General features: G+C 39.2%; 4 protein-coding genes across 10 annotated transcripts; 2 read left to right on the plus strand and 2 right to left on the minus strand.

The window, feature by feature from the left end:
- Window positions 1–12,351: 12,351 nt before the first annotated feature.
- On the plus strand, window positions 12,352–42,496 carry WDR26 (WD repeat domain 26). 5 transcript variants are annotated; one of them, XM_082480271.1, is made up of 16 exons: window positions 12,352–13,170; window positions 14,790–14,889; window positions 15,033–15,089; window positions 21,699–21,835; window positions 22,421–22,518; window positions 23,355–23,511; window positions 25,215–25,271; window positions 28,239–28,377; window positions 32,468–32,608; window positions 33,968–34,087; window positions 34,871–35,016; window positions 35,560–35,638; window positions 36,217–36,346; window positions 39,870–40,055; window positions 40,814–40,886; window positions 41,386–42,496. In XM_082480271.1, exons 1-15 carry the CDS (start codon window positions 12,815–12,817, stop codon window positions 40,843–40,845), a joined length of 1,935 nt encoding a protein of 644 aa, XP_082336397.1. In that variant the 5' UTR covers window positions 12,352–12,814; the 3' UTR covers window positions 40,846–40,886; window positions 41,386–42,496. The 5 variants fall into 5 exon arrangements, with proteins under 5 accessions (XP_082336397.1, XP_082336394.1, XP_082336395.1 ...); XM_082480272.1 differs by lacking the exon at window positions 12,352–13,170 and adding an exon at window positions 14,445–14,541; XM_082480268.1 differs by lacking the exon at window positions 40,814–40,886 and having other exon boundaries at window positions 12,678–13,170.
- Window positions 42,497–50,809: 8,313 nt separating this feature from the next.
- CNIH4 (cornichon family member 4) lies at window positions 50,810–59,138 on the minus strand. 2 transcript variants are annotated; one of them, XM_082480307.1, is made up of 5 exons: window positions 59,002–59,138; window positions 57,427–57,495; window positions 56,249–56,361; window positions 51,600–51,740; window positions 50,810–51,010 (listed from the first exon to the last, which is right to left on the minus strand). In XM_082480307.1, the coding sequence occupies exons 1-5, from the start codon at window positions 59,068–59,070 to the stop codon at window positions 50,983–50,985; spliced, it is 420 nt and encodes a 139-aa protein (XP_082336433.1). In that variant the 5' UTR covers window positions 59,071–59,138; the 3' UTR covers window positions 50,810–50,982. The 2 variants fall into 2 exon arrangements, with proteins under 2 accessions (XP_082336433.1, XP_082336432.1); XM_082480306.1 differs by having other exon boundaries at window positions 50,810–51,740.
- A 364-nt stretch (window positions 59,139–59,502) lies between these two features.
- Window positions 59,503–102,913, plus strand: NVL (nuclear VCP like). Its single transcript, XM_082481284.1, has 23 exons — window positions 59,503–59,576; window positions 61,159–61,232; window positions 62,395–62,447; window positions 62,536–62,632; window positions 63,520–63,574; window positions 64,064–64,330; window positions 65,483–65,609; window positions 65,896–65,972; window positions 66,256–66,390; window positions 67,625–67,726; window positions 69,663–69,780; window positions 70,246–70,390; window positions 73,149–73,419; window positions 75,774–75,992; window positions 77,307–77,411; window positions 78,210–78,272; window positions 79,643–79,762; window positions 81,565–81,664; window positions 90,753–90,859; window positions 95,097–95,173; window positions 96,137–96,225; window positions 100,785–100,855; window positions 102,663–102,913. The coding sequence occupies exons 1-23, from the start codon at window positions 59,520–59,522 to the stop codon at window positions 102,705–102,707; spliced, it is 2,574 nt and encodes an 857-aa protein (XP_082337410.1). The 5' UTR covers window positions 59,503–59,519; the 3' UTR covers window positions 102,708–102,913.
- Window positions 102,914–107,546: 4,633 nt separating this feature from the next.
- On the minus strand, window positions 107,547–114,318 carry DEGS1 (delta 4-desaturase, sphingolipid 1). Of its 2 annotated transcripts, none has more exons than XM_082480626.1 (3): window positions 113,916–114,318; window positions 111,737–112,479; window positions 107,547–109,503 (listed from the first exon to the last, which is right to left on the minus strand). In XM_082480626.1, the coding sequence occupies exons 2-3, from the start codon at window positions 112,451–112,453 to the stop codon at window positions 109,357–109,359; spliced, it is 864 nt and encodes a 287-aa protein (XP_082336752.1). In that variant the 5' UTR covers window positions 112,454–112,479; window positions 113,916–114,318; the 3' UTR covers window positions 107,547–109,356. The 2 variants fall into 2 exon arrangements, with proteins under 2 accessions (XP_082336752.1, XP_082336751.1); XM_082480625.1 differs by lacking the exon at window positions 113,916–114,318 and adding an exon at window positions 113,478–113,601.
- Between the last annotated feature and the right edge of the window lie 4,624 nt (window positions 114,319–118,942).

Here is a 118,942-nt window from a genome sequence, read left to right on the forward strand (position 1 = left end):
GAAGTTGAAAGCTGCCAGCAAGCATCAGCAACCTATTTGGAAATTTTGGACTGATTCCTCATGTGATTTGACCATGGACTTTTTCTCCTCTTGCTATTGATTATTTCTATAAAGTCAGTTACCAAAAGCTTCTCTGATTCAAACGTATTCTTTCTGCCCTTTCCCTTCACACGACTGTGCCACTTTTTGTCTTCCCTTCCCCTTCCCATCGCTTCTCAATAATAACTTCCTTTCCGAGAGTTTGAAAGACTGATGCCAACATTAAGAAAAAACCTGCAGTGAAATCCCCCCTATTCAAACTGTTCTGTTTATGTTACCTTCCCATTTTGTCTCCTCTTTCTAAACTGTAAGCTTACTGGGGCACAGACAGACATTCATTTTATGCTTGTACTAAGTATCTACAAAAACAGGGTTCACTTTGCCTGGGCCTATAGGGATTACTGGTTCCTGGATGTTAAAAACGTTGTGTTTATGTACTGTCAGTAATGCGATGTAATGTAACGTCAGATTGTGGCTACTACCACGTACCTTCCGAAGGAAAGAGAAAAAAATAACCTGCAGGAATTCTTCCTGAAATACTACAAAAACATATGAAACACAGGAGATGCAAAAAGGACAGTATGATATATCATACTGAGAATGCTCCTGTGCTGTTCACAGCCCCACATGTCAAACCACACTGACAATTACTGAGTACAGCACTGGCCACGGAGCGGGGCCCCACAGTGTTTATTTGGCATTTGCATCACCTGTGCTACATATTCTGAATAACTTTGGGTTAGCTACCTGACTTATTACTCACATAAACCTGTAGTTAAACGTAGGATATGACTGCACAGCTCAGCACAGCGCTCCTACCAACTAACTCCAAAACAAGATGCTGCATAGGTGTGTCATCAGGGCGCTCCACCCTGGCTAATTAGCACGGCAAGCAGCTGGGAAGGCAGGGTAAGGCGGGAGACCTGCGGCTTCCACAGCCCCAGCCCACAGTCCAGTGTCCCTGCGGGAACTGGAATGAGAACCAGGCCAAGTGTTAGACCTATGTATCATCTACCTGAACTTACTAAAATAGAAATCTATACAAAATATTTTTTAGGGTCATGGATCATGCCCAGTGAGCCTCGTTCTGGTTTTATTTATTCTTCTTCGCATAAAGCTTCTGCAGTGTAAAGAAAGGAGGATTAAGCCAAACAATTCCGTGAAATCATTAGCTTCCCGCCACAAACACAAATCAGACACGCGTAAGAATAAAAAGCCAGTTTGGCAAGATACCATAATGCCAAGTCAGGTCAGTCAGGTTATAATAATTTCTAATTAACACTCTTCCAAGTTTCAGTGTTATTTATTTGCATGTCAGTGTCACTCAGAACAATACGATGCTCATTCCTGCCTATGAAAACCTCTAAAAAAAAGCCAGAAAGAAAAACTTGCAGCCTGATCTCTACAAACAGAAATTCAATGTAATGACAAATAAAAATGATGGTTGAACTTGACAACCTCTTTAGAAATGAGAAGACTGATATACGTCCACTGATGAACAAAAGAAAAGCATAAATCATCAGAAGCTGAATACCACTGAAGACAGGATTTCTACACCTTATTTTGATTACGTTTATCCAAGCAGCGAAACTTCCTCCATCTCAGAAGCTTTATATGGGCCTGCCCCTGAAAATGCTCCCTTTTGAAACATGGAGTAACACTGTTTCCTAAGGATTACAATGACCCGACGTAAAATTCAGCAGGTTGAGCCTGCTAGAAGGCTCCATTAAAAAAATAAATATTTTAATTATGTTTGGAAATTGCCTGATAGTGCAATAACTATGCAATGTTATTCAAGAAGACTTGTTTCAAAAGCAAAGTCATGGAAGCATTTCTGCTGACAATCTGAATCTGCCTCAACTTACTGTATTCAGAATATCTGTAGCTGAAAAAATTCAGACCAAATATCCATAGGGTTTGTTACATACATTAAATTATTTATAATTTAGATTAACGTTTATAGGTATACATGTGATGTAGGTAAAATTCTAAAACTCATTAAAGATGTTGAAAGACACAGCTAAAATTGTCATTTCTATGACAAACTTCAGAACGTGTGTAAAGCAGCATATTTTTCATATAATAGTCTTATATAAAATCATATAACAAATATAATTTTGTTAAGATTGATATTTTTAAATATATTGATATTTTTAAACAATATTGATCAAAAAATTTAACATTTAATCAATGATAAAAGTAGTACAGTAATATATTAGTTCTGTGTAGAAGACAAATTTTTCGCATCAAATATCTCATAAGACTTCAGTGAAGTCATAGTGTGTTGATACAAGACATCTTAAGATACCTGCATGGTCAAGCTTTTTTAACAATGAAGTAGATGATCCTAAGTCTCTTCTCAATGTTGAAATAATGTTACCAAAATATCGCCAAAGAAGGCATTGCAAGTATCCATTATGGGGTAAGTGAGCTTATAAAGTTTAAAAATTAATACATAAATGAATCGGTGTAGGGAATAAAAGGGGACCTTTTAGAGTTTTTTTGAGAAAGCTTTATTTCCAAGATGGAATAGCTGATACCTGTAATTTTTCTTGTTTCTACCAAGGACAAGAGATTGTGGGAATAATGAGAAACTGCTGGCAGTTTTGTATATTCAGAATGCTTACTGCATTTAATCAGTAAAGGTTATTACGCTTTCATCTTGTTTTTTGGTCCTGTGCAAGTATCATAATATTTCTATAAGAAGTTAAATACTTTGCATATTTTTAAAGCAATAAAACCAATTCAGCAGCAGTGACCACCCTTTACTATCTAATGAACTGCATATATTAGGCTCTGTGGCCCAAGAGCCACAAGACACATACCCTGAAAAACCAAGAGGATGGCAAGCTCTGAGCACAGCTTCCAGGTAGGAGGTAGTAGGCCTAAATCCTCTGAGATGCCTGAAGGCCATCCTAGGATCTTTCATGAGGATCTCCTCAGAGACCTGCTGCTTCTTCAGGTGATCTGTCAATATTGGCCTCAGTGTCCCTCCCTGGCTAGTATTCTCCCACAGTTGAGTATTAGGAACCATTATGACCTTGAAGACAGATGACAGATCACAAAGAAGTGATGTGACAGTGTAGCTCCAAGTTGGCTTCTGAGCTGCATGCAATTCATGAGCCACAGGTTGGCCTCCCAGTAATATGGGAGTAGGTGTTCAATGGTCAAAGCTTACTGTGGCTGTCAATGGCATATTGGCACCCTTCACCCATGATGACACTGTACCACTACTATGGTAGAATTTAGGCCAGAACTTACCTCTTTTAACAGTACTCATCTAGAAGTTGGCGATGTAGTCTAATGTAGTCGGGCTAGACTCCCCCTAACGTCAATGAAGACACCAGGAAGTAATTCGTTCCATCCTAAGATAAGCATCTGGAATGTATCACCTTCATAGGTGCCTCCATCTCTCCAGAGGAAGCCTAGAAAAATAGCTTGGGCTAGGTGCTCAACTTACAGAGGTATCAAGTCAGGCTAGATGAATACCATGAACTATGGCTTTTAACAACAAATTTCTATCAAGGTTTTCCTGCTAATACCTTTGTTACAACAATAACAGCTAAACAGATTTATCAAGCCACCTACTTTGCGTTTGTGTTAAGCCTCCTGGCAAAATGGAATTTGTTCTGTTCCGCTGTGTCTTTGGCACTACATGTCTTTGGCAGTGGATTTCTGACAACACATGGGGATTCTTTTAGCTTCAGGGACAGGAGCCTTTGTTTTCAGGAGAGAAAGCTCATTTCAGAATGCACAGTGAGGTTTTGAGTGGCCATGGCGTACAATATAGTGAGCTACTTTGAGGTGACAGATTTGCTGTAATTCATAATACCAGGTTCCAACTGTGAAAATGCGGTGAATAGTACTACCCACAGAAGTGTGTCTACACGTGCACTGAAATATTTAAAAGATCAAGCCTTTGATCCTAATTTTAAAAGCCTTCCCTTTCCTCCTTCTGGATGGAACTACTTCCCACCGTGCCTCCCAGTTCTGTGTGTATCCGGCAGGACACGTTCCTCTCTCAGATGCGGCGTTCTGAAAAAGTGCTATCAAATAGGAGATGCTTACAAAGGAGGTGTTAGTATTTATAGAAAACTAGGAATTAATTCGAAAATTCTACAGACGTAATTGAGTATATTGCATCATTTTGTGCTGATGGATAAAAATAGAAATGACAATGTATAGGGTGTCCTTCCCATTAGCCAAACTGGTAAGGAGTAATGCAGCCAAATGAATGTCAGTAAAGCCTACCCACCACGCCATGCTTCAGAAACCCTCTCAGCACTCTTTAAGAGAGAAGCCACAAAAGCATAAAGGTTTAATCAGTGTGTATTTGAAATGACTATATTATTTTTGAGGAAAAGATTCAAATAAGGTATATTAGTTACTCCAAACAAGTGTCAGTAAAAACCATCTCCGCCTATATTCCACAGATCATACCCTCTTCAAAAACAGAAGTATTTTAAAAAATTTGGGGAACATTACATTTTCTATTTGAGAAATCCGGTTGGTTTAGTACCAAAGACCCAAATATATTAGCCAAAGACAAAAAAAATAAACTGTAAGATACTAGGAGCCTTTGGAAAAGGACCTGAATAAACTCTTCCGGAAATTATAATGTAACGTTTAAAGGTCATCACATCACATGGGTTTAATATCCTGCTGCTTGCTGTTAACTACAGAAGGAACTTCTGTCTTGCATGAGTGTCCTTCCGAGAGCTCAAGTGATCGGACTTCGACACTGTGCAATACTGTTGGGCCATGACTCTGTTTCCGTCTCCCACATCTCAGGCCAGTAAAGTTTTGGAACAACACTCTCTTTCAAGCATGCAGAAGAAGCATTTTTGTGGGTTTACAGTAGCTGTCTAAAACTTTGTAACATGTTAAGCATGAGAAGTAGTGCCAGAGCTGATGTACTGTAAAACAGTGACAAATAAGATGAAGCGGTGAAGATGTTTTTGCTATGTAAATGTATGGAGCCACAGGAAGGAATCTTAGTATCTAACTTTGTGGCTCTTTATTTCTGATGTAAATACTATGCACCGACAAGGATGGAGAAGCTTCTGCAGAAAAACGGAGTCTAAGTAAAGATACAGTTGCAAGAGAAAGTAGTGATTTCCCTTAAAATAAGGGGCACTTAAATAGTAGTACAATGAAACTCTTGCGACTCTAAGCTTGAGTCTCTTGACAAAGCAAGTAAGGTGAGTCTGGCAGTTGACTTGATTTTTTAAATGCAGACTTGGGAAAACTGTATATTCTTGATCAAGAAGGAAAAAAATATTACTAAGTAATCCCAGGGCTCCGAGGAGCTATTCACAAGCTTAACGTTAAGATATAATCTGCTGGTGATTACGTAACAATTTCCCCTCTCTGCCCATTCCACAGTGGATATGAGATACTACAGTCTACATGCCCGGTCTTGAATTTGTAGTTCCAGGTGTAAGAGCTCATTGCAGTATAAGCCTCTAGAGAAAACAACCCCCCCAAAAAAAAGCAGAGAGAAAGGACTAGTGTACCTGACATTCTGGGAGAGGCAGGGCCTAATTCAAAGGCCAGGCAATAGAAAGTGGTGTGTTACCCGACGCAGGGTTAGGCTCTAGGAGCTATGTGGGAGTTGGCAGACACAATTAACAAGCCTGAAATAACAATTGCCTTGAGAGCTTGCAAGAAGTAAAAGGCAGGGGAGCGGCCCTCCAGTAGGAAAAGTAAAATAACTGCAACAATAGAAAGATAAATCTAATCTTGCACAAAACCACCGATAACGCATCTGAGCCCTGGACATGAAATCGACACACTAATATTAAGGAACACAGACTACAGGAGACACTCTAAACAACGGGCTTGGAAAGCCTCATGGGACAAAATCAGTGCTAGGCTTTTCCATGGAATATTTGCCAGCTCCTGCTGCACACAATGGTCAGAAGGGGATTTAGTAAGTGTTAGAGGGAACATTTATGCCTATCAAGATGTGGAGGGGAAAAAAAAAAAAAGTCCAGGTAGGCTGTTATTCTGTCCGTTGCAAGTGTGGAAACATCTCTTTGAAGCACTGATATGGTGGCCTACCACCTTTCCAAATCCTGGCTACATATAACTTCCCAATATATCTGAAAATGACTGATATACCACAGTATACACAGCCAGATTTTGCAGGCTGGTATCGAGGATAGTCCCAGACAGATAAATCATGCATGCAAAGCAAGTCTGACATCAGATTCACAGCATATGCAGTATTTTCTTGCGGTACATGCTCAGAGAGTTGCACAGAAAGTACAAGTCTGGCATCAGACCTCTTGTAGATGCATGTTTTACCTGCCCGTACAGAGAAGTCTGACTTCTCCCAATACATGGTATCCTGTGCATCCAGAAAGACACCTATGGCAACAGAAATATAGGGAAAACCATGCCATGTATGCTCTTCCTATGAGAAATTGTACTGACCATATACAGTTGTGACATAATATGACGCACCCTATATTAAACAGGACATGCCATACCACATGGGATCCTTGGCACTTTCTGACATTTATTTTGTTACCACACCATGCTGTGATTGCCCAGGAGAGTGCAGAGGTCAACATCAGTGTATGCACATGAATTTGGCGGACAGAAGACACAGTGTGATTACCTAATATTTAATTAGGTTACAACAATAGCACTAATGCCCTTACCCTTGCCACATGAGCTCATCTACACGGCAACACGATGTCCCTACTGAAGCTTTGGGACATAGTATCAGTAACCCCTGAGACATGACAATTATTGAGTCACCAGTATTGTTCCCCCATACCACAGGAATTCTTCTAGGAAGTGTATTTATAACCACAGCAAAATTAAAGTTGGGCCAGATCCTTTTGCAGGTCACTGGTTCAACCTCCTGTTCCAAAGAGTGCTAAACTAGGCTGCTCAAAGCCTTGTCCAGTCTAGTTATATCTCCATGGGTGGAAATTCCACAGCCGCTCTGGGAACATGTTCCAGTACTTGACCAATCTCACTTTGAACTTTTGTTTTCTCATACACAGTTGGAATTTCTCTGGGTGCAACTTCTCACTTTTGTGTCTTGTCCTATTGGTGCACATCCTGGAGAGAAGCCTTGTGCCATCTTTCTCTTGTCCTGTTGGTATGCATCTCAAACAGAAGCCTTGTGCCATCTTCTCTATAACTCCTCCAGGGAAGGTGAAGACTGTAATTAGATCCTGGCATAGCCAAACCCACTTCCTCAGCTTCTCCTCATACATCATGTGCTCCAGCCCCTAGCACCTTAGCAGCCTCCACTGAATTGGCCGTTGCCGGGGGACACAAAACTGGACAGCGGATATCCAGTATGACCTCACCAGTGCTGCACAGAGAGCACATACCTGCTGGGTATGTTGATAATGCAGGCCTGTAGGTGCTGAACTCCCATGATGAACAACTTTTGTCCACAAGGATGGCCAGGCCCTTTTCTGCTGGGCTGCTCCCAAGCCAGTTGGCTCTCAGCCTGTAGCGTTATATGACAATAGTCTGTCCCACATTCAGGACTTTGCATTTGTCTCTGTTGACCATCACAAGGTTCTCACTGGCCCATTCCTGCAGCTTGCCAAGGCTACTCTGAACAGCAGCTGTGGCCTCCAGTATGTCAGCTGATCTCCCCAGTCTGGTGTAGAGATCAGCTGAAAACTTGCTGAGCGTGCATTCTGTCCCACCCCCTGAGTCACTGATGAACATATCGAACAGGACTTGCTCCAATATCGATCACTGATCCCTCCTAACTGGGCATCAGTCAGACTTCAAACCAATGAGGCGCTACCCTTCAGGCCTGGTGGTACAATCAGTTTTTCACACACGTAGTCTGTCCACCTGATCCACTTCTCCCCATTTATCAAGTTACTGAGGAAGACCCTATCAAAAGTCCTAATAAAGTCAAGCTGAAATGGCATACTCTGTTTTCCCCTTGGGTCAGACATAACATTTGCCTTTTTTCAGTCATCAGCAGTTCTTCTAAATGCCACAGCTTTTCAAATGTCATGGGGAGTGAGCACACAGTAACACTGGCCAGCTCCCTCAACACTCAAATGCATGCCATCTGGTCCAGTGGACCTGTAGATGCCCAGTTTTATTCAGTGGACTTTAACTTGATTGTGCTCTACTGTGGGTAGTCTCCCCCTCTCCCTCAAACTCTGCTACCAGCCACAGAAGCTTGGGAGATGTGGAAGGGCTTTTTTTTTTTTTCTGGTAAACACCAAGGTGAAGGAGGCCTTGAGTATCTCAGTCTTTTCCTTGACTTTTATCACCAGGACAACCACCCAATTCTGCAGCAGGCCCACATTTTCCCTTTTCTTCCTTTTGCTGCCGATGTGCCTGTAGAAGCCCTTTTTGTTGCCATTCACATTCTCTTTCCAGTTGCAACTCTAGCCAAGCTTTGGCTTTCCCGATTCCACTCCTTTGCTAAAATACTGACTGTTCTCTGCATGAAGTGATGGAATCACAGTTCAGTGTAGTTTCCTTACAAATCTTCTATCTGTTGAATCCCTTTTAGAAATGCTATTTAAGGAAGGTGGTTGTTTTTCATCCATATCTCACCTTTTGAAAGTTGCAAGCATATGCAGGTGCCTGTTCAAGCATTTATTTAGCTGGTACTGTGGAAAATGCAGTTGTTCTAAATTATTCTTTCTTCCTTTGTTCTTTGTTGTTAGTTGGTTTGTTTCCAGTAACCTCAAATTTGGTGCAGAAGAAAAGGAAAAGGAAAAGTATACACACATACACCTGATAGGAGGGAATAAAAACAATTCATTACCTTCATCGTGCAGCTTTGACTGCTAATGCAGGTCTCCAGGATTTTCTCTAATATTTTGGAACATTTCAGTTCTGTTTAAGCAACTTCATATGATTATCATAAAAAAAACAAAAACAAAAACACAAAAAACCAAAACCAGCCCCTTAATGAAAGAGTTCCTTCCTATTATTCAGATCTGGACTTCCTGCCCTGTCCTCCTCTAAAGCAAAAAGAAAAAAAAAAAATTAAAAAAAAAAGAGATAAATTAGCCAAAGATTTATTAAGGGTTTTTTCTTTTTTAACCTTCCTGACTTAGAAAAAGGAGATGTTTCTTGCTTTTCAAGGACTTGTATTTAGTCTAGAGTGTCCGAAGACACTAAAGATACCACACGTTCAACATATTCCACACTTTTTCAACCATTTCATTGGTTGTTTTTTATATGGAGTGATGGGAAGAATCTTCCAAACTTTCACAATAACTGAGAAGTGTTTCTGAAACACTTTCTATTAAAGATATGGCTCTATACAATAGAGAGTTGTTTAAATTACAATAAAGTCAGCATTGTACATATTCTGCATAGCTATGTATTACCTCTGTACTTCAGTAACATGGCTGATATTATGACAGCTGTATTTCAAGTTGCCAAAATTTGTCTTTAAAATTCCTCTTCTGGGTGTTTATAAGTTTGTCAATTTTTATTGCTTACCTGTTGCACCTATTCGCTACATTTGGGAAACTTTGAAGATGTCTGAATATGATTAATGCATACTTCTGTTACCATAATAAAGTCCTCTGTCACAAGTGAGATGTGTTTTGTATTTAACAGTTGATTCATCCAATTGCTCAAAAAGCTACATGCTTATTTGGACCACCATTAAATCTGCTCTCTCTCATAAGGGTTTGGAATAGAATTAGGATCCAAATCAGGGCTCAGCTGATGAAAGACTGCCAAAGCACAGTGCCACTGCCCCTTTCCCGATTCTCTTTTTCCTTGCTGCAGCAGAGGGAGGAAGGTCTGCTAGCCACAGATCTGTCTCTCAGGACCCCCTCCTGGTGACTAGGAAAAGCCTAGGGGAAGGAAAAGCCTTTCCTATGACTAGGAAAACCATAGGTGACAAAGGAGGAAAGGAGCAGAAACTGCTCCAGGAACTTTCCAGGTGTGGGTAGGATCTGGCTGGGGCATGCTCTTCACACCTAGGAATCCGAATCATTCCCCTTCTACATCTTCATGTCAGCTGGGATCCTGAGAAACCTTCAGATGGCACGTCCCAGTCCCCCTGGCACAGGAGCCAGGCAGGGCCTGGGCCATCCCAGCAATACTGAGCTTCTTCCTCCAGCAATTTGTGTTTCTGATGGGATATCTCCTCCCCCAGAGAAGGGGGCCAGGGGGGGAGGGGCAAGAACTTTCGCTGCAATTAATGAAGCAATATGTACCTCTTAAAGGTTATCTTTTAGGTTCTTTTTAGCCCCAAACACTGCTCTTACTTCCTGAGAGTATTTAATTGAAATGAATGGGAGAAACTGCAACTCTGTGAGATCCTTTTCTACCACAGATGGCTATATAGAGCCACTTGCCCATATGATATCGTCCAGCTACAGGAAAGGGATTCTGCATTTCTTTCACCGCAGATATACTCTTCGCAGAGTCATCAAGGCAGGAGCTGGGGCGTGGGAGCAGCAGGCTCATGCAGGTAACAAAAGCAGTGGCTGATGAGGGAACACCAGGCTCTCTAGGCAGCATGAGGGCAGCACGGCAGGGCAAGCAGCTGGAATGACAGTGGCACAAACCGGTATGGTGGGAAGGGGTTTTCACCCCCACCCTGGACAGTAAGGCACAGGGCAGGAAAGAACGATGGGCAACTTTACCTTCCTGAAAACCCAGTCCTGCTCTTTAGTGTTCACTTTCAGGTGACTTCACAGGGTCTATGCTGCTGTCTGTACTGTTCCTGTCATCTTTACCCAAATCTTTGAATTATAGATTCAGTGACGGCACCTGGGGAGGGGGAGGACTGAGAAAAAAGAAGTCAAGAACAATGAAAGGACAGAGCGATGAAGATGAGAGGAGATATGGCAGTGGTCAAGTGGCTAAAATACAAGCAATGCGTTCTCCAGCAACAGCTGGTGAGCTAAGGAACATGAAATCAACACGGTCCTCTCTCTGGAAGACCAATGTTGAATTTAACCCTACAGCCACACCTGGGCAGCGCTCAGTGACAATGCTCTTTCCAACCTCTCCCTCTGGTGTAAGAGTGCTTCAGCTGGTATCTGTCAAATACCTTCTGAGGCCTCTCAACAGGGCCATGGTACGGGATCTACTTCAGTTAGCCAGGCCTCCATGTGGTCTTATCTCCTCTCATTTCATTCCTTTCATGGATTTTGTCTCTTCACAGACTTCTCCATTGGGCCCATGTTCCTCAGCCAAACTTCTTCAAAGCTGCACTTGAAAGAGAGCACTGTTGTCCAAACTTATCATTTTAACGTAAGTTGGTAACATTCAGTGCTCCTAAAACCTCAGCTTCTGAAGGGGAAGATGACTAGATGTTAATCTCGGCTTTCATTAAGAAAAAAATAGTTTTGTTATTTCCCTTTGGGTTTTGGAGAAAAGCTCGAGAATATAAAAAATGAAAATTCCAGGCCCTAAACCAAGTAACACACAACGTATTATTTTAAGATACTATTTTTAAAGACGGAGATTTCACTCGTCTCGTGACTTTTGACCAGAGACTTGGCTGAAGATTTGAGTTTCCCATGCATTGCACACGAGGGGATGGGAGGGAGACACCTCAGAGCAGAGACTGAGACCCCCAAAATGCCCAGTTGTCTTCTGACACCCTGTCCTGACAAATGTGCCCCAACTCTCAACATTCCTGCAAGATCTACAACAAAAACACCATTTTCCCCCCACTTCTGTGCCAATGCATGCAGCGACTACAAAAGACACGACCAGCAGCGGGTCTGAACCCTTCCAGCAACCAACCTGGGCCACGCCAGGATGCGACTCCATTGAGCATTCCTGCATTTAAAAAAAAAAACAAAAAACAAAAAACAAACAAACCAAAAGAAAAAACCACAACAACCAACAGACTGCTTCAGGAAATTACTGTAACCCTCCTCCACCCGGTCACCTCCGCCACGTTACGGCGACGGCTGGTCCCACCGAGACGTGTCGGGGCGGTGGGCGCTCACCGCACACGGTGTGTGCCCACCACACACACCTTCGCACGTCTCCGCCATGGAGCTCTCGCCTCGGGACTGTCAGGCCGCGGGCACACGCACAGGACCCCCGGGATCCCCCCGGGCGGGACGCCTATGGGCCCCACAGGCGTCGGCGGACCCCGGCCCCGGAGGCCGGGCGGGCACGCCGCGGGGCGACCGGCGGCGGCCCGGGACGCTCCGGGGTCGCCGCCGGGGCCTGCCCCGCCACCGCCCCCCGGCACCTATAGGGCCCATACCCCACCCCCAGCCCCGGGCGGCGGAAGTGTGTGTAGGGGGCAGTATAGGAATTTCCTGTGACGTCCCGGCCCGGACTCCATTAGGCTGCAGCTGGGCTGAGAGGAGACAAACCCAGCGGGCAGCGAGCGGAGCGGGCCGGGCGCCTGGGGCTGCCGGGCGGGGGCTCAGGGCAGCGGCGGCCGCCATCGCCAGAGGGAGCCCCGAGCGGGCGGCGGCGCTGCCTCCGGGACCCCCGGGGGGCACAGGGCCCCGCTCCGCCTCCCCTCACCCCCGCCGCCCCCCCCGCCTCCCCCTCCTCGCCCCCCCGGCTTCCCACCACGGCCGCTCTCGGCGAGGAAACTCTGGCCTCCGCTTCCTCCTCCTCCGACTCGGACACCGGCGGAGCCTCCCCGCCCCCGCGGAAGAAAGCCCGGGCCTCCCCGGCGGCGGCGGTGGAGGGAGCAGGAGAGCCCGGGGCTTCCGCGGGCAGAGCAGGCCTCACCTCGTCCCAGTCCCCCTCGCTCCCCGCCGGGCTCGCCCCCGCCGCCGCCCCGCTCAGAGGCAGCAGCAGCAGCGGCGTCGGCAGCGCCATGCAGGCCAACGGGGCAGGAGGGGGCCAGCAGCAGCAGCAGCAGCCGCCGCAGGGGCCGGCGGGCCCGGAGCTGGGCTGCCTGGGCGCCCAGAACGGCGAGGCCTCGGCGGGCACGGCCGCCAGCGACCAGCTGGCCCACGCCAACGGGCTGCTGCCCTCGGCCAACAGCGGCGGCGGCAGCCCCGGCGGCCTCAGCGTCAACAACGGGGTGCCCGCCGCCGGGGGCCCCGGCCCGGCCGCCGCGGAGCTGGGGGGCGGCGGCGGCAGCGCCCTGAAGAAGAAGAAGCGGCTCTCGCAGTCCGACGAGGACGTGATCCGGCTGATCGGGCAGCACCTCCACGGCCTGGGCCTCAAGTAAGTGGCCGCGGCCGCGGAGGCGGGGGAGGCCGCGGTGGGCGAGGAGGGGGGGGGCGGGGGGTGGCTCCTTCCATCCCCGAGCCGGCCGGGGCGCCCTGACCGAAGGGCCGCCGTGGGGCCGGGGGACGACCCGCACACACAGGCGCCCCGCCGTCCGAGGGGGCGGCGGGGTCGCAGGAGTCTGGCGGTCCCCGTGGAGGGTGGGCAGCCCGAAGCGGGGAGCTGAGGCGCAGGGAGAGGAAGGGACCTCCGGGGGGGGTGGGGGGATGGGGAGATGGTGGCAAAAACTGCCCTGTCGCTGCTTGGTAGTCCCCCAGCGAGGAGAGACCAGTGCCCGGGTGCGAGGCAGAGCAGTGGGGCAGGCCCGCTGGCATAAATTTAAAAAAGAAAAAATAAAAAATGAGCCGCAGATGTGTTTTCTCAGCCTGTGCCGGTCAGCTCGGTGTGTACGAGGTGGGCGGCCTGTGAAGGGACAGGCCGGGAGGGAGCTTCCTCTGCTAGGGATGGCAATATGGAAGTCGAGTTGCACACCGATAAGGGCAGATCAATACAAATGTGTTAGTGGGGGAGAAGTTATCTGGTAAACATAATGGAGCCCGCAGCTGGGCGTGGGGGGACGGCTTTTTGCAGATGAGCTCCAAGATTTGGCTCGTCAGCTGGGAGGAAGCGAGCGCAAACTGAACTGCCACTTAAATAGGCTGTTTGGTTTCTCTCTGAAAACCTTCGTCCCTGTAAATGGTGAAGGCCTCTGCAGATTTGTGCTGGACACGTGTTTTTGATAATAATCTTATCTGTCGACTAGAAACAAGCATGTTGGCTCTTTCTCAAAATCAGAGTAGGAAAAATAATTTCCCAGCGGAGTTGGGGAAGTCTAAGAATTTAATCATAACGCTCACTTTGTGAGTGAAGCCAAAGCCAACATGTCATGATTTTGGAAGGAGGCTAGAGAACTCCTGCAAAGTCCTCACGTAGCTACCACAAAGGAAGTCTTCAAAACACTGTGGAATGGGTCAATTAGAAAGAACTTACTACATAAAATAAATTGCCTCTGACACAAGAGGCAAGTTTACAGCAGCAGACAACTCGTGACTGTTCATAGATGACACCACAGTAAATAAGCTATTTTTAGTGTAAAAGGGGGAGGGCTACAGGTTCATGACTTTGTTTATTTTATTTTAAGGAGCCAGTCGTTTAATACCTGATGAAGAAGAAAAAGTTAGGCCTGTTGCAGATGTGGTAGCCCTGTGTGGTGTTTTGGGGGGGAGAGGGAGGGGGCAGGGGATAATAGCCAGAAGCTAACAGCTTTCTAGTCTGTATCTTCCTTCATGAAGTCTGTCTTCTGTGCAGGGATGGCTGTTTTGGTGGCTGGTAAGTCACAGACTTTATGGTACTTCAGCAAAGCTTTCAAGATCATTGACACTTTGCTTTAGCTATAGGTAGCTGTTTACATGTCTCGGGCGACTGAGATAGTCTTTTTGGACAAGCATCTGAATCTGGTCACAGTATTCTTATTTTATTAAAGTTACTTTTAAATACGGTTAACTGTTATCATAGCAGGCGGTATATTTGTGAGGGTAAAACTGGTCGGGTTTTTTTACACTGTATCTCTCCTGCAGCCAGACTGTTGATCTTCTCATGCAAGAGTCAGGATGTCGTTTAGAACATCCTTCTGCTACCAAATTCCGCAATCATGTCATGGAAGGAGAATGGGATAAGGTAACGTAGGGCTTATAGGACTGTATTAACCACTGTTTAAATTTATAGTATCTGTGAGAGAATTCGAAATCCACCCTCCTTATATACTTTTTTGTTTGTTTTTTTTTTTGTTGTTTTCTGTTTTCTTATGCCGACTTCTGCAGGCTGAGAACGACCTGAATGAACTTAAGGCCTTAGTGCATTCTCCGCATGCAATTGTGGTAAGAGGCACACTTGAACTCTTTCAGAGCTGTATAGTTGGACTAATTGTAGTGGTGTAATCTTTCACTATGGAGTTGGTTGTCCATAGTTCTTGTTTTCTTTTTTTTTTGTTTACTTTAAGTGGCTTGCATGCTATCACAAACGTCATACTAATCTGAACTCTCTTATTCTTTTTTAGAATGTGAGATAGGAAATCCAAAAGAGGCTAATATTTGGTGTACTGAATGTTTAAACTTTAATAAACATACTTAACTGATAAAGGATAAATCCTGTAAGAGTCCTAAAATAGGTCAGTTTCTGTAGAAACTGCCTGTGTTGAATATTAATTTCAAACTTGAAATACTTCTCACAATCTCTGTGGTGTTTATGGGAGTTAGGTGTTCTTGAGGGAAGAGAAGTTTAGAAACAAAATGCTGTAATACTAATGTGGAGTTAGCATTGTAATAGCACGTTACAAGAATATAGAGGCTGCTATAGACCATGAACAATACTGTTGCTTTTCCAGATGGCTTCTAAAGAGAGTATTTGTATTGCTGTTTGGGATTTTATTTAGAGCTTTTTCTCTTTGGGTGGCTTTTTTTAAAAGATGAACCTAGAAATAGAGGTTTGTAAGTCCCATGACTTGACAATTACAATATGTGTTGTTATGATTTCAGTTACTCTGAGGAAAGTGTTTCTTGGTTTGACTTTTCTGTCTCTAGATAGAAAAATCATTACTTAGCTTTTCAAACGGCTTGTTCTGTTTTGTTTAAATGTTGATTTTAATGAAATGAAGTTAGAACAACTACAGTCACTTCGGAAGAAAACAGTAGCAGGGCTTTTTGAAGTATCTGTGACTGTCAACAATGAAGAATCAGCTGATGGCTGCTTAGCTCCACTTCTAGCTGATTCATTTGTTGTCAAGACAACTTCCTGTCTGGGGGAGGGACAGAAAGAGAGAACAGGAAGTGAAGTGGGAAAAACAGATGTTTAACAAAACATCGGAGGGTACTTGAGAGAAGTTTACATTCTGTTCTATTAATTTTGTCAAAGCTTAGCACCTCTTAATTAGACGAATAGTTCACTTTCTCTTTTCTCAAAGATTTGATATACATAAGATTTGCTGTTCAAATAGTTTAGAATATTGCATGCAGCTTTCAATAGTTTGTGGAGACTGGAACTGTAAAACCACTGTATGTGAATATGAGTGATCCTTTGAAGCAGATTTTTCTCATGTTTCGGACTTCTGAACTTATCAAGTTTCTCTGTGGTATTAGAGTGTTTTACATGTCTGGGAGTCAAGAGGTTTAACTGAGTATCAGCATTGTACTTTTTAGAGAACTTAATTTGAGGAAAAAGGGGACATTTTCTTTCTGTTGTTTCGGAGGGACGACAGCACGCTCTTCTGTAATGTTGATGTCTAACTGCTTGAGTAAAACTTAGTGCAATAGAAATACTTGGTTTAGACTAAACTCTACCTAAACCAAATATTAACTGTTTTCTTTTTAAAGTTGTTCTCCTTTATATAAACTTCATATAATTTAAAACAGATAACAGTATTAAATCTCTTCCATGTCTGTGTTGGTAAGACAATACTGACTTGCAAGGATAAGTTGAGCTCGTGCACACTCTGTTGCCTGCGCACTGTCTCCACTTCCCACCCCGCCCATCTCTTTTGTACATGGTTGAGATTATGGGTTAGTATTAGTATAGTCAGCAACTGGAAAACTAGTGAAAGATCATCACAGGTAAGGAAGAATGTTTTATGCTCTGTAGGTAATCCCGACTGCAACAAAGTCAGAGCTAATGAAGATGATAAATGTCTTGATTAGGGAAAGTCCAAACAAGATACCGCTGCAGGTAACTCTTTAAAAACAGAAAATTAGATTTTGGGTTTCCTGACTTGTGACTCATACTGTATGACTAGATGTTTCAAAAATGTGCGCGCACAAGAAGAATGGGTACCTAAAAGTTTAGATGACACAGAGTATTTAACAAAGTAGGGTGTGTGTGGCGGTTTATTTTCGGTTTGTGTTTGGTTTTGTTTTGTTTTTTCTTTTAGTTAATGACCTGGACAAAATAACCAGGATATATAGCTGCTTTTCAAATGTCTGGTCTGTGAAGGGGATACGTATGTATTTTGAAAGTTCTACTCCTGTTTTAATTTCCTTATTTCTGCAAAGTGCTGTAAGTTCTTCAGGTGACAAGCTCCACAACATGAAATGGCTGATCTCAATTTGTAAGCCTTTGCTGTGTGTTGCTATGTTGCGGGGGGGACAGGACAGTCTGCTATTTCTATTTGTGTCAACACAACTGAGTGCTATATAGTGTGTGATTAGTCATGTTTACTTTTCCAGTGTGTAAGGTACAGCTGTCTTGAGACAAACTGTAGGAAAACTTTATAGTTGATTCAAGCATGTTATTTTTCCTTAAGTAAGACTTAGAAAATATCAGCTTCAAGCCAGCCCAAGGTTTTGCTTACTTTAGGGCTACTCAGGCATATTATGGCATCTATCTTGGGTAACTGTGATTGAACCTAGGAAGAAATCTAGAGATTATTCCTCTATAGTCATCTAGAATATACTTCCAAGCTGTCCTTTTTACTTCTTATTTTCATTTACTTAAATGGGGCTCTTCCTCAGTTCTGGAGGTATACAGCCTGCAGCAGGCAATACAACAGAACAAGTGATTTATATCTTGTCATTGGAGCAAAGTGCTCCACCTGGCTGTGTTGTGTCCTTCTTGCTACCAGCATTAAGGGTGGTTCCCTATTAGAATTACTCTTTAAGTGACAGGATTTGGTATGGTTGAAGTCCTGTTAAATTCTACAGGCCAAAGTATTTCCCGCCCTTTACGTATCAAGTCTAACATTTAAGTTTTGGGTGGTTTTTAAGTGCTTTTATCAGTGTTTTACAAGACTATCAAAGTAATAAAGACTACAAAGTGATGAGAATTGGGGTCTTAGTTCTGCAGGCTATATGCAGATAGCTACTGTGGTGAGTTTGTCTTGAGACATCAGGTGGTAATTTTAGCATGTCTTTTAGTTACCTTCATTTCAAAGAAGTGTTGTTTCAGCAGTGTTTACTTACTTGTTTTGAACTCTTAGTACAGTAATAAAACTGTTGTGGAGCTTGTCCGGGTCAAAAATAGCACCAAAATCTAATCCTAAAATTAGATTTTATTATGCATTCTAGTCTTCAGACTTCTAAAGATTTGGTACTATAACCAGAGATCAAAATGGCCCAATTTCTTGACTGTGGTAGGATGCTTGTCCTATTATTTTCGCAGTTGTGTTGCTGAGGCTTTCACCTTCGTTTACTTAGTGATGGTGAATCATGGTGCATGCAAAACTTCCTAGAATTTAAGAATCTGCAAGGGGCTTTCCTACTAACAATTAGGACAATGAAGGAGTAAAGTACTAAACATTCATGTTAATAATCAAAGGCCGTAATTTTGAAGAAAGCAAAGTGCTAATAGTACATACGTTAAAACAAACAAACCCCACCCCTGTAAATCTATTAACTCTGTCTTAGTTTTGCCCCAGGGTGATCAGAGGTTCAACTTAAACATACGTAATAGCTTCTAGCAACAACAAAGTAATGCACTTTTATCCTCATCCTCTCTATAGAGTTGAAAGACAGGATGAGATAGTAATAACTGAACAAAATCAGCCAGACTGCATTGCTGAAACAGTTGTATAGGGCTCTTCCATGTGTCCTGCAGGGTGAAGAAGCTTGGATGTAAGTTAAGCGACGGTGGTGTCTGGATTTAAGTTGTTCAACAGTAGAGTGTAATGATGTTGAATTTCCATTGCAAACACTGAGATGACAAGAACAAATCCCAGGCACTTCTATTACATTGTATGTGGTATAATATGGATTATGATAACTTTTATTTCCTGTCTTTGAAAGGCAGATAAAGAATATGGAGAATGAGTAAGCTGTTCTTGTGGGGGCATTGTGTCAGATGAGTTTTATACTTGTTCTGTTCTACTTAAATGGTGGGGTTTGTGATTTTACTTTAGTTGCCAATATTATAAATAGTTCTGTTTCCTTCTAGCAGAGGCTGTTGGGGCTCTAGAATAGAAGAGATGATATACCCAGAATGGTCTTATCTGTCCTAAGAAGGTGGTATTGGAAGTAATTAGCGGTACTATAAGTAGGGTATATAAGTAGTTGAGAGAAAATGAAGACAAAATTCAGTTGTTCAGTGAAATCTGTTTGTCAGCGAAGTTTATAGTCACACAAAAATAAGCGGCAGGAGAGAGTGAGTGTCCTGATATAAAAAATGACTTGAAATATGATGTCACTGGAGTGTGACTTTTGCCTGAAGGAGCTTGTATTCATGCCATTGTTTGAGTATGCTGTAGGGCAAGTTTTGGAGTAGTTATCAAAATAGCTTAGAAAATCAATTTAATTTCCCTATCAACACTTTACCCTAGTTCCTGTCTTTTGCTATAGATAAGTTGCAATTTAAAACTGCTTATCTTTTATACTAATTCTCCATTGTGTTCACAGTAGATCCTGCATGAAGTGTACAGTACTGTGTTGTTCTAGAGGCTTTTATATTCCTAATATGCCAAAGTCACACATGACACTGACTTTTTTTTTTTAAATTATACTTTCTGAAGTTACACCTATTTGAATAACTTGGCAACAGCATTCTGCATGGTAATGTTCCTGTAATGCTTCCATGGAATTTTTAGGACAGGTGTTGCAAAAACTGTTTTTTAGGGTTTTCTGCTTTTTTTACTTTTCTCCCTAAAGAAATGAAATTAACATGCCAAGTCCTAAAAGTAGGGCGTAATTAGATACAGATACTGTTATCGCATTAAGGGAAAGATGATATAATTGTACTGAATATTACTGAATATTATATGCAGTGAATGAAGAAGGAAGACTTGGAGGGATTTGGGGGTTTTATTACAAACTGGAAGTATCAGACTATTTTTTTATCTGATGGTGATCATCAGTATGAGGTGACCAAGGAGTGAAATATGGTACGGGACTGCGGAGCACCTCCATGCATCCTTATGCATGCGCTCACAGCTGGGAGAGGAAGCTCTTGCCCCTTCTGCTGCTAGTATATAAGCCAACAGTGTGAGGTCTGCTGGCTTACTACATAGAACCAACCACTGAGGCTGTAAATAGTTGGGATATAATTTTTTTTTTTTTTGACTTTTTACATGTCAGAGCACCAAAGAATGTTGTCTCACCTGGAAAAACAGTACAGTGATGCTCTAACAATTCCAAATCCAAATAAACTAAGGAACCGGATAGGGAATGTAATATGGGTCTGCTTGTCATGTACAGGACAACAGAGTACTACAGACACGTTTGAACGTAAAACACCTTTTACTATGTAATGTTTTATGCTTCACAAAGCTCTGTGGTAAGTTAGTAGCACTGTATGTAGAAACTATTCTTTTGAAGAAATGAACATCTCTGGAACCTAAATCTGCTTTATGTTTTAACTTTGGATTTTACATACAGTAAGCCTTAAACTTTCGTGTAAGCTTTAATAGGACAGGAGCATCTTAAACTTCCCAATTATCCCTCTATTTAAGGAGGCTAGCAGTGTGTTTGAAACTGAGTAAACATTGACCAAATATGAGCATGAAAACAGTGAGGTGTCTGAGGTCTGACAAAGCGAAGGAAACAGTGATTGAACTGGTGGTGTATTCATTAGAAAAGCAAACGTAATTTGTTACACTTAATTTTCATTCTGTTTCTCAGTGAATATGCCTTAAGAATTTGTTTTCCTCTTTAACCTGGTGAGTCTTGTGGACCATAAATGTCTTCTCTCTGATAATTGCTAGCAGTAGAGATGTGCAAACACATAATAGTTGGTTTCATCCAGAAACAACCAAATTGTGTTTCTAATAAATGGATATTAGAAATTTCTTGGACTTTGGGTTTTTGAATATAGTAAATGAATGCCTGATTTATTTTTTTTTTATCCATGAACATTTGTTGTTGGAATAGCAGGCTTGATTAGTTGTTTTAAAAGAAAACAACCAAGAACTGTACAAGATGAAAGGAACGCTATGAAATAGCAGTGTTCTGAGAAGTGAAGTGATTTCTAAATATAGGAAATGATTTTTATTTTTTTTTTCCTGTAATCCTGAAAAATGATACAACACTCAGGGAAAATAACTTAACATGGAACTACAAAACAAAACCTCAGGCAGTGTCAATTTGGTATTGCTTTATGTTGTGCAGCTATACAAACAATCCTTGTCAGCTCCTATGTAAGCAGTATGAGAACGTGATTAGGTGCTTTTCTTGATAGAATGTAAGATTGGGAAGCCTGTCTAATTCAGGGTTTGAAGAATGGTGACTGAAAAGGGAGTGAGTATGACAATGAGACAACTTGAAGGGGAGATCTGAGAAATGAGAGAGGAAGATCCTTGGAGCCCATAAGTCAGGAAGGAAATTCATGGATAACTTAATTGCTGCACTGTTGTTGAAAAACCCAGAGAAAAAAAAAAAAAGAGTAATAAAGCATTACATATAGCTGTATTTCTGAAGGGCATAGTAGAATGGTTTCTACTGTTCTGTTTAGGCTCAAACGTTTTCTGAAACTTCAGTCAACCTTTTTCCCCTGACTGCTGCTTTCTGTCATGTCAGAGGATGAAGTTTTTGCTGCTGCAGCAGAAGTACCTGGAATACCTGGAGGATGGCAAGGTCCTGGAGGCACTTCAAGTTCTACGCTGTGAACTGACGCCTCTGAAATATAATACAGAACGCATTCATGTCCTCAGTGGGTAAGTGTTTGGACTGTGAGAGCTCTTCTGGTGGAATTTTCTAAGGAATTATCTAGCTTTTGATAGCTGACATTGTAAAAACTCAAACTGTATTAAAGCTATTATCCTGTTGATTAATAAGCTGTAGTGACATATGCTAAAATGGTGAGTAAAGAAGACTCGGTAGACAATGTTCTATTTCAGATGCTTGAAAACAACCTGACTATGATTTAATTTCATAATACTAGAACCCAAATAAATACATACACGTGCATGATCATCTGATCTGGGGAATTATTAGCCTGTTATCTTGTAATTGAATAAGTAGGTGAATATAGTCTGGTTTGTTCTTAGGTGAAAATATGACATTTCTATCTTCCCTAAAATCTGTTTGTGTTTTGTTTACTTCTTCTATTGCCAATTTGTAGACACTTCTCTTGAAGATGCGTGTTTGCATGGAATAGTTCCCTGCCTTTTTTCGTGTCAGTCTCAAGCTTAAGTCATCTGTTTCCAGTTAAGAATGTTATGATATATCACGCTTAAAAGTGAAAAGGATGATTCCAGAAAGACTTGGTCTGTTGGTGTGTGTGCGCTTTCTTTGAACAGGTATCTGATGTGTAGCCATGCAGAAGACTTGCGTGCAAAAGCAGAGTGGGAAGGGAAAGGAACAGCTTCCAGATCTAAACTTTTGGACAAACTCCAGAGTAAGATGTTCTAGTGTTTAGAATTTATTCCCACCTCTGTAAATGCAGTAGGTCGTACATAGTGACATATCCCAGGGAATTGACTTCAACTGCATTTGCTGGTGGTTGTTTTTATATTTCTTGGTTAATGGGGATGCCTTTAGGTGCTTATACACTTTGGTCTTCTGTATCTAACCTTTTGCTGTCTCTGATAAACTATTTGTAATAGGAGCTCTTATTTCTTAGCTCTGCTGCATGCAGTAATAGTGTAACTTGGTGATTAAATGTGCTGTTTGGAGGAAGGCAGCGGGGAGTGTTCTGTAAATGCCAGCTATACTAAGAGGTTGAAACTAAGAGTGGCCTATAACCACTACCGATACTAGTACTGGTTAATAGTGGTCTTGGACTTTGGTATGAATTAAGGTTTTTCCTCTCTTTCTTGTGGCTGGCATAATACTATGTATCAGAGTTCTAAAACCCATGGTATTCTTTATTTTGATAGTGTTAGTAGAGAGTTCATTAAATGAACACAGGTCATGCTGCTGTTCTATAATTTTAAATATTTTGTTAAATACTGGTGCTTAAGTTAGCTTGTGTAAATGGTGCTTGTTGGCCAGGACAACATATACTGTACCTACAAATACCTTGCATACAGCTCTGCTTTCCAGAAGTTCATGCTTTTAATTCCAGATGTATAGCTGTAAATTTGATAAGCTGTGTGCACTCGTTTCCTGTAGCTTTTAAGCTTTATTTACTAAGGTCTCTTCCAAATACACTCAAATCAAAATATGCTCTTACTTGTAACTTGGTTTTGATATATATTTTTGTTTTGTTTTTTCTTAATAATTCTTTTAAAGCGTACCTACCCCCATCAGTGATGCTTCCTCCAAGGCGTTTACAGAACCTGCTACGTCAGGCTGTGGAACTACAACGGGACCGGTGCCTATACCATAATACCAAACTAGATAGTAATCTAGATTCTGTCTCGCTGCTAATAGATCATGTTTGTAGTAGGTAAGAAACCCTTGCTAATTTTAAGATGGGGAACAATAACTTTTTGTCTTTTAAAATAATCTAATTGTACCTACTATTAAAAGGAACATGACAGCTGTTCTGAGTTGGTTTAACAGGAGTTGACTGGGAAAAGACAGTTCTCATTAAATAAGTAGTGGGGGAAGAAGAAAAAGGTGTGTATAAGAGACTTTGGTAGCTGGATATAAGGTAATGGGGTCAGACTGAAGCTTTAAAATTTTAATCAGTTGGGTATGAATAGATTATATTACTATGAAAATCCTTAGCCACTTGTTTCTCATAATTCTGGACAGCCAGTCTGTTTATTAATCAACATGATTGCTGTATTTTTTCACTGGAGAATCACTAGTACATTACTTATCTTCAAGCTTGCTGGAATGCAGAAAGCCTACTGAAGCATACTTCACAAAGTCAGCTTTCAGCTTCAACTTTTAATAGTGGACAGTGAGGTGCTTTTAGACACAAAGGTTAAAACAGAGTAGAAATGTGCAATAGACGTTTCTGTTATATCATTCATATTCTATGAATTATGTAAAAGGAACCATTTTCTCAGATTTCTAAGGCAGTAAGAATTGAATGTCTCTTATCCAGACAGTCTTAAGAGCTAATACATACGTATAACTTTTAACAAAACTAATGCTGCTTCTGAATCTTCAAAATGCCACACTCTACTAGAGTGTGGCAGGAAGATGTTTGTTTGTAGCAAATGGCTGACTTCAGTGGTTTTACCTCATCCAGCAGAACTCTGCCAAGGACCTAAAACTCAGTGTAGCTTTTATGGAAAACTGCTGTGCATGGTGTAATAAGGGAATGAGGGCTAGGACATGCAGAAAATAAGAAAATATATGACACCCTTATATGTTTGTTCATGTAACAGGCCAACACTTGGGCTTACAGGGGAATTTTTTTTTTTCATGTTAAGGTTAGCTCATCTGAGGAAGTTAACTACTGATAAATTTGCTTATAGAACCTTTCTGAACTCAGCTGCTTTGACTTACATTTTTGGGTTACTTGGAATCTGTTTTTAAAGATGCAGACTTCCATAGTACTTTGCTGTAGGTATCTTAAGGTTTTAAAATTAATATCCTTGGCACTTCATGTATTCAAATAACTTTTTTTAGACTATTGTCTAGCTTGCAATTTTGCTACATAACATTGTTGCAGCAGTTTCATGTGTTTGCGCAGACATTTGACTGTTCCCCATTTCAAGAGCTATCGGAAATGATCCGATAGTAGAGTTGTGGCTTCCCTTCTTCAGGAGTCTTAAAATCAAACTGGAAAGAGATTTAATTTTAGTCTTTCTACAAGTCCATAAATAACACTGGATGTACTGTAGAGGTTTGATGTGATTACTCAAACCCCAAAGAGCATTCAAGCCAACTGTAAAGAACATGATTTACTGAAGTCAGACTAGCTACAGCCAGATATAAAAGATACTATATGCAGCAAATCTGGACTTGAATGTCACCCATATGAATCTATTTGTTGACATAAGTTTGGCCATAAGTGGTGTGTTGGATTTTTTTTTTTCCACCTAATGTGGTACTTCCTAAACATTCATATTTGGTATGTATTCATACATACACATGACTACTTTAATTTGAAACAAAACAAAATAAAAACCACTTCAAAATAAAGGCTTCCATTCTGTCCTTAACTCAACCTGTTGTACCTACCTATTGCAGGGGTCTGAGATCAGTATGTGGTGCGCTGTACATGCTGCCATGCTTGGGCATAATGAGGTGAGTTAAAGACAGTGGAAGCCAAATTTTGATTAAACTGACAGAAGTAACAGTAGTCTAATAGCTTAGACAATTTAAGTTCTGTAATACTTAAATAATAGAATGATAACTTTCCCTTTTTTATTTGGAACTAATCTGTTATGGACTTCTGGCAATATTTTGATCAAGCATGCTTGAATTGCACTAATAGGTAAAATATTTAACTAAGACTTAATCACTTTGTAAGAGTGGGAGATAAGAGGGAGAAACTGCTGGGAGTGAAGTTGAAGGATTTCATCTTACTGTGTCTGAGATTTTGATAATAGAGAATTGATGCTCTTGGGGGTGGTCGTGTTTTGTTTTGAGAGCCTTCAGCCTAGTTGGGTTTTGTTTGGGTGGTGTCCCTCCCCATCTTGTGTGTGTGTGTCCCCAAATTCTTTTGTCTTGCTTTCATGTAAATAAACTTTAGTCTGAGTTTACAAACAAACAGTGAAGCCCAAATGAGAGGTGAATGCTACTGCTTTCTAGGTACTAGCTTAATGTAGCATTTTTGAAAAAGAACCATTGTGGAAGTTGAGGAATAGATCTTCCACTGTATGTACAGGGAGTAAAAAAGTAGCGGTTCGTTTTATTTAGAGTTTTGAATTTCTGTAAATACAACAGATAACTTCATTTGATGCTTTATTTCAGTATGTGAACAATATGATTCAAGCGTGTTGTGCTGAACAAGACACTTTGTAATGAAACACTTCAAAAAAAAAAAAAAAAAAAACAAACCAAAAAAAAAAAACCAAAACCAAACAAACACACCTTTGAGCTACAATAATATCTAATTACCAAAACCAGAAACTGTTAGACAACTGGTTTTGGTTTCTTGTTTCAAGATTGCTGCCATTTCCTTCTGCAGAGGAGTTATTTAATGTATGCTTTGCTATCTGTGAAGTCAAACTTGCTGGATTGTATGTTTTATTAGTTAAGAGAACTTTTTGTAAGAGCGCTCTGATCTGACTGGGTTGGGAACAGCATAATTCAATATTGGGACATGCCTGCAGCAGCTATATCAACTGTGCCTGTTACCCTTTTTAGGAACCTAAAGACCACCTTACTATGAAAATTGTGTACTGCAGCATTATACTGCTTGCTTTTCATGTCTACAGAACCTTGGTCACTTTTCTTTAAGCATTAAAATACAAGAGCTATTGTTCTATAGAGTATTTTTTAAAACAAAATATGCTGAAAAGGCTCTTCTGGGACACAGTGTGCCCCTTGTACTTTGTATGAGTTATGGTTAAAGACTCTTTCCCCTCCTGGAGCACATTGCTGTTCTGAGGAAAAACATTAACTTATTACAATATGACTAAATAATAATGAAATGCTCCTCCTGTAGGTGCACATATCTGTGTAAGGGCTTGCCTGCTGCCCTCAACTCAAGGAAAACAAAGTCATCTTTCATGGGTGGGGTTTTTTACCTTGGGCTCAGTGGTGTTCTAGTGGCAACTAGACAGCTCCTGGTCAGTTTAAAGCAGAACAGGCTTGTGTTTCTATAAATGATTAAGTAGACATACCCAAGGAAGCCAAATACACATATGTATATGTATGTTTTGTTTATCCTCCTCTACCATGAGACAGGAAATGAGGGATGTAGGGTTGTTTAGCGCTGCTCAATAGTCCTTAAGGAAGCATCTTCTAGTAAAAGAGAATGGATTGCGAGGATATAGACACTGTATTAAGCAGAACTTTTTCTAGGTTGTGGTAAGAAGTAATTTTCCAGGTGTCTTGTCAGCCTGGCTACTACCAAACTGTATTTTAAAACACAAATTTAAAGGAAGTAGGGTTGGTTGGAGTTTTTTTTAGGCCAGTTTATCTCCAGGGATAAGTACAACTGTACATTCATGGAGACTGTCATTGTTAAATTAGTACTACTGTGTCCCATTAGAGTTTTGTGTTGCATTGAGTGCCATAAAACCTCAGCGTAAGACTAAACCACTTCAGGATCCTTGCAGTTCAAGAGAAAAATGTCCATGGTTAGGGACTCTCTTTTAGTGCATCTGAACAATGAACTCATAGTTAATTGCGGTGTTACTTATAAAAGCAGTCATCTGCTGTAAAAGCCTACATTTATTTTAGCTTAGCTCTCAAATTCTTATACAGTGGGCAAGCTGTAAATAAAATAAAACTTGTATTCTGTTCTTACCTAACTTCATATTTTGACTGTTAGCTTTTCCTCAGTATGTAACTAGAAGATTTAAGTACTAGCTCTAGAGAAACGTCTGACTTTTCTCCTTCAGTAGTTTATCATATAGTGTTTTGTTTGGTAAACACTTAATGTTTTATAAAATAACATAGATTTTGTGAGGGGAAAACAGTTCAACTTGAAAGCTCATAATGGTATCGTGCTAGTTATGCTTAGTTATTGCATGTGCTACTCTGCAAAGAAAGGGAAAAATGGCACAAAATGAAGACAAAACCACCTAACTTATTCCAAGATCACATTCAAGAAAAAGAAATAAGACTATTCTTTTACTAAACTTTTATGTAAGAATCACTTCTAAAGATTGGGCAACATACAGTGGAGTTGGGTACTTCTAAAAATCTCACATGTAAATAAAACATTGCATGTAGCGTTCAAAGAGGTTTGGACTCCAGTATTTTCCTATACACCATAGAAGTGTATAGTAAGAAGCTGTTACACTCATAATGAGGTCAGTTTTATTCCGAGTTATATGAAAGCATAACAAATTGTGTGAGTGGAATAAGAAGAATTCTAAGTTCGTAAAATTAGTTACAATTGCTTGGTGGTGCAAGCTTTTTACCAGATAAGACACTTTATTCTGTACTTATTTGAAGCAGCTGTTAATAGAGGAATCTTCCAAGCTGTCTGGCTGTGCATTTAAATAAGTCTTTGGTTTAGTTTTTTCTAGCTTGATTTAAAAAAAATCTCTTACTGCTTTTTTATTAATCTGCAAATACATCCCTTTCTTTTCCCAGGAAACAGTTCCCATGCTATACACAGCAGATACTAACGGAGCACTGTAATGAAGTGTGGTTCTGTAAATTCTCCAATGACGGCACTAAACTAGCAACAGGATCTAAGGACACAACTGTTATTATATGGCAGGTTGATCCAGTAAGTGTGCAACATGTGTTATATGTGTATGACTTGTCTTTCCCTTCCCTCTCTGCTTTCTCTTGCTGGGATGGTTTGATTTTTTGTTTTTTGTAGGACAGGCTAACATGTACTGTAGCCTGCCGACTACAGTATTTCTCTAGGGTGTAAAGGACTGAAGATCACAGTCAGTGTAAGTTAGCGAGGGAGGACGTTTGAAAACCTGATGCCTGAGTGTAACGGGCTTGAATTGTTGGCTGCTTTGAGGCAGGAACTTTGTCTGCCCCTAACCAGCACCACAGGGTAGAGCCTGCTGGTGCCCTCCAGGGGAACTTCTCAGCTGGAAGGCCTTGAGAAGCATTGTAGGAGAGTGGGGAGGAGCATGGCAGTGAGGAGCCTTCCTTCTAAATTGATCTTACTAGGAGTACTTATAATCTGTGTATGTGACTAACCCCTTTCTGTTACCTTGTTACTACTAGTACACTTGCATCTGTCTTTCACCAGTTATTACTTTATTTCTGAGTAATAAAATGGTATGTGCTAAACTGAAGTTGTATCAGTATACCACTTCATGCTAGTTGCTGTTGTAAGATTTGCCTTGGCTTGGAATGAAGGTTTAAACACTTGTTAGAATTCAGTGACACGTGGAAGTATAGCTATCCATTTTCTTACAGATTGTGGTTTTAGGTTTTGATACTGATATGTGGCACTGTTTCTCTTATAGGAAATATCCTACAGCTACAAGATTTATCTTTCCTACCCATATCTATTCTTCTGTAAACAAAAAGATTGAGTGGTGAATCTAAGACTGTTTTAATTTACTTGTAGAAGTGATAGGAAAGTATGTCCGTATATTTCATAACTACTGAAAACTGAATAAACTTGAATATAGGCTCACAATATTTGAAGTTGGTAATGCTTGTAAAACACTATCAGAAATAAGATTCTTACAATTTTTAACCTGCAAGCTGCTATGCTAAGTGGAAGATGAAATATTTTTGCAGTTCCGTACTGACTTTTGGTAGGATTTGAGAGCTGAGCTTAATCCAGGTCTTCCACTACAGGTTAGGAAGCCATATAATTTGAGCCATTTTTGCTGTTAAGAAGATGGGAGACCTTAAAACCCTGTTCCGTGTGCATAGTTGTTATATAGCCCCTGAACTAATAGCAAGTGCTATGGATTTTTCACGCGTAGAACCATTGTGGTTTGTTTATTACTGGTGCCAGTGTGCTCTGGGCCAAGAGATTCATAACAGCATAATCTGACTTCTGTTATTTAGTTAAGAAATTATCTGTATTTTTTGTGGGTGGTTTTGTTTTTTAACAAACAGTAATTCTAAGTAAATTAAGGATCAAATGTTTTTGTAGTTGACTTGTCACTTGATTATAGAGGCCTATCTTTCTTTTATATTGGTGGGTTTTAATACCCAGCATTTTGATTAGCACATTTTATAGTGAGTTGTTAGCTAATATCTGGTTAATCAAACCAAATAAATGTTTTGTGAGTGTTTTAGACTAACCCTTTTGGCTAACGGTTGCTAAAGGAACAAAATTTCTAATAAATAGTTAGTGGGAAAGCAGGTTTCTATCATTTTCTTATGTACGTGAGTACTTTAAAAAAAAAAAAATTGAAAGCCTTTCAAGGAGTTGGATGCCTAAATAACATTAGGCCACATAACTCAAATAGTTTGTTTTCATATTTGCCAGAGCATGCTTCTCACATTTCCTGTAGCAGTTGACAATGTCTTTTGAACCGTAAGTATAATCAGGTTTTCAAGGCTTTAGGTATTTAGGATTATTTTAATCTTTATGTATAAACTACAAGGAAACATCTGTCCAACTCTGTCTGGGCAGGTGATGGGAGAACACTTGTTTTAAATGAACAGTATTTCTTTTTCCACACATGCTTCATGTGTGTGAGAATCCTTCATTTCTCCCATTCTTTTCTTTATTACCTCTCTTAAAGTGTGATGATGTTGATTCCACGTCTTCATTTCATACCATGATTTTCTTATTTCTTTTCTAAGACCCAGCTACATGCCTAAGCTGTCTTAACCCATGCTTCTGTTGTTAATTTTCATTTGTTCATTTTAAAGTTCTTGTGCAGATTCAGCAGTATTAAATAATGTCTTGAGCGAACTGGTTTTGTTTGTGGAATACATTATTTGACTGTTAAGTGTGGCAGAATCTCTAGAGCACAAAGGATAAGCACAGTAGGCGCATCACCTTGTCTGGCGTGCATCTTCTTGGATAGAGCTCTCCTATCTTGTTCCTTACAGGAACCTTCCTTTTTTTTTTTTTTTTTTTTTTTTATTCCGTTTTCTGCACTTTCTAAAAACGGTTGACAGGTTTTTGGCTTTTCAGCCAATGAGCTCAACTTCTACAGACTTAAGTTGATACCTCAATAGTTGTTTCTTCTACATAGCAAAAATCTGGGAAGCTATATATAAGGAACAGAAGTGCTGAGATTTTTTTTTGTTGGTGGGTGAGAAGCAGATTGACTAAATTTGGAGACATTTCCTGAAATACCATTGACTGCTGTTCTAGAGCAAAACATGGTATAGCAGTTTTGCTGTATTTGGAGAGGAGAAGTATAAGAGCAGAATGAGAGATAGTAATAGCCACAAAGTACTACCGTTAGAAGAGGAATATCAAATGTGATGCAGAAGTGACAGGCTACTTTAGTCCTGATGTAAAAAGAAACATCAGTTGCAGGCACATTCCAGGATGTGAGGTGATGTCAGACATGACTTGGTTTCCTTGCAGATCAGCTTGTCTACAGTGTCTAATGCAGATCAGGAATAATAATTAGAATGGAAAAGGGGACTTGATGAGGTCCATTTGTTTGTCCCCTCATTTTCTGTGCTTTGAAGATCATTCTTAGCCCACTTTCTTTTGAGGAATTTAGCTTTTCTAGCTAACAGAACCTTCAAAGCTGCAGGCTGGCTGAGAGTCACCAAATCCCTCTCAGCTGATCCCAGGAAACAGTTCTTCGAGTCACTCTGTTCCTCTGACTGTGTTCTTTCTCTTTAGAATCAAGAGGTGCTCTGCTGATTAATACTAAAATAAAAGAAAGAGAAGGGACAATGTGAGAAATCAAAAAGAGTGACTCATTTGAAAATCTAGCTTGAAGATAAGTAGGAGGTATAAACATCCCCCCATGTGGGGGGAGGGAGGAAAATCCACTTGCCCTTTTCCAACAGGCTTCCTAAAAACTGTTGTCAACAGTTTAACAAGCTCGGTTCTACTTTCTGTATATGCATGTTGCTGTCAAGAGTCAGTGCTGATACTGTATTGAAGCACGTTTCTGTATTGACGAAGCTGGTGTATGGTTGTTTCACAGTATCTAGCTGTACTATTTATTTTATTAAGCTGCTTGAAAGTAAAGTTTCTCTGACAAGGTAGCAGTAGAACAGTTGTAGCATAAAGGTGATACAAGATATTCTGTGTGAGAGAAGTATACTTCATTCACTAAATCTGGCAGAAAAGATACAACAGCTTGCTGTAGGCAGCACTTCTGAAATAAGAACACCTCTCAAGGAAGCTTTTAAAAATATCTTTCTATAAAACTTCTTGAGCAGCATACACAAGATACACTCAAGTTTATAAAAACACTGGCACTCAAAGGTTTTTCCCTTCTCAGCGTGCATGGAGGTTTTGGTTCCCTGTTTAACCATAACAGGCTTCCAGCACATCTTTACTTTTGAGAAAGTAACTTAATTCTGTAAAGTATGGATAATAGTACTTTCGTATACCGTAGATGTAGAGAGACTTGACGCTACAGAAATCTTCTAAAACAACTGTAATGTAATGTAGAACTCTGTATGCAACAGTATTTTGTGAGTTCCATGTTCAGAATCATGGAAGTTTAGAACAAAATTATCTACCAGTGTTCTTGTTTTGCATGTTGAAACTTAAAAGCTTTCATTTTATGGTCCTACTCTGTAAACTAGCAACTGCTTTTCCAGTAAGAACTTATTCATATGTCTTGTAAAGTGCAGGTGTCAAGTTGCATAAAGCAAACTTGCCGTGCTGTACTTGGACATGCTGTATATGCAAAATCTAGTAGGAGTTCACTTGCATTGTCTCAACAGAATCTCTCTTGTTTCAGGATACTCACCAGCTAAAACTACTTAAGACGTTAGAAGGTCATGCGTATGGTGTCTCTTATATTGCTTGGAGTCCAGATGACAACTATCTTGTTGCCTGTGGCCCAGATGATTGTTCTGAGCTTTGGCTCTGGAATGTACAAGTAAGTGATGACTAAGAGTGGAAAACCAAAACTTTGTGGTCAGCCTACCACTTTTGTTTCAGTATTTAAACACATTAAGCATGAAGGACGTCACTACTACAAACTTGTTGTACAAAGGTGTGATTGCGTAAAGAAGAGAGACTGATCTTTTTTCCCCTAATTTGAAAAACAGACTATGGCAAGTCTACAAATTCAGTATTCAGTTTGTACAGAACTGAAGTTAAAGCTCAAGTCTAAGCGTCCAGGAGCATCCAGCAATTCTAGTGTACTGGTTACTGATCGTTCTGAGAAGGGATGGTGTAAATCCGTAGGACCTTAAAGAGCAACTGAAGAGATGAACAGAGTAAATTAATCAAGAGAAACATAGGGCAGAATTGTCACGTAAGGAGAGCAATGGCTCATTGAAGATTTTGATAAGTAGCAGAAGTAAAAGATACAAGTCATTTTTATTTTATGTAACACTCACAGTGATGTTGGTGGAAGGTTCACAGAGGCTTAAATTTATGATTTCAGAACTTTTGTCTTTCAGTGAGACACTAGGCTATTTAGCCACTTCCTCCATGAGTTTGAAACCCCTTTTCTGCTACTGATTTTATTTTTTATAATGGGCACTTGAGTTGATATAAAAACTTCCCTTGCCTCGGTTGTGGGTTATATAGTCTTTCTTTTGCTGTCTTGGACTCCAAACTAATTTAGTTTTCTAAAACAAAAATGTTTCCTTCTTTTCACCCTCGGAATACTTTTCTTCTGTTTAACTGGTTAAATTGGCTCAGTGAAGGGCACTAGAGCTGGCACAAAGGAATAGAGAGAAGCCCCTACTGTTTTGACAGTGGTAAGGCATTTACTGGGTCTTTGTTGTGTGAAACAGTAGTGTTATAAACTGGGTGAAAGCTAAATTTAGCACTGAGAGCTCCAGCTCAGGGAGGAAAATGTTCTAAATACTCTGATACTCCAACTTTTTGCTAAAATGTATTTTGTCATCTCCATTTCCTCTTGGTTGTCTCCTGCTACTTTGCTTTCCATGTTTGTTTTCATTTCATATTGCTCATCTCTTCTGTGTTCTTCCAACTTCTTTTAATTCCTCTCTTTACTCATAATCTTCCAGTTGTCTGACACACTGACTATTCCATCTCTCCTGATTTCAGGGACAAAAGAAATTGTCCCAAATCAAGTCCAGGGTTACTGGAGATGCTGAAGTAGTTCTGCCTTTTTATTGCATTATTCATAGGTTTGTGTTGCTTCTTAATAAACTCTTTGAAATAATGCACTTCAAACAGTATGCATGTCAAGTAAAATTACCAATGCCTTTTGGGGAAAGAGTTCTGGTATAAGGCCTTGCTGCCTTTGTTTATTTTCCAGACTGGGGAGCTGAGGACAAAGATGAGCCAATCTCACGAAGACAGTTTAACAAGCGTGGCCTGGAATCCTGATGGGAAGCGTTTTGTAACAGGAGGTCAGCGTGGACAGTTCTATCAGTGTGTAAGTTCTCTGCATCTGTCCCATTGAAAACAAAGCAAGAAGTGAAAGTTTTGTCACAGTCAAATCTGAGGTTCATGGGTTTTTTGTGTGTGTACACTAAAGCTTCTGATCCTTTGTAATTCGAGAAGCAACACAATAACGCTAGTATTTCAGCAGCACTTCTTGTTTTATGTAGCAGTTAGAAGGGTTCAAGCATCTTCTGTAGGGGATTCCTCTGCCTAAAGGAGGGTTTGTAGGCTGGGAATTTTTTCCTTAGCTGCTCTAAAAATACACTAATGAAAAGTAGTGCCTTTGTCTGCAAATGTTTTTTCCACAGTTTTTTTTACTATGTCTATCTTAATTTTTGCATGCTGTCTTTGCTTAGTGTAAACAGAAATTTGAAACCCTCATTACTTCCCTAGTGTTGATTTTGGGTGGTGGTCCAGTGCCTCACCCTGCTCTTGATTATTTGTTAGCTGAATTGGTGCCCAGAATAATAGTGCAGTATGCAAACCTCACTCACTGTGAAGGTGAGCTCTGTGACATGATGTCAATTGCACGTGTAACGCACAAGAAAATAAGTGACAAAAGGGATTCTCAGCTTTCCAGAACAGATACCTACAAAAGCTCTTGGTTGAGACAACCAAGTTCTAATTCACTAAGTCCGCTCTTTTTTACGGGGCAAGATTGCTTTCTGTAGTAACTGTCTGAACAGAAGGTGAAAAAGACTTGTTTCAAATTTCTGAGGAGTTGTGACACTAATAGTGGTTGGTTTTGTTTTTGTTTTTCCTCTCTTCTGATCAGGATTTAGATGGTAATCTCCTTGACTCCTGGGAAGGGGTGAGAGTACAATGCCTTTGGTGCTTGAGTGATGGGAAAACTGTTCTAGCATCGGACACACACCAGCGAATTCGGGGTTATAACTTTGAGGATCTTACAGACAGGAACATGTAACTACCTCTTTCTTTGATTATTTTTTTTTTTTTTTTAACTCCTGGTTCTTGGTGTCAGAAGAAGATTGAGGAAGGGTTTGTGGGGCAGGATGGAAAATAAGATACTAAAATGCTCTCAGTATTAAAAGAAGATAATAACATGGGACAAGAATTAGTGAGTTACAGTTGCAGCAAGAAGCATTAGATCGAGTATTAAAAATAACTTCATAAGCACTGGAGTAGGTTTCTAGGGGATGTTTTGACATTTCTGTCATCAGGAGTTGTCTACATCTTGATTCTTGGCATATTTTAGTAGATCCTGCCTTGAAGTTAGGAGTTGGATTTGAGGTCTGAAGTCGCTTTTGGTCTTGGGATTTGTCATAAGCATAAGCAAACTATCGCAGACCTGGCTTACACTGACATATAGAGACATACTTAATTTTAAGTTCAGTACTGTCTTTTCCTGATAATATTGCAGAGACGGAACATGTCTTTTGTCTTGGTGTTACGTCATTGTTTGGTCAAGTGTACTCTTAACACCGATGTGTCTTACCTTTTCAGAGTACAAGAAGATCACCCTATTATGTCGTTTACTATTTCAAAAAATGGCCGTTTAGCTTTGTTAAATGTAGCAACTCAGGTGAGTTGGTGATGATAAATGGAAATGCAAATAAATCTGCTTGTAACTGCTGCCTGGTTTTAAGTATTTTGATGCAAATTGGAATGTTTGCTACTAACCAGTTGTATTTCATGTAATATGAAGGCCTTAATATTTCTAAGTATAGCATGGCATTCTCTGACAAAAAGCAATCATTCTTGAGACTGTTTGGGTTTTTTGACTGATTTATAGTCAAGAGTTTCATACTATGAAATATGTACTATTAAATGTTAATATCTAGCCATTGCATTGAGAAGCCAGGTACAGCAAGAATTGTGACAGGTTGACGTGTCTGGGGGTGTGAGAGTTAGATTTTATTTATTTATTTCTACTTTTGGAACCTTGGGTAAGAATAGGAGCTTTCAGAACAGAAGGAACCACAGACTGGAAGTTTAACCTAGTAATTTGGTATATCTTTACTCTTTTGAGCCTAGTAACAGTACTGAAGTTGGCTAAAGTAATGTACTTTCATGTTTAATTTTTTTTTGGTAGTGCTTCAAAAGAATGCAATGAATAATGTTTAATGATAAAATAACATTCTTTATACTTCTTATTCCCAGGGAGTTCACTTATGGGACTTACAAGACAGAGTTTTAGTGAGAAAGTATCAAGGTGTTACACAAGGATTTTACACAATTCACTCATGTTTTGGAGGTCATAATGAAGATTTCATTGCAAGTGGCAGCGAAGGTAACATCATTCCCCTTTGTGCAGAAAACTGGAACGCTGTATCCTTCCTGTACTTACTTTTATAATGTTGTTAGCAACTGTCATCTATAAAAGCAAGCAACTGGTTCGTTAAATAAGTTGGAGGAGTACTGAGGTTGTGGCATACTTCAAGAAATAATTGTGTGCTAGCTAAAAGAATCTTTTGAGAGGATGGTAGTCGTAGAAAGTGTTAGTGACTCTTTTTTGTGTTGCTCCTCTAGAGGTAAACACCTGCTCAGTTTTAATTAGAAGTGGGTGGGGTGTTCTTGAGGCTTTTGTTTTGTGGTATGGTACTTAGGCTTATGGTTTGAATCAAAAAATACTTCTGGGGAGTAACAGCTTCATTTGCCTGTTGAAGATATATGTGTGGTGAGGTTATTTTAATTTCAGTAGAGTCATCTTAATTACAGACAGGGTAGTCTCAAATTAAGCAGTTGTTGACAGAGTCTGGTAGGGTTTCTTAGTGATCAAAGGTTTTGTGGTATGTTTTTATTCAACTGTGTGGCAAGAATAAAAATTAGTTAAAGGTTTATATCTTGAATTGGTGCAGTTGTGTCACTGATGTAGTGCCATCACCTCCCACGGAGGTCACTTAAGATTCAAGCCTATGTAGGGCTAAGAATTATCATAGAATTATGTAGGTTGGAAGGGACCTTTAAGATCATTGAGTCCAACCATTAACCTAACACTGCCAAAACCACCACTAAATCATGTCTCTAGACACCACATCTACCTGTCTTTTAAATACCTCCAGGGATGGTGATTCCACCACTTCCCTGGGCAGCCTGTTCCAATGTTTGATAACCCTTGCTGTGAAGAAACTCTTCCTAATATCCACCCTAAACCTCTGCTGGCACATCTTGAGGCTGTTTCCTCTTGTCCTATCGCATGTTAGTTGGTAGAAGAGACCAATGACCCCCACCTCTATACAACCTCCTTTCAGGTAGTTGTGGAGACCGATAAGGTCTCCCCTCAGCCTCCTTTTCTCCAGACTAAATGACCCCAGTTCCCTCAGCTGCTTCTTACAAGACTTGTGCTATAGACCCCTCACCAGCTTTGTTGCCCTTCTCTGGACATGCTCCAGCACTCTCTTGTAGTGAGGGGCCCAAAACTGAAGGCAAAATTTGAGGTGTGTCCTCATTGGCGCAGAGTACAGGGGGGATGATCACTTCCCTAGTCCTGCTGGCCACACTATTCCTGATACAGGCCAGGATGCTGTTGGCCGCCTTGGCCACCTGGGCACACTGCTGGCTCATATTCAGCCAGCTGTTGACCAATACCCCCAGGTCCTTTTCCACTGGGCAGCTTCCGAGCCACTCTTCCCCAAGCCTGTAGTGCTGCATGGGGTTGTTGTGACCCAAGTGCAGGACCAGGCACTTGGCCTTGTTGAACCAATACACTTGGAATATGTAAGCAATCGCTGTTAGTACTATGTAACTCACAGCTGTTAGGAAATAAGGTTTGCCAGGACATTTACTACTATGCTTTTCTGGAACGTACCACATATATCTAAAACAAAAACGAAATTTTACCCTCTGACCAGACCCAGTAGAATATGACTGAAGGACAGAACCTCCAGTCTTCCAATCCAGTGTAAACATCTTCATGGTTGAACAAGGTTCTTGGTTTAGGACCCGAGTACCTGAAAGTTCAAGATTTGTTTTGAGCCATACTGATGTGTGTGTGTTTTGTAGATACTACAGTGCACCAGTCCCTTTTTTTCCCCTACTTATTTATTCTTATTTTCATTGTCTAAAAACTACTGAGTGGTAGTTGAAACTGGTGGCACTCTGTTTAGACTTGGACTGTCTGAAGTTGTTGCTTCTTTGCACTGAATTGTTGCAAATGTTGCTACTGAGAAAGTAGCCACAACAAACAAGCAAACAAACCAAAAATAACAGATCATGTTGTCATAGCCTTTTTTAAACAAGTAATGGATTGATTACATTGTCATAACCTCTTGATGTATGTTGTCAGCTAGGTAGGCTTTTTTCTAACACTTCCATCACTAGGAAGAAAATGGAGGTCTCTTTCTGAGAGGGGAAATTGACTGCTGCCTTAATCTAGTGAACTTGTTTTTTCCAAAACAAAATACAGGCATTCTGACAAGCACCAAAATACTGGTTTGTGTTTAGGTTTTGATTCTCCCAGACAGATCCTTTTGTGTCCAGTGTTTAACGAGAGAGTGAATTGTGTTGTTTGATGAATAGCATGGATATGTAGTCTCTTGAAATCATAAGTGGAATGTAAACACAACCAGAACACTTGCATCAATACAAGTGTTTATATAAAGGTGGTATACTCAAATGAGCTGATTCAGCAGAAGACAATTGAGTTATCACGTGGTTCCATGATGATATCCTAGGAGGTAGGTGAGAGAGAAAGTTTGTTGTTTTTTTTTTTTTTAAGGGCTTGGGAGGAGGAATAGAGGAAGATTGGTTGGCTTGCTAAGGCTTCAGAATGACATCTGCATTAAACCATTTCAAATAGATTACAGTACTTTCATTTGATATGCTAGACCTAAATACTAGGCTTTTGTGTAATGCTAGTAATATACACTTGTTCAATTTGCATAGATCTGTTTGGAATATTCCGAAAACATTCTTAGAGAAGTCAACCCACAGGCTTGTTAAATGCTGCTAGTCTACAGTTGGAAAAAAAAATGAACCACCTTTAGTCATTTATTCTTAAAAATGGTTGGTTATAAAGCAGTAACGCTTCTCTAAAAATCGCAGCGGAGTGTTTGACCAGTTTGCTATTGTATTTCTAGCAGGTTGCTAGAAGTAATTAAAAGCTCCATATCACAAAATAAGATCTGTAGGGTTGTCTATTGCATCTACTTCAATATGTACAAACTTCATATCTTTGAATGCCACACAAGAATTAATTGCTGTCAAAGACAGTAGTAGCTCACAACTTGAGACAGCTTTTTTGTTGTCTCTCATTTGCTGTGTTTGCACTTTCATTGGAATGTTTTAGGTCTTTAGTATCAAGATGTATTTAATAAACGATAGTGATCTTATCTAGTACTCATCAACAGGTGGTGCTTGTAAATAAGTACTTATGACTTCATATTTACAGATTAGTACATGCATTATAATTGTTTGAGGGGGGAAAAAAATAGCCTGCAAGACTTCCTTTTCAATAAGATTACAACTCCATATCTTTAATTTAAGAGTAGCTTGGTTTCTTTCTTTAGCCATGTATTGGCTTATTTGCATTGTAGTCAAATATTTTTCTTCAAATACCAAGCATAGTAGACTTCTGAGTATTAAAAGGGAATCTGCCTTTTGGTGGAAAAGCTTTACCTATATTCTCATCACTTTTATAAGAAAAATTTTGTTACTGTTGCATGTTCAACAGATGGGGGGTTTAGACATGGGTTTTGCAACATAAGCTCTCAGCAACTAAAAAAATCCATTTGTGTGGAAGTGCTATTTGATGTGACAAATTGTTGCAGAATGATGTTTCTCATGATGTTTTTTTAAATGCATATTTTATTTAGATCACAAAGTATATATTTGGCACAAGCGTAGCGAGCTGCCAATTGCGGAGCTGACAGGGCACACACGTACTGTTAATTGTGTGAGCTGGAACCCGCAGATTCCATCCATGATGGCCAGCGCCTCTGATGATGGCACTGTAAGAATATGGGGACCAGCGCCTTTCGTAGACAACCAGGATATTGAAGGTAAAAAAACCGTGTGTGTTCTCTAATCACTAAAAGCTTACATCAAAGGCAGTGGGCTTGGTGGATTTTCTTTACCATAAATAGGATAGAAAAATGCTTTTAACTCTTGGGTTAGAATCATTACACTTACTAAAAAAAGTTACTGTTGTGTTTTTTTTTTATGTATGGCTGTTGATTTTTATCTAAGATATTTATGTTTGTGGAATAAAAATGAAGCAACTTGTATTTCCATAACATATTTCTGACATGGCCCTATAGAAAACTGTAGTGTCACTAAGACCTCAGGATTATATTAACTTATTTATGTAGAATTCTTAAAAATCTTGCCTCCAATGCTTGAGGTTTAATAACATACAATGTTAACATTTAAAGAACACATTCTGACCACACTGCAAATTGAATAATGGTATTACAGTGCTTACAAAAGGAATCTCTAGAGTCTGGCGAGTGTAGTTTCCCACTGTAAAATCTGTTCCACAATTGATTCTTTCCTAACCATCAGCAATCATCTGTGTCCGGGAGAGAGACACAATACAACAGGACCTTGTGGATACTAGGTGTGGACACAAGTTCAAGGGGAATCCAGACAAAGTAATCAAAGAGAAATCCATTGAGTGCTACTAGATAAGTAAACATCTCTAGTTCAGAATGTCCCTTAGGTGAAAACGGCTGAAAGTTGGAAGGATATTAGGAGGAAGAATTACCTCCTCTCCCTGCTCCTGTGCTTTCTGACGCATCTGCTTCTGGTCTTGGACTAGGTGGACCAGCCTGGCCAATCTCCTGCTTGTAACACCTTGAATACACCCATAAGGACTCAGAGCCTACCCTCCAGTTGGTTTTACTCATGGTTTTGTTTGTTTGTTTTCTCGAGTTAGCTGCTTGCTCGCTCTTTCATAGTTCCTCCAGAAAATGAGCTAGTAAACGCCATAAAAATCAAAACAATAGAAAATGGATTTCTCACAGCAGTGCTTCCACAAGAGGTGTAGCTGCATGGAGTAATACCTAACAACTTAGGAATCTTAAATGGATGACAGACAGCTTTGTAATTAGCACACTTCCCTGGAACTGGAATGCAAATGTGTGTTACTTCTTTTTGGAAGAGATGCTTTTTGTGTACCAACACCTAACATGCTAAATTAATCTCTAAAATAATATGATAATGATATCTAAAATAAGTAAGTTTTAGCATGGGATTTAGTTCCAGTACAAGATCCATTAACTAATGTGTTATGTAAATACACTGTATTAATGACCTTATAATAGACATACTAACTATTGATAAGATCTTTAAGGTGTGATTTCTTTCTCTTATGTTTTTGTTTTTGCTCAGAGGAATGCAGTAGCATGGATAGTTGATGGCGAATTTGGAGCAGACGACTTCAGTTTAACTTAATTAGTCGTATTTTAAATGGCTTGGGATTTGGTGCAAACAAACATGATTGATAGCTGGACAGACATGCTCGTCATGAAAAAGAACCATTTCTGAAGCCCGGTTGGGGCCAAACATTTACCACCTTGCTTCATAGTAACCAGTCGAGATGAAGCACGTCGTTAGAACGTTGTTGGACACCGTGTTGAAATTACCCCCCCATCGGTTGTGAAGAACTGTGCTACATTCAGGCTAACCATTGAACTCAATATATATATTTTTCCCTCCTGCCTTTTTGTCTGGCAGGCTACTGTTCTTGTTGCTCTTCTGTGTAATGAAGTTTAAATGCTTGTTTGGAACACTTTATTTAACAGTTTAGAAGGCTTGATAGAAAGAGTGCTTTAGTCTGAAGAGTATACATTGGATAGGAAAGTATTTCCTTCTCTTGTTTCTCAAGTCTCTCTCCGCCTTACTTAGCTTGAGATCTTTGCAGCTTGGTTCATGGATTCTAGCCTTGCCCGTTGCGCAGTATATATAAATTGAGATGATAAACCAATGAACTATGTCAAAAGCACTCTCAGTATCACATTTGACAAAAAGTTTTGTACTTTTCACATAGCTCGTTGCCCTGCAAAGGGGTTAACAGCACAATTTTTTAAAAATAAATTATTTATAGGATTAAAATGACTTCATTTGTATACATTTGGAATTAAAACAATGCAAGAAGTGTCGTGAAACACAGTATCACTGATGCTTTTCTGGAGTGTCTTGAGACCCAATCAAAAGCAGTGGCTGGAAGGAGTTTTACATAGGCAGGGGAGCTTGTTTTAGGAGGAGAAACTCTGTCCATCTTTACAGATACTTAGAAAAAAAGCATTCAGAGTGCACCACCAGACTAAGAGTTTAAACAAGACAAGGTCTTTTTGTTTTTTAACTACATCAATATATGCAACAATGCTGGTAAAAGGTAGACTACACCTCAAGGAAGAATCTGTTGAATCCTTTCTTCACAAAGTCAACATTTTGTAAAAGTAATTAACATACAGATCATAATTAAACACTTGTATTACGATGGAAGTTTTTCTTTGTGTGATAAACAAGGTGTATAGATTTTCTTTTTGAGAACATACTTTTAAGTTTGCACATTTAAATCTCTCTTCCAGACCTTGTTGCGAGTTGGTGCTGTGAACATCTTGACACATCTAGGAATAGTTCCACTAATATCCCATGTCAAGAAAAGAGAAGGACATTTATAATTTAAGTATTTATTCTTTTTGATGTAAACAGATGGCCTGGCATCTCTGTGCTTCTGCACTACACACAAGTTCATTATGGGATGGCACTGGATTCCCTTTTGCCACCTTGGTTGGAAAGGTAGCGTTGGTACTGCTGTGAAGTAAAGAGGGAGCAGGGAAAGGCATGCCACCAAGAACTGATGTGAACAGAAGTGTGGACTTCATCCTTTAGTGAGATAATGATCCAGTGTCCTTATTAGTCATGTGAGGAAGAAGGGTGGGGGAAAGTTTGCCGGAGTTCCTGGGAAGAGAAGTGTAGCCACTTTGATGAATGGGAATGTGGTGTTTAACATAAACAGTCCCTTTTTTCTTTCCCAGACAAAGTGAAGCTTAGCAGGTTAGATTTTTTTTTTTTTTTTTTTTTTTTTTTTTTTTGGATTCCAGCCATCCGTTGGTGGGGTTTCTTTTTCTTGCCTTGTGTGTAAACTTAATTCTGATACTTTGGTTAAGACTAGCCCTGAATCTGACATACTCCTCTTCTAGTACCTCCAAATGAAGTAGGAACTTAACATTCTTATTGTCAATCTAGTACATTTGTCTTAAGGTGAATTTCTGTGATAGCAATTGCTGTTCCACAGTACTGGAAATACATGTGTAAACTTAAGACTACAAACCAGTTCCTTCTTCCATTGGCTAGTTCTAGAGGAAGCTGGCTGTTTCTCTTCCTAGTTCAAACAGTGTAAGATTAGTCAGTCTTGTTCCTGGGGCATCAGTGTTGCAGGGAAACACAAGTTCCTAAGGTCAAATTTGAGTAAGCTAAACCTTTGGGTTTAACTAAAAAATGAGTACCTAAATTGTAAACAGTGTTTTATATGTTCAAAACATGGTATAATTCATAAGCAATGCCAGTATGTGAATCTTCAGAAGTTACTCTAGTATTGTCTTACTCTGGAACTTACATTTTCAAACAAAACATTATTTAGGGAGAGTAAGGAGAATAATCCTGGTTTTGATGTTTCTTAACAAAGTCTCATACAATGGTCTGGCGCTACTTGCTTACCTCGTATTCGTGGGACTTCTAGTGGGAACTTGAGGCAGGTGGTGAAGGCTGGATCAAATCTCAAGTTTAAAGTCTCATATGCACTTCAACAGGCATTTTTAATGTGGTGGCCATATCTAAACAAAGTGAGACTCCTCACCTGGTACAGGCTGTGTGGGAGTGTGCATGGGCTGATGCCTACTTTCGACTGCAATGTGTTATAATTAGAAATTTAAACGTACTACTTTTTGCCAAAATACTGCCCCTCCATTTTGGGGTCTTTTGGACTTGGTTTGTACCTCTCAAATACAATTTGGATATTTAAAAGCAGAGTTGGGGAGAAGCACGTGTTCTCATCTTCGCTTCGGTGTTGTGCTGCAACTGTGCAATGTAAAGGAAAGCTCTGTATAGTTGGCACTGTTTGCAGTGTCTCAGTAACAGCATGTTGCATAGCTGTCTGCTTCTTGCTGGTGATGAGCAGACATGAAAGAAAGGTGAGAGTAACTTTCCTTTACCCCCACTACTTGGTCCCATAGTAAACTGACATTATAGATCTCGCGGCCATTCCGACCTGTAGACTGAAGAGGAACTAAAACGCTTTCTAACATGTTACATATTCACAGTATGTGAATTGAAAAGTACCAATACTTTTTGTGCACAGACTATAAAATGAGACTATGGCGGGGGGGACACAACAAATAAATTTGCTCATTTGCAACATGTTGATTTCCATGTGCTTAAAAATGTTCATAGGCTGGATTCTAAGGCTGGAACAAGTACACACCCACAATAAATCACTGTATTTCTAGGCAACAGACCTATGGTTTTAGAGAGGAAAATACTGTAAGTGTGTACTCCTTTTGTGACTTTTCTCTGGTCGGCTTTTGGCTTAAAATGTTCACAGTAGCCCCAGGTTATTGTCGAGGCAGATCTTTAAAAAAAAAAATATGCTGAAGAATTTTATTATCTGAATGTTCTTTAGCTGTTCAGGTAAGTAATTTTCAAGGCACAGTAGAGCATAAAAGGGGAAATGCTAGATCTGTCCTTGTTTTGGAGGGGAGGGTAGTGGGGGGGAAATGACACCTTTGTTTTAAATTCCCTCTGTGTTTTCTGAAGTTCTCCAACTTTAAAGTTAACTTCTTTTTATGATTAGAGCAAAGATTCAAGCTAGAAATCTATCCCGATCTTGCCAGTTACCTCTCAACTTGGCTTCAAACAGGTAATGTTTCACAAATCTCAGTATGTGCTTGGGAGTTTGTGTCTAGTTGTATAATTTTACACTGCTAAATGATACTCCCACCCAAAATCAGTTTTGAAGGCTTCCTGAGCAGGAAACCAGGACTCATACAATTAGCCGTAGTTTGAGGGGAGATATTGTAGACCCAAATGGGGAGGGAGGTAGAGAAAGAAGAATGAACGTAAAAAGCAGGATTCACTGACCAACAGACAAACTACTGTAACTCAAGGAGGAGGAAAAATGCACTTTCAATAGTTTGTCCATATTTTTAGCTACAAAATACACTTCTAATTTTTTTTCTTGAGACAACTATTAAGAGGAACACCCATCCCATAAATGGCTAATCCTCCTTTTGACCTCCTCTGGTCTTTTCCACATTGGCTTGAGTCCATTTTCAGCTGCCATACTGAATTTTGAAAACTGCTACTTTTAACGATGTTTAGAAAGAAAGAAAGGAAGGAAAAAAAAAAAATCATTAACTCTGACACTTTTTTAAACAGGGTGGACTTAATTGAAGTGTGCAGTGTTGAACTACTGCTGCAGTAGCTGCCTCTAGTTGTTGAAATAAACTGTAGACAAGTTTTCTGTCTATGAATCCAGATAATCTGGATTCAATAAAACGTCTGTGAGAGTGTTCCTCCCATCTGGTATGAATGTGCGTGTGCATGTGTTCCATGAACAGACAGAGAACCAAATGTTCTAGGTACTTGTCATGTTTTATTGCATACTTTAAGTCGTGTGTATGTGAAGTGTCCTTTGACCAGAAGGTTTTGGTTAATATCAGTATATTTTTATAAATTTGAAATTCATTGTGCCCCATCTTTTTTCTTAAACATTTTTCATTGTTAAGGGTATATGTGCTAGATTTGAATCTTTAACATTTTTAGGCACAGATGGAAAAAGTTATTGGCTCCTTGAAAACATATGGGACAAAATGGATCCTCAAAGCATGTATGTACTTACAAACCAAGCTGTAGAGATCAAGAAAAGAACTTTATTGTTGATCTCAAGATTTCTAAATTGTCAAGATTTATATGGAGTTGTGGTGGAACTAGTTAACACTTAGAGCTTTTGGTATGTAATGACTATTTGCTATGGACTGATATTAAATGTTTCAAAGGATTGCGTTCTTAAACTTTCTGGATTTTTGTTACTCTCCTCGGATTATATTAAGTAGTTAAAAATTTCTTTGCTATATTACATTAAAAACATAAGAACTTTGGGTCTCGTATTTATTTTCACTTGTTTTACTAATTATTTACAGAACACCGTTTTAACTTTTTTATTTTATAAATGTGTAGTATTTTAAACATATCTTTAAAAATTGTTCAATTGGAACTACATTAACTTCTGATTTGTTTTTATTAGGATTTTTAAAAAAAAAAAATACACTTTTTCCATGTTGGTGCACAGCACTTAACAGAAATGTTTGTATTCCCTTTCTTTCAATTCAATAAACAGAATAAATAACTGGAATGAATAGTTCTTAGTTTCCCTAACTTCACTTATATGACTGACTTGGATGTTAATTTCTTGATCATTAATTATAGGTTTCTTCCATATTTGTAGTATTTCAGTTTCTCACTAGGAAAATCAATTTGTGGCAGTTTAGCTGAAGAATAATTCACTCAGCGTAGTGTGCAGGCTTTCCAGTTTTTGACATTTGGCTCTAATCTACCTCCTGCTTGTGTTTTCCCTGTACACAGAGCAGTTGACTTGCCTGTGTCCCGTCCTGTGCTTTGCTAACTTGTTGAACGTCTACTCCCTTGAGGCTCCATGAAAGCCTCGATTCCTTAATACTGGAGCTTGCTTGTATACCAGACACAGGTTGCTTTAGGTGGTTGGTGGGTTTTATTGGTTTTTTGGTACTTCGTATTAAGAAGGTGCTCCTAAAGTACCCGCATCTCCTCCTTGGACTTCTCTTAAAACTGGAGATCACAGACCTCCAGGCTCCTATCTGAAATCGACCTAAGCTGCTTTTGTGGCTGAGAGCTCTTGAAGCTGCTTCTCGCCTGTTGCCTCTGTTCCCTCCAACTAATGCTGTGTTCTTGTCCCTCGTCCCTGTGCCTTGAAACAGAACCTCATCTTTGTTCTGTGTTTTAGGCATTTATATTCAACTCCACAGAGCTAATGTTCTGTTAAATAAAAAGCTGTGTCTAAATTTGCCCTCCCCTTCCTGGATCTTTTCCAAACTCAAACCTTTTGCTGTCCACTTTTTTTTTTTTTTTTTTAATTCTTTGAGCTTCTATATTGATTAGAAAAGGTCTTTACTTTCTCTAGTATCACCTTTGTATTCTTTGTTGTTCCCCCCCCCCCTTACACTTTAAGCAGTGTATAGATAATTATGGCTGCAAACAGAAGGGGCATGCTCATTCCTTTCCACGTGCTGCTTTGTGCCACTTCCCTTGGGTACCAGGATTTGCAGGAGGGTTGTTAGATGGCAGACCTGCTTCAGCTGTAAATGCTCCACACAGCAGATGAAGGAAGCCAGTTTTTTTGGCTGGGTTTGTTACTGTGCTTCATCTGCTGTCCTAGATCTGCCTTTAACTGGTAAGAAGAATGCAAGAGAAACAGCTATGTGATTTCTATAGAACTATGAAATTTCAGCACATACAAGATTTATAATTAATTGTAATTTTAAAAAAAAAAAAAACCTTCAGATTATTTAAAAGAAAATACATAAGGAACCTGTAGTAGATGAGCATTTCATAAGTGGCTTAACTCCAAACGCTGCCTGAGGTGTAGGGTGCTTCTCCAGGGCGACAGTTTCTGGTTTACTCTCCCCTTGCCCGTTGGGCTGCACTCGCTGTGCTGCCCGATGCAGCCCTCTGCTCTCCTGCACGGGTTGCACATGTGTAGGCTACTGACTTCCTACAGAAAGAGGGCAGTCCCAGTTGCCTCCTCGCTTTAAAAGGCCTATAATGCTCTGAAGAGTAACTACTGAAGTTTGTATGCCTCTAATGTTTCTGCCAAAGATAAGGTGGTTAATATACTGATAACTGCACGGTGGTCCACGTAGCCCAATTTTTTTCTGCCACCACCTCCAATCTCATCATTACCATAATATCCTTAAAGGCAAAAATGGTCTTTTCTTTTGTACAAAATCCTAGAGAGCATCTTGTGAGAAGAATTAGATTAAAGCTATGTCAATACCGAACAGATAAAAGATTGGCTTTTATGGACTTATCAGGGTTTCAGGTTGATTGTTAGCCTGCATGTAGAACTGTCCTTAGGACTACTGGACATATCATTAATTGCACTGATTTACTATGTTCCATAATACAGAATTATTTTAGAATAAACAGTAGTTTACTAGAATGAGGAGTTAAGTATATTCTTTTAATAAAACAAGATAAATAACCAACAGTCTGTAACATGATTAATAAGGGGGAAATATGCTGTCATACATATTTTAACTAATCCCCCCCTCTCAAGTGCAGTACTATAACAGCTATCTCATCTCTCTGAAAACTGGTGAATGAGTAATATCTTAGCAAGATGACCAGGCTCTAGGCTGTGGGTAAAGAAAAGAGCATAATAACCTTGGTTAAAAGTTAGAATCCCCGTAGGCCAACTTCAGATTTATTTTCATGGATTAAGAGCTTTCTATAAATTGTAGATAATCATTTGAAGGCCAAGATAATGGTCCCCTCAGGAAGTTATACTTGGGATACCTTGGTTCCAAAGGGAAATATATTCTGGTGATTGAATAGGAGAGAATCTGTGTTTTGGTCTCATACTGATCCATAGTGATAAAACTAGGTGAATTTTTATTTAAAGTCAGTGTAAAGTTTGTAGTTGTCTCGAATTCTGTGTAGTAAGCTTGCATTTAAATTACCCTGTTCTCCCCCAGTAGAGACCCAGACTGGAGGGAGGTTTTGGTTTTTACTACTGTAAAATTTCTGCGCTCCATGCATCTCCCATGAGATTAATGACTGTAGTTCGTTTAGTATTTGACAACCACTTAGAAAACATATCTAATTTTTCTGTTGGTCTGTCACAGTTAACAATTCATTCTTGAGGGAGGAAGTGGGGGGGAATCCACAATAACATCCCTCTAGGTCAGGGATTTATATTAAGACATGTGACGCTATTTTTTTTTTTTTTTATTCAGATATGTTCTTTTTTCCTTATCCTTCCCTGTCCTGTTCCCATCTCTGAAAACACACTTCCCTCAGTAGGGGAGAATGGAAGCTTTTCACAGTGAGTGATAAATTTTACCAATTCTATTAGAGAATAGGTGTACCCTATCTAATGTCATCACTGTAATTCTGAGGTGCTAGCAGTTAGAAATCATTGAACACAATGTATCTTACAAACATTTCCATTAATAATAAAGCTCTTATCTCAAAATCATTTCTTTAGAATAAGATATAAAACTGTTAGTTTTTAAGTGGTGGACTACAGATCAATGAACATGTTCCTCAGTGTGAAACATCAGTAATAAAATTTATCAACTGTTAGCACTACAGCGAGGACTTAACTAGAGCAGCTTACTTAGTACTGTCCTTTCTTCTAAAAGATAAAACCCAACATATGCGTAGTATGGTTTTTTTACATACAAATAAGGTAATTGCCTACCATATAAACTGTTCTCTTTTAAAGTTTTGTTTGCTCTCTTTTTTTCCAGACCTATATCCTGTCTGGGTTTCAGCTTTATAAGGCAGTACTTTCTGTAGTTTGATTTTTGTGGTGTCAAGTAGTCAGAGGTATGCAGCTGTGGTAGCTTTCCTTGGTTATTTTTAATGAGTGTAATTTTCAGCAGTTTTTCATCTTTGCAACAGCTGAATTTGGACTCCATCCATCATAACTTAAAGCCAGACTTTTCCTAGAACAAACGTTGAACACAAGGCATCTAGAGAAATCAAGCTTCAGGGTTGTCTTTTCACTGCTGGCCATCAAAACAACCTGCTAACTACAGCTACACACCAAAGAACAAGTACTTAAGAAGGAGAAACATAAATTTTAGGAATTAAAGAACTGTATTTTTGAAGTGTTCCACTCTTTTGTTTCAAAATAACTGTTTCTATGCACATACAAAAAATTAAAAAGGATGGTGAGGGTACAAACTCAGGTTTATATACTTATCACTGATGCAAGAGCCACACAAAAAGAACCTGGTTTGCTGGTGCCTTTGAAGCTGAGTTACATCAGAATTGGGATAACTGGGTTATGGTTTACCAGACCATCTTCCCAGGCTAGACATACTCTTGATTCACCTCACTGGGTGTGGAAAGAGCAGGTTCATGGAGCAATGACTGCAGATAGTCTTTTGCCTTGTGACCAACTGCAGCACTGGTGCAATATGATGTTTACTTTGTATGGAGGTCTATGATGTATTTCCATGACAAAATAGGAGTTGAAGTGAAAAAGCAAGTATTAATCATGTTTCTTATTTATCTGGTTTTCACTCTTACACACAAGTGTTACTTTCACCAAAGAGATCTTAATCCATCCAAACACAAGACTTCATATAGGTTGTTGGAGGGAGGGGTGGAAACGGAGAAAAGCATTAACCTTTATTCCATTGCTTTTTAGCTGGAAAAAACATAGACACAAAGATGCAAGCTGCGCTACTGTTCCACTTTGAAATCTGTGTTCCAAAGGCTGCTTCAAACTAGTCTCTAACAGGACAGCTTGACAGCCAGAGGCACATATTGACACCTTTCAGTAAGAAGGAGACATCAGAGCTACACTTAAATTTGTTCTGGAACTACTGCTGTTATCAGCCCATGCTGCTGAAATGAGTTTCCCTTCTCACCATTTAAGTCCCATGAGATCGGTTCTGTAAGCAAAGATTTCATCTTACAGAAGCAGCAGCTCCAGCAGTTTGGGTTGTAAAGAAACAAAAACAACTGCTACACAAATCCAATGTCTTTTGAAAATATTTTATGTTAAAAATACAGAAAAATATTTCTTGTTCAAAGAGGAAAAATATACTGCATGACGACATTGATCTAGGTATGTTCAGAAGTTGTTCTGTGGCTCCACAATCAGTCACTGGAGTGATGACCCAATTTGGCAGCTAATGGTTCTTTTTCAACGTCTCAATCATTTATCAAAGCCAGAATCATACTGTGACAAAACAGAAAACATGATACCAGTGGATTACTGAAGCATGTGCGAGTAGGAACAGCTATCGCTTTCATGAGAGAACTGTGCTTGATTCTGAAATAGAAAGGCAAAGCAACTATGCTATGTGCTTTGCTTACGAAGACAAGGACTGCAGAAGTAATACTGCAGAACAGCAGTTCTTCCATCTTGTAGTAAGCAGCCCCATCACAGAACTCATCTGTTTTTAACTTAGCCAGATCAACTTTATTTTCTAAAACAGAGCTTGTAAAAGAACCTTGGTCCTCAAGTTTATTTCCATTTTAAATAAGCCACTTATTCTAGGTGCTGAAATCATATAACCCTTTATATTGTACTTATAGTGGGTTTGAGATTAAGGAGTAGTCCAAGTTTCCAAATAATGTCTGATCAGAAAGAACAAAGGCATCTAACGAGCCTGGAGATAGCTGTCAAAATATATTATTGAGGCTTAGCAGGATGCAAAAAGATAAAGACACTTACAAATACCAGCAATTACAGTAGCGGAATAGAGGAGATAAAAATAGCTGGCAGATGATTCCTTTGTTCCTTGGGAGCAATTTTTGAAACTAACCTGTAAAGGTACATGAAGAAACAGAGCAGATGAAAGCCTAGTTTAATCATGGCTTCCTTCATGTGTGATTTCAGTTGCCCTCGGTTATGGATCTCTGTGGGATCAAATACCCCCATGTTTCCACTTGGGACCATAATGTACCTGAAAGTTTAAGAGAAAAAAAAAAAAACACAAACAACAGAAATATGGCCATCAAAACACGAGGGACTGTCAGGGGAAGGGGAGGAGAAGAGCTTGCAGAGAAGGGACTTTAATCTAAAGAGTTCCACAATTCAACATACGGGAGCTCATCTTTAATTCCATTGCGGTTTCAGGATACTCCATGTATCTCTGCCACTACAACCCACAAAGAAAGAATAAGAGGATAAGAAGTACTAAAAGCATCAGCCCGGCTTCTCATGTATAAATGGGACAGTTTACCGGTAATAGCTGATTCCAGTTTATTTTAATTGCTGTTCATGGTTACTTGGTGTTATGAAGGAAACGTCCATTCACAGTGGAAAGATGGGTTAGATGGAAGGGACTGGAAGAGAATTAATTTAGCTAAGAATTAGAGATTTATTTACAAAAGAACCCACATAGATAATCACAGACTCCAGTGGTCAAAATGAGATAACGTAAGACGAGAAAAAGGATCTGTGTATTATTCCCATCTGTGTCATAACCATCCTGTGTTGTCTCAGCAGAGGCACTGAGGCTGACAGGATGAGAGACTGGGCAGAACTGAAGAAGTTAAGTACTGCTGTACAAATCCTCATAAGAACAAAAGTTGAGCAAAACAAAGTGAAATGTAAGCCAAAGGAAGAATAAAACCAGCAAAACAAATGTTTATGTCCTGTGAAAACTCAACAAGCAGCATGTTCTTTTGTCATAAGCATTTCTCAAGAGAGCAAATGCAAGCACATGAAGTTCTCACTCCAGCTGAGCTCAGTCTAGAACAGTATTATTATTTCACTTAAATGTCATACAGGCTCTACCTTCCTGGAATAATACTCTTTCTACACAGGAATTTAACTCTTGGACTTACACCTACAGAAAAAACAAGGTCTCAGAACAGAACACTTTGATTTTCTTTATATACTAGAAGAATGGCACCGCTTGTACTCCAAAAGGCACTCCCCCACCTCTTGCAATATTAATTTCAATAATAGGAGGGGAAGAAAGGGAACAAGAGACAAGGATGTTTTCTAGCAGCAGCAGGAGACCAAAAAAAAAAAAAAAGTTAAGACCACAGTATTTGTCTTTCTTTCACAGAGGCATTAAAAAGCACTGCAGCATATTTGACTAATAACAAACACAATTATGTCCCATTAAAAACAGTTCATGTAAAATAAAGTTTGAAAGTCTCCTCTAAATTTGAAGTTGTAAGCAATTGGTCTTTTTTTAGTATGATAACAAAAATTATTGTCCATTTACTGGTAATTTCTTCAAATAAAATGCATTACAAGGAAGAACACAAGTCTCCTGTACCCATTTATCCTAGAAATAGAGTGCATAGTTTTCTTATATCTCTAGGATTTATTAATTTTGCTTCTTAAGAACAGTGATAACACTTAAATGATGCAACTTAATTAAAGCTTGCAAAACTAGCTTGGGAGGTAGTTTTTCCAAAAAACCTAGTATGGCTCATATTATACGTCTAAGGAACTGTAGTCATGGACACAAGGATGATAGATGCTGACAAACACAACTCAAGCCAGTTGTCATACCCTAAGCAGCAAAAAACTGCAGCAAAACAGGAAAACTGTCAGTTTCAATGAGTACATATATTAATGCTTCCAGTATCTCCACTTAGTGGAAGCTGCTGCCACAGAAACAGGACATTTCCCTCTACATTACACAATTTTGTAAGGGATGGGGAAGTCCTGGTCAGAATTTTCACTGTATTTAAAAGAATTTTTTTTTTTTTTACTTCAGTTTTAAGATGGGTATGATCTACTTAAGGGCAAAACAAGAATCACATTATTTTGACCTATTGTCTCAAGCATATCTATATAAAAAGGAGAAAGGGAAGTGTTCAACTTTTTTTTTTTTTGAGAGTTGCTTTCTTTTTTTCTAGTCACATTCAACATTTCCTTCACAATTCTTGCTTCTTTTGTGTAGTAGCAGGTCTAAGAAATATTTAAGAACTATAAAATATCTATTTTGAAATATGAATAGTTTTCAAATAAGCTGCTTCAATATCTAGTTTTAAAACAAGGAGAATGTAAGACAAAACTATGTCTCACTGGAGATTGTGTAAGACACTACAAAATTCAGAAAAAAAAAAAATCAAATTAAATGAACATCTGAGTATGCTGAACAGGAAGGGCCAGTAGGATGTTACAATAAACATGCTGCACTTTGAAAGTCTCTCCTGATGGTGTTTTTGACCAATTTATCTTCCCTGGGATTTGTTTCTGATGCCCCTTTCACACAAAACCTCTGTACTGTCACTGACATCATTGAGACGTTATCATTAGTAAATTAAGCCAGTACTGCCTGTAACTGTACCAGTTACTCATCAAGATTAAGCAGGTTTTGAAGGAAAGAGAGTAAGTGGAAGGGATTATCATCCTACCTCTGTCTTTATTATCACTTGGATATACTACAAAGCACAGACTTCTTCAATCTCAACACAATTATTTTGATATCTGTACTCATCTTGGAGTAAGTGATAATCTTAAACTTTTCTGAATTCATATGCAGCACATTTACTCAAGAAATTGGTTCCTGAAATACTATAACATACCAAGAAAATTCAAACACGTTCAGCTGGAAGTTTGCAGTTCATGGTAACAGGTTCACACTTCATTTGTTTCCACTTAATCCTAGTTTAATAATTGACACCTTCTCCTCACTTTAGTGTATTCAAACTACTACAGTCCACCATTTCTCTGACTGCCATATCTTTTGTCCATTGAACACTGGGTCAAATGCAAGTTCTATCCCAAATCTTCAGATTTCCTTTATAATGCTAACCACCACCCTTGCTTTTGCAACTCTAACTCCTTCACTATAGATGGAATAGTCCAGGCTAGTAATGTGGGTGAAACGCCTCAATCCTCAGAAAGAAGGCAGGATTATCAATACAGGCTTAACATTTTGACTTCTTGTGGCGGGACAGGCAAAGTATCATATTGTCATATTCATTTATTGCCTACACTGGACATCTGAAATTGAGGAAACAATCCTCGATTTTAGGATATTCAGAATGTCTACCCCATGTATGACAAATATAAAATGAGAGCTATCAATTCAAAACCACAGTCAAAGCTTACTGCCTGAAGTGTGGAAATAGAAATAATTGTATCTTTTAAAATTCTCTCTGACCAGGTTTAAAAGGGCATAGCAGTTTAAATAGCATAAGTAAGCAAAAGGAAGCAGCAAAGGGGTAACCAGTAAAAGAAATCTTCAGAGCTTTAAAGAAAATGCATTCTCTCTCTAGTGTCTCTGTAGAAACAGTCTAGGGTACATGAAACACCAAATGCAAACTCCATACTTGCCAGCAGATACCAAAGGGAATAGTGGTCCTTTTGTGCAACAGTGTATAATACAATTGTACATACAGGTGGCCAAACAAAAGTACCCCTATGTGCATGCGTTTAGGCAACATTTGTCTGTTAAACATACAAGTTATACTGTCTCACATTACTCCAGCTTAGAAACATTTGAAGGCTTTGCTAGCAGTTTTGTAGAAAACAGGGGTGATAAATGCATGGTTATTTTGCCCAAGAACAATGAGGTTATCAGTAAAAGGATCCTCAACATCTTTTTAATGAGAGCTATGAAAGTTCTTGTTTGATTTTACCAACAAGCTGACCCATCCCTGCAAATAGGTAGCCCTAGCAGGTTTAGGCAAACAAGAATTACAGCCAACTTTCATACCTCTGTCTTAAACTTCTGAACTTCCTGTAGTACAGTGATTAGAGATAATTTGCAACAAGTCCACACCCAGTTTTCATTAGCGTAACACCTGCAAAGGTTCAATTTTCTGCTCATCAAATGATACAAAATAAACATTTTTCAACAGTCCCAACGTTGCCACATGGAAACCCCTACTGATAAGTAAACCGTTTCACAGTGGTGGCTGGCCCAGTATACAAAGATCAGTAACACTGACAGTTGCCATAAGATGAAAAGCCTGCAGAGTTTTCCAAATTCAAAGAGGCAAGATGGGGGACTAGAAACAATGCAAATGAGGGGGAAAGACAAGTAAACGAAGGAGGGTGCAGGGCATAACACCACAGCCGGATGGTTTTACAACCATCAGCCATGCTGACCTAAGTACTTTAATCCCGATATCACTATCGGGCATGTAGGCACAGCATGAAAAACATTAACAACTGTGTTTGCAGTACTACTTCATAATCCCAATTACCATGCTATTACTTCCTACAGACTTGGGAATGATTCACAAATCAAGATTACTGGGCGCTATAGTGACTGGAAGGAAAGGCCAAAAGCTTCATATCCTTTACACTGTTGGGTCTCTTGTAATTTTAATTACAATGAGGGGAGAATTTTATGTTAGGTAGATCCACGAAGACTGTCAGCAGCTCAAGAACACAACTGAAACATCTCATCATGACATATTATTTACCTTCATACTACACTTAGAGATAAAATAACAGTGAAAAAAACACAAACACAAAACCCGTTGCGCTTACCTATATATATTCCATGTTGCTACTGGCAAATTAAGGAGAAAGATGAACCAGTGCAATGAAATAAGCATTAATACCGTTACAACAGCATGGCCAATCACCTCAGGGACCACCCACTGCAAAAAGGGAAGAAAAGAAAAAAGTTATATGCACAAATATAAATTGCTTTCTGAAAAGGACATCTATACGGAATTATCATTGGATGCTAATAACATCAAACTCAGACAGAAAATTAATGGAAGAAGAAAATGCATGTGATTTTATCACAGTATGGGGAAATTAATAGCTTGAGACAGATTCCATGTAAGTCAGAAATCAGGCCATAAGATATTATAACAGAGGTACTTTATCTAAGTATTACAAAAATTTCTAGAGACAACTTGTGTTTAAACACAACGATATTACACAAGCATTTAAGAAAGCGAGTTAAGAAAGCATACAGTGCTCATTTGAAATCACTGCAGAGAACATTGGAATGAGAGAAGCAGATAATTAAAATTTGCACAGACACAGGACATACAAACAACCTCGGGCTTGGAACTGATCAATATGAAAACTGGAATAAATAAATCAGGTCAGCCCCTGACGATAGCACATTTCTGGCTTGATAGCATCCTCTCTTGAGGATACTATCAAGAGACTGCTCGATGGCATTCTCTCTTACATTAAGAAAGAAAATACCTTTAAATCAAAGTGAACACCCATGCGGGAAGGCCACATTGATTTAATGAAATCAGTTTTAAGCAGATTTGGTTAAAACAGTACTTTTCCTTATCGCTTTAAATCTCTCTGCTGTTCAAGAGAGGTTAGGAGTTATACAGAAGCATCATAGAAAGTTGCTACAAAGATCCCAGAGTTCAGTCACAAGCAGACATCCTTGGTGTGGCACACCTACAAGAATGAAAGCACAGAACTCAAGAGCTCTGCAAAGAGTTAAGTGTCAGTCCCACGAATTCAGAGTAGCAGCCTATCTCAGAGTACCACAGGTCAGAACAGCCTTTTGTGACTGAATTTGCTGAAAGACGGGCATCCAAAAAAGACAAGCAGACTGAAATAAAGGACACATGCAAAATACTACCAATCAAGTCTCTTCAGATATATATTATACCCCAGTTATTTGCAATGCTGAGATGAAGGATCGTTTTCTTAAACCACATTAAATGCAAAGAAGAATAAATTACTTTATTGAGTTTTGAGCAGCATGATCTAGCGTTAATGTAGTCACATTCCAAATCTGACAGTGTAATTATCTGAAGTCCAAGATAAGGAAAAATTGTATGCTAACTCAGAATACACAAAGCTTTATTTTTATCCAATAAACTCGGGAGAGCACTCTGTTCTCAGTGTAAGACAGTCTTGTTCTACAGCTGATCTGCCAAAGGCATTCAATTAGTTACAACTCATTCCGACTTTAGGTAGAAAGTCAGGCCACCTTTTATCATCAGGCCAAAGGATTTTATGGTGTTTTTCCAACGGCAACTGTTTCACAAGAGCTAAAGTTCAGTTCAACACTTTAAAAAGACCAAAGAGGCGAACTCAATATTTTTACTATCAGAATTATTATTACAACACTTGAAAACAGAACTTAAAAGGAAGAAAAAGTCAATGCAGTTTTTAAACTCTCCTCACAATAAAGCCAAATAGTGTAGTTTTAAGAAGTGGATCTATTTTTTTTTACATTTACAGCAACATTGGATTAATTCATCCTTTGCTAGGAAATAAGAGGGTAACATCATTATCAAATGAACTTTCAGCAATTGAAATATGAAGATTTTGGACAGAAAAGTCCTCTCAAAAAAGGCTTAGCATGCATGTGTACACATCATCATGCTATGTCCTGTAAAGCTCATGCTCCTTTTCTTGAAGAAAATGAAAATAGCATGAGATTTCTTCTATCCCTAGAAAACAGGTGAAATCTTTTATTTTTTCAACAAATAACCTTCCCTTCTAGGATTTTTTTTCAAGTGCACCTGTACTTTTTCCTGTTAGAACTGCGTAGGTTGTTAAATAGCACCAGCATTTGAAAGAGTGTGACAGCCAATTCTCTTTTATTAAAAAAAAAAAAAAAAAAAAAGCCAAATCAGTGCTTTGACAATCTAACACCACCAGACAGCAAAAACTACGGGCAAGCGTGTAACAAAGAATATGGAAATCCTGTCTATCGAGGAACTCGCAGCCTCCCAGCTATGAGCTCACGTCTAAAATAGCGTAAGGCATCCTTACAGTCAAGTGACTACCCTCTGGCCGTATATTTTTAGGCCCGGGCAGTTTTTGAGGGTGCGAAACGTGCATTCAGCACCCCTTTCCCCACGCCGACGCCAAGCACATGCCACTGCCGCCCAGGCACGATGTGTTATTTCCCGTAGCACCCTGGAGCCACCCGAGCTCCAGCCCTCGAAACACCGCACGTATTTCAGGGCACGGAACCACCCGCAGCCTCCCCAACCCCCTCCCCCCCCCCCTCTCGCCGGTTCCCGGGGGCTGCCGCCCCGGTCACCACCACCACCACCACCACCACCACCACCACCACCACCACCACCACCCCGCCAGCAGCCGTCATCCAGCACAGGCCCTCGCGCCCCGCCACCCTCCCGCCCTCAACCCACCGCCAGCCCCGGCCCCGCTCGCCCGCCCTCAACGGCGCCTCAACGGGCCCGGCCCGCCTCAGTGCCGCAGGGGCAGCCACAACCCTACCCAACCCTCCCCGCCCCGGGCGCTCCCCCACCCCACCCCCCAGCACCGGAGGAGAAGGATACGAAGTAGACGGAGAGGAAGATGAGGGCACAGCAGTCAATCAGCGAGAAGATGAAGACCACCGACTCCATCCCGCCACGGCCGCCGCCGCCCTCCCGGCCGCCGTAGGCCACGCCCCAGCCCCCTCCCAACCCCCGCCTGGACAGGGCCGGGCCGGGCCGAGCCGGGCCCCGCCGCGCCGCGCGGCATGCTGGGAAATGTAGTCCTCGCCTCAGAGGTGGCGGCGGAGGGGGGCGGTGACAGCCGGGGTGAGTGAGGGCGCTGCCATCGCCCTGACCGGGCACCTGACCGATTTTGGAACTTAGTTAGCGGCTCGGTGGGTCAGAGGCGGGAGAAGGGAACGGTACTGCCGGTACAGGCAGCTGGAAGGGGGCCTGGGGCGGCGCGGCGCGGCGCGGCTGAGGCGCCCGGCTGCCGCCTGCGCGCAGGTTCCCGCCCGGCCGCCCCGCGCAGGCGAGGCGCTGGGACAGCCCCTGGGCCGGCGGGGGAGGCCCTTGGCCGGGGCGGGCGGCGGGCGGCCATGAGGAGCCGGCCTGGGCACTTCGTGGACCTGAGGCTGAAGCAGCGCGTTAAGCAGGTACCCTCCTAGGCGGGCAGCGGCGGTAGCGGCGGCGGGACCCCTCGACCCCTCCCCGCGGGGCGGCACGGCGGGTCGCGCCTTTCCCCTGTTCGCTGGAAGCGGCCTGGAGCATCCGGCCCGCTCAGGTGTGGGGGGGAGCGGCAGCGAGCGCCACAGCCGGCCTCGTCTCTCGGGGCTTTAAAAAGGCTTTAAAAAGACCTTTAGTAGAGTCCATTTTTATATTTTTGTTTGGTTTGTTACTTTCTTCCATCCTCTTCAGTACTTCTGATCCTGAAAGCTGGCTGCTATTTCCAGTGTGAAATGAATAGTCAAAAAAAAAAAAACCCAACCCTCACCGCTTTGGGTAGATATCAGCAACTCGGAAGTGTTTACATTTGCAAAGATGTACATCGATTATATTAAATGAGTGAAGAAAGGGAAAAAATGTGATTACTTCCATAATACACGGGTTGAAGAGTGGGAAGAGCAGTGATTCCTTCAGGTGGCATAGTGCTGTGCTAAGATTTATGAAAATTTATGGTGACTTTGCAAACTAAGCACCGTTTTTCTGTGTCTATGTGTAAGTGTACTCGGCTTCTAATTCCTTAAAATGTGAGCAGCTGCTTGAGGGAGCTTGCTTATTTTCCTTTACAAGATCACAGTGACTATGTCTTGACTATTCTGAAATGAAAGAGCCAGCTGGATTTATGGTAGGCTTCGTATTTTCTGCAGGTCGGTAGCTGCCCACGGGTGTTGTGAAGTGTAACTTCTTTTTCAAAAATAATTCTGTATTCAAGTTTAAGCAATTTGATTGTTTTAAGCAGAGGTATTAATTTAAATGAGATTTTGAAATTCTCCTTGCTGTAATATTTGGGGTACCACATATTTTAGGGAGGTTCTATGTCTCCTCTTTATTTTTTTAAGAAGGAATCCACCATTACAGTACTGAAACTCCTCCTAATTTGGACAGTGGGGGAAGAAAGCAAATGGAGTACAGTTGTACCTGAAATTTAGTGCACTTTCTTGCACTTTCATAGTCGTGGTTTGAAAATGGGTTGGATCAGCTGCTGTCAGAAAAAAAAAAAAGGTTTGATAGAATTCACTTTCATTTATATACTTTTCCATAGTATTCTTTGAAACATCTTGTAAAGACTAAAGTCCTTAATTGTGACAGTATCCATACTAATTGATGTAGATTGTTTAATTTTTAAGGTCAGAGATGTAAAACAAAAGGAGGTTAACTGAGAGAAACCAAGAACTTTAGAAGGATTGACAGTAAGATGGTGTGTGGGTTACATAGTCATCTTTCTTGCTAAATAAAAACAATGGAGTTGCACCAGCAGAAGTCACCAAAGCACCAGAATACAGTATGCTGCATTTCCCTGGGAAACACGGCTAGCTAGTTGTCTGTGTCTTAATAAGCATTTCCCATTTCATTGGGAAATACTGTCTAGTGTGTTCCAAGGCAGCTCAAAGCTGTTTCTGATTTTCATTTTGACTTCTAAGAAGAGTAGAGTTTGAAACAGACATGTTTGATCTAGCTGTTCTGGTGAAGTGATTGACAAAGATTTTATTCACTGCTTAAAATTCTTTGTTTCAGTATCTTGCAAGTAGTAAATGTGGCCAGTATGTTGACATTGGAATTCTAGCATCTGATTTGCAGAAAACCTACAGGTGAGCAAAGATTTGTATTCTTGTATTCTACAGTCAGAATATGGAACGTATTTTTTTTTTTGTTTTAATTTGTGTATTTTTAATGAAAATCTTATTTTTGTTATGTTAACTGCATTACCAGTTGTTAAGGTTGATTGAAACAGAAAGATCGTTTCCACTCCAGTGTTTCCTGACATATCTAATAACTTATATTTTATTAATGCATGGGCATTGCAAGATCTAGTTGTGGTTTGTGGGGTTTTTTGTTTTTTTTTTTTGTTTTGTTTTTTTTTAATTAAATAGCTATAGATGCATTACAGCATGTTGGTCCTTTCCCCAGTGAGCTTAAAATGTGAGGGAAAGTAACACTTCAGTGCAGGCAGATGAGGGAGATACGGGATTCAGTAAGCCACTGAATCTTGTTCAGTTGCTCAGCAGGACAGTCAGTCTTGCCTAATTGTTTTTAAGCTGTTACACTTCTCTGGGTGTGGAGCAAGGTTTTGTTTCAGGAAATCATCGGTGAGTGTGGGGGTTAATGAAAGTGGAGAAGTATATTCATTCATGTTTTCATAGTGTATTTACTTGTGCCTTGTTAGAGAAAGGGCGCCAAACCCCTTGCTTAGGATGCTTACAGGTCTTGAGGTTTTGTCTCCGTTTGGTTTTCCTCTGTCAGCTATTGTATAAAAGCAAATAAATAAAATAGACTCTCAGTAAGTGAAGATAAAAGGTTGATGATTTTTGTTTGCAGTTAAAGATGCTTATTGAATCAGATTTTCTCATAGTGATTGCTATTAATTATCACAGTTATTCCTTGCTGGACTGTCCTTTCCAGACCGTAGTCCTGTGTCCATATATTCTTGTTTGAATTAAAATTTAAAATTTGGTAGTGTTGTGAAATAGTACTTTGTTGCTTCTCTATATGTACAGTTAAAGAGGACCTTGATAATTTTTACTAAATATCCCTTTAGAGACCAGTATAGTTTAGTGGCTTTGTTTCATCCCAGTGATTGAGCTATTCCAGGCTTAAGAAAAAACAGTCATTTTTTTCACATAGTTGGTTTTTAATAAGAGCTTGTGTAGAAGCTTGAGTATCAACTTACAATGTATTTTTTCCACTGAGAAAGACATGTTGGGGGGGGGGGGGAAGCAGTTGATGTAACCTATTTATTTTGTGTTTTTTCAGTGCAGAATATGGACGAAGAAAAAGAAATGCTTTTAGAATACAAGTTGAAAAAGGTAGTTCTGTTAGTATTACGTCCAAGACGCCAAATTCTTTGATTACGCTTTGGCTGTTTCCTTATCGTGTTTGAACTTTTTCTTTCAGTGTTTGGAATAATCAGTAATGAAAAAGAACGTGAAGATTTAGCAGCTTTAGAATCTGCACATGTGGCAAAAAGAGCAAGACAACAAGAGAAAAATGAGTAAGAAGAATTTTTACCATTAGATTACTTTCATAATGCCATTAGTATTATAATTTCTTTAAAGCGTTCTGTCTTTATATTATTAAATTTTGGTAGTTTTAAGGTTACTGATAAATCCTTGATTTCCTATAGGCTTGTCTTCATCAGAAGTTACCTGTAGTTAATGGAAGCACTTTTTTTTTTCACTGAAGACAAGCAGATAGTAGAGCCAATCATGCTTTCTGTGTTGTGGAGAACATACAGCCCTGAACTACTGGCTATCCTTGGGGCTTCCTTGGTAGTTTTCCACGTATGGCCCCAGTCCTCATGTGATTCAGTTCCTTTGTTTTGTTTTGTTCTTAATCTTTCTTGGGTGTGAGAGATATTAGCTAAATCTGAGAGATAAGACTACAAGACAGGCTATTCAGAGTAAATCACCACTGGTTATGAGGTTGGAATTAAGGTTTCCTAACTCTTAACCCTGTGCATAGTCTCGTGGACCATTCTGGTTTCTCTAACCTGTGATAGATATTAAGGGTCTTATGGGAAATTAGGACATTGTAATCAGAAGGAGTAGTCTAGTTCAGCAGTGATTTGCTACTACTTCCCTTTGCCAGCATTGGTGATTGTGTGATCTGAATCAGATTGATCTGACATCACGTTTTTTTAGGACTGTCTTTCAGCCAGATTATGAGTTGATCCAACTCATCACAGGCTTGGAAAGGATACATTTTTTTAGCTCTTCATAGTAGTAAGTTTAGAGCATGCTAGTCAGGAGTTTTTCTCTAGTCTCTGCGTGTCATGGTTGTGGGGAACAATGTTGTTGAAATTGCATTTGTTCTGTTTTGTGTGTGTCTCGCAGTTCTGCTCTGATACATTAATAGTTTTTGTCTTCCTTCCCTGTAAAGGGCTACAGGAAGTGCCACAGATGTCTCTGATGATGATGATTATCCAGAAGATCTAGTAAGTTATATTTTATTATGATTGTTTGTATTTGCATAACACATGATAATATGTTGGGAAGTTGGAATGCACTTGGAGAGTTTAAAAGTGGAGCTGAAGATAAGGTATAGCCAGACTTGGCAATTCCAACTGAAAATCTGTAGCACTAAAAGGTGGCTATTTTCTGAAGAAAAAGGAAGAACCTGTGATGGGGAATCACTTTTGAGGAAAGCACACTGGGAGCCAAAAAGACTGTGCTGTCAAATGAATGTAATGATTGAAGGAACTGACACATCTGACTATTACTCGCAAAGGCTGTTGCCTCTTCAACCAGAAGATGTAGTTTTATATGCGTTCATTTGATTTGCAGAGGAGTGGGTTGGAAGGTGCAGGACTACTTTCCCCAGCGAGGATGCTAACTGAAGTTTATGAAAGTTTTCATTGGTCTCTTAATATAAATAACCCAAATTATAACTTGTATATTTTCTTTTAAAATACATGAATCTGCAGTCTACAAATCACATGAACAGTTCCCTGCTGAGCTTATACAAGAAAGGAAATCCTGATTCTCTTCCAACCACTCTAAAAAATGAAGCAATGGAAACCCCCGCTCCTGTGCGAACAGCTCCTCAAACAAGCACACTCTCACCAGGAACGCGCGTTGACACACGCATCTCTGAAGGTGGCTGGTTCATTGATAAAACTCCATGTGGAAAAGACTTTTTCATTGACCTTTCTGAGGATGGAGATGACGATGCGAAGAGACTGATTTCTGAGGTATTGTGTTTTACAAACTCAATGTGATTTTAAGTAGCAAGTATGAATATAATTTCTTGTGTGATTTGACAGGCTTTTGAAGGGTGATACTAAGATCAAAAGGACCGTCTGTCTTTCTGGATTTTAAAAATATGTTATTTTTATTACAAAAATGCATGCTGTGTTTAAAGAGAGTGAACGTGTTAAATAGAAGGGAAAGATTGCCTCAAGCCCAGTGGAGTACTTGTTTTTAGCTTGTTTTCTGAAGAAGAAAGGGCTTATTGCCCAGTTTGTCATCCCCCCCCCCCCTTTTTTTTTTTCCTTATTTATTAAAAAAACAACTGTTTAGTGGATTGAAAACCTTCCATTTATGTATGGGAGATAATCTCTATGTTGTTTGGCTGACCAGGCCTTTTGGGAGGATCCTTTTTTTATGTGAAGGAATGTCCTGGTTTGAGGTAAAACAGAACCAGTTTTGTTCAGTAACTTTGCTTCTTAGCTACTTTTCTGATTATGTAAAATGCTTACTGGTAGATTTGACAAATCATCCCTGTATCCTAGTAGTACTGCATCTTCTTATATAGAGAAATTGAATAAAAGGGAGATCTTCACATTGTAAAATGTTTGCAATACTGCATTCTTAAAAAAAAAAAAAAAAACAAACCAACAAACCCAACTTTTATTGAACCTCTTTTTTTTCTTCTGTATTAGTTCTTTTCTTGGTGCTGACACAAGTTAACTGCATTAAGTAATATTTTCTTACAGCCCCTCATGACTTACTAGTAATTATAATAGTTTCCATTGGAGTAAATACATTGATACAGTTTTATTCATCCCCAAAGTGGATTGCATTATGGTTTGCAAATAACTGGTGTCTGATTTTGGTTAGTGGTTTGGGGATTTTTGGGGGTGTTTGCTTGGGGTATTTTGCTTATAAGTATGTACTCTTAGGAAAAAATTGACTGGTGTAATTAAGCCTTTTTAAAAAAGGCAAATCCTATGTTAAAAAGGATTTTCTATAAAAAGAAGGGGTTAAATCCTGCTTTGTCTTTATTCATATAATATGTGTAAGTTAAGCATCATAGACACTTACATGATTTATTCTTTTAAGTATTTGCAGAAATTCACTGACTTGGAAGGTTTAGTATGTATAATTCTGGTTTTATGCCCTAGAAATCAACAGAATTTTCTGTCTTGGAGAGTGAAAGAAAGAAGACAAAGGGTAAGAGAACAAAAAGGAAAAAAGAAGAATTTCCAGATGTAGATGGAGAAATTGATGCTGTCTTACTTAAACAGAAAGGTGAGAAGTTATTTTTGGCATGCTGCTCCAAACTGAAGGATGGTATTTTTCTGTGAAATCCCATTACCAGAGAAGTGTTTTACACTAAGGTGCAGAGAAGTGACCTTGAGCGTTTTGTGAAGAAATTTAGCCTTAGTGTTGTACTAAACAGTATTCCGGTCCTTTCTACTACCAAAACCCAATATTACTCCATGTACGTAGCTAATTGTTTAGGCGGAGTTTGTTCTTGTTCAGTGTTAGCAACTACTATTAAGTCTAAGTTTGCATGACTTTTCTTTCTTTACAGTTAGAAGTAAGGGACCAGAGCTTTACCACCCCTCAGTGAAGTTTGAGGATGTAGGAGGCAATGACGAAACTTTAAAGGTTAGTTAAAATTTTAATTGTGAGACACAGAATGCTCTGAATAAAATGTCTCATGAAAAATGATGAGCAAGAAATCTGGCAGAATGCACGGCACTGAGAATAGCTGCTTATACCAACAGCAACAAAGTTTTGGGTGTGTTTGCTTTGACTAATCTTTCTGAAAGCAGTCGCTGAAATAATATTAATAAAGAGAAATTAATTTTATTTTGGCCTGTCTATAATATTAGCAATGTAGAATACTAATTTCTTCAATTGAAATGGAGGTCTCTCTTGTCCTTAACAGGAAATTTGCAAAATGCTCATTCATGTCCGTCATCCCGAAGTCTATAACCACTTAGGTGTGGTTCCACCTCGTGGTTTTCTTTTACATGGACCACCAGGATGTGGAAAGACTCTACTTGCACAGGCAATTGCTGGGGTGAGAGAACTTCGCATTTACAGTTTCTTCTGTTTCTGAATTATATTTAGAGAGAAATGAAATAATTCTTCTTCATGATAGACTAGATATTTTTCTCTTTTTTATCTCTCTTCTCTCCTTCCTATCTTAGTCTAAAATATATTCATTTTCACTTCCTTTGTTTAAATTCCATCTGAATCTGTACTTCATAGAACCTCATATGAAGAGGGAACGTAGTGACAGGGGTTTATGTTTGACTTAATTGTTTTGAGGCATTCCCAGGACAGCAATATAGGCATTGATATTGAGAAGGCTATAATTGGAAGATACTTTTGGTTAAATTTAACGGAGTGTTTTGTAAGGTTGAGACCAGACTTAAAAACCATCTTTTATGAGGCATTACATTGATTCTATTGGGTAGTATCCATTAAACAGTGATTTCTGAATTCCAAAACTGGATGTTGCCTTGCCTATGTCAAGCTAATGATTTCAGTGCATATGATGTTATTGATAGTTTGGTGTGTGGTGGGGCTGCTGTGGTGCTATGTGCCTGTCTTGGATATAAATCTAGGAGCTATTTAGGGCTATTCAGTGAGGACCATGGACATTTCTATCTCTTTAATGCAGTTGTTCCTTAAATGTCACATAACCTTAAATTTAGATATGTGTAAATTACGAACTTTTGTCAGCTTTTATCTTTGAAATAAAATAATGATGTTTATTACGTAAATGTTGGTTAGACACTTCTGACACTGTATGTCAAGTGTTTTTATTCAAAAGATTTGGTTTCTTTTTAATTCCTTACTGTAAAAAGGTACCTGTTGAATGAATCTGTTATATTTAGTACTTCAGCAGGTGTTTGTGTCCTGGAAGGTTACACTACTAAGTAATGCTTTGTTACAGGTGGAAATAGACAATGTTCCCAAGAAGGGCACTCAAGTATGAACTGAAATATATGCGTTGTGAAGGATTGGGTTGGGGACCAAGGTGCAAAGCTATTTGGCAGTGCAGTCATTTTCTAACTGAATTAGAGAAGCCTGGGTTTTTTATCCATTGGTGTTCACTTGGCCAAATAGCTCAGACCCATTTTAAATTAGAGGGTGCTACTCATATTTTTTAAGGGCTCTTTAAGATTTAGTCTTGATTACATAATCTTTGGGTGTAAAAGATGTCATATTGCAAAATATTTGTCCTCTAGGACAGCCAGTATTTCTAACCTTGGGATGTATCATACAACATTCTTTGTCTCCTTCAGGAGCTTGAGCTCCCAATGCTGAAAGTGGCAGCAACGGAGATAGTGTCTGGAGTGTCGGGGGAATCTGAGCAGAAACTGAGAGAATTGTTTGAGCAGGCTGTGGTGAGATGACTGTTGGAAATAACACTGTGAATTATTTGTCCTTTTCTTTGTAAAGTTTTATACTTTGTTGCTGTGGTTTGAATTTGAGTGAATGTGAGTGAATCTTTATATTGCTGCACACAAGTCATAATGTCTCCCCTTCTGTGACCAGAATTCTATTGTACTGTGCCATGCTGTCATAGAGCACAAAGATTACTATTCTGAAATCTTGACAAAAGATAATTCATCATATCGATGTAAAGGGAGCATCATAAATTATTTTTGTATTTGGAACTGCTTGGCTTGTTATATAAAACCCACAAAGATGTAAGAGCAGTTTACTGCGCGTTTTTGTTACAAGGAGTTTTTGCTGGTTTTGTATGGCATGGAATTTGAGTGAATGCGAGAGACTTAAGACTTTGGGGGTTGTGGTATAAAGTAAGAAATTTGGGATGGTATTGTAAGAGCAGGAGTCAAGTTACAGTTGAAGTTTTGCTTTAGTGCAACTTCCAGATTTAGTAAGAAGCAAAGAGAACCAGACAGGTTGAGATAATTAAAAAAAATGCAGATTTTTCTTTTTTTTTTTAGTATGTGGCTAATGTTTTATTTCATGAGGACAGTTTTGTTTCTGACCTCTGAGAATGTTCTGGTTTTCCAACTTTATTCCATTTTTCTATTCTCCCCCACAACTGTATGTAGGTATTTAGAATATGTTACTTTAAAAAGAATGCTAAACAAGGCAAAAAGATTGATTTTATAGCTGTTAGATTATTATGTTTCCAGTTCATACTACATTTATATTTTTAGAAAGCCTTGTTAGGATATTGTTTAGAACAAAATTAAATAACTGATCACACAGAGTTTTTAGAAATTACGTATCTTTTGTATATATAGTGATTGAGGGGAGGTTGCTATAAAAGTTATTTTTGAAGAAATTAAATACATTGCATAAAACATGTTTTTAAATAAAAGTATATTGCCTTTCTTATAGTTCCCCACGTTCACTTAAGTAGCTTTTCCACTTAATTATTGTACCAATTTTTGTGCAGGGGAAAAAGACACGGTTCCACTCTACATTGTGTATGTACTGTGGAATTACAGCTTAGTTACTTTTCCCTCTCTCAGATAACGGAATGGTGAATGACGGCTAGATGGCGCAGTTGTTACCCGAGTAACAATGCATGGGTTTTGAAATACTTTTTTCTTTTATGTAATTCTAGTATTTTTTTAAAGATGATTCTAGTATTTTCCTTTAGTATTTCTTTGCACTACTAGTGCTTTTTGAGAATATTAATAATCTTACGTTGGTTAAACACTATTCTTTTCTATTAGTTACAGTAGTTATTCTATATTAGTATTGGCTTTTTATGAACATGAAGTACATGGAATTTTAGAACACTTCTAGGATTTTGTCATTGCTCATTTTTCCTCTTTGAATTTGGTCAGACTGTAGTAATCTTGAAGTTGGCAGATTATTTATCATGATGACCTAATGCTCCTTTTTGTTTCATTACGTGTGTCATTAATACTAGCTCTTGAAATTCCACAGCTCTGATGTCACTGACAAAACAAACAAACAAATCAGAACTTTCTTGTCTGATTTGGTTTTTTGGACTTGAGCAAGTAAGCAGTCACAATGGAATATTTGTGGAAAACATAAAGCAACATAGAGATACATTTATATTTTAAACAGTATATAGAGACATTTTGAATCTCACACCTATATAAAGAGTAATTTTGAATCTCATGCCTTAATTATTTCATAGCCTCAGCTCAGTACAGTTTCATAGTCTGGAGGATCTCCAGATAGTACGAACAACAGAATTGTTCTGGGACAGGTTGATTGGGCAGCAGACTTAAAGTAATAATTATAGAACAGAAAATCTGGAAAAAATCTTTCTCTCTCCATAACACACAATGTCAGTGTAATTTTGTAATTATTATTTCTTGTTCCTAGTCCAGTGCACCATGTGTCCTTTTCATTGATGAGATTGATGCAATCACCCCAAAAAGAGAAGTTGCATCGAAGGACATGGAGCGGAGAATTGTTGCTCAGTTCCTAACTTGTATGGATGGTCAGTTTCAGGAATGTCTGTACTAAGCTAAACTTTGTAATTATCAGGCTCCCTGTCTGTTTTCCTTCAGCAATGACTTGTGGTTACTTCCGTGGAGATAGTTGTAATAATTTTTCTTATTTTGGCATGGTTTACCTGGGGGTGGTGGGAAGATTCTAATAAATTTGAGGGGATGTTACTACATTATTTTCACAGTGGTCTGTACGGTATTATATAAGCTTGTCTGTTGTATAAACACATATAATGGGAAAATGTCAAATGTAATTTGAAATGCTTATTTTTGCTTGATTGTGCAAAATGTAAATTCTAGGTAGTAGAAATAAGGACAAATAGCCGTTTAGTATGACTGTTGGTTTGTTTATCTCTGCTGTTCTGAGTAAGCAGAAACAGAGTCACGTAGATATCAGCTCAAAGTTGGGATAGTGAGTACGAGTACTAACTTCCTTCCTTCCTTCCTTCCTTTAGACTTGAATAACGTGGGTGCCACTACCCAAGTCCTTGTTATAGGAGCAACTAACAGACCTGACTCACTGGACCCTGCACTAAGGCGAGCTGGAAGATTTGATCGAGAAATTTGCTTAGGGATCCCAGATGAAGCAGCAAGAGAAAAGTATGTGTTATAAAGTTCAAGCTTCTTTTTGATTAATTTATAAATAAGGAAATAATATGTAAGTTTAACATACAAATTAAGGAAAAGTACTTTATTATGTTTAGTCCTATTTGTGCCTGTACACACCCTATGGACCAGCTCACACTGAAAGGTGCAGAAGGCATTAAATGTGCATCTGCTCTTTGTAGCTGTGTCTGCATTTGGGGTGGTTTCCTTTCTTGTGTGCAAATCTGCTTTTAGCATTATGTTAATGGTTTTTTGAGTGCCTTAACAGTATAGATAATGAAATTAAATATATATTTTCTGTTGTTCAGGAAGATAACATTCTTTCTTTGGTGCTCCCTATGTAACTATTAAATTAGGAACATAAATTAAGTATAGCCTCTTTGTTAGTCCTCTCAAGCACATACCTTAAGCAACAGGCCTAGATTCTTACATTCCGTTCCTTGTGGAAATACACCAGTCCAAGCATTAAGCTGAGCTGCAGACATCCTGGTTTGTATAACTGGCCATTTTTACTCCAAAGATCTGTGACCATCAGACTAGATTTAAAAAAAAAAAAAAATTGTTGCTTTTTTAATTAAAAAGGAACTGCTGCTCATGTCCACAATAGCAGAAAACACAGGAAGGGAAGTGTGAAAACAGCTATGGCTTATCTTGTTATGGGAAGGAAAGAAAGGTTAAAGGATAAGTTCCTTCTAGCTTAACTAATCTTATTTCTAGGTTGAAAAAGCTAACTGTTCTACTTCCAGCATTGCTCACTTTGTGTTGTTAGCACTACTGTATGTTATTCCAGCCTTTCCCTCCCCCCTCATCCCTTGCCTTTTGGCCATGCCTCCACTTTTTTGTTTGTTTGTTTGTTTCTTCTTCCAGATCTACAGCCCTGTAGTAATTATGTTGCTTTTGGTTGTGGGAAAACATGCAAGTGATTAGAGGTAGAATTAGAGTTGACTGATGAGAGTTCTGATTCTATGATATTTCTTAGGTTCATGTTAAAAATATGGTGTTCCCAGAAATAGCACTGTTTCAAAGGACAGGAGTAGTGAAAGGCAAAGCCATCATAGTGTGGAGAGATTGCTCACGAGTTAGAGTGTAGTCACATTGGTTCATATTATTGTTTTGTACAATTGTTTGTGTTCCTGAAGGTATAGGCTCACAGGATCTGTTTATTTTATTTTCTTTTTTAAATTATCCCCTCCCCCATGCTTTTGTGTTTTGTTCTGGTTTGGGGCTGGTTTTTGTTGGGGTGTTTTGTTCCTTTTTTAAAATAAAAGGGTCATATAGAAACAGAAGTCCTTATAGTGTCCTGATTTACCACATAACTAATCAGTCTTGCTGAAGGCATGATTCGAACTGTTTAGCTGTGGTTCTACAGGCTTAGCGGGGTGGATTAGGATGAGGAGGTGTACCTGGAGAACTTGCTTTACTTGCAGTGTTTTCTTGTGCGTATACGAAGCACATGAAGGAAAATAGGATACGTAGCACACAAAATTAGAATGAGCCATTTACAGGTCTTAACTTTTTACACTTTGAGTCATTTGATTAGCTATAGCTGGTTTTGGACAGGTTGAAAAATTATTGAGACCCAAGCTAGTATCACTAATAAAGATTTAAATGAGAGATGAGAGAACTTGCCAGTGGGGGAGGCAAATAGATGAAACATATTATTTCAGAGTTTTGAGTAGTTTAATAAGTCATTCTTCTCGTAACTTTTCCATCATTACATTACTTCATCTGGAAATAAACTAGTTTTCACTGGAACTAGAAAGTATGTTAATGATCTTCACTTCTTCGGTTTGTGCTGCCTTTTAAAAATATTTTCCCAATGAAGTGACGTTTTGCTGTTTAAAACAAGTTGATTTGATCCCTCTGCTCAGAGTTCTTCAGCACCAGTATTTGTGTGGTGACACTGCCTTTTGTCTTTTTTTTTTTGACTATTCATGTTGTCCTTGGCTTAGAAGAACAGCAGGAAATCTTGGTGGACCTTGAAGGAGGTTTTTTTTAAGCTTCAGTCTTGATATAGAGTGAAAAAACTCCCATTTAAAAAAAAAAAAGTGTGAAGCATAGCACTTCACTGTCAGTTTCAGAGAGCTGTTTTGTGTTAGTGATGGAACTGCATAGGTAGATGTGTAACTTCAACTTTCAAATGAGGACGAGGTGTACACATAAGTTGGAAATTTTACTGGCGACACAGGAACTATCTGCAGTTGTATGCCACCAACAATGGTAGGGGAAGGGTACTGAAGATTAAAAGACAGAGCTCCTCACACAGTCTGATTTCATTTGCTCCTTGCAGAATAGTTTGTTTTGGATATTCTCCAATGAATAAACAAAAGTGGTATGGAACAGACAATGAGGGCTAAGGTTGTTAGGAATACAAGGTTAAATATCTCAGTGAATAACTTGTGTGCATCTCTGTGGTACAGTCTGAAATATACTCTGTCAATTTTGAATCACAAACTAAGGTTTGAAGAATCTATAATCTTTAGATTTGCCAAAACTAGCTTTTACCCACTGAGACTGGCATTGCCTGGCTGATGCTATTGGTTTTTGTTTAAGAACTGAAAGGAAATATATAGCATAGTTTTGTGGGTTTTGGTGTTGGTTACTTGTTGAGTGAAAACTGTTCCCACTGTACTACTTCAGTTCATGTGGACTGAAAGAGACCTTAAATCAGTGCTGTTTGTTTTCATGTGAAAATGAAAAACCTCACAGCTTCACCTTTATTTTATTATTTTCTTTCTCCCTACTTGATTAGAATTCTTCGGACTTTGTGTCGAAAACTTAAACTCCCGGAGTCCTTTGAATTTCATCATTTAGCACGGCTGACTCCAGGCTATGTAGGTGCTGATCTGATGGCACTTTGTCGTGAGGCAGCTATGTGCACAGTGAACAGGATCCTGATAAAATCTGAGAAGCAGAAAAGGAAACACATACACACTGGAGCAAACACAGCTGAAGAAAGCATGGGAATAGGAACAGACATCCTGGTGGAAGAGGATACTAAACAATTAGAACTTCCTTCTAAGGTATTTGTTATTTGAAGCATGTGCCTCTAGTATCTTAAGAATTGAGCCATTTTATAGTTGTGAAAGTCATTGCTCATAAATCTTTAAATATCTATGGCCAACTTAATATTAAATTTAGATTTAGAAATACCAGCTGCTGAGCCAGAAGCTTAATTCCTAATGACCTATATAATGGGTCTGAATAAATGGGTCCCAAAACCCACACCTTCTAAAAATCATGTTAAGGTTTTATACAAGGTGTCTTATTTTCTTTGGGGTTTTTGTTGTTGTTTGTGTTGTGTTGTTCGGTTTTCTGGTAGACCAGATGTTAAAGCAGTAGCTATATCTCTCTTCAGAAGTGTTTTGACTGCAAGAGAATTGTAAGAATATCAGACTTGCACTGAGTTTTTACCAAGCTGTTTGCTCTGCCCTCAGTGAAATGTCTATTATGATGCCCAGGGCTCTTCCCTGACCTGGGATAGTTACAGTTAGCCAAAGTCTAGGACTCTTTATGCAGTCTACATTTCCCCTCCAGCTATGTGATTACCTGAGGCAAATTGCATGTGGTGTCTAGTACCTATAGCAAGTTTGAGGAAGAGGTATCTATCTGGTAGAAAGGTTGGGTTAGCAATGTGACTTGAGCTGCAGAGAAAGTATCTGTTAATGTGCAGTACAGCTGGAACTCTTGCATTTCTAGTGCCAGCATTATTATTGGGGGTTGGAACTAGATGATCTTTAAGGTTCCTTCCAACCTAAACCGTTCTGTGATTCTGTGGCCTAGGTAACATGCTGTGGTCAGTGAACCAGAACATCTTCATATAGAAATTCTTGGCTCTACTTCTCAAAAATTTTAGTGTGTATGTGCCTTCATTAAGTGTAGGCTTCCTAAAGAATTTTCTAAAGAAGTAAACCAAAGTGATTTTAAATCCACATTGTGCTCAGATTCTGGTTTTAGAAGGACTGTGTTGAAGAAAACTGTTACTGTAATAAACAAATACCAGTGTAAAAAGCTGTAGTAAGCCTTTGTATAAGAGTAGCATAATTGTACTGTATACCTCCAAGTATTTCCTGGGGCCTGATGTAGCCAAAAGAAAGTGGGGAGGGGCAGGTAGTTGCAGCTTTTATCAACATCACCATGATCAAAGGGGTTATTGAGGATGAGGAAGTCTAATCCTAACAGAGCTGTGTTTTGATAGCTGGCAGGAGGTTGACATAGTCTAATACAGGGTATTGTCATTAAAACTGTTATATTATGTTTACAATGGAAAAATAAACATACAAAACCTTTAAAAATCATTCACACAATTCAAGTAAACAAACCCAGTGATCTCAGCTATTTCAGAGTTTCTCTTAATGGTTCTGTTAAGAGGAGGGGGGAGGGCTTAAAAGGAATATCAGGCACTATGAACACTTCTATTTCTTTGTAGTCAGTTGTAGAGCAATCTTAGTTGCAACAAATAGAAGGTGATACTTTTCCCATAAACTGCTGTAGGAAAAATGTGGAAACTTAACAGAGTTTTTAAATTATTTTTTTTTCTCCCTCTATCTTATAATGAAAATCCTGGTATGGTTTTACTTGTGGTGCAGTATCAGTTTGCTTTGATACTGCCTTTCTGTATTAGAACTGGGATGTATATATATTGTGAAGGTATAAAGTTATTTGATCAACTGTTTTCTCAGCTAATTTCCCCAGTAAGTCAGTTCCTTACTGGGGAAATTGGAACGTATCTCCCTGGGGCACTGTGGTCTGCAAGATGGGACAGCGTTGAAAAGCATTACCCTGTATCTCTGTTCTGTCTGCCCAAAGTTTATCAGGGCCTGGTTACAAAACCAGGTCTAATCAGCCTGAGGAAATGAGTTGATGACTTGAAATCAGATTATGTTAAATAAAAGTGTATAATCTAAAAGTGTGTTAAGAGTAACTGAATGTTTCGCAAATTGTTGAAATTGTGCTGTTCGGCAGAGCTCTTCACTTTCTCTTGAGAGCAATTTCTTATTAAATTAATAGATATCTTGGAGATTTTCAGCGTGAACTTTCTCCGAATCAGTGTGGGAGAAGCAATGGGAAGAATTTGAAGACAAAATACATGTTCTAGCTCTGTTTCTGTAGTACCTAAATCAAGACTGTAGTCTCAGCTCAGTGCTTTCACAAGTGTTAGATGTACGTAGTGGCTTCCTGCAACGTTTTTAACATTAATGTTAATTTTTAATGTTCTTTTACATATTTTATGTGTATTATACATAGTAATTTATTTTATAGTCATTAAATTACAGTTGAAGAAAGTATTGCTTTGAAAAAGCCCTTTAAAAAAATGGTTTTTAAAATCTAATCCAGTACCTAATCTTTTTCTCTCCCTTTCCATGGGATGCCTAAGGATGAATTGCACAGACTTTTGGATTTGCTGAAAAAGCAAGACCCTTTGCCTGAGGAACAGCTGCAGAAGCTGTGCATTGAGATGAATGATTTTATTGTTGCACTGTCATCAGTGCAACCCTCTGCCAAGAGAGAAGGCTTTGTCACAATTCCTGATGTGACATGGGCAGATATTGGAGCCCTGGAGGATGTTCGGGAGGAGCTGACTATGGCAATTTTGGTATGTCTTAACCTTACTTTCAAAGATTTTTTTATGCTTCCCCCTATGCAGGAAATAAACCCATGCTTGTTTGGTTTTTTAATATTTATTTAAGGTATAATGTGCTGCCCATGAGTTCTAACATGCTACAAACTAGAAATTTTGCAACGTCTTCATTTAAAAGAGTTCTATAATTTGCTTTCAAATTTGTTACAAGTCTGGTGCATGTATCTAACATTTCACTGACTGAAAACTGAAAGCATGAATACAATATGTTCATTATTGCTGAATCTTAAGTATTCTAAAAGTTTTATACCATTAACTTGGGCGTGTTGTTTGATGAGAAGCTCAACATGAGCCGGCAATGTGCACTAGCAGCCCAGAAAGCCAACCATGTCCTGGGCTGCATCAAAAGAAGTGTGGCCAGCAGGTCAAGGGAGGTGATTCTGCCCCTCTACTCTGCTCTGGTGAGACCCTAGCTGGAGTACTGTGTCTAGCTCTGGGGCCCTCAGAACAGGAAACAGATGGACCTGTTGGACTGGGTCCAGAGGAGGGCCGTGAAGATGATCAGAGGGCTGGAGCACTTGTCCTATGAAAACAGGCTGAGACAGTTGGGGTTGTTCAGCCTGGAGAAGAGAAGGCTCTGGGTAGACCTCATAGGAGCCTTCCAGTTCTTAAAGGGGGCCTACAGGAAAGATGGAGAGGGACTCTTCATCAGAGAGTGTAGAGACAGAACGAGGGGTAAAGGTTTTAAACTGAAAGAGGATAGATTTAGATTAGATATTAGGAAGAAATTCTTTACTGTCAGGGTGGTGAGACACTGGAACGAGTTGCCCAGGGAAGTTGTCGATGCCCTGGACACCTGGAGGTGTTCAAGGCCAGGTTGGATGGGCCTTTGAGCAACCTGGTGTGGTGGAAGGTGTCCCTGCCTATGGCAGGGGGGTTGGAACTGGATGACCTTTAAGGTCCCTTCCAACTCTAACCATTCTGTGATTCTATGAATAACCTTAGTTATGCAACTGCCACACAAAGAATTAATTGGAGACTAGTTAGCTGGAAGGTTAGCAGTCTTGCTTCCAGTCAAAGGAATACTTTACACCTTAAGATGAGAACTTAGGTAAATAAAATCTTTGCCTCTGAATAATGATACTTCTCCCATTTTGGGGTACTTATCAGTGCAACATAATAAGATGCTGATTGACTGTTTATTCTTTAGCCTATAAAGAATTGAAGTAAAGAACTTGCTTATGAATGATTTTTCATCCAAGTGTAGCTGAAATGAAAAGTGTCGTGTCATGTTTTTGTCACAGATAACTATAATAATTTCTTTTATAGGCACCTGTGCGAAACCCAGAGCAGTTTAAAGCTCTGGGCCTGACTACTCCAGCTGGTGTCCTGCTTGCGGGGCCTCCTGGGTGTGGCAAAACACTGTTAGCTAAGGTAATACATTTTCTAAACATGTTTAAAATTACTGGAGAATCTTCTTGAAGTGGGTGTTTTTGTAGGAATGACTGAGTCTGGATGATACTGCCAGAAATTGGGCTTTTGCACCACTTCTCATCAGAAAATTAAATTTGGGCCTCTGTGATAAAGTTGTTTGATTTTTCTTATCATAAATTTACAATTTTGCTTGAATTGAGAGGAAATGACTGCAAAACTTGAAGGAATGAAGTTGGTTAAGAAGAAAGTAGCAGAGAGGAGAAGAAACTCTAATAGATAACCACATCTATGGAATATTTCACTGTAACTAAATTATATATTTTGAAGTAGTCTACACTCTATTGTATTTATGTATTTTTATTTATTTACCTTACTGAAAATACTTTTGTTTTACTTCTCAAGCATTTTAGTTCTTGTAGCCTCCCCATGTAAATGCAGATAATCATGCAAGTTTCCAGATTGTCACTCATCTTTGTCTTCAAATGCTCTTCTGTAGTTGAATATCTCTTTAGCTCCCACTAATTATTAGGAATTCTTCAGCTAATATGGGGGTGGAGGGAGTGGAGTGCAGATCTGGAGCACTGCCTCATTAAAGAGAGAGAACACCTTGCTAAATTCTCCGCACCCCCTTCTACTCTTAACTGCATATAATTATACTTTGTACTATTTTCTATATTTTACAAACAGTTGATAACTGTATTTCCTCCCTTACTTTTGTTTATTGTTCTATGGACAGAACCAAAGAAAATATGAAAACCATGTGGTTTATATATACATCTGTCTTTCCCTTTTTGATAGGCTGTGGCAAATGAGTCTGGGCTGAACTTCATATCTGTGAAAGGTCCTGAACTGCTAAATATGGTATGCGCTAATCATTGTGCTTTTGTTATTTATGGAATCTTTGTCCAAAGTGTGGGGCAAGCAAAATTCCTGATAGTTACACAACTGATACTGGTGCAACTGAAGTTGCCTCATTTAACCTCTGCTTAAAGTTTTTAGTAGTTGAAGTTGTTCATGTGAAATGGAAAAAGCTATCTGGGTAGTTTAAGGATTTATCTTGGTTTAAATTACCTGGCAGATGGAGCCTTCTTGACTGAAGCAGGATTTCTAAATGACCGACTACAGGCATCATTGTTTTTATGTAGATCAGGAAAAAGAACAAAAATTCAAATCTATAACGAGAGAACAATTGGTGATCAGTAACTGCAAATCAGCAGCTTTCACTAAGCAAAATAAATTTTTCAACTTTTCAAGTTTGGAAATGTGTTCTGCCAGTCCCTTCTTAATCGACATTTGAAACTTTGGAAAGCAAAGTGGTTTTTTAGTTGATCAAAGTCATTTTAAAAGATTTAAAATGTTAACATATAAGAGTGCTGTAGTCTGAGTTTTTGAAGCACTGGTCTTAGAAGTGTTGTGTTATAACTTCAGTCCCTTTTAGAGTTAAGAGAATGTGTTGAACTGAGCAAGACGGGTGCAGACCATGGCAGTTACCTGTTTATCAATAACATGGAAGCTAAAACCAAAATACTGGATTTGATTATTCTTTTCACAAATACATATTTTTTTATGTGTACTTCCAGTACTGATACAAGCAGGAAATAAAACTCCTAAGTTAATAAGGAGCTTTACTTCTGTGTGGAGTAAAGAGAAAATGTCTGGCTGTGATTCAGAGACTGTGTTAAGACAGAAATTGTATCCAAATATGTTTGTTTGGAAAAAATGAAGTGTTTGCATTTACAGCTTGGCAACCCCCATCCCTGCATTTCGCCATCCAAAGTGAAATTCTGGCTTACTTTTCAGTTCCCTACCACCAACCCCACTGTCTTCAGGCAACTACTATATGATCTTCAGATGTTCATTGTGTTCAGATTGCTCACTGTTTTTGTTTATGAACAGTTAAAGAACAACAGGGTCCTTAATGAAGATTGTATTTGTTAATTCTCGTTAGCAGAATGATGACAAGTTAGATTTATTCCCCAGAAAGTAGGAATTCTATTAAACTCTGAATGTGCTGCAAACCGTCAAAAATGACCCAGTGACAACTAATTCCCATGTAAATCTTGATCAATAAGGAAAAAGAGATAACAGACTGCTATCAGAAGTAAACTGGTTAGCAGGTTGCACTTCTCTCTTGCAAAGCACCTCAAATAGTGTTGAAAACTTATTATTTATTTTTCAAGCAAAATCTTCATGTCTTACATTGTTTCACTGTGATTTGTCATTTGTTGTAGTATGTTGGTGAAAGTGAACGTGCTGTACGTCAGGTGTTTCAGCGTGCCAGGAATTCAGCCCCTTGTGTTATATTTTTTGATGAAGTTGATGCCTTGTGCCCTCGGAGGTCTGACCATGAAGTGAGTCTGTCTTAAAATATCTCCAGAAGTAAATTATCTCAGTTGCAGCTTTTATGGCATTGTGCTAGCAATAGAAGTACCTCAAAGGGTACTACATTCAGTATCTCCCAAGAAAAACAATCCGATAGGCTTTCTCATATTTGAGGAAAAATATGTTCATCAAATTTTATAAAGTTTAATACTTTTTTTTAGTATGCATACACAGAAAAAATATCCAGAGACTGTGTGTATATTCACCAGCTTGCCTGTGTAGAGCCTTAGGAAAAGATGGAATGCAGTTTAATATCATGTTTAATTTATGACCAAATCCTGACAGCTGTATACAATTGTAATGCTTGCATGAAGTATGTATTTAGTTGAACAATGTGAACTGGGTCATGAAAATATTTGAGGCAGGAGCATTAGTGGAATGCGTTAGACTTCAGAGCTATTCCACCTGTGAAGTTTTCTCAGTCTTGATTTTTGTTGTTGTTTTGGAATAGGAACTACCTACAGCTAGGATTAACTTCTACTTTTGAAGGGGCAGTATTAGCGCAAACTGTTAATGTGTTGAAAGGAAAGGCGCTGTGTTTTTTACACAAAGGAACTGCATCTGTTTTATGATACTGTACTGGTGCATGTATGTTGATAGCTGAAAGAAAAGATCCTTTTTTATCAACAGACAAGTTGAGTACAGTACTGTTCAGATATTGCCATCAACTACTTTAACAGGAGGACTGTTGTAGTTCCAGTTCGTAGGAGAGAGGAAGTTTGATCAACTGTTTTTGAATCATACCTTTTCTTCTGAATTTGTGTAGCACTTCTTATGAAAGATAGCCAAGCTGAAAAGTTCAGACTTGGCTTCTTGAATGTCCTGAGGTGGTGGTTCCCACAGAGCCATAAAAGAAAGCGTCCAGTACTTGGCACCACAGCAGGCATAGATGGTAGCCAGGGAGGGGAACAAGTAAACTTTGACCTCACTATATTTCACTTCTGTGGCAGCAACAGCAGGCAGCAACTTGGTGCCAAGAAGCCCACCCCTGCTCTTCACAGCCTCCTTTAACCATGTAGAGGTACTGTCTGGGCAGGAGACTGGTGACTCTATTACTCAGGCTGTGATACTGGTGACAATCCTTAAGATTCATAATTGAAACTGAGAGGTGTTTGGTGTTTCCATTGGCTTTTTGAGACCTATGTGCAGTTTCACTGCATATTCTTAATTATCCCTAGGTGGATTCATATTTTTGTATGTTTAAAATAAAAGTTATACTTTAAACAACATTCTTCAAAATCATCAAGCAGTTTTACTGCATAATTGAAGTCTTGTTCTCCAGCTGCTGTGCTTTCTCCTCTCTCTGTCTCCCCAATTCTAGAACGAAATTCAAATTAAGCTATTGATTTTTGTTATAGGATGTCACTGCTGTGGAGTTAACTTTCAGAGGTTTAAATATTTGGAGAATTTTTTTTTTTCTAAACCTGAATATTGAGAACTTTTGGGTGTTCTTGTTGAGGTGGATGTTAGAATGATTAGTATAAATATCTATATGTACTTGTTTAAGTGACTCCTTCATTTTTAATGGGAAAGAAAAGGTTTGCCACGTGTTAAAATGTTTGGTAGGTGTATAGGTAGCATGAATTTGGGAAGGAAACATGCTAGGAATATGATACTAGAAATTCAGAATGCAACTACATTGAAAGTGTGAAAAAGAAACTTTGAGTAGTATTTCAGGGCAGGGAGATATAAATCTTTTGTTTCTTTTACTTTGAAATATTCACATTCCCACTGCTTCCTTAATTTTGTTGACAAATTTTTCCCTTTGAAGTCAGGAGCCAGTGTCCGAGTAGTTAACCAGTTACTTACAGAGATGGATGGTCTGGAGAATCGTCAGCAGGTTTTCATTATGGCTGCCACAAACAGGCCAGGTAAGGACCCAAAAATCATAAACAAGAGAAATCAGACATCCTTGGTTTCTTCTAATGAAATCATGTGTTCTTACATGTTTGAATTGTATAACTACCCTTGTTTTGTACTTAAAATTACAGTGCCTCCTCAAATCCAAACCTTTTCTGACCAATTAATCTGTTCCACATTCTTGTGACAGTGTGAGATGAAGCAACCTCTTTAAAATGTGTCTTAATTAGCACCTGATACCATTGCTGTAAAATGCTTTGAAAGACCTTTGACATAATTGGAATGTGGATTATCTCCTTGGAACATGAAAGAATAAAAGAGAACTAAAACTTTTTTTTTTTTTTCTGCTTGCATTGATTTTCTGTTCAAAGCAACCTTACAGTTTTCTGCAATTTTTAATTCTTTTTCCCTTGAGGCATCTGTCTCATGTTAAATCATTTTTGCCGTTTGCTTATCTTTTGCTTCCTGGGCTTCATGTTCCTGGCTCAGTTCCCTCAACCTCCCTCGCTGGGAGGGAGGTTTTTGTTAGCTTTTGCAATTCCTACAGCATCTTCTCAGTTAATAAGCTAAAAACTGACATCTACTTTACAAACATCATGTTTTTACAACCAACTTTCTGCCTTTTTTTCTCTTTTTGTATTATGGAGAGGTTTTGTGTTCTATACGTAGCAAGAAACTTGTCTCTTCCTGAATTTCAACTTCATCTAGATGCTGAGAGTTAGAAGTAAAGGAATTTGCTGTCGGTATAGAAAAAAAATTATATGCATGAAGATGTTGCACATCCTGGGTTATGAACATTTTTCTGAATATTTCAACTGAAATTAAATACAGGGTTACTAGGCTAGCTTGGTAAAACCATACTGGTGTAGGTACCAGAATTTTGGAAAGAACGTTTGCACCTAAAGCATGTATTTGGCAAATTAGTGGTAAGGACAAGACACAGTTAGTTGTTTCATACGTGTATGTATTAAGTAAGACAAGATGTAGCATTCTGATGAGAAGTGGCTTAACAGGTAAAAAGAGTATCATAGCTACTTTGGATATAAATTGGAAGATAAGAAAGTTAAAATACTTGCCAGATTTCTTGGGTCCTATAGATTAAGGAAAATTTAGTCTGAAACCACCTGAAATAGGCAACTATGAGGTGTTTGTGGTTTCCAATGTTCAAAAAATTCAAAGATTTTTGAGGAAAATTTTCTCATCTATTGAATTCTTTGCACCGTGACAGACTATCAAGCCTTCTACATGGTGTAGTATGAACAGTAGATGCTTAAATCTGTATCTGCTTGTAGAAATTCTTTGATTTAAAGTGGTAAGTTTTCCTGGCGTGAGCTTGATGATTCTGACCTATCTAATCCAATGTAGAAAAGAGAATAAGGTTATACAATGTAGCACATCTATATATAGTTACAGTTGGATGCACCAAGGGTGTTAGTACTTGTGTCATCAACTTGCCTTAGGAAAGAGATCTCTCACTAGAGTAGTTATGCTGGAGCAAGTATTTATATCAAGCAGCCTTATTGGTCAGTGCTTCTCAAGGGCTTCATATCTAATTGCTGATGACAATAAACTCATAATTATCTCTGACTGGTAGCTTGGGGTGTGAATTCCAACACTTTTGAACTTGAGGAAATATCCAGCTTGACTTCCTGCAGTGCCACCTCAGGTGTACCACAGGTATACATGGGGCGAATACTTTTAGGGCCAGTGTGTGTACGTGGCACTGTTCTGAGCTAGTGACTCCTCTCATAGAGGCAGCTGAGTGCAAGTAGTTTAGTAGCTTTACAAGGGCCAGTTTAGAGTAAATGTTGCTCGGATGTTGATTTCAATTGTGTGCGGCAGGTTTGTCCTAATTCCCAGCTTTGCTGGGTTTAGATTTACACTGATTCAGTAATTGCTTATGGGTCTCATTTTCATGCATATGTGAAATAGACATCTGTGCAATCATTAATCCATCCCTTTATAAGCCTTATACTGGATGCAGTTTTACCATTATGTTGGTATAAAGTACCTCTGTGTTTGGGGATTTTCTTTTTCAGTTTTAAAAAGTCACTGTTGCCTTGTTCAGCTGCAGTAGTAGATGTACTGTTTTATTATACCAGAATAGTTAAAATTACAAAACTTTCCTGACTACCGAGGGTAGTAATATTTGGGGGAAGATGGGAAATTTGTAAGGCGTGAACTCAGCGGTGACATTGATGAAACAAATGAGTCTGAAGTAAAAATGCCATAAAGAAAATGCAAAGGCAGGGATAACCAATATAATAATCAAATTTAAGAGTATATATGCAAATTCTGTAAATGGATGTGATGGGTTGACCCTGGCTGGATGCCAGGTGCCCACTGAAGCCACTCTTACCACTCCCTCCTCAGCTGGGCAGGGGAGAGAAAATGGAACGAGAGGCTCATGAGTCGAGATCAGGACAGGGAGATCACTCAGCAATTACCGTCACAGGTAAAACAGACTTGATTCGGGGAAATTAGTTTAATTTATTCCCAATCAAATCAGAATAGGATAATGAGAAATAAAACCAAATCTTAAAACACCTTCCCCCCCACCCTTCCCTTCTTCCTGGGCTTAACTTCACTCCCAATTTCTTTATCTCCTCCCCCTGAGCAATGCAGGGGGATGGGGAATGGGGGTTGTGGTCAATTCGTCACACATGGTCTCTGCTGCTCCCTCCTCCTTGGGTGGGGGACTCCTCACACTCTTCCCCTGTTCCAGTGTGGGGTCTCTCCCACAGGAGATGGTTCTCCATGAACTTCTCCAATGTAAGTCCTTCCCATGGGCTATGGCTCTTCACAAACTTCTCCAGTGTGGGTCCTTTCCCTGGTGTGCAGTCCTTCAGGAACAGACTGCTCCAGCCTGGGTCCCCCATGGGGTTACAAGTCCTGCCGGCAAACCTGCTTCAGGTGGGCTTCTCCCTCCACAGGGACAAAGGTCCTGTCAGGACCCTGCTCCAGCCTGGGTTTCCCACAGGGACACAGCCTCCTTCGAGCATCCACCTGCTCCAGCGTGGGGTCCTCCATGGACTGCAGGTGAATATTTGTTCCGCCATTAATCTCCATGGGCTGCAGGGGGACAGGCTGCCTCGTCATGGTCTTCACCACAGAATGCTGGGGAATCTCTGCTCCAGCGCCTGGAGCACCTTCTCCCCTCCTTCTTCACTGACCTTGGTGTCTGCAGAGTTGTTGCTCTCACATATTCTCACTCCTCTCTCCAGCTGCAATTGCGCAGGTTTTTTTTCCCTCTTCTTAACCATGTTCTTCCAGCGGCGCTACCACTGCCACTGATGGGCTCACCCTTGGCCAGTGGCTGGCTTGGAGCTGGCTGCCATTGGCCCTTTCAGACGTAGAGGAAGCTTCTAGCAGCTTCTCACAGAAGCCACCCCCGTAACCCCCCTACTACCAAAAGCTTGCCACACAAACCCAATACAATGGAAATTAATTGTATATTGATTAAGGAGTTGTTTTGCCAACACAGTAAAATATTTTTGTCTGAACAGCAAAGCTTAGCACATTCAACTTTTGCCAGAGGCAATTATCTATGCAGTTTGGGTAGGATGGATCTCTTGCTTCAGAAGGATATCAGCTGTGTGTATGAATAATACTTTGGATAGGTTTAGACTACAAACTTTTGCTGTGATGCCTGCATTTGTCAGTGTGAAGAAATACAGTTTCCAATTGATGCGGCTTTTATCAGAACAACTTCTACTGAAGTTGTGGTTAAACTGGGGAAACCAATTTTTCTTTTGTGTAGTTTATTCACTGTTTATGGCACTTAGGAAGAGGCAGTGTTCACTGAGTTAAATTTTGCTGGCATGGTCTGGGTACTTAATAGGAGCACACTGCAGCTAGAGAACAATGAAGGCTATGCTAGTAAAGCACACGTACCTCCCTAAGAATGAAATGTCCAAGCAGAGACCTGTAGGAGAACTATAGCTTATACTGGCTAGTGTAGTTAAATGATTCCCGCAAACAATAATAGTTGTGGTGCCTGAAAAGCTCTTTTGCTTATACATCTGACATTTGTATGAAAGATTTTTCTGTCATAGTTACATTGAATAGAGGTACTGGGGGGTTGTGTAACATAAGTCTAAATAATATATGTGTCTCAGCAGAACTTCCTGAAATCTTCCACTTGGCCAGTATTGCGAAGGGTGAGATTTCATCTTTTTTAATCCATGTTAGTATAATTTAGTGGGGGAGAAAATGGCTTTCCAAGATGCTTCTTTTTTAGAGTGGTTGCATGCATGGTAGCTTTTATAATTGGTTGCTGTTACTGTTCATGACTGTTAGTGTATGTTGTCAGCATTGTAGTTTAAGACCATCGTGCCAAAAGAAGAGTCTTCTCTCATAAATGTTGTTATTATAAAGAATAATAGCACTAGCAGTAGGGTGTTAGTGGCTCAACCAGTTTTGGCATCAAGGTATGTTCCTGGCACAGTTATTCCAGTGAGGTGTTAGCACCTGTGACAAGGTTTTATTGTTAAATGGTTGTGTTTTATATACCCCATGGCTGAAGACTGCCTAATTCTTTGTTTGTAATAGTCTTTAAGGACTTGGAACACTAATTCCCATTTTGCCAAAATGACAGGCACAATAGATTAGTTCTCTTGTTTATCATATACAATCTGCAAGTGCTAATTCTTATTCTGGCATTGCTGAAGTAAGCCTTTGATCTGTCCTTAAAAGCAGGATATTTGAATGGTTTTTTTGCACTTACTCAGTGACTTTGAAAGTCCTCTGTAGATCTTTCTTGACTACTGCTAAATTAGAAGGGATGCAGTATTCCCAGCTCAATCTCTTTCCACCTAAATGCAGATCCAATGTCATACTTTGAAGGGGATTAAACTTTTAAAGCACTCAAAGTCATTAAAAAGAGAGAGGGGGGAAAAAAAAAAGAGGCAGAAGTGTGATGTCCTGTTAGAAACTTTATGGGTCGGAATAATTATACTTGTTTTCAGTCTACTTCCTTCCCCAGATCCGAGACTAAATACTTAAAAAACCATCAAGCACTACTGTTAACTAAGGTCTGTAATTTCCCACAATTTTCTAGTTACCAGTGTATGTTTCAGTATTGGATACTGCTGCTTTCTGCTCATTTCTTACTTCTCCAGGCTTTGAACATTTATAAACTTTAGAGAAATGCTGACCAAGGGATCAGCAGCATTTACCATGGGATCCAAGGAACTGTATGTAACCTGAGGAAACAGACCAGAAAACAGTGAAACGCTACAAACTGTTAGTGGTTTAAGCCACTTTATGATGTCTTTGCCTTTATTCATTATCTTTTTCCCTAGCTTTTTAAAATTAATTCTTGCAAAAAAATTCCCCTTCTACTGTTACCTTAAGAATATGGTCCTAGTTTCAGTGAGTTCTATTTTTCTTTAGCAAGTTTATGTTAGTTTTCTAGAGCTATTCACCTGAACCACATGTTTTGAAACACAGTAAAGAAATAATCTTCCGTCTCTGACAATAGTTACAGTTTTGGTTTGGGTTTTTTGTTTGTTATGTTTGTACCTGTTTATACATGTTGCTGAATTAAAGGCAAGATAAGATCTAAAAGCACCTAATTCATGAGGCATTGAACCATTTCTTTCATGGTAGTCCTAATTCACATAAATTATATTTCTGCATTTCACCAGCCCTTGAATATTATGTATCTTTCACAGTAACTTTAGTGGAGTTTGTTTGTTGTATAGGAGCAAAGTAGTTAACTGCAGCGCTCATCTGGAGTCTCAGAAAACCTTTTATGGCTCCTGAGCCTATGTTCCAGAATGTCATGAATGTGAGGACCTAGATCTTGTATACTTCAAATATAATTTGAAAAGCTGTAGTGAGTATAGGAGAAGTTTGATGGACTCAGCACAATAGTCGTTGCTGGTATACACTGAACTTTTGTAAACACTGTTGACTCTTGTACAGTTTAGATAAGACATGAATAATCAACTGGAAATAAGTGTGAGACTAACAGATTTTTATTATGGGACAATAGAATGTAACATACAGGGATTCATGCAAAGATACTTTCAATAGAATTTAATGAGGAGGACAAAATTTTGCAGTAGTTTGGAGAGCAGTGTAGGAAACTGAAATATTACATAATTCTCTAGAGGCTCATGCCTGTTTGAACCTTTAAAAGCAAAGCAAGGAATGGATGTACTCTAAATGTCGTCTTACATGATTTTGCCAAATTATTTGCAAAGTGGTACTACTGTCTTCTAATGACATAGTCAACACCATTGACTACATCAGAAAACCAAGACAGAAAATTATTAACTAGACATTTCTCTTAATAGAAGTATATTCTTTCTGTGAGACAACTGCTTGGAAGAAAGTGCTGTGTGTTATCACGTTTCCATGTTTCACTTTCAAACTTGAGAGATAGATACCTCTTTCAAAGCTTATTATTATGATAACTTCCTGAATTTCATTAAAATGTTAAATGTATCTAAAATTAGTTGACTCTCTTCTGTTTAGGTAAGTTTCAAGATAATAGATATAGAGAGAACATAATGCTTTATCGGGATGAAATGCTTTGAAATTCCTAAAAGGGAAGCATTATTCAATTCTTTAAACAGATATGAAGTGCATCTAATGAGTGAGTTTGACCAATGAGTAAACACTAATTTTGTGTGTTATTTGACTTGAATTTTCAAGAACTTCAGGCTCAGGTCTGAACCAGCAGAGCGAAGTGAATTGACTCATAGGGATATGGAAAGTGTAGATCTGTTTTAAACTTTGGTGTGGTCTTCTCATTGTAAACTACCATTACTGCAGCTTATCGAGTTCGTATGAAAATGCAGGGAATTTAATAATTTAAATACAAATGGATGACTGCATCTTTAGACTGTATCATTAACTGTGTATCGGACAAATAGCATGGGAAGGGCCATGTCCTCGGCATGCAAAATGGAAACAGTATTTTCCATATCAAGCTTAGTATTTTTAAAAAGCTTCTGAAACTTTAGAATGGGGAAGCTATCAAGTGCATGGTGTTGCAATGCAATCCTTATTGAGAGTATTTGTTTTGATGTTTGTAATTGATCTGTTGAGCAAACTTCGTCATCTCATCTTAATAATGTGGCAAGACCTCTGTCCACAGAGACACAAAAACAGGAAAGTGCACTTGTGCCAAAAGCAAGATCGAGTATTATACAGCACGCACATATAAGACAGATGGTTTTATCTGGGCCTGCTGTGGGAGGGATTCTGTTTAACACTTGTTTCATCTGGTCTGGATTAAATTAATACATCAAATTCTTCCTTTTTTTTTTTTTTTTCTCTCACTGTTGTCGTCACATTTGCAGTAGCTGATTTTTGCCTATATGGATGCCTCTGGCCATGACTGCTGTTATCTTGGGGTGAAAAAAAAATGCTTTTCTCCAACAAAAAGATTGTGGAGCAATTTTTAATATATGCATCTCATTCTACTTTTTGTCCTTTAAGCATAGGTGAGAGAGTAATTTGAACAAAACTATGCACATCTTTAAAAAGTGAATAAAGACTACGTTGTGGTGGGATCGGGTAGTTAGAGTCTTGACAGTTAAGCAAACTTTCTCATTTGCAAAAGAGGGATAGCTGTGCTTCCATGCTCCCTTTTTGGGGTTTGAGTGGTGGATTTTATTTTGGTTTTTTTTTTTTTTTTTTTCTTTTAAACATCTGTACAGTAAGGATTAATAGTTTAACTTTTCCCAGTACTTCACCTTTAATATACAGGAATGCATGTAGCTTGTCTGTTAGCTACATTTTCTCAAGAGGATGTAGTGATTGTAAGGGTGTTGACAGGTTCATTCGGAGTTCTTGATAGTTTCTATCTTAAGACTTAGGTGTAACTTTCAGCTGTTACTTTTGGATAAGGTTCTTGCAATAGCTACCTAACACATCTATATAACTTACAGACTTCAAAAAAGTCTGTTATACTAAAAGTACAGTTTTCTTTATATATTCTGTGGGTGCTTTTGTGACTTTGCTGGTCACATTACTGTAGTATGTAGGATATCATAGAACCGTTTAGGCTAGAAAAGACCTTTAAGATCATCAAGTCCAACTGTAAACCTAACACTGCCAAGTCCACCATGAAACCATGTCCCTAAGTGCCACATCTACATGTCTTCTAAATACCTCCAGGGATGGTGACTTAATAGAATTCCTTAGTGAAACAGAGCAAGTAATACTGTCATCGTTTTTGGTAGATGGGGAAATGGAGCATCAAGAAGCATTTAAAAACATCATCCAGGCAGTTTGTGCTGAAATATGGACTGGAATTGAGGTCTTTCCCAGGTTATATGCCCTGCTTGTATCTCTTGTTATATTAATAGTTGTTAGTGTTTATATCTTGACTTACTATTTGTGGAAGTTCAGTATTGAAGCCTGTGGCACTGAAAGGCTGCTAGACATTTCTATTACATTTAAGCTCTGAATGGTTTTCTAGAAACATTTGTGATGATTTTTGGTTTCTTACTTCTCCACACGTAAGAAAATTTGGAGTCTGTAGTTCTTCCTGGGAATCAAATTCTGTACTTCGCAGCTCTATTTTGTGTTTTCATGGGTTTGCTAGTTTACTGTTCAGAAAATTAATATGTAGTAGAAATGCAAATGACCAGTAAAATTAAGTTTACATATGTTGCTGATGATTTGCCCTGCATATTTGTTACTCTTAATTTATCACTGTGCCTTTCAAGCAGATTTGCAAGGGTTAATACAGAACAAACGAAGCATTTTTTTCCCTTGTTATAAATTAATGTGGAATTCCTCACTTGACCATGCTGGGTATGACAGTAAAAATGTACAGTTCTACTACTGTATTGCCAAAGACAGAGTTGTCTTCATTTGTGAAGAGGTGAAACTGGTATTTATGAGCCATCTTTGAGCAGATGCAGCTTAACTGTACTGGGTAGTAGAGGCTCCTACTTGACAGAGATGAAACTATTTCAATCAGCTATTTTAATGCTCAGAGCTTCACATCATGGCACAAATGCTTCTTTAAATCTTGGTACCAGTATGCCTATTCCTTCTCATGTGTGTACTTTCCTAGGAGTGTATCTCATTTCTGAATAATTTGTTCTTTTTTTCTTTTTTTCCCCCCTCTTTAAGATATAATTGACCCAGCTATCCTGCGTCCTGGTAGACTGGATAAAACGCTCTATGTGGGTTTGCCACCACCTGAAGATCGACTTGCTATTTTAAAGACCATCACCAAAGTGAGTATTTGGGAATAAATCTTTATCTCAAAGCTTGGCAGAACGATTTAAGGCAAATTAAATTTTACAGGGAATTGCGGGATCCTGTCTCATGAAGTACTTTCAGATATTACACGAGGTCATAAAAATAAACCATCAGCCACATCTGCTGTTAAATTTGCTCTGAGACTGCAAGGAGTTGATAAATCTTCAGTAAAGCAAACCTGAACAGAAGCTGCTACCTGTATAGCCACAGTTTGAACAGATTTAATTAAAAGATTACTATCTGTGTGAGTAATGGGCCTAGAAGTGTTTTGAAAGCTTTTTTGGAGGGGGTTCCACACATTCACCAAAATGATTCACAAGCTCCAGCTGTATTTGCTCAACAGTAATTATCACACTTAATTGCCTTTAGGACTAAAGGAAGCTTGTGATGATAGAGGTTGTAGGTGAAATTAAATATGAAAGTGTAAAATATCTGCCTTCGTGAGTCCTCCCTGTGGTTAATGGCACATTCTGCCACTTCAGAGATTCAGATTATAGAATTCTATGTGAGTATTTCTCTAAGTACAATGCAGCAGTAATGAAGGCCTTAAAAAAGAACATACAAAGTATTATGAATAACTCGCATATTTCCTACTTTTTCCAGTAGATGAACATTGATTGTTAAGAGCGGGTGTCCTATCAGATTTATTTTTTTTGAGCTGCAAAAGAGACCAAGTCTCCACTATAGAGAAGAGATAGCACTATACTTTGAAAAGTGTGGCAAAAATTATTTAGCAAATTCATAATTCAGACTTGCGTAAGCATAAAGTTGTGGTGTACGCAATAGTTAATCCCATAGGAGAATTCAGAAAGCGTTAACTCATTCAAGCATGTTCTTTCATGCCACAATGATTGTTCAAAAGTCAGACTCTCCTTACAAATTTAGGATGTTAGACTTTCCTTCATTTGTTCTATGCATTACTTCATGGAGGGGAAAAAAGTAAGTATGCCCCCATTTGCTATTAGCAGTAGATCAGTTTATTAGTTTTATAAAAACATTTATAAAAAAAAGTATTTCTATTTATAAAAAGTTTTACAAAAACATTTCAGTTAAAACTTTTTACAACCCTGTTCTTAAAGATGAATGCCTTTTAAAAGACCCAGGGAGAAATTGAGTGTAACGTCTATGAATAATTTTTCAAACAAACTCTAAGGAATTATGTGGTTTATTTTACCAATTTATTTTTAAAGATAACTCAGTGTTCTTTAAAAATTGGATTTCTGTGATTGTTCTGACTTAACACAACCAACCTTGTTCTTCTGGAAGAAGTGGGTAGTAAGGGTCAGTCACTAGACTGTCTAAACAGAGCAGAAGTTTTCTGGGACAGAGTTTACATCTGCTCTGTTCTTTAACATACAGGTGTTGAGCCTTGCTCTCCCTAATTTTTGCTGGAGAATCTTTGGAGATCTGTAACTGTCTCAAGTGCTGTCACTGTAATTAGTGGTATAGCAAAACAGTGCAGCAAAGCTTGGTGGAAGACTTCATGAGAGGGGAAGGTGGTATTAAACAAAGCTGATTTCTCTCACTCTCACGGATTTCACTTGCTCACACTCTCACAGCCACATATAGGCACCAAGATACCTTCATGCATGTGGCAGTGCCAGGATCACTTGTGTGCAGCGCTGAGGATAAGGAACTCTGTGTTGAGGCCTCACTTCGTTTCTTGGCTTCCTTTTGACTGGCGATGACAAACTGGTTGTTGGAGAGAACTTTTTTCTAGATCGCCTTTAAGAATCAAACAGTTCAGAATCATGCTTACTTCAGCTGCCACAAATCCTGGGTGAGGTTGCTGAAAAGTGTCTTTGCTCTCTCCTTCTGGGAATCCTTATGGCTACAGTCTATCATCCTGTTGGGACAATACCAAGAGGAGTGGCACATGTGATGTGGTAACCTTGTCATTATCTTGCTATCAGAGCATATTTGTCTTCTGCTGACAAACCATCTTTGCTGTGGCTTTATCTGATTATCAGCCTTCTTGTGATGTAAGCAACGCATTGCATAGTGTTTACCTGCTTGGTTCCTGTGGATCCTGTCCTTGGTTATCAGGGCCATGTTATTTTTGGAATGCCAGATACTTCCATGCCTACTTAATTCATACCAGTCTTAATATTTTGGTTCCAAATCTTTGTAGTGAATGAGCTGTTAAGTCTTTGATTGATTTTTTTTCTCATTTCTTAATTGAGAGGCTAGCAGAAATGAGATACAAACACTCTCTGAATGAGTCTTTCCTTGCGCGTTTCTGTGTTCATTCCATGAGGAAGCTGGTGCTGTTCTCACTTCACTACTTCTGCAGTCACTAGAGTTCTTGTAAAGCCAGGCAAAAATTTGTATTTCTAGTGTTAAGAACAAAAAATAGGTTGTTGTTTTCTTTAAAAATGTTTAGGAGTTATCTGCAAGAAAAAGATGGAATACAGAGAGGGGGAAATATCTTAAATTAATTGAAATACCTTGTTTTTTTGTCAGACTTTATCCATCTGTGTACAGGAACACTTGCTTAAATATGTGCTCAGGGCTAGATAAAACAAAATGTTTGATGCAGATGTGAGTGGCTTTTGGTTGACAGTATGCATTCTCAGAAATCCCCGAGGAATACATGCACAGGATGTAGAAGCTGAGAATTGTTGCTGAGGGAAAACATGGATGCTTACAAAGGCAGCGTGAGGAACAGAAAAGGGACTTACAGGGAGGAATAGGTTGTAAGGAAGACAGACAGCCTAAATGTAGGTTGAAGCTTTGTTGTGAAAGAGTTTTATTTCAGTTAACTTGTACAAATCAGTCATTTTCAAATCGCATATTAATTATGCAAGAGAAGCACGTCTTCACATGTTTAAAGTTACTCACATACTTAAATTCCTGCAAGCTGTATCAAGCTTGTCTGGTGCACATACTGCTGAGCTTGTCTCCAGGGTAGGCAGATCATCCCACTCAAAAAATGCCCATGTATGTTGCTACTCAAAGCAATAGGTAAAATTTTTAGCAGAGAAGGTGTCTCTCTGGCTTGCAGTCTTGTACAACAATTACTAAAGTATCCCACGTGAAATTGTATGCAATTGTATGAACCTTGTTTCCAGGTTCAAGTCTGTCCTTTCAAGATGCGCCAAAATCAGGCTATTCCTTTGTCTTTTTGTTGGGCCGTTGTTTGGGGTTTTTTTTTCCCTTTTCTAACTGGTGTTCTACCAAAGATTCATTCAAGATTGCTCCCTTACTCTGCCTAGTCCTTGATTGTTCTACTGTCTATTCAGTACTCATGGGTTTTAACTTGCCAGTTACTATACTTTTTTTTTTTTCCTCTTGAAGGTATTGTAGGTATGTGCTATATTAGTTCACCTGAAGAAGTCAGAAAAGAATTACATGAATTTGTGCATTTCAGTCAAACAAGTTTGTGGCAGAAATATATCAATTGTATTAAAATATGTCCTTTCATGTCTAAACTCAGGTATTGTTTGATACCATAGACACCTAGAATGTCTACTACCATGACATTACTTTTATTGTTGTCTAAGGTTAACAGGGAGATCTACATGTTTACAGTGTTTGAAAATTTTTTTGGCTAGTTTGAAATATAACTCATAATGTTCAGTATTTTTTGCTGTTGGAGATGCAAAAATAATAACAAAAGAAACAACTTCTGGGATCTTTGTGGAGGAAGCAGTAATAATATGGAAGAGTAGTGTCAAAAAGTCTACAGTATATGTAAACTTTTATGAAATCCAGAATGGAAAAATTCTAAGTTTGAAAATATATGTCTAGAACATAAAAGATATACAATTAATTCAGTCTTAAAGGTTATAAGACTAAATCTACATGCTTATTGCTTAGCGATTTGATTTCAGCACATAGTAAAAGTAGAGGAAGTTCAGCTAAACAATGTGTTGATGTAACCACCTATTTAAGGCATGTGCACTTATGGAATAGTGTCAGTGTTACATTGCCCTGTGACAGGCTGGCCATCTTTTTTTTCAGAGAAAATCTAATCTGTTGGTGGGAAGTTAAAATTTAGCATTACTTATTATTTCATAATTAAATGTTTTAAAGGCTGCTTGTCTTTCTTGTTGGTTTGAGATTAAAAATGTTAATATTTGTGGATATTTCAGAGAATTTGTCAGACCCCTATATGATTCCTGATTGATGAAACTTAATCACTTTGCAGATGGCATGTGTAAAAAATAATGTTTTCTTATCTTTCTCTTTTTATCATCTCAACTTCTTTAGAATGGTACCCGGCCTCCACTAGATATTGATGTAAGCCTTGAAGAAATTGCTTACAGTCAGCATTGTGATTGTTATACGTGAGTAGCTTCTAGTTTTGATTTTAATGGGCAGTGCCAACAGTCTTCTGATGATTGATAATGTGTGTTATGTTGTTATTTTTAGAGGATCCCTTAACTTTCAGGTTTTATACACCTTATACTGTTTTTCTTGCTTTCACTTGTGCTTTTTTCCAAGAAGTTGGTACGAATATATGGATGCTAAAGTTTTTTTTTATCTGGAATAGTCCTCTTCATGATGTAAATACAGATCAGTAAAGGCCTCTTAGTTTTGCTTAGTTTTATTTTATAATTCTTGCATAATCTGAGGATAAAAGAGCCCTCTCTAACTTGTGGACCCATATACGATGATGATGAAAGCAGATTGGTTAAACAACCATAACCAACTTGTTCTGTCACACAGTTGAAAGCAATGTGTGTGAGAGAGTAATGAGGGCCTATTTCAACTTGTGCTTTGAGAATACCAAAGTGTGTTTTTAGGAAAGCATGGTACCTGTATCTGTCAGAATAATTTGCAACTGTGTTCTACAAAACTTCATAAAGCTTTAATCTATTAAATGATTTATTAATAGCTAATGATTTTTCTGGAGTTCACAAAAGATAACGTTTATGACATGCTGCTTGTCACAATATTGCTTTTGAATCTTAGAAATGGAGGCTATCACCTGTAATGATTTTGAGTTTGTCATTGTTTCATACTTGGGGAAGATTTTTAAGTATGCTGTGTGGTGTTTTTGCCTCTTCTCTTGCTTCTTATTTATTTGATCTTAATGTGTGGCTAAAATCTGGAGGACATCACTCCATAACAAAGGGCTTGCAGCACTGGGTAGTCTTTGGACCTCTTTCCAGTGTTCTTAAGATAAACCTTTATGATGGGACAACCACTCTCTTACCATCATTTGTAGTGTCTTGCCTTTCAATATGCCATCAGCAAAAGACGAGGGAAATTTATCCTAAAATAACCTATTCTGTTTGTATCTGTAGAGGAGCAGACCTTTCTGCTCTAGTGCGTGAGGCTTCAATTTGCGCCTTGAGACAGGAAATGGCCCTGCAGAATACTCAAAGCATGAAAGGTAAGAAGGCTTTACAAAAATGAATTATTGATATCAATACATTCCAATATGAATATATTATTACAAAAATAAATACATTTAACTGAACAGTGAGAAGATAAATGGAATGTAAAGTATTTAAGGTAGTTCAAGACAAGCATAAAGGTGTGCATGCTGTACATAAATGACTGATAACTTCTGAGCCAAACAAAAATTAAGTCAGATTTATTTCAAGGAACACATAAGCATCTTTGAAGTAGATATAGGGGAGAGTACAGGGAAAAATGGTTACGCTGGAGGTTCAGCATAATTCTTTTTTTCTAAAAGAAATTGAACCTTGTAACCTTAAAGAAAAGTTTATATTAAATGGTAAACTGACAATTTATATACTAGACTGAATAAGTCTTTGCCAAATTTCCACATCACTACCAAAGACTAATTATTCTGACTTATTTGCAGATTTGAGTACAGTTGTGACTGCATACATACCATTGGCACACAGTTGTATTGTGTAACAATACATGGACTAGTAATAATGGCACTAAGAAAATCTGAGTCACATTTTTACCCTTAGGTGTTTAACTCATCAGTGGCTCTTGCCAGGACTTTAATGTGCAGTTATAAATTGCTTAAAATACACCATTTGCCCTTTCCGTATCTCTCTGCACTTTGTTTTAAGTTGTATTTCCCTGTTTTTTAAATTATTATTTTTTTCTGCACAGATAGGAAAATGTAATTGGAAATTGAAACTCTTCTAGATACACACACATTTTGTATAGATTTTTTTTTCCTGTAGTTTTGTTTGTTATTTTACCCTTACGTCAAAATGCAAAGCTAAGATGGAATTGTGACTTTTCAGATGATGTCCTTGGAAAATATATTAGGCTTTCATTATGCCTCTGATTTCTAAGAACCATGCTGTAATTTTAGTTGCTTTGAATTATTCTTTTTGATCTAGTGCATATCCAGTCTCATCTGTTTTTTAACAGTAGGTTAACAGAGCAGAATGTTTGTATTTCTTGCTTTGAGGGAACTAGCATGTTCGGGGGGGGGGGAAACAATTTCTAAAAACCTTCACTGTTGTATGACTTGGTTACCCATTTTGCTTGCTGTAGATCAAAAATACTCTTGATTTGAGAGGAAGTTTCTTAATTTATTCTGTTCATTTTTTATAATTACCCAGAATACAGCAGGCTTTATTGAAAGATGTTCATCACTTGAATTCAGCCTTCATGTTTAGGATTGCAGCCTGAGCGCTTATTGTATAGATGTGTTGGCAGCCAGCAAGTCCATAATATATGCATAGCTTGATCTGCATGTTTTTACCAGCTGCTTGTTTGGGATGTCCCTGGGTTTGGATTTCCAGTATGTCAGCCCTGGCTAGTATGAAAGCATGTAAGTGGTTTCTGATTTGAGACCTTGTTCATTTACATCTTCAAAAGGGTAGTGTGTGTACACAGACTGGAGAATTTCTTCTTTCAGTGCTACCACAGGATATGCACAACTGACTCCCCTCCCATGCACTGTACATGAATGTAGATGGGTACTGCGTGTCCTCATCAGTCAGTACTTTAGAATCACTTGGCTAAGATCAGTGCTGCTCCTTTCCATTCATGTAGAAACTCTATTGCAACTTCCTTGTTGTACATGGTACTTTCCCTCTGGAATAAATTCAGGAGTGTGGGTTTTTTTAACACTCAACAGTAGTTCACTTAAAGGGACTTTTTTTATAGTGAAATGGAAAGTTATCATATTTGAGATAATTCTTCTAGGAATCCATAAATTCTACTTCCAACTTGAACAGTCCTAGGAGAGCTGATCATGTTAGTTGCTGTGGTCTGGGAGTTGTCATATATTGCAGTTTGTCTGGGGGAAGAAGGAGGTGGAATCCTAACAGATTGGGCAGATTTTCAGTTTTGTGAGGTCCCTCTGGAGTTCGTCATCATTGGCGCAGCATTTGCCCAGAAGAGTTCAATAGCATTTGCAAACCTGGCGTTTTCAGTTCTGGGTCCCTTTTCCAAACCACTGATAAAGATGCTGCATAAATTTTTTTTTCAGCACCAATAACAGAATGGGACCCTACTGCTGCCCATTCCCTATCCTGTTCACCTTTGGGTGAACACCATCTGGTTCTGCTGACTTACAGTTAACATCCTAACTGCTGACCCATTTTATTTTAATACTTCCTGCATATTTATTCCGATTAGATCTAGTCACAAAGAATGGATGGGGTATGAGAATCTCCTGACACTTTCAGCTGCAAAGACAAATCCAGAGAATTCACTGACCTTCTAAACTATGACCTTATCCCCGAGTGTCCTTTTTTGTATATTGTGGGGTCACTGACTATCTTTTAAAAAACATCACCTGCATAGAATAGTCTGTAAAAGTGATCTTCTTAAGAGTCTATGAGAATTCTTGTTACAGCAGTTGAGTGTAGTTTAACAAGTGAGATTAAAGTTTTCTATCTTTACAGTTCAATTTGAAAAGCAAGATCTGATCCTCGTTTGATATTTTCAGATTAAGAGGAAAGGGAAGCAGTTATCTTTTGCTCATCTATGTAAACAGGAACAGAACAATTTCATATTTGGTTTTTAAGTACTTAGTCTTATTTTAGAAAGATTATACCTGTTGAGATACTTCATTATTTTAATTTATCATTAATTTATCAATATAAATTGTTTTAAATAATAAAACATTCATACCTACTTATTCAGACTAAATGGTTTTGTCATCAGAAATCAAGGCAAATTATGTTAATTCAAGTAGCCAAGATATGGATTACTGACAGCTAGTCTCCAGTGTCAAACATTGTGCCTGCTTTTCTCATGCAATAACTGAAGTAGCCTAACTTACTTTCAATGAGAGGTAAACGACTTTACCTAGCAGTATGTAAAAGTATGCTTATACTTTGCCATAGCTAATACTCTTACATTAGTATCACAGAATGTTTCACCTTGATTTTTTTCTAATAACCATATCCTTAACAATACTGATCTTCCTAGTTGATTAATGCTGTTTTCTCCTTTCCTTTTCCTCTCTCCCTATAGTTGAGGCTATATATTGTTTTACAATTTGATTAAAAAGTAACAGGCTTAAAAACAAAAGTGAAAGCAAAATAAAATTCTCATAGTTTCATTTTATTATTTTATGGAGTTTTGATGACTCAATCTTAAAGTAATTTGGCTTTTGTGAAAGACCAAAGTTGAACTCTTTTTTTTTTTTTTTTTTTTTTTTTCTTATTATAAGTAGTGTTTCCTTGGGGAAGTAAGTTAAAAAGCTGATATTTTAAATTTACATCTTTCTTTATACTGGTATAACTTTATATATGGTAATGGGAATCTTGAATAAGAGCTTCAGAGAACTGAGATGAGAAAGAGCAGCAAGGTTCTATGTTAAGTTCAGTGAACTTAAACCTTTAACTTGCTTTTAAAGCAAGTACTGATAGTTGTAGACTATTTTCTGTTCTGTTTTATACCTGAAACAAGTTCTCATCTTTAATTTAGTGCCTTCCGTCTGCTGTATAGTCTTTTGCTATATCAGCAGAAGATTTTTGTTAAACTCCAACATTAAATATATTAATAAGGAATCTTAACAGTTTTTTCACATCAGCACATCCTATTTCACATTACAAAGATATCTGCAAAGGTAGTGGCAGGACATATCTGTGGAAGCAAAAAGTGTCTTAATGAAACATTAAAAAATGCACCAAGTTGACTCTAAAGACATACTTTTTGTACTTCATATCTGATACCTATGCATAATGTTAGCATTGTAATGAATCTGTATAGTAGTGGTATCTTGGGATTCTTAAGTCTAAACAAGGCACTTGCTTGTGAGAGCAGAGGAATCCATGATTTATTAGAGGTATGCTTACATTTAAGCATACCAAAAAAAACTGTTCAAAAAGTTATGATTAGGAATAATTACTGTGGATAGCTGCATAAGGTCAAAAAGGCAATTTGCATAAATTTAAACACAGGGAGCTGTTATGAGTGAAAGCTTTCATCACTTCTGGGTAATGCCAGACAAGGCAATGGTATGAAGTCAATTATTTAGGAATTAAGCATCCTGTAGTAGAATTGGAATGGTAACAAAGTGTTTTCTGGGTACTCACTAAATAACACTCTGTAGGGAAACTTAATATTTAATATGTATAGAAAATAAAGCCCAGAATTGGAAGCAGCAAGATTTGAGGCATTCACTTCCAGAAGGATTAAGTGACTTGAATTCTAACTGGATTTAATGTAAGCTGCAGTTAACTTGCATGTTCGAGAATTAAATTCCCAATCTGCAGGTGGAAACACTAACACCTAAAATAACTTTCTGAAACAAGTCAGTATTCTTTGGCTTAAGGTGCAAGGGAGAGAGGGATTAAGATCTTGCCTAAAATCATAGACAAAGGGCTACATAAAATGTAAGAGTTCAGGTGTTTATAACACTACTGAATTAGTCTCACCCAACTGACAAGCTCATGCAGTTATTTAGGTTTTATGAATGCTGCCTGGAAATACATGCAATGCTCTCTTGATTGTCACGTGCCTGCAATTTTGGTAATTTATTATGCATTGTTCTTTAAGGAGAAATAAAGATTTCCCGTAAACACTTTGAAGAAGCTTTTAGGAAAGTGAAATCTTCAGTATCAAAAAAGGTAAGATAAGCTTCAAGACTTATTACTCCCCTGGAAAGGATACTCTTTTTATGCTGGAGACTGGTGGGAATGGTTAAGGTTGCAGTATACTTGTATGTATTTCAAACTGACAGTACCTGTTTCTGCATTAAACAAACCTGATGGTTTTTTACAAGGTCAGAAATTAAAGGACTCCCTTTTCAGCTGTAGATGATGCATTGCATGTAGATGGATTACCATGCTATCAAGGTTATCTTTTAGTAAGACACCTTGGACTTCTCATTGACATTCCCAGATTAGCTATTGACCTGGCCCTCACCTCTTATGTCTGTGGAATTTTCAGTTAAAAGTCAAAGCCTTTAGAGTGCACCACACCTTGCAACCACCTTTTTTCCCCCCTTGATGGATGTGACACCCAAAGATGCTCAACCATTTCTGTTAATGTGCAAAAGACATCATTCTGAGATAGATGACAAAGTGTGGTTTATGTCCTTAGTTATTTCTTATCAGTCTTTTCATTATTTGCATTTGTCAAGGAAGTTTGTTTTAAAGGTTTCCTTATGACCTGTTCTTTTTAATGACTGAAAGGAAAGCTGTTCAATCATTTTAATTACTATAATTTAGAGTTAATATATATAGGAATTGTTATTGCTGCAGAGCTTTTGTGTATAGGTCTCTGTGTTGCCAAGAATGTACTGCAGCCAAAATACATTAATATACTCACTTTGAACACTAGCCAGAGAAAAGTTAACTAGTTAATTATTTTCCTTCATTATTATTTTATGTTGATCATCAGTAATCTTTTCTAAAATTTAAGAGTGATCTTGGGCTCCAAGACCCTTTGAAGATGGTGTTGGTGGTTGTTTTCTTCCCCTTTGCTAATCACTAACCAAACAGTTCAGAAGCAGCAGCCACAAAAACTTAAAATACCTCCTCTAACATAGCAATCAGTAGTAAATATTAGGACATATTCCTTCTTGGTTCTTAAGAGTTAACTAGAAATGTCATGCTGCATCTCAAAGACAGCTTAAATATCATGTCTCAGAGCCCTGTTTTTCAGTCATATCAATCTGAAGAATTGTCAGGTATTTTGAAATAGCTTTTAGAGTACAAGATACTCATCTCCCATTAAATTCAATCTGACAAAAACTCTCTCCGCATTTTCCTATGAATAGCGGAAAATAAAAAGAGCTGCATCTCACCAATTTAGTGCTTCTAACTCTTCTTTTCCCTCCCATATACATCTCTGAGTTCAGTTAACTTGCTTTTGGTTTAATTGGTTGACTTGAGACTAACCAAAATAAGTTGTTCTTGGAGCTATAGACAGACATCACCTTCTGAAGCCAGTCTTTTCAGTGGAAGTTAACATCTTCTAAGTATTCTGTTCCTCAAAACTGTTATTTTGAGGGACTGTTGAAAGGAACAAGGAATAGTTACTAGTTAGACTAGCAAAAGATCTTGTCCACTCATTTTGGCAGAACTAGATGAGAAAGTGTCAGTTCAGCAGCTCCCCTGGTAAAAAAGGCAGTATCTTCTTACTGAAGCTGCAATCTGAACCTAGCGTGGCAGTATTAAATGTAAGAACTCTGCCAAAGGCTTCTGTTAATTCAGTCATTGGTAACCATCACTGGAGAACCTCATTTATGAACCAGAGTAGAAGGGCTTTCTTTATTTAGATTTCTGTTTGTAAATGTTTTAAAATACAGCTAGTGGCTCATATAGGTGGTTTGTGTCACTGTTAAATAATACCTATAAAGTCACTTTTAAACATTGCATGATTTTTTACCATTGTCTGAAGTATTTTTTCCTCTTATCTTGACACTGTTAGGATCAAATAATGTATGAAGAGCTGCATCAGTCACTGTGCAGGTGATACATTTGGACAATTCCCAAAAGAGACTTATTCTGCCTTGCTGGAAAGGTTTGTGATACCTATGCCTGATTAAGAGACATGCTGGAAAGAAGCTGTACTAAACCTCTTTCAACTTTTTAAAGTATACCTGAAAAAAGGTCATTGTAACCTACTGCTTTAAACCATCCTTAATTTAACTATTTCCATAATAAAAGATACAATAAGTGCTTCCTGCTAACCACAATTTACATTTAAAAATGAATGCGTTATGTGCCAAAGAGCTAATACCATTCTGATGTATTTGGTGCCCTTAATCAGAAAACCCTCAGAGACAGAGAGGCTGACCATTCGAAGTGATTATACTGCTCAAATGGCTGTTTTCAACCATAAATGAAAATAGCTATGTTTTCAAGAACAGGGACTCTAGAAAAATCACTGGGAGAACAGCGCTGAGAAAGTAGACTGGGAAAGTGCTACACTGTATATTATCATACCATTAATCACCCCTTTCTCAAATACGGTGACACATTATGACTGTGCCAGCACAGGTTCTCAGAGCTTCTAACAGCTTCACTTCACCTTATCAAAAGGAACTATCCACAGATGGCAAGGTGTCTTAAAGTTATCTAGGAGACAGTAAAGTTTGGAGACCTGAGAAGTACTATTTAACAGCCACCTAAGAAACATTTGAAACAGTACATTATCTAACAAGCTGGTTCTTAATTATTTTTTTTTTTAAATAAACAGATAAATCTGCAAGAACAGATCCGTTGTATTACGGATTTGAATTTCTTAACTCAAGTGTTTTGATATCCTCTAGAGGAAGGAAAACGTTACTGATTAAGCCTTCAAGCTTTTTTCTTTTTTAATACAAGAAATTCCATCTTGGAAAGAGGGTCATAACTTTCATCATCAGCAAACTGGGAAGTATCTGCGTTAAGACAAAACACTGAGATGTGACAGATACTGAGCAATTAATTTCTGAAACCTGCAAGCCTTCATGGATTTATTTTTTTTAGCACTGTCATTCTCTGAAGTTCTTGAATCATTAGTCTTCGTTACTATCTTTGATTGGTCTTACTCTTCCTAAAAGCACTGAAAGGATCAAGCATCAGAAAAGTAAATGGATGATTTCTGCTAGCAAATTTCATAGAAAATCTTTCCAGTTTAAAAATTATTTAAAGTTCAGTGTTATTAAAGTCACAAAGTTTCTATGTAAAAACCAGCAAAATAGCTTTTGTAAGTGACACTTACTCTGCAAGCATCCCACTACTTATTTTAACATTTGAGAGGGAGGAGATAATTTAATCTCCTACTCAAATCATAATTAATTAAAATAAATTGCCATGCTTTGCTACATGTGGCCCTGAACAACTTGATCTAACTTTAAGACTGACCTTGCCTTGAGAGGGAGTAGTGCCTTGTCTTAGATTCTTCTCTGAATTGCCATCTGACAAATCTTGCACATTTTTCCCAAAGGTAAACGTGGAAAGCTATTACAAGTAACTAATCACCACAGACTTGTGTTTTAAAATTACTGACACTCATGGCAGCTAGTACTTACCCCTGTGATTTTTGCACAACATCATGGTATGATATTCGCTCCCTCTTCTAGGGAAGCCTGAGACTCTGACTCAACTTGTAGCCCATATGACTAACAAAGTCCCTGCATATAAAGCAGATGATGTGTCTGCTTGTAAGTCAGGCTTGGAGCTTCCAGAATTACTGTGATTTCCAGAAATGCAAGATAAAGGATTATCATTTTATCTCTGAGTAGTTTCACTTGTGGATGTTCATTACCATGAGGCAATGCAATTAATACATATCAGTTAAGTGACAAACTTTAATGTAAAACCATACCTAGATGTCATGTACAGAGCTATACAAGAACTACCTACGTAACAAACTTGTTCCTGTTTTAGCTCTAAATCAAAAGCTTTACAGTCTTACCAACCTTTCTTAAATAAAAGATTTTGCTTTATAGCAAAACTGTTTACACAAGGAAGTGCTGCACCCACACTGCTGCTTTTTCTTGTGGGAAGTTCTGCTTAGGTTATAGTACTTATCACTAAAAAAAACTTGATAAGAGATAAAATGTAAGATCCCTTGTACTTGTACATAGAAAATGGGAATCACTTTAGGGAACAAGACTTTTCATGCAATGCATAGACCAATACTTTGTTCTGCATATGCAGCTACCACCCTCCTAGCAGACATGCCTAGAGGATGTTTTCCCTCTAGTCATCTTGTTTCTGTTGGGACAAGATCAAGAAATTGTTCATCACACCATTCTTCTCTCTCTTTTCCTGAGGCTAGCCACATATCTAAATCACAATAACGCTTCAGTCCCAGAGCATATTAGATGCTAACTTAAGCATGGATAGGGGGCAGAGGCAGTGCAAGGAACTGAGCAGGAAAAAAATGCTGTCTTCATTCTTGGCAGGAAAAACACATCAACATTTTTGTCCTCGCTAAAGTCTTGTATATCACTGCAGGCTTGATTGTGAAATAAGAGGATTTGATAGAGAAGCAATAATTATGTACGTACAGTTGCAGGTTGCTATACTAAAGGCACATCTACATAATTTGGACACACCTACTTGTCAGATTGCTTTCCTAGGACCTTGCAGAAACAACCTTGGCAGACCCAGAAGTGGCTCCTGTGCTTTGCAACGTGCCAGCTAAAACAGCAGAACTTGCTTTGCCTTAAGTCTTTTGAGACTCTTTCAAGGAGTATGCTTTCCAAAAGCTGTGTCTTAGACCACTTATGCGAGATCACTACCTGAAAGCGACTTTTCTCATGTTTGTCCAACAGGATTAGTATGGCAGGCTGCAATCTACAGCATTGACATTATTGGTTGTTGAACCTTATCCTTAAATAAGGAATGAACAGCTTTCAGTTCTACTGTGGCACGCCACTTCATTTGATAGAGAAATAAATGCCAAGGAGGCAGAGGTGAATCACTGAGCTCATTATCTAACACTGTCTACCTAGAACAGATACATTTCTCAACATCTGTAAGACTTCAAGTATGCATTATGTGCTTGGTGGCTACTTTTAAAGACTTAATCAGGGGAATTTTGACACACAGACCCAAAAGTCTCAACTACTTCTCAACTGGCCTCTGGTGCCAGGTGGGAAGCCTTGTCCCAGATCTGAAAGTATGGAGCTCTGGAGCCAGAAAGATGCACCCATTTAACATGTTAATTGGCCACTGTTGTGGAACAGACAGGTTCAACAGCAAAACAAGAATGCCAGAGGCAAGAGTTGTTTTGAAAGAGGACTATATCCACGCCTGTCCTGTGGGAAAACTCAGGCCTAGTATGATCAGACTCCAGGATGCATTACTTATCCCACCTAAGCAGCTTCAAATAATTGGGGGGTGGGGGTGTTACAAGCTATGCAAGGCAGATTATTCTGAAAACTGTAAATTACTCTGAAAGCCCCGAATGGGATTCAAGCTCTACACAATTTAACTGCAGCTAAAGCACTTGGATGACATGTTTAACGCTGCTGACCCAGCCAGCTGTGCTTCAACAGTTAAAATCCTGGCTGATTTCACTTAAAGGAGGGGTTTGACAAACTGACAAGATAGTAAGATGCTTTGGAAAGGAACAAAGCCTAACAGGCATATAGAAAGGACAAAGCTAACTCATTCCATCTGAGTAGATTAAGGAAAATTATAGTTAGAGCATTAAGAACCTGACAATTAACCTAGGTTTCATTTGTTCTTTACTGGTGAGTCAAAGCGCCTTCCAACTTCCAGATAAAGTATTTCAAAGACTATACTAACCCCTGTTCCTGCCAGATATATTTTAGTAGAATTAAATGAAAACTATTTAATTCCTTATAAACAATAACTACATAGTTCATAGGTGTTTTTTAAAAAAAAATCATGTTTTAGTTCTGTGCCACAACAGACATATGACCGGAGAAAAGTAGTTATTCATTCAAAATGTATCAAACACCAGCCACGTAGTTCCTTTCACCAGTGGCTCAGGACATGCTTCTAACTCTGTTTTCTTAGGGATGAAACTATACTGCAATATAGGTTAACTTTCAGATTATCTGCTTCTGGCAAAATCCCTACTACTGAAGTTAGATGCCAAAGCATCTTGTGTATTACACAGGAATTATATGCCTAAGAATGGTAGCTACTAATGCTTGAAAGAATCAGACTGTGGTTTAGATGCAAACGTAAGTCTCAGGCACAGACTACCCTAGTCTGACAAATGTTCTCCAATAGATAGCCAGTAGCACATGTTTCAGAAAGATTATGGCAAGGATAGATATTTCCCTCAGAATTCCTGACTATTTTGCAGCTCTTAAAGTGAAAATGGGGTATTTATAATCAGAGTTGGAAGGGAAGATCATAGTCCAGACACCTTAAAACAGTATTTGCAATTTTAAACAAGAGATGGCAACTTCACTCCCATTTAAAAGCAGGAATTCACACTTGCACTACCCATTGGTAGGACAGAAAGGGGCATCAGTGATTCTATGAAATAGGTAACTAAGCCCAAGTATGAAAATTAAACTCTGAGCTCCCAGTTATTCTAGATGTATACTTCAGATAAGCAATTTCTCACTTAAGCTTTTAGCGGTAAAACTTTTTGGAGACGCTTTCCTTCCTTCAGCTATGGCAATCTATCAAATAGGTTTAATTCCACCATTCACTTCTTAAATTGAGAAACAGTTGTGCAGAAGTGGCTTAAAAAGACACTGGTTTGCAACTTATTAAGCCTATTCAAGTCTTTCAGCCAAAATTACTTTTCTTCCCAGTAGAAAGGCAAGGCAGCGATTCTTCACAGTTCATCTATACCCCCACTCAACAGAACAGCTCTTGCATCTGCTTTAAAAATACCAGATTTCTCTAAAGTAAGTCCTTCAGCCTTAGGGGACCAGTCAAAAATTCACCCAATGTTACTTTAATCTTTGCTTTTTAATTACATGTAAAAATACCAGATAAGGTATATTTTGACATTACACTATACCCTGAGCGATACGCTGGCTAGCTAGCATGTTATTGACATCATAATGAAGTCACTTTGTAAGTGGTTGGCACACTTTCATACCATTTCTATTACTTAGACACAGATAAGGGCCCACGCTTAAAAAAAACAAAATACGCATTAGAAACAGGATCACAATCAAGTGAGAGTTATAATATACCAACACATTCTCTCAGACACTTTTCTTCAAAACACCAAGAAAAAACCAACCAAAAAAACCCCCTAAAATACAAGAGCTGGAGGCATCTAAAAATTAAGTTACTTACAGCAGACCAGTGCTGGTAGTAACTGAAACTTCCACCTTTCACATTCTGTCTTTCGGATAAGTGAAGAACATACTGTAGGATCACTGAGATGGGGTGATTTGTAGCCATCTTTGACAGCTTAAAGCTATCATCAATGCATTAGATGAAAGAAGGCAAATATACTGTGCTGAGGTACATAGAGATTCATCCTTCAGGATTTAGCAAGTCTATCCATTCTCTGTTCCCAATTTTAAAACTTCTTAAGCAGGAGGTTTGGTACCACCACCTATGCTCTCACCACATTTTAATATGAAAGACAGACAAGTGTTTATGTAGGCTACTGTAGGTTTAAGGAAAAAATAAATCAAGATCATTTAGCAAGACCTTTCTGTGTACACAAATGACTAATATGCATAATAGGTAGAGCTGTCAGGGGTTGTAGCTAACCTTGTTTGCCAGAACAGTATCTACTTCAGTTGATTCAGTTTTCCATAGAAGCCAAATTTCCAAGTGAGTGTAAATAGTAGTTAGCTTTTAAAACCATGGTAACAGCAGAACCAGCTAGGAAAAGCCTAATCATTTCTTTTGGCAGATGAGGAAAAAAAAAAAAAAAAACAAAACCAAAAACACACACTGTAAAAAGATTTTTCAAATATGAAAGAACTAATCAGTTACATTAAAATACCTAGTGGCTTACACAATACAATTCTAAACGCTAGCTGCTCAAGCCGTATGCAAACACAAGCAGCTTAGGCAGTAGGTGAGGACCCATAAAGTTGGTGATTCCCCACCTTTTTTTACAAGGAAGTTAGACAGGCCATCTCAAAGATGCCAAATTCATTCTGATAGATTGCTCCTTTAAGGTAATTTCAGTAGAGAAGGTGGAACTTTAAAGCAGCATTTCAAACAACATGTTACGTATTTAAACAAAAGCAGACATATTTCTGTGCAAATTTAGTTCTTCCACCCGTAAGTTAGGAAAGAGGTTCAACAGAAGGTTTAAGTTAACAAATCATGTTAGTTTAGAATTAACAGGCAAGTACAGCATTTTAACACTACAGTCATCTAAACAGCATGTTGTGGGCAGTGTACTACATGGAGAACTTTTAAAATATTGAGTCAGATATTTTATATAGATTTAACACCTGCCAAAGTAAATTCTGTAACAAAGTGATTTAGCATTATGCATATAACACTGATCCTTAGGCAAACATATAAACATTAAACCAATGAATCTGAGGACTGCGAGGAATGTTATAGCTGGTAGGAGTCTGCTACAAAATCCTTAAGGATGCATTGCTATGTTGCTGTAGATCTTAATTCAGGACACTGGTGAACATCTTTAGCAAGAGACCTTATACCAGCCACTTTAAAGCAAGCAGACATTTCAAAGTTTTTTGGTTGCCAGAAGTTTAATCTTGCTTCACTTCACCCTTTAATTGCCTTTTCATACGCGAGTATGGGCTGATTGTGTCATCCATCACGAAGTCATATAGTACTTTTATCCAAGAGTTATATTGTGGCAGGTTGTCATAGTATTCAGCTGCTATTTTCTTCACCTGAAGAGGAGATAGGAGGTTTATTCACTATTTGTATTAGCACCAATCATAACTTTACAATCCTCAACCTGTAACTTAATGTAGAGCACTAGAAGTTTCGTTTTAGATGTTAGAGTCTACAGGAAAGGCTACCAGTGCCACAATGTGAAAATTTCATGATGGAAAAAGCAACTCCCTTGTTAAGTAAACTTCACATGAAACTTTTATATTGAAGCTAACAAACTCTGTTAGAACTCTGAAGTCCGTTCACTGTGCAGCCTACAGAATGATGTAGCTCACAAATGCAAGCGGTTTGGTTGCTAGTGGAAGTGGGTGACTCAGTCCAGTGCTGACTCATAGGTGTATGCGTATCGCTAAAACGGATGTTAAACATCTCTTCCTAGAATCTACAACACAGCTATTTTTACATGTCGTTTCAACCTCAGCACTCAGAAGAAAAAAAAAAAAAACAAAAAACACTTATTTCTGAGGAACATCACATCTTATTTCTGAAGACAGACATCAAAGAATGAATATAAATCGCTTCAAAGACTTTCAGATGTACCTGCTGACTAGACGACTGTTTAAAACTAAGAGAGATGGAGTTTCAGTTAGATATCCTTACTTATATTTAAGGCCAACCACCTAAATTCTTGAAAACATGAACAGAACCAAAACTAATTTTTGACTAAATTCCATAGCTTTAGACAGAAGAAAAATATTAATCTGTATAAGCAACAAACACCATCTGCATGCCTGGTTTGGAGCTGAAGGTCCTTTTGATCTGTCATCACACCAATAGAACAGTGCATCTAGCCAGTACACTTATATTAAACAGTAATTATTCTCAGCTCACCAGTACCCCAGCTGGAATTAAGTGTTCAGTACTTCAGTGATCTTTAGCACACAGCATAGCAGAGTCCAGTCCAATCAAATTAACTACACTGTTCTAAAAGAAGGCTTTGTTTTCTTATTAGAGCTGTGGATTAACAGTCCTGTAGCAGAGCTGGGAATTTACCTCTGCAATTAAATACCTTAAAAAAAAAAAATAATCCCTATTTACAACTTCAGTACTGGTGCAGGAAGTGAAATGCTGGTTCACCAGCACAGATCTAGGTATTGAAGGTGAATTAAAGCAACTTCAGCTGTATTTGAAAGATGAAATAAATCTATGACTAAGAGAAGTCACCTTTTTTCAAAAAGAAAAAAAAAAAAAAAAAAAAACAAACACAAAACCAAAGTCTCAACAAGCCAATTACAGAATTTAACTGTCTTGCTAAAGAAATGCTGGAGTAGTTATTTCATCTACAGGTCCACCAACAACAGAAATAATCAAGTTTAGACTCCACCAGAGGCACAAGCTTACAAGGTCTTAATATACCAAGTGCAGTAATAAAGCTACAAGACCAACACCACATCTGCTGTCAAACTGCAAATTTAGTATCTGGTGAAAAACACTTCACTGAAGACGAGTTTTAAGTGTAACCCTGGAAGCCTGTGTTCCTATGTTCCAATTGGGAAGCACATAGACAATGAGAATTAAGCTCCTGTTTAAAGCAAGGACTGAAGTGGGGAGAAAGCCCTTTGAAAATTCACATCTGCTACTCATGCAGATGTGACAGGTCTAAGTGTTGGCTTTGAAGCCTTAATTCTGTCAAAGTACAGCTGATAACTTATTTAGGGTTCAAAGGTTCTAACTGGAAGAGACTGAGCTGCTCCAAAACAGAAAGCTATTAAACATTTTCCAACCGTCCAACAAACATTAGCAGTACCTCAAACTGTCTCTTTTCCCCACCAGAGAATGTCAGTGATAGAAGAGACTGAAGGATAAGCATGCATTACAATATTGTCCTTAAGATTTCAAGGACAGAGCTGACAAATCTCTGAAAGTACCTGCAACTTCTTAACTAGTTTTCTGTATACTTACAAACTGAAAAAATCAGAAGGCTGGTTGTAATTACAGAAAACTAAAGCTAGTGCAAAGCACAAGACATGCATTTCCTCCCCTCTCCTTTTATGGAAGAGGCTTGAGCAGCCAGCACACTGGAAGCTTCTTCAGGATACCACTAAAAAGGTTAAGTAATTACCCCTTTCATCACTCAACTTAGAAATTGTTCTCAGGGCTTTCGGGGTTTGGTTGTTGTTTATTTTTAATCTCCCAACTTCCATTCTTCTAACTCTCAGTGTTCTACCTGATTTTTATGTTAAAAGTAGGGCTTATTTTAAGAAATTACAACCCTGGAAGTAAACTTACCAGTGGAAGGCTCTTGCCCGGAATATTGGGGAAGTCATGATGTTCATTGTGATAGCCAACATTAAAAGTGAGCAAATTAAGTGGCCCATAGTAGGAATAAGTCTCATGTCCTTTTAAAAACATGTAATGCTCAGCTATGAAGTGTCCTGAAATTGGGTGCAACCCAAGCCCAAGTACTGAACCAGCAAGCATGTAAAAAGTGGATTTGACTCCCCATAAATAATATATCACGACATCAAAGGAAAGCTGAGCCAACAAATTGATTATTTCAAGTCGAGTAATGGGTTTGGGATTGATGCAGAGAGGTCTAATCGCATAGAAAAAAGGCTGAAGAACAATCCATATGAACTTCCTGAAACGGGTGCAGAAAAACCAGCCTTCAAAGTTGGTAGGAATGTCCACATCAATTCCGTCGCCTCCTAAGTAACGATGATGATCCATGTGGTATCTCTTGAAGGATATGGAGTACGGGAGACCAAGAGGGAGGTTGGCAAATATTCCAAACCATCGATTCCACATTGCTTTGCTGTTGCCAAAGGCACTATTATGAGAGATCTCATGAATAGCCAGAGTCATAGAGTGGCTAATACAGCTTCCAAAAACGTATGCCCAGAAGATCACCCATTTCCAATCCAAATCTTTAACTAGATAAAATGCAGTCAACTGCGCAAGAACCATCAGCACAACCACCCAGATCAAGTTGTAGTCTGGCTTCATCAACGCTTTTATCTCTGGATGTTTAGCTAGATGAGAAAGAATTAAATGAAAGAGGAATTATTTAGAAGCCCTCCGCACAGCCCAATTAGATTACAAAAGCAGTAACAGTCATTTCTTCCCTTCCTCCCAATTAAGATTTGCCTGCAAAGGTAACGAAAGCACACCACCTCTCCACTTGTGGCATTTATTGCTGTAAGAAATCCTCCAGAATTAAATCATTTCAGCATTTTTTCTGTTGCTTAGCAACTAGACACCTATATGGCAAGCACCAGTACCACCTCCACCCTACCCAGGAAGGAAGCGGCTCCGAGCTGACAACCCACCACTAATCCACACGGGCCCGAGTAAGCTCAGCTCCGGTTTTGGCACCGTACTCGAAAACGCGGTCCTTTACCACCGACACTGGGTGCCGCGACGACCTCTACGCACGGCACACGCCTTACTTACACCCACCAGCAGACACCTTATCAACTACCCAGCTCCTTTCCTACCCGCACGAAGGGCTCTGTGGAGCGGGCAGCGGCCCACAGCCCCCCCGCGGGGAGGGCTCACCGCACCGCCGTCCGGCGGCCCGGCGCGCCCCGCCCGCCTCCGCTTCGCGGCTTAAAATGGAACCCCGGGCCGTCCGCCCCACGCGTTCCGGGGCTCGGGCTCTGCCCCCACCGGCGGCGAGCGGCCCACCCTCCCTCCGTAGCACCACCACACCACCTCCGCTCCTTCCCTTCACCCGCCAGCGCCGCCGAGGCGGCGGCTCCCGCCTCCACCTACGCGGCCAACGCCGTTCCCCTCACGCGGGCGCAGGCCGACTTTGGCCCCGGCCGCACGTCCCTCCCTCCTTTCCCCCCCCACGTTCCCGCGCCGGGAGCTTCTAACGGCCGCTGGCGAGGCACGGGCCCTCCGCCCCGGCTCCTTCCCCGCGGCGCTCCCCCCCCCGGCAGCCATTTTGCGGGGGTCCGTCCCCCCCCCGCCACGCAGCCGGCAGCAAGGAACCGCCGCCGCCGCCACCCCTCCTCCTCCTCCTCACCCAGGATCTCCTTGCGGCGGTCGGCATGAGGCTGATCCGTGTACACCCACTCGAAATCCTCTCTGGCGACGGTGTTCCCCATCCTGACAGCGCGGCGACCACCAACTCACGACCCCGCCCGACCCGCCTCCCACAGCACCGGGCTGGCAGCGACCCCGGCGCGGCCCTTTATAGTGCCGCGGAGGCAGCTCGGCGGCCGTCCCGCCCACCACCCCGTCCTCTCTTTCCATTGGCCTAGTGGCGGCTGTCAGAGCCGGCAGGCCCCGCCCCCGCCGGAGCGTCTCGCCCCCCCCCCCCGCTTCCCGCCGGCGGGGGCCTGGCCGGGCCGGGGCGAGGCGAGGCGCAGCGCAGCCGTTGCCTGAGGGGCCGGCTGGCGGCTCCCCTCGGCCCTGCCGTCTCCGCCGGGCCGGCGGCGATCGGGAAGGAACGCGGTACCACCTCAGCCCCCTGCTCCGCCGGAGAGAAGTCGTCTGTGTCCCCCTCTTCGGCGCAGAGGTTCCGCTGCTCGGCCCCGCGACCGCCCGCCCGGGCGGGCTGCGGCTCCCCGGCCTTCCCCCTGGAGGCGACGGGACTGACTCATCCCGCGCTCGCCGCGGCCTGGCAGGTTTGCGGCCGGCGCCAGCCGCCCTGCGCGCCCTCAGCGGCCGCAGGGGGTGTCCCGAGGGGCCGTGGTGTGCGGGGAGAGGGGCCGTGAGGCGCTGCCGCCTCAGGGGAGCAGAGCGCGGGCGGGCAGCGAGCCTCCCCCACCGGCCGCGTCGCCGCCTGCACCGGTGGTGCCTTTAATAACGGCGGCTGCAGAACTAACGCTTAAGGAGGCAGAGAAAATTCTCGGCGTGTCACGCCGGCCCTGCCTGCGGGAGGCCTCCCGCGCCGAGGCGCTGGGGGAACCCCCAGGCTCCTTCATCGTTCCCCGCGGTGGGGAGGACGAGATGGCCTCCAAGAAGGATGGGCGGGTGGAGCCTTCACCAGCTCCGTGTCCGCCTCCCCGCGGCCTTTAGCCGTGCTTGCGCGGGTTCAGCTGCCCGCGAGATTCCTGCCCCTCTCCAGTTGTAGGGACAACGGGCCCAGGAGCCACCGCAGACGGCCGGGCGGCCTCACCCGGCTCGCTTGCTGCAGGCTGGAAACACAAACGGCATCTTACGGCGGCTGTTTAAAAAAAACCACTCGTTTTCATTTCCAAAGGTAAGAGGTGCGTGGTTGTAAGAACTAGCTATCGTTTGTCCCAAATCTAAATTTCTATAAACTGCCTACAGATAGTTAACTACAATTCAAAACGCCTGTGCCAAGGTCTCTGTTCTCTTTTTGTGGTAATATATTTTAAGGGCTCCTTTGACAAACTCCTCTGTAAGAACTAAACTCCATTTAATCTGTCCCTGTATCTGTTTCTCATGTAACATTAACTGTGGGCAGTTCGGTTACAAAGATGACTTTATGTAGAAGTTGAATGACTACTTGCATGGAATTTTAGTTGTCCATAAATCCACTCAAATTAAAATAATCGAAAGAATAGTGATAAAAACAACACAGGAAGTCATCACAAAGTAAATTATACCTTATCTATTAATGTAATAGAAATATCTCAAGGTTTATGATGCATTGCTTAAAATTTATTAGTAATAACGAATAAAAAAAGGCTAATATGTAGTAGCTGCTAAAAGCCCTGTGTGCAACTGTGCCAATGTAAGGGAAATACAATCCCACCTTGAAAATGTTTACAGTCTAAAGTAACAGAAAAAGCACAGGATCTATAAAACATAACAGCATCGCAAATATTTTTGTTTTCATGCATTTTTAGTCTGTGTGCATTAGGATGTGAATTAGAAGAGAAAAAGGGAGCGAGTAGAGGAGAGATGGAAAAGTTTATTCACTTTTCCCTCCTTAGTCACACAATCTGAATTTTGTAGACTGTGATGGACTGGTGCAGCATAAGAGGTAAAACAGATGTTTAGATTTCATCAAGGCATTTTTGTCCTTGCAAGGGAGGTTCAGTTTTACTTTTTGCTCAATGACCGCTTCACAATAAACCAGAAAGCGCTTCTGAGTTACAAGTGCGGAAGCTGACTGCAAAATTGCCAGGATCACAAGTGTTTCACTCAACAGCACTCTAAACAGTGTACGTAATGTTTCTGAGAATGTTCCCTTCTTGTTGTAGTTCAAATATTAGCACTGCTATCCATCACTGCGCTAAAGACCTCCTCATCCACGGGAAGGATCCTGCCAAAAGAATGAACACGTCTGCTGATAAGAAAGGTTGCCGCTGTTGACAGGAGCATTGGAGGAGAGAGTCACAGCATCAAGAGTTCAGTACACAGAGGCAGGTTTACAGCACTGCAAACGTATATAGATTTGTAAATGGTCACAAGTTTCGGTAGGGTAATTAAATAGAAGATCCTAGATGTATAAACTGGACATTCCATAGAAGCCAAACAAGGCTTAAACAACTGAGAAAAATATTAGTTAGGAAGGTTTTGGAAAATTTAATTGTGCAAGTGTCCTGGAGTGCAAAGTGTTTTTCCTATTTAATCACTGAGATGGTCTGGTTTAAGCAGTCCATATAGCAAATCCAGTTTTATTAGGTCTTCAGCAAGCTAACAGTTTTTGTATCTGACGTTTTCCCTTCCAAAGACAAAGATCCAGTACCTAGCATGTCTTCAGCTGGCACAAAGCTAGAACAAAAGTCCTAGTGTTCAGTTACGTGTAAACCAAAGCTGGCAGTGCATCCCCGTCCAACCAGGAAGGTGAGATCCAGCAAGCACAGCTCTGCAAGAATGGAGAGCACAGAGAAAAGTGAGCTGGTCCAGGTACGGTGCAAACCAGCACAGGAGTGGAACTGGAGAATATCAGTGTCGTTCACAACTAGCAGACGTGTTTCTAAAAAGTACTCCAAACTGAATTGAATTTACTTACGAGTGAAATAATAATCTATCACTGGAATTTGTCGGTTACCTTCTTAAAACCGTCAGGAACACCAAGAAATTGAGTAGTCCTCTCCTGTCTGAAGACACATTCAACTACATCTTATGTCATCCCATTTTCAAGAGGCTCTTGATGTTGAAAATTCCTTAGGAAATTTTAGTGCTTCCCACAATTAACTGTTAGAAGATCTCAGTAGGAACAACTTTCTGTTCAATACAGTCTTATCTTTTATGTTAAGAAATTATGTGAAGGCAGTGTTGTAACATTAATCAACTATTGCCTCGGTTTTAAGCTATTAAGAAACTAACTATAAAATACACTTGCTATTGCATTGTCTTTCAACCCTGAGCTGTTCAGTTTCAGCCCTTGCGACAAGTAGTAAAACTGAACACTGGCTGCAAATAAAATGATTTTTCATGTAACTTTGTAAACTACATCTCAGTCTCAGTAGTTTGAGGTTCTCCCTTGAACAGATTATACAATCACTAATCACTACTAACACTGTACTTTTTGAGGCTGATACACCAACTCATGTAAACTTGCATGTAAATTTTTAGTCAAAAGTGATTTAGTTTTACTTCAGGCTGTTTATCAACTTGTTCATATAGTGCAAAAATGCATCCTCTTGTTATTAAATAAGGGCCAATATGATGTCAGAACTTAATGTTCCAGCTATTTTCTCCAAACTGTTAGTTCATTCTGTTTTCTACATTTTGTCTATACCATCAGCGTATATACCAGTCTGAGAGCCATCCGATACTGATGTCTGTCTGCCTGCCTCCCCAGGAAATAAAGACGAAATAGCAGTGTACCTTTGTTGTGGCATTTCTCAGAGCTTGCTGGTAACCATCCCCTCTACTCCTTCAGCTTTGTGGACCTCGTTCAATTTTACTACAGTGGGTAGCACGCGTAGGATCAGGATGCACCTGCAAACTTGCAGCACGTGATACTTCCTTGAGTTGAAGGTTCCAACTTGGCACCATTCATGGAAAGTTTCATGTAACAATAGGCTGCTGTTATTCTTTCCAGTTCAGTTTATGCACAGCTAAAGATTCACCAACATATAAATAAATAGTGCTCTTGAATAATCTGAAACTATTTGTGTCATGAAGGGTGGGGAAATGAATAAAGAAACTAAAGTGAAAGATACTGAGATGTATGAATAAACCTTTTCAGTAAATGCAATTCACAGGTTTGTACTTGTTTATAAGTATTTAACCACAAATATCTGGGAATTAGACCATTACATTAATTTGTCATCATGAATGACCATTCAATGAATTTGTATCAAATGATACACAGTAATTATAGCTATCATGCTGACCCTTTGATTAAAAATTATTTTTTTAAAACAAAGTATATGCCAGTATTTTTAAACTGAACAGCAGATACCTATCTTAAAGATCTCTTTAACAGTAAAAAAAAATTCTGAACCATGGAAGACCAGTAATAGCAAATGTTCCTTTAACAGTTTAACCTTTCCCCCAGATAACCTTTTATTATTTCCTTGATGCTCTTCTTAAGAAACTTGCCTTTTTTTAAAAGACTCAAACTACTCAACAAGTTTATTTGAAAATTACATGTCTGCCAAAAATTAGGCTTTTGCAGTGTTACTTCTGATATGAGCTAATACCATTGTATATGGTATTTCTGTAAGGTTCCAAAAGTATACAGATGGGTGGAAAAAATTAAAAAAAAAAAAAAAAAAATCACTGTACACAACTCTGAGGTTGTTAAAGTGACCAGAGAGACTGAACAGTGCAAGACATGCTTTTCCAGTTACAAGCTCAAAACAGAAATGCAAAAGAAATTAAAGCTTTGTCTGAAGTGATTTACCCTTTTAGGATAAGAAAAGCTTAGAACAGTCATCAGTGTTACAAAGAAATTTCCATCCCACCCCACCCCCAACACATACACACAAAACAGCTTAAGTTTTTCCATAATACAGCATTTCATTCAAATCATGTCCCCCTGAGCTTGGTTATTGTGGGGACAATGTGTCTGATAGTTACTAGATGTTGGCCTATGAATCAAGCGATGCATAGGCAGCTTCTCAATTCTCCTGCTTTGGCTAAGGCCACCTGCAATTTACAGGCAGTGAAAGTGGCAGATAGTCTGGGTTCAAACCCTCCTGCGACTCGCTTTGTAATGCCACCTCACTGTAAGAAAGCCGTTGTGCTCAAAGCAGGTGCTAAGTTATGGCTGAGGAACAAAGAAATTGCTTTATAGGTCTCTGCACTCTCTCCCAGAGTTAAGAACTATTTCAGGCAAGTGCTTTTAGCAGGCTGACTAAGCTGTACATGCATCTATCCATGCAAACATCGAATATGGCTCCCAAGACCTAGAACCAGGGTGTGTGCATGTGAAGACTGGATAGAAGGCCCTTCCTCGTAAGTTTACAAAAATATATAGCCAATACTGTAGCTTAAGAAGTCAGTTTTACTCATTACAGAGATTCCCAAAAAGTATTAACTACTTTTCAGACATTCCAGACAAGGTCACTTGTAACAAAAAAAGTCAAGTTCTCTAAAACAAGATTTTAGAAGTGG

Source organism: Vanellus vanellus (assembly GCF_965231255.1).
Source record: "Vanellus vanellus genome assembly, chromosome: 3".
Lineage (NCBI taxonomy): Eukaryota > Metazoa > Chordata > Aves > Charadriiformes > Charadriidae > Vanellus > Vanellus vanellus.

Excerpts from the sequence above, each read along its gene's own strand:
- WDR26 (XM_082480271.1), top strand. The coding sequence starts at position 12,815 with ATGCAGGCCAACGGGGCAGGAGGGGGCCAGCAGCAGCAGCAGCAGCCG. Across the intron at positions 22,519-23,354 it reads ACTTTTGGACAAACTCCAGA|CGTACCTACCCCCATCAGTG; the intron begins GTAAGATGTTCT and ends ATTCTTTTAAAG. Across the intron at positions 32,609-33,967 it reads TTTGGCTCTGGAATGTACAA|ACTGGGGAGCTGAGGACAAA; the intron begins GTAAGTGATGAC and ends TTTATTTTCCAG.
- CNIH4 (XM_082480306.1), bottom strand. The coding sequence starts at position 59,070 with ATGGAGTCGGTGGTCTTCATCTTCTCGCTGATTGACTGCTGTGCCCTC. Across the intron at positions 57,496-59,001 it reads TCTTCCTCTCCGTCTACTTC|ATAATTACACTGTCAGATTT; the intron begins GTATCCTTCTCC and ends CTTGGACTTCAG. Across the intron at positions 56,362-57,426 it reads GCTGCTCAAAACTCAATAAA|TGGGTGGTCCCTGAGGTGAT; the intron begins GTAATTTATTCT and ends CCCTTTTTGCAG.
- NVL (XM_082481284.1), top strand. The coding sequence starts at position 59,520 with ATGAGGAGCCGGCCTGGGCACTTCGTGGACCTGAGGCTGAAGCAGCGC. Across the intron at positions 64,331-65,482 it reads CGAAGAGACTGATTTCTGAG|AAATCAACAGAATTTTCTGT; the intron begins GTATTGTGTTTT and ends TTTATGCCCTAG. Across the intron at positions 90,860-95,096 it reads TTTTAAAGACCATCACCAAA|AATGGTACCCGGCCTCCACT; the intron begins GTGAGTATTTGG and ends CAACTTCTTTAG.
- DEGS1 (XM_082480625.1), bottom strand. The coding sequence starts at position 113,559 with ATGGGGAACACCGTCGCCAGAGAGGATTTCGAGTGGGTGTACACGGAT. Across the intron at positions 112,480-113,477 it reads CCGCCGCAAGGAGATCCTGG|CTAAACATCCAGAGATAAAA; the intron begins GTGAGGAGGAGG and ends TTTCTCATCTAG. Across the intron at positions 109,504-111,736 it reads CGGGCAAGAGCCTTCCACTG|GTGAAGAAAATAGCAGCTGA; the intron begins GTAAGTTTACTT and ends TCTCCTCTTCAG.